The sequence below is a fragment of the Coptis chinensis genome, chromosome 5, assembly GCF_015680905.1.
Source record: "Coptis chinensis isolate HL-2020 chromosome 5, ASM1568090v1, whole genome shotgun sequence".
NCBI lineage: Eukaryota > Viridiplantae > Streptophyta > Magnoliopsida > Ranunculales > Ranunculaceae > Coptis > Coptis chinensis.
The window spans coordinates 7,589,005-7,728,133 of record NC_141460.1 but is presented as its reverse complement, the minus strand read 5'-3'; the positions used below and the strand labels follow the sequence as shown (position 1 = coordinate 7,728,133).

General features: G+C 37.5%; 3 long non-coding RNA genes across 4 annotated transcripts; all 3 read left to right on the top strand.

Annotated features, from left to right (window-relative positions):
* Window positions 1–23,185: 23,185 nt before the first annotated feature.
* On the top strand, window positions 23,186–25,922 carry LOC147496484 (uncharacterized). Its single transcript, XR_015196635.1, has 5 exons — window positions 23,186–23,479; window positions 23,566–23,946; window positions 24,481–24,791; window positions 25,001–25,093; window positions 25,175–25,922. It is a non-coding gene; the product is annotated as an uncharacterized LOC147496484 (long non-coding RNA).
* A 13,931-nt stretch (window positions 25,923–39,853) lies between these two features.
* On the top strand, window positions 39,854–127,319 carry LOC147496482 (uncharacterized). Its single transcript, XR_015194800.1, has 4 exons — window positions 39,854–39,986; window positions 42,134–42,178; window positions 42,312–42,366; window positions 127,271–127,319. It is a non-coding gene; the product is annotated as an uncharacterized LOC147496482 (long non-coding RNA).
* Window positions 50,556–124,056, top strand: LOC147496483 (uncharacterized). 2 transcript variants are annotated; one of them, XR_015194798.1, is made up of 7 exons: window positions 50,556–50,844; window positions 51,065–51,174; window positions 66,858–66,923; window positions 67,042–67,101; window positions 67,218–67,251; window positions 67,362–67,394; window positions 123,820–124,056. It is a non-coding gene; the product is annotated as an uncharacterized LOC147496483 (long non-coding RNA). The 2 variants fall into 2 exon arrangements; XR_015194797.1 differs by lacking the exon at window positions 123,820–124,056 and adding an exon at window positions 68,185–68,466.
* Window positions 127,320–139,129: the final 11,810 nt, after the last annotated feature.

Here is a 139,129-nt window from a genome sequence, read left to right as displayed (position 1 = left end):
TTAATCACTAGGCTGGATGCTAAATCCCTGAACCTAGACAACATCAGGTCGGCAGTCAGCACTGAGTGGGGATTGTCTGCAACCTTCAAGCTTTCACCCTTGGGGAAAGGATACGTTTTGTTCAGATTCTCTAATGAGGAAGACTATAATCGTATTTTCTTTGGTGGTCCTTGGTATTTGCAGGGACAACTGGTCAGATTCACTAAATGGACACCAAACTTTAACATCGCGCGATACTCATCGACAAACATCTGCGTATGTTTGGGTTAAGTTCCCAGGATTGCCTTTTGAGTATTGGGAAGTGGAAATACTCATGAGTATGGGACGAGGTCTTGGATGCCCGATTCGAGTTGATCTGAACTCATTGGAAAGAACGAATGGATACTATGCCAGTGTTCTGGTTGATATCGACTTAGCCTCTCCAATCCCGAATCAAATATTTGTAGAAGTGCCTGAACTAGGGATTGAGTTCTGGCAGAAAATCCAATTTGGATCGATTCCTAAGTTCTGTAATCACTGCAAGTGTGTGGGACACTTAGTTGCTAAATGTAGGAATGCAGCAAAGGAAAAAGACTCAATGCCGCAATCTACTACAGAGAATGCAAACAAGGAACATGAAGGAGGCAAAAACCAGAAGAGCAGGACTTTCAGGTGGATAGGAGTAGAATGTCAAGGAGCCAGAAAAGGAGAATAAAAAGAAGCAAAAGAGCTCAAGAGTGGAGGCCACGAACGACGTCAATCACTAATAGCTCGGTACCTGCCACAAGCCATATGCAGCCACAGGATGTGGAAACTCTGGAAAAGCAAGTGGAGGCTACCCAGAATGCTTTGGAGAGTGTAGCAAATCATGACGATTTGCTGGAGCCTGACAACATGGATTCCTCTATGATTGTTTACACTGGACAACAGGAAAAAGAAGTCCAAAGTCAGGAAGCAAATCATGACGAACCTTGTTCGGTCACGGAACTAGAAGATGGTAATATGTACAATCTGGAATCAAGTAGATACCATCTCTTGACAGATATACATGACACTGAGGAATCAGATATCTCGGAAGTTGAGACTGAGCATTTCCATGATTGTGTTCAGGCTGATAAAAGGATAGCTGCTGAACCTGTTACACCGACTGTTGAAATACCATCGGGGGTTACAACTAGATTGGGGAAACAATGTGGAAGGAGCAGAACTGATGTCGGTAAGCAGAAGAAATCGAATCCAAGGAGCAACAATAGTGGTAAGAAGAGTAGGGGCAGACCTAAAGGCTCCAAGAATCGGAATCACCGATGATGACACCTATGTGCTTCTGGAATGTTAGAGGTGCAAATGAGGTTGCGAAAGCGAGAGAAATAAACAAGGTCAGAGTAGAGAAAAAACTTAGTGTCTTTTGTTTGCTGGAAACCAAAGTCAGGCAAGATAGATATGATCTCATCAGAAACACATGCTGCCCTTTATGGGAGCATACGAATAACTACAGTAAGGATCCTTCTGGCCGTATTTGGATATGCTGGGATCCGTACTTGATGGAAATCAATAAGATAGCAGAATCTGATCAATACATTCACTGCAAGGGGAGATTCAAACCCACTAACGAAGAGTTCCTCTTAACTGCAGTGTATGCCAGAAACACCAAAAATCTCAGGCAGCTTTTATGGAGAGATTTAATTGCCATTAAGAGTTCTCTAAACTTGCCTTGGTGTACAGCAGGAGATTTCAACAACATCACCAAAGTCGAGGAACGTATGGGTGGGAGTCCAATGCACCCAAGAGAAGCGGAGGATTTTGTGGAATGTCTGCTCAAAACAGAATTAGTCGACCTGAGATACTGTGGATTCTTTTACACATGGAACAACAAGGTGAAGGGCAAAGGCAGAATCATGAGCAAGATTGACCGATGTATGGTTCATAGTCTCTGGGTAGATGGGTTTGCAAATTCCACAGCAGAATTTCTGCCTCATGGTGTTTCTGACCACTCGCCTATTCTCCTATCTTGGTATGATGCGGAGAGGAAGGCGACGTCTTTTAGATTCAAGAACTCATGGATTGAGCAACCGCAGTTTCACTCCATTCTTAAAGAAGTGTGGCAGAGACCTTTGTTCTCCAACCCTATGTATGTTCTAATGCAAAAACTTAAGCTTTTGAATGAGAAGATAAAGCCGTGGGCTAGGAATAACTTCTCAAACATCCATGGAAGAGTTCAACAGGCCAGAGAGGACCTATATGACATCCAGAGACAGCTCCAATCAAAGCCATGGGACCCTTACCTAGGACAGAAGGAACATGTAGCACTGCAGAGGTATGGAGAACTGGCAGGTATTGAAATCTCTGAGATCAAAAGCAAGCAAGATAGTAAGTGGATGTTAGAAGGAGATAAATGCACAGCTTTCTTCTTTAAATCCTTAGAAGAAAAGAAGGCCATAATAGGGATATGGGCTCTCCAGAATTCCCAAGGGAATCCCATCACGGGACACGCAGAGGTGACCAAAACCATCATCGATTACTACACTTCTATTCTGGGCACTGAGGCAGAGGAGATAAGCGGAGAGAACTTCTTCCACCAGTTGCAAGTCCGAAATACCATCTCTGAACATATGAAGTCTATCCTGGAAGTAGAGGCTACAGCGGCTGAAGTAAAAAAGGCACTCTTTGAGATGAAGGAAAATACAGCTCCAGGGCCAGATGGGTTCACCCCCACTTTCTTTAAGAAGTGTTGGGATGTAGTTGGGCATGATTTCTCTCTAGCTATTCTTAATGCTTTTCAAAAGCGTAAATTTCCTAGAGGAATAAACGCCACTTTCTTATGTCTTATTCCTAAAGTCAACAATCCCACATCAGTTGAAGATTTTAGGCCTATAGCCTTGTGTAATATTGTTTACAAATGTATTTCTAAGGTTATTGCAAATAGGATTAAGCTAGTTATTGATGATTTGGTTCAATATAATCAATCAGCTTTCATTCCAGGCAGATCCATTCAGGACAATATTCTACTTTCTCATGAGCTCCTCCGAGGATATGACAGGAAACACGGCACACCTAGATGTACCATTAAGTTGGACATTCGGAAGGCCTTTAATATGGTCAGTTGGGAGTCTATCAAGGCAATGATCAGGATTTTCGGATTTTCGGATAATATGTGTCAGTGGATTGAAATGTGCATTTCATCCCCTTACTATTCTGTCATGATTAATGGTGCACCGGAAGGATATTTGAATGGTGGCAGAGGTCTCAGACAAGGAGATCCCTTATCTCCATATTTATTTGTCCTAGTAATGGAGATCCTCACCTGTGTGATTAAAGAAAGACTGAACAATCGTCTTATCCAGTATCATCCCAAATGCAAAAAGGTGAAGCTGTCTCACCTTGCTTTCGCGGATGATGTTCTTCTATTCTGTAAGGGCGAGAGTGCATCCATACAAGTCATGAAGGAATGTCTGGAAATTTTTGGAAATGCAACTGGGCTACAGATCAACAAACACAAGACAACTCTTCTTGTGGGAGGTCTAAATGATCAAGAGGCGAGTGCTCTGGCTAACATTTTAGAGGTTGACTTGATCAAACCTCTAGTGAAATATCTAGGACTTCCTCTCATCTCCGCTCGATTGAGTATCAAGGAATGCCAACCTCTGGTAGAGAAGGTCACTCGCAAGATTACCAATTGGAAATCAAGAGTATTATCTCATGCAGGTAGATTACAGGTAATAAAGTCCATCCTGCTGTCTTTTCACACATATTGGGCAAGAACCTTCATTTTTCCCAAGACAGTACTCGAGCAAGTGGAAAGTATTTGTGCAAAATTCCTCTGGACGGGCACAAATAATAGAAAAGGGCTGCATCAGGCGAGTTGGAGCACAGTCTATCAAACAAAGGAAGAAGGTGGGCTGGGAGTTATGAATGTTCACAGATGGAATGTGGATGCACATTGTGGGCTGATCTTCAAATTAGTCTCTAAAGAAGACACCATATGGGTAGATTGGATTTGGAAACAACACATCAAGTCCAACTACTTTTGGACTATGAAAGAACCAAGAGATTGCTCTTGGACGTGGCAAAGCATTTTGAACAATAGAACCGTAGCCAAGAAACTTATCAAATACTCCATTGCAAAAGGGAAAGAAACGCTGTTGTGGCACGATATTTGGTGCACAAGATCACCGTTGTTTGAAGACACTGAAGCAATGGCAGAATGGGATTTTCCGCTGGACGCTAAGGTCAGTGTTATCATTTCTAATGGGGAATGGTCGGATGCAGTCAATCTGATGCCGTCACAAACCTTAAAGGCGGTGATTCAAGAGGTGGACATCAGCCAACATCTCGCACAAGATCAGATAGTGTGGACGCCGCATCAAAGTGGGCAGTTCACCTCACACAGTGCGTATCAGGCACTATCACCAGAGAAGGAAAAGAAGAAATGGCACAAGCTGGTTTGGGGTAAGTTGGTGCTTCCTAGACACTCTTTCTCTACATGGCAGCTGTTCTCTCAAAGTCTCCCCACACAGGACAGACTTGTGCAAAGGAAAATTCTCCAAACTTCAGCATGCTGCCTATGCAACAACAGCCGAGAATACTCAGGTCACTTGTTCTTTGAATGTTTGTACTCCAAGGAAGTCATATCTAGATTCAAGCGACTGCTCGGTATCAGCACTGATAACCGCACAACAAATAGAGAGTGGTCGTCTATCCTTCGCATATGCAAAGAAGAAGAGTTGGGAGAGATCTACAAGGTTTTTTTTCTGCGCATCAGTGGCATACCTATGGAAGGAAAGGAACGACCATAGATTTCAGCATGTTGCCAAGACAGCGCAAAACCTTTATGAGAAAATGGAACGAGATATAAAGAACTACCTGCAAGTCTTAAAGCCAGAAGTCCAGAATTCGGCAAGGGTTAGGGATCTGTTTCAGAGACTTAACATCGAACCCAAATATATGACGCCAAGGCAAGTAGAATGTGTGTGGAGGCCTCCAAATGACAGGCGTGTGAAGGCCAATACCGATGGAGCAGTGAGCAGTAAGGGAGCAGGACAAGGCGGAGTTATCAGAGACAATGAAGGGCAGGTGTTAGCGGGGTTCAGTGGCAGTGGAGGTTTGGCATCTGTGCTGTTTTAGGAAATCAAAGCTATCAACATATGCCTAGACAGATGTATAGCAGAAGGCTATAAGGAAGTGGAGGTCGAGTCGGACTCTCTGCGAGCTTTGAATGCAATCAACAAGCTGGAGAAGCCCCTCTTGGTTTTGCATGGACATGCTAAAAGTTATAGATATGAAAAGATCGGAATTCACTTTTATATCTTTCTCTCATGTTTATAGAGAAGTGAACCGAGCTGCGGACTATTTAGCTTCTCATCATGATGCAACTAATTTTGTTGTACAATTTGTCCCTCCGCTAGATCATAGTCTGCGATGTATTGTAAATGATGATGCTAGTGGCCAAATATATGTACAAATTAGTTGAATCAATACAGGTGGGGGTCTGCCTAACCCTAGCTTAATTTAAAAAAAAAAAAAAAAAAAAAAAAAAAAAAAAAAAAAAAAAGATTTAGCATATATATATCAAGATTAAGACTTGATGGTCATTAAACATCTCGCGCACCATAGATTTAGCAATATATATATATATATATATATATATATATATATATATTGGTAAAGATAATTATATTTATTTAGTGAAATACTAGAAGTTCTATACAAAAGCCTTGTATATCAGACAAGATTACACGAGATACAAATGATAGACACTGATTCCACTAGAAGGAAGTGAAAGGATTGAACAGATGCTGAACTTCCATAGGTTGATCAAATTGTTGAGGACACGAGTTATCCATCCATTCTTCATTTGCAGCTAGATTGGATGCATACCTAGCAAAGGCATCAGGGCGGCATGATTCGTTTCTGAAAAACTCTGGAAAATTGAAAAAAAAGATAAATGAAAAAAATAGCAAAAACTCCATTTTATTTTATTTTCAAAATTTTTGAGTTCTTTTATTATTTTTTCAATTTTTTATGCATTTTTTATTTTATTTTATTTTGTTGAAATTTTTTTAGAATTTTTATTCCAATTTGTTTTTTCAAAATTTTGGATTTTTTTTTTTGAATTTTGCATTTTCCTTTTATCGAATATTTTTTAATTTGTTTTCAAGTTTTTGCAAGTTTTTTCATTTTTTTTTTTTTTTTTTCAATTTTACGAATTTTTTTAGTTTTGAAATTTTTTTTTCCTAATTTTCCAATTTTTTTTAGAAGGTTGGTAAATGGGCCAAAATTGTCAATATAAAAAATACCAACGTCCGTTATGCACAAAACAGAGTAACTGACGGAGTGGGGGTCAATCAGTAATGATTTTCAAAATTGGGGGTTATCTCAAAAGGGGGTCTATTTTGTGTGTGGGTGTGTGGGGGGTAAGCCGAAAAAACCCTGAATTTTAATGGTCTTCTATTTTTAAAAAGAGAAATAAAAAATTAATTTATTTTCACGTAGGCCCCACAAAATTGTAAAAAAAAATATTTTTTCAACAGTGGGCCCCACACAGTTTCGGTTTTTTTTTAATCGTTATCTTTTTTCTTAATTTTTTTTCATTTTTGTTAACTTAGCAATTGAATATTTTTTGAGAATATTGTTTTTTTTAGGACCCACATAATAATAAAATGGGTAAATTTGGAAGTGGGATTATATTTAATTCTTTTTATTTTTTTTTCGCTAATCCGTAGTATACCTAATTATAATAAGTGATATATTTTTTTTACCCTTTTCATGCAAACCTAATTTTTTCTCTCTGATAAAACATTTCTTTCACATCTTTACCAGGTATCAGAGCTCAACACTTGACACTCTTTATAACATACAAACTTTTCATTTTAAAATTAATATATCTCATCTCTTGTTCAATGCCAAACACAATCTTTATCACCTATTGCATAAATGATAGACATTAGTTTCTCTATGTATTTTTTCCCAAGGAAAATTGACCTGTCATGCTGGAAATTGAGGTGAGGCGTAACAAAAATATTTTTGTAAAGTAATGAATGACATACCAACTACGACAGAAGCAGTTAGAGGAGAGAATCTGGATGCAAAAAAGGTGGGGTTGAAATTTTTTTCCCAATGGATTATGGTGGGGTATACAATTTGAATAGAGACAGAAAAAAGTTCGACCTATGTAAATAGTTTTTCTACTAACTTTCATTTATGGAACTATGCATTGTGTATAAAATGCACAAAATATGGTTCAAAACAGAATCCTGTGCATTGAAGAGCTATTATTTGTTTTTATTTTAGGTTTCTTTACTGGTAGGAACATGGTGTCTGTGTAGTTGATATGGAACATTTGTGAAATAATTTATTTATACATTACTGATTGGTTGGATGATCTAGCATTTGTTTCACAAAACTTTCTTTATAGATTAGTAACTGTGGCATGATCTGACATCTGTTGCACAGTGGAAATCATGTTGTGTTTTATTGTATAGATTTTTTTAAAAATTTTGTAGGCCCTACATAACTAAAAAAAACTAAATAAATAAATATCATATTATTATTTTCCTTCTATTATTTATCATATTATTTAGTTACTGTCAAATTTTTTTCCACCATAGAATTAGCAATTTTATTAATAAGTGAATAAAAAAAAAGATAAAATATGAAGTGGGGACTTAGTGTTCGCAATACCTACATTTTTATTATGATGGAACCGACATGAAAATATCAAATTTTAGATTAAAAAAAGTTTCCACTAATTAGAGTAAATTAATTAGGCAATTTTAATGGTCCTTTAATTCTAAAGAGAGAAATCAAAAGTTCTTTTAAAAGCTCGCGTAGGCCCCACAAATCTAAAAAAAAACATTTTTTTCAACAATGAGCCCCTACGTATTTTTAGTTTTTGTTTTTTTAATCATTATCTTTTTTCCTCATCTTTTTTATTTATTTTTTTCGTCTTTGTTAACTTAGCAATTTAAAAAAATAGAGAACATTGGTTTTTTATGGGACCCACATAATAAAAAAAAAAGTAAATTAGTGATACCCCCACATTCAAAGATCATTTTTGCGATACCCCCCACGTTTGACCTAATGAAATAATGGAGATTACCAAAATACCCCTCCACTAAACTCGCCATTGCCACGTCATATCTCAGATGAATATTTTGAACAGCTTCAAACCTTGATTTTTGCATCTTCCAAACACGAGTCTGACTATTCATGGTGCGGATACATACCCACCAAATTTATATTGATTTTTGCATCTTCCAAATACAACCACCCATTACTGCTACTGAAAGATTTGAATCAAGATGTAAACAATCGAATCGCGAGCTCTAATTTTGCAACAATGAAGGTAATTTACAATAAATTTTGAACATTTTATTGAGTCTATATCCACATATAGATAATTTTGCAACTCATCTGATTTTGAAATGTGGAATTCTTGTACCTTTTTCTTTTAAGTACAAAATCAACGTCTGAAGAAGTAGTCGAGGAAATATGATAGACTTTGTTTTGTTTAATAATGTTGCACACTTGTTCATTTGAGTTGCTATCAATGCTGCTTCCCTCTCCTCTTTTTATTCTTTTTGTTGGTGAGTTTGGATACTCTGTAGTATAAGAATTTGAGCTATCACATATCTAATACGAGTATTTGCTGGGAATGTGCTGGGCATGGTGGTAGTAGTAGTGATGGTGCTAATGCTGGTGTTGGATCTGAGGTGTCGTGTGGAAGTAGTGGAGGTAATGAAAGTTGGACATTAGTCATTGGTCTCTCTAGTACATAACTTATAATAGTTACAGACCCAACACACCTAAGACAGCATATTGGTAGGCAATAAGTTCCTGTCTTTCCTCGCCACCATATTCCAGTTTCATGAAGCACGTATTACACTACTTAAAACCTGACGTAGTGAACTTTTATCCCTCTTTTTGCACTTTTCTTGAGCTTTCATTGATGTGAAAACTTTGTTGTTTCAGCTCTCCTGAATTAGTATATATTTGAGTTGTTAACCACAGGTTGAATGTCATTTGTGTGATCAACTTGGACACTCAGCTATTGAGTGCCAATTTATGTGCGCTCCTTGTAAGGAAGCTGCATGTGATGGTATCCGATTGTTGGGCATATCGCAAACAACAAAGAATCGGGAAGGAAGTACTTGAAGTGTTAGCATTCTACATGTCGAAGTTATCTGCAATGGTTGGATGAAGCTATTTCTGAAGAAAAAAAAATATGGGATTGGATCAAGCTCATCAACAAATGAATGCTTTAAGTGTGGTCAAACAGGTCATTGGATGTCAAAGTGCCCTTGAGTAGACTGTCATTGCATTCAAAATGACTGTAAGGGAAGGAGGACTGTAAAAACTACAAAGTATGGATTAAATGTTGGAAAGAAATACTTGAAATGCGAGAGCTGCAAGGGATTTGAATGGCTTGAAGATGCACTAAAAAGGGAGTCAAGAAAGAAGAAAACCACTTTGACTGCGGAACCCATCGTTACACTAAAAATGACTCTGTCAGAATTTTCAAAACTCAATATAAATTGATGAACATGTACTCAAAATTGTAAGTAAGGCTAGTTCCTCCATGTACTCTATTTGAAACTCAAGTCGGTTTACTCCCTTGTACTTTTTCCTTAGTTAAATTAATTTCCTTAAGTTTGTTAGAAATTTTCCTTGTAAACTAAGGAAACTCGAGTATGTCAGAAAATTTCCATCAATTTTGAGTAACTCTAGTCAGTTTACTCCAATTTGTTGTGGTTTTGGACTTTTGGCTTGTGTTGGATTATTTTGGCCTGTTCAATTACATACCCTTCTATCAAGTAGACTATGAATGAGGCAATCTAAGAAGGAAAAGATGGAATTGGAGAAGTATGTCATCGAGCTCCAAGTTCAAAACGAGTCGAGCCGAGCTGAGCTTGAGCTATTAGTAGCACTGGACGAGTCGAGCTTCAGCTTCAATATTAAGCTCGAAAACTAATTCGAGTCAAGCTTCTGCATGTGTGAGTCAAGCTTCAGTATATCAAAACTCGACTCGGGTACTCAAGTAGTTCGATGACCAGCCCTACCCATACGAGGCAATAATTCATCTAATATCGATATCGGTTTCGCTGCAATGCAGGGCTATAACATAATATATGTCATACGTCAAAGTTATGTCACTCCTTGTGACATAATACATTGACTTTTTATATTTGGAACTTTACTGCCGAACAGACACATTGGTACGTGTATGGCAGCAACAGTGTCATACCCCAAACTCCAATCTCACATTTGGCTCTATTCGACTCTTTAGCGCCGAACAGAAGAATTTCAACATATGTGATCCACACTGGCAACAGTTTGTACAGTAGTTAAATGGAAGAGTAACATGTATGATGTATCTGATCAAAACGGTGAGTGGTCCAAACAATTATACCTAGGCTATATTATCCCTGACAATTAATCTGTATCCAAATTTGTTTATCCTCTTTTGTTTGTATTTCGAACTTTTTAATTTTCATTTATTGGACTAATATCAAGTGCAAACTTTTGGTCACTTGGAATGAAATATTAGCAGAGCACAACAATTTTGTTTTCCGTTCGGCTCCATAGTACCGAACAGTACGTATAATTTCCACATATGTCAAAAGCAGTGTCATACTCCACTGACATATCTCTGCCCAACAACAATTACTAGCAAAATTAGTTGCATCCACTATATAACTTCCTCTAATAACTTACGTAGTTTAACAACATTAAGGATCTTGAATGAACAAAATGAGTAGAAATCCAAAAAAAAAAAAGAGGAAAAACAACAACATTCACAACCATTCCTGCAGTAGTGTGTTCCTTTAGTAAATATTTTACATGGGTTCATGCAGCTACACAAAATTTAAGCAGATAATTGTTGGATGTGATCACCTACCTGCTTGGATGTGCTGATCAAGTAACATATTCATGCATTGACACCAAAATATTCATCCACATTACACACACAGTACATAACACAACACATTGAAATTGGAATGGTACATATCCCAACTTCAATCCTGATACATAGTCTTCGAAATATTATATGGATAGTGCGGCAAAATACGACATAACATACATCCTTAGTTTCCAAAATCATTGCATCCACATGTTGAAGTTAATAAGAGTTTTCAAAAGCACATGATGAGAGTCCCCAAACATTCAAAACTTCCCAAAGTTACATATTGTCCAGCTGTGGTTGTGATTTGTTCAAATCGGACATCACCATCTAGACGGCAATTTTATGCCGGATATATGGCATGTCTGCTTGCAAGTTGGCATATACAGTCATGCATAGTCAAAATGGATGTGTGAATAAATAAAACCATGGTGCTTTTGAACAATTAAATTAAGTAACTACCTATGAAAACTCTTCGGAGAGTTTGTGACCATCCCAAAGCTGCATATACTTCATCATGAAAACTCCACAATCGAATCTACATAGAGACAGATAGTTTAGTAACTCTACAAGCCCAAGTTGTTGCAAATTTACACTTGAAAATTGAGATTACCCATTCAGCTGTTGTGGAACATTATTCTCGATCAACTGTTCAATACTCCAGTCTTTAACTGTACAACTCCCAGCGAACTCATCTCCAAGTAGAGACAGGATCGATGCATGTAGGTGACCTAATAAAGCAAACACAAAAATAAGTCATGGAATTGGCAAAACTCAGAACATGTTGTAAAAATTATGATCACATAATTGGTCATTAGCATATATCGTACCACTCTCTTCATTGATTGCTCCCCTCCCGATATTCATGCTAGACTAGTTAAGGAATCCATAATGACAACCCTCCTCTGTTCAGGTGCAAAGACGTACAACCACCAATGGTAGTTGTTCACAACTGTCACGAACCACTACACACTCACATCGAAACATAATTAGTTGAAGCTTCTGCTTTGTACTTAGACCTATATATCAAATTATATTCAATTATCTTATAATATACCACATCGTGTACTGCAAAATTATCTTACCAAGCGATAATCGTGGATTGGCTGATCTAGGTGGATCTCCCGTGATTCTTCTAGGAGGTCAATATCCTCTGATTCAGTCTCCTACAAAAAAATATTTTGGAAATTGAAAACCATGCATGGATGCGCAAAATAGACATGAAGAGTGAAGATTGGTCAGCAAGTAGTTAATATATATATTATATATATATATATATATATATATTATATATAGGCATTCATCACTATAAATTACATCTCTACAAATATCACTATAGTGCTTGACTATTGAGTCCATGTCTCATTTATTCTCAAAAAAATTGATTTCTGCTTGATACGTTAACTGAAGTCACCCCCATGATCATGGCAGGATAGTAGTAGCTCCGACCTATGGTGGAAGTTGAGTGTTTTTCCTTGTCATTTAGGTATGCACACCAAGCAAAGACTATCTGCGACAAATATAAGAGTAGGCACCAAATAACTATTGTATTAGAGTAACACTAGTAGTTTAAAAGGAAATAAATCGAACATTAATTACGGTGATCAACATACAAAGCTTGTCATGCCAGTATTCCCTAGTAGGCATCTGAATGTACTTCGTGTCTCTTGCCACCTTGTGAAATGTACAATGAAGTCTCTACAACCAAGAAATTAAGGCATTTCAATTGGTGGATGAGATAATTAGTATTTAAAAAAAACGTCAGAAAGACGAGATCCTTTACCTCGAGTTGGCAGACGGTGAAAATATCCATCGGAAGAAGTTAGCTTCTTCAGTAGTCAATGACTTGTGTGGCTTCAACCACTCCTTCAAATTCTTGAAAGGAGAATCTTCAATATCAGTGTCAGGTTGAGCCTATAAAAGAAAACAAATAAAATTTTTAATGTTAATTTATCATTCACCTAAATAAAAATATTTTGTATATGGCCAAGTGAAGATACCTCCACATCGACAACCACTTTCATTTTCTTTGCAGACTCTGAAGGTGATTTAAACAGTTGTCTGTCTTTTTTAACAAAAGGAGGAGTCTTGAAGCTTTCCTTTTTGTAAGAAGAGACACTTATAATGTTAATGTCATCTTCCAATATTGGTGTCCTTTTGACCCTTAACAAATTCAGAAAATTGCTTTTTCAGCTGTGCAAACTCTACCATTAGTTGAGCAACATCTTCCATCAATTGAACAACGTCGTATCTATGTCTTACCTAGTTTCCCTGGCTACCACAATCGCTTCCCAACGCCGAACATGTACATCCACATGCCTCCCCTCACATAATGAACCACTCCGTGCGTAACTACCCTGAGCGGGATGCCGCACACCAGGTAACCCTCACACGAAAGCCATTATGCAAGTACCGCCACTATTCCCGCGATAAAATATCGCGCAAGATCTCGCTTTCTAATTTTCGAACGGAATAATCAAGCCACTATTCGACTCGCCGGAAGGGCCATTCAAACTTCACCGAACGCCAAAAGGGCCAATCACATTACTTACGCCAGAAGGGCCATTCAGATTCACTGAAACGCCCGAAGGGCCAATCATATCACATACGCCCATCACAAAGGCAAATCACATGAGTTGTGATAACTAGGTTCTAGGATTTTCGTTACGTAATTTATTCAAGTGTCAGACATTTATATCTCATAATCATTTCACTATATCACGTGTATGTCAAATACATTATTGCCCTAAGCCAAATATATGTAGAATAATTTCAATACATCTCATAACAGCTTTCATTCTTTCACGTGCCAATATATTATTGCACTAAGCCACAATCCCGGGGGAAATATCCACAAATACTATACTGCCTCCTAGTAGCATCTCACAGATAAAATAATGGAGCGTTGATACATTTATTTCTCCAAAAATATTGCATTTAATATATATATCCCAACATATCATATAATGTCACAATTGGCTCCAAACGTATCGCATAACATTTTTATAGCGTTTAGAAATATTATATCTTCTAAAATTTCACTCTTGTCACGTGTCAAAAATTACACAATATCAACGTCAAATCTTTCTTAGATAATGACAACCAAAATTTATACAAGCTTCCACAACATTTTTTAGCATTTGATTTGTCCATACAATTTACAACATAAAATGTAGTACAATTAAACAGCCCACAATCCACAATCAAAGCCCAAAACCAAAACCAGAAAGTCCAAACATTTAAAGACCCAATTGGACCCATTTTTAAGTCATATGGACCGGTCCAAACAAAAAAATGAAACTGGCCCCAAAACTTAAATTGAACTGGCCCAAAACAAAAGAAATAAAACTGGCCCAAAACTTAAACTAGCTAAGGCCCAAACCAAACAAGTCTAAAGCCCAAGCCAACCGAATAGAAACTGAAATGGTGAGATGGGAGCACTGGATCAAAATCACAGTCATCCCCTCCACCACACCAGCTCGGTTTCCGGCCACCACTTCTCCCTTCCTCATCACATCGGTTTCATTCCTCATCAAAAACCAAAAAACATTAATACACACAAAAACTCAATTCATTACCTCGATCCCCCTTCATCAATTCTAGATCTCGCGCAACCTCCATTAATGGCTTCTACAACCTCCGACAGCCCCCACCCAAATCTCCAACACTCCATCACCCCACTACCACCAAACATAAACTAACCCACAACCACCACAGTATAAATATTAACAAGGTTCAAAATAGTTAACAGTACCGATTTCTATGGGATGGTGCCTCCATTAACGCTGGTTCAAAGCTTCCACAACACCCTAAACCGTATACAACAACAACCCAACATCCATCCCTAAACACAGTTCAATCAACACACTTCACCTATCCACCCCGACAGTTTAACCATCGATTTCAATCTCGACAGTTTAACCACCGATTTCAACTAACAAATACCCCAATCCATAGTTCAAATATAAATATCTACACCACCACAGTATGGGTTCAAAACCACAACCAGGAGAGTTCAAATACTAGACCTGAACGATTCTCTCTTTTGGGCTTGGCAACGCCATTAGCGACCCATCAAGCTTCGACATTTAAATGTCGAATTTCCGAGTCTCAACTGAGTTTCAAAAGACAGTTTAACCAATTTTAACAACTACAGGACAAATGATAATAACAGAATAATGAACCGAAAACATGAGCATAAACTTTTAACAGTAAAGTTAGACGTGAACTAGAAAACTAATCTACTCACAATAATGAAAAGCACCACGAATCCCTCCTAGTCCGAATCATCCCGCTCCGACACTCTAGCAAATGAGATTTTATCTCCGCCTCCATTTTTATTTTATTTTTATCTCCAAACCCTATTCTCTAGAAAAATATGAATATATACTCGGGTTTGAAACCTAAGCCCAACACATACTCGGGCCCAGAAATCAGGCCTACATATTCCAAATCCAGTCCAATGAATTTTAAATAAATAAATTAATAAATTAATAAATAAATAAATACATATTTTAAATATGGGCATTACAAAATATATATGCCATATATATGCAGAAGACTTGCGAAAGAAACCAACTTGTTATCTATGTATAGCAATCCAATATATGGTAGTTTACAAGTAGGAATATGAATTTGGTACACTAAAATCTAGAAAAAAATTATGAAGATTTCACCAAAATAAGATTCTGTCGTAAAAATAGGTAGTGCTTTTCTACTAGATATGGTACTGAAACACATACACATATGATTCACACTTTGCCAAGGATAATGAAGCAACATACCAAAAGGCTGTCACTTTAGTGTCTAAAACTTTGTAACTAAAACTGTAAGTGTGAAACTTTTGTTGTTGTAGCGGATCTAGAAGATGACCATACGTGTGATGAAGAGAATATGTAAAAATAAAGTAACTTTGCAATCTTATGTAATAACAACTGCAATACACCAATACATCTGTTCATCATCTTCCCCACTGAGATATGTACACAAGAAGCTTAAAAATATTAAATATCAACTTACTTTTTCGGGTTGCCATTGTTGATTTCTCTATTTCAAAACTGAAACTTTGATTTTGGAGTGTGATGAAGTACAGAAGTGAAGTTGTGAGAATGAGAACTAGTGATTAGTCAAGGATAAATGAGCCTAAGAGGGGAAATTTTTACGAAGAGTTGTATGGTTCAGATGATGATTATTCACCCCAAGGGGCAAGTCCGCTATGAGAAGTTTGTGAATGGATGTGACATTTAATGCTAGGCGTGAAGAAGAACAAAGTTGATGGGAAGTGTTTGTGTTGGTACTAATGCAATGCTAACGGGTGCACGATCTAACTTGATTACACTGATCTAAATGAAGAAAAATGTGCCAGCAAATAATCTCATCTAAAGTACTTCCCACATGGTCTTTATATAAGTTACTAGGTCAGTAAATCATTTGGTGCCTGCATATCATTCTATAATTTTGATTGTAATGATTACATGTTTGTAGTAGCTCTGTTAACCTATCCAGTCTTAAATGACCCTACATCCAATATAATGTCTAGCTTCCGATCCCCTAATGAAGAGGCTGTTGGTTTATAGGTTGTGGATGCTTCTACAGGTGTTGACAAATTAATGTCTCCAATGACACATGGGCAACCCAACATAGTGTCTAACTTCATCTCTACAAATGAAGAGGCTGTTGGAGCTCAAGCCATGAATAGTAGAGCTCTAAACTCCTATTCCTCTTCGGCAACAAGAGCGGAGTCCTCATTCTCCTCCTCAAGAGCAGCCGATCAAATCAATGTAGTGAACGAAACTAACTTTATTTTGAGAGCGGTTAATTGGTTAGACTTAGCTGATGATGAGGATAACTCGGAGGATGGTGATGAACCATGGCAGACGATACCCAAGAAAAAATACAAGCCACAATGGATGATGCAGGAACACTCTCCCCCGTCCACAAAGGCAAGGAAACCTCCAAAACTTAAGAAATGAATGATCTACTCTAGAACGTTCGAGCCACTTTAGACCAAGTTGAATTTGTATGGAGCATGGAAAGACCACCTTTTGTCACAAAATTGGAAAACTAGGACCAGTTATACTTTGGATTTCCATAGAGTGTAGCAAGATGCCCTTTTGTTCCTTATGTTCTTTCTGGTGGAAACTATAATATGTAACTTTATATTTATAATAATATATTCACATTTGCTTGCAAAAAATATATATATACTCCCTATTTTCTGCATATGTCAGTTAACTAGAACCACTTACCACGTCCTAACCTAACATGCATCCAAAATGCCAATCCTTTTGACATACACTCTCTTCCTAGTTGAAATCGTACATATGAATGCTCTACTCTTAGCATAGTTTATATGTTGGTGATGGCAAAATAGATACTCATGAGACTAGTCAAAATTGAGTGACCATTTCTTTAGATTAAATCGAAGTCATAAAGCGATTAAGCAAGAGTTAGGCATAAGAGGATCATAGGCATTATATTCAGTTATGCACATATATGCATTCCTTCAAAATTATACTTACATGAAAAAATTTAATTAATAAATTCATTTCGAGAAGTAATCATGTATAATTCGATATCCTGCACAAAAATTATAAGGTTTTTGGTTTAGGGCCTATATATAGTCGATAGCCTATACCACCTATAATTGGATGTTATAATAAAACCAAAAACCCTGACATTATACGCAATCACACACTGCATAATTATTTATGTTAACGCTCATCTTATTTCTAATTTGATAATTATGGCTTTCCTACAAAATTTTGAAAATTTTTAATCGAATTTCTACGAATTTTATATTTTCATTCTTGCCAAATTTACATCGAATTCCAAATTTGCTATGACTAACAATAGTCACAAAAAATTCGACTTTCTCAAAAAAGAAGTCAAAAAGTCAACAAAGAAGTAAAAAATATGAAGCCCTAAACTTGCATAGGATTTCTTTTATTCACTGTTTAATATTCTCAAATCATATAATGTTTAAGTGATCGATTTCATACTGATTTTTAGTATATATAGCTTCTTTCATTGGTTATATCTAGCATGTGATACCATGTTTTGACTAATCAATAGTTACTTTAAGTGTCGTTATTATCTAATTAAACATCAGTTTTTAATGTCTATATAAGGTTGTTAGAAGTTGTGCCATAAGAAGATAACTTTTGCTAGGAGTTTATACGTTTGCATGCTGAAATTCTAATCAACCGCGCATATATAGATGCATATTAGGACTTAACGATCACATATTCAAGCAAGCTAGGGTTTCCTTTCTCTCATGCTACTCGTGATTCAAAAGAGAACTTTAGATTAGTTAAATTAATAGAAACTACAACGGTCTAGGGTGGATTCGAATGCCTTAGTGTTACCACCCTTCATAGTTAATTAAAGTTTACTGTTTTCATAGTATAGTTAAAGTAGATAGTTTCAATTGTTAATTCAAACAACTTTCAAATCAACAACCATAATCATTCGGATTAGGTTAAATAGATTTTAGATTTCAATTATTCCTAGATAGCAATCCCTGAGGTTTCGACCTCGTTCTCGCTTGTCTAATATAGTAGACCTCGTGCCCTTGCAAGTATAATTAAAGTATGGTTTTAATTAGCCTATTTATTTAGGCTAGTTAAATCTGCCATTAACAAATTTATTTCCCATATTTGTGGATGAATGAAACTATAAATTAAAAAAATCCTCTTTCAATCGATTATTAAGATCACAACATAAATTCTAGATGAGGCTTTAGGAAGTGAAGCAGTCGTCTATTATGTTAGGGTTGTCCATCGTCCCTCACCATGAGGCACCGAAGAGCATGGGCAGGAGTATGCAACTCAGAACATAAACATTAAGCCACAAACAGTGTCATACTTCATGCCATTATGAGTTGTGTACGTCTGCCTTATGGTGAGGGACAACCCCAACATTACCTAGCTTGTTCATTTTTTTGCATGGACAATTTACAGACAAATTGTAGAAGAGAACCTGGATAAGCATTGTCACTGTTGTTGAACTAGTTTAGTCCCTTTTAGCTAAATGCCTAAATCTACGGTAGGGGTGCAAGTGGATATCCAAATATTCGAATCCCATTCGAATTTGTATTCGAAAAGTCGGATATCATTCGAAAATTTCGGATATCGAATTCGGATAATTTTTTATGTTCGAACTGGTTTTGGATACGGATTCAGATACTGCTATATCCGCATCCAAAAATATCTGATCCGATTTAAAAAATTAATAGTTATTATATATAATTTATTATTGTATAAAATATTATATAAAATCATAAACTAATAATATAAACTATAATAACAAAATAATAATAATAATAATGTTAATAATAAATGACAAATATATATATTTATAATATAGTTTTTATAGTGGTAAAATGAATTATTCAAAACAAATAAAATTTTAATTAATATTAATTTTGGGAACCGATATTATCCGATATCCGATTCGGATATTGGATTCGAATATCAGTATAAATTTTCGGATTCGGATATATACAGGCATATCTGAATCCAAACCTATCCGTTTGCAACCCCTAAATTCTACGGTGCGCGAAGTGAAACTGGGCAACCGCAAGATGATGTGTGCTCAAAATCAAGGACCAAAATATCGAATTCGGTGAATATCTCGATGTACCAAAAAACCGAGATATATTAGAAATATCAGAGATATCCATTTTTTTGTTGACTTGTCAAAATTTTGTTTTCTATGTCGATATATTAATCAAAGTCAACAATATTCGGTCAAAGTCAACAATATTAGTCAAAGTCAACACTTTATATCGTATATATCGGTCGATATATATTGGTATATCGGAAATTACAAAATATATCGGGAAAAAATAGATTCAATATTTGGTTGAGATATATCGGATATTTATATTTTGGTGTACCCAAAAAACGAGATATATTGGCGATATCTCGGATATCTCGGCAATATTTTGGGCCTTGCTCAAAATATCTATATTGTACCCTAATATTTCAGGAAATAATATCTGCAGCGAGTGAAATGTTCCATCGCTCTCCTGAATAAAGTAACTAACAATTTCAACAGAAATCCCCCCCACCCCTCAAATAAAATCCATGCAATCACTTAAATTTCCCTCCAATCTCTAACCACGTCAGCAAATATTTATTTTCTCTTTTCATAATCCCTCTATGAAACTTCTCCAACACTCCTCCTACTGTAGAAACCGTCCCTCACTTTTTTGATAAACACAAACCCTCCCTCACACTCCACCGAGCACCACGTCCGCCACCACCAACGTCTTAGAACCCACCATCTCCACCGTCTAAAGTCACGTGGTTTTGGTAACATGTTTTCCTCTTATATCTTACATATTTTTATGGAAACTTGTATGCAAAATTCATGTATTGCCTATCAACTGTTAAATAAAAATAAAAAATGTTTCAATCACAAAGTAATGATGCTTCACAAACATGCATGATAAGAGCCCAAAACTGTAGTTTTAACCCCTTAATAATATTACATTTAGACAAATTATGTGTATAATAAATAAGAGCAAGAGAAAGGAGCAAAGGTTGGTTGCTAAGAAGTTCTATGTTTAAAGCCCAAATTTCAAAGAGAAAAAGCCTTTTTAAAGCCCAGTCAAAGCTGAAAAATCAAAGTCAACGCGAGAAGAAATAGAGCAGAAAAGTCAACAGAACTTCTGCAGGTCGTATCTTTGGACTCAGACCTCGGAATTGGGCCTATTATATGTCAAAACGACTGGCTCGGAAAGAGCTTTCTAATAGTCTAGACTTTGATCCAATCAGAAGAGTAAAATTAGACGAAAATGCTGCTACAGTAATTTCTAGCAAAGAAACCCTTTTTGGACTTAAGTAATTAGGTTTTGGGCTTAATTTCATGGCCCAAAACATGCCTCCAAAGTCCATGCATGAAATTATAAACCTAATATTCTCCTATATAAAGAGGTTTAAGGCTAAACAAAACTTGGCTACTCCCCTCTTTAGTTTAATTTTAAATTAGGATTTTCTCTCTCTCATTTTTTAGTTTAGTTTAGTTTTAGTTAATTAGTTTAGTTTGTAGCCTCCATTAGAACCTTTTAATAAAAGCTTTAATTTATTCAATTCAAGTATCTTTAATAAAGTAGTTATTCATGATGTCTTCTTCTATTTATTATTATGTTTATGATAGTCTGATGAATCTTAGCTAAACTTCCATTAAAGAGGTTTGATGAAGACTTGATATGTTAGTTAGAATTATTGTATTTAAGAGTTTCACTCTAGTAGGTTAGTTGATTCGCCATGAGAATAAGTTGAACTTCCTCACATGCTAATTATTAGTTGGTAGAGATTGTCATGAATAATTAGGGATAAAATACTTAATATTAATTGGTTAGGATTGCAATAATCTACACTCGTATATTAGGAATTAATCAAGGTGAATTCAAATCTCCCTAATTCCTTCTCTATCTTCACATCTTATTAGTTAATTATTATAGTTAATTTAGAATATAGCCAATATTAGTCTTCACCATATTAGTGTATCCTTAAATATTACTCTCACCATTGTTTCCTTGTGTTTGATTAATTGGATTCTATTTATGTTTGAGTAGTTTAGGAGTGGAACGATTCCGTACTCTATATATTGCATGAATATATATGTGAGAGTAGGAAATAAATAATTGATACTATAAAAATAGATTAGAGAAATCTAGTTGAGTTTTTACGGGCTATCAATGCACTAAGCTGGAATTGATGGTATAATTGATAAAATTTTCAAGGTTTTTTGTGATTTGGCCACTAGGGTATGTGTTCAAATTATTAATAGTTTTGTTGTTGTGATAATGTCTCGAGTATTTCCCCTACTACCAAATTGAGAAAAGAGTCACTAGCATCAAGAATTAAAGTATTTATGGAGAGTTGCTAACTCATGTATGATTCATGAAGTAATATATCATATTCTTTCGCACCATCAGCTTCAGTAAAAACCCAACATTTTAAATAATGAAGTAGCATACTTTGTGAACTCAAATGGACACATGGAAAAGTTATAAGCTACGCTCACTTCATGGTTTAAATTAATGCAGTGATCCTCTTTAGAAAGACTGACTTATCTAAAATGGAGTGTTGCAACAATGAAATTTATTTACTAGTTTTTCAATCGTGCTTCCCATTTGGAAAAGACTTCCAATCATCCTTCTGACACACATCGCTAATATAAAAAGAGGAGTTTTTGGGATACCTCTTTACATGTAGTGGTTGTGGTTGAGAGTGTGATTTGGTTGCACTTGTCGAGAACTCACCTTCGTTACCTCCACACATGTCTATAGTTCATTGTTATCTCTTACAAACATTCAATATATGAGAACAATGATTTTGCTGCATAAACTTGGATAGATTAATGAAATATATGTCTTTGTTGTTTTATACATTGTAGACATCTGATTTTTTGAAAGGGGTTTACATTGTCATCTGTGTATATATTGTCTTAGTTTGATTCTACTAATCTATTGCATTATTTTAGTATATCTCTAGACGAGATGGGGATGGTGAGAGGGGCAACAAATAATCAATAATTGTATATGCAGAGTCGCCACATATCTTCTTTACTAATGCATGGAGCGGTAATTTTTTGGCATTTATTACTCCGGTTTTGGTTTGCTTATTTGACTTCACAACCAATAACAAGTGTAAGTGGTGAACAGGAGCGACCGATTGTGCGGATTCATGAGCACAACCAAAAACTGAAAGAATGGAAGTTGAGTCATAGACAAAAGAAGCTTATCTCTGCAATGGGTTTCAAAAACATTAGGAAAATTGGACATTTCCAAGCTAATAGAGACCTGATTTCTGCTCTGGTTGACCATTGGAGGCAATAAACAAATATTTTCCACTTCCCGTCATTTGAAATGACAATTACACTTTAGGATGTGGCCCACATATTGGGCTTGAATGCCTTTGGGGAATCAATCGTCGACACCTCATAATTGACTGCCACAAGCTTGTTTAAAATATTTGGGAGTATCTCCTTCAGAAGATAAATCTAGAGGGAAATCCGTTTGTGCCTCTTGGTTCAGAAATACATTTAAGGGCACTGGAATGGTAATTGACGAGGAAAAACGCACAATAGCATATGTGTTGTACCTCATTGGGAGCACAATATTTTCAAAAGGTGGCGGCAATTGCGTGCACACCAAGTACCTAAAATTCCTAGCTAATACAGAAGTGTGTGCTACCTATACTTGGGCTGTTGCTGTTCTTGCATATCTATTTAAAGTGCTCAATCGAGTGTCACTTTGCCATAAATCCACAACAAAGAAAAGGAACAAGCTAGAAAAGGAATCTAATTTTGTGCAGAATATTTGTGGTTCGTCTACGTTGTTGTTGGTACGTATAGCCCATTTATACTTGATGATATTTTATTATGTATATCTTACTATTTTTTTATTAACTTTTGAAAACTTGGTTATAGGCATGGTTCTATGAAAGGTTCCCCATACACCTACTGAAACGAGAACCGAAAATTGTGTTCCCTGCTGCTTGCAAATGGAAAAATCCCTAATTCCGACCTTGTACAAAACAAGTGTATAAGGACCTACGCAAAGAGTTGGATTCACTTGGTGAAGATCAGGTTAGTATAAAATTAGTATCCATAACTCATCAAACTGTACCAAACTATTGTCTACTTTCTTACTAGTATTGATTCTATTCTATTAGGTTATCTGGCAGCCGTGGGATAAATGGGTACATGCTCTTCATTTTGCCTCTCTCCATTCTCGCGTGTTGCCTGTCTCTACATGGATGATCCATTTCGACTCCGTAGAGAGGTATATGCCTAATCGATGTATGCGTCAATTTGGGCTTGACTAACACATACCAGAGCAACCACTCAGGTGGGATCCTAAAGCAAATGGTTCTTTTTTGGAAAGATTTATTACGGAGTGGAATGTTTGGTGGAAGGGTGGTTGTGAAGTAGAAGTCAACTTTCCTTCTGCTTCAAATGCAGCTTATCTAGATTGGTATCAGGAGCATTGTATGAGTCGCACTCAACCATTTTCCTTAAGGGAGTTGTTCCTCATGAATCAGTGCAGTAAAGAGGTAAATTTGCAATAAATTGCTTATTTTGTTTTACCACTATTTTTTTATGTTAAATCTATTGACTGTAATTATCCCCTCCATTTATTTTAGACTTCAAAATAATTATTGTAAGTGTAACCTACTGATGCCTTTTTGTTGGAAAGCTAAAAAGGTGGCAATTATTTCTTCTTTTTGCTGAATTTTTGATGGCATAGGTTCTCATCAGCTCAATATGTTATTTTTGATGAAGTAATGTAATAAAAACATGTTGTTATCTATGTTTGTGTAGAATTGCTTGTATTTAATTTAGTAGAAGGAATTTATTCTAATCGGAACATACAATTGTATTTTAGGTGGTGTAGGTGGTAAGAAGTACACAAGATATTACTTTAGCCACCACCAATCTGCCTTCCCAATTCCCATAGCAGTATCCTCCATATGTAGATTAAGTATTTATTTACAACATTATGAAAACATAGATGAGGTTTTTTTAGTCTATATATCTTCAACATTGTTTTCATTATCTGCTTATTGTTAGCATTGGATTTGTTGTAGAAGGTGCACCGTTATGACTATCAAGAGTTGGTTGAACCATTACTGAAAACAATTCCTGATGAAAAAATCCTACAAGATTTGCAACTGTTGCGTGCAGAGATATTGAAATGGGTGGTGGCAATGGTTTGAGTAAAAATCACAATGAATTTGAACAAGAAGATCCATTTCAGGCATTAACATATTCAAATGCAGATAGTGGCAGTGACTTTGAAGAATCTAGCCAAAAAGAAAATATTGTGGAAACTCAACCGGATATTTTTAAGATATTTCACCATCTACAGGGACTCGGGGAAGACAAACCATGCCTTCAGGTAATGGGATCCAACTATAAATTTGATTCATTGTTGGTGGTGTATGATAGTTTGTTCAACAGTATAAGTTTTCTAGATTGACATGATTCTTATTATATTGTCATTGTAGTTAAATCTTGGTCGGTACGTATACTTGAAGAGAAAAATGGATGAAGTGGTATTGTTAAAACTCATCATTCTAACATGCCTTTTTCCTTATTGTTATGCAGGAAATTGGTCTAGTCTGAGAGCTATGCATTTTTCTCCTTTAGCTGATAATATTGTCGTTATTGTAACACAACCTAGTCCTCACCTTGAATATGGTAGGTGCATGCCGACAACCAATAAATGTTGGAGTTGCTCACCTTTTTTTACCGTATATGAATTAAGTTTTATTGGTGTAGATAATATTAGTGGAGGATGTGCAAGTGGCATAGAAGAAGTCGAGCAAGAGGTGATCGAAGGTAAATTAGTCAAGGATGACTATGTTTTGACATAAATGGGTTACTTGTAACGCACATTTCTCTCCATTGGTTATGCAAGTACATGTGGTAGCCCGGATGCAAACATGTTGAAGTCGATGTTTGAAGGAATGGAGATGTCGGACATATGTGCAAGTAAACGGGTTTTTATTGCAACTATTTGGGTACATCTATGTTAATGCAATTATAAAGAAAAAATTATACACAATGGTATTTCTATGCTATATATCTATTAAATTAGAAAAATACTCGTAATTGTACTAAATACTTGTAAATTAATAATATTTGTGCTAAATACTTGTAATTGGTATATAATGGTAATTGTTGGTGGATAGTTTATTTTAGAATCGAAATGGAACATGATTCTTCGGAGGGAGCAAACCACCAAAGGTAGTGCGCAACCATATCTAATAACTTTACGTTGCCCTTGAGACTGTGTATGTGATGGTAACCGATGTACTAGTACCATTTTGTGATATGCAACTTGGACCTACAGAGTACTATTAGGTCTTACAATGAACTCAACAATGTCTAAATTTAACATCCACGCAATGTTAGCATTTAATATATGTTGTGTAAGTCTGATTTTGTCTTAATTGGTTATGCAAGTAGTCGCGATGGCCCGGATGTAAACATGTTGAACTCGGTGCACGAAGATAGTGCGAAGAGGGACATGCATGAAGGTAACAAGTTTCATTTGCATTATTTGGTTTATTTCTCAATAATATTACACCCTCACATCCGTGTTATGTTTCAGGGTAGCATATTGACATTAACAATGTTTGTAGATACATGAATGGGTTTGTTTGTAAAATTTGAAGCACTTTAATTTGTATATTTGACATAAGTCCTTAATCTTCATGTACTTTGGTCATAAAAAATCATCCACTGAAACAATGTACTTTGGTGAAAACATGAGGATTAGGAGACAACTATGTGACGGCACAATATTCTTAAAAAAGGTTGAAAAATAGAGAGGGAACAGAGAGAATACTTTTTATTGCGTATTAAATGTGAACTTCCCATGTATACACCAACTTAAGTTTTCTTGTATTCTTACGGGGTATGACCATGCTACGTGAAGGAGCCAAAGAGGGGTAACCCGCTAGCATTTCTCTATTATTATATTATATTAACTAATTTGCCATAGTAATTTAATTGTGTGTAGTTTCGAATATTTGACTTATAAATTTGTTCTGTATGTGCATTAAATAACGAATTTATGTGTAGACAACAATAATGGAGGTGATGCGAGGGTGAATGTGATCGAAGATAAAGGTAAAGGGGTTACCTTTGCTGTCATTGCATTATTGTACTTGTGCTCAATATTGATATTTGTCGTTAAATAATGCCAGAACCATAATGGAACATCGTATATTCTTAGGGCGGGCTCTATTACCAAAAAGTAGTTAAGAAACGTTGTATCAAATAACTTTTTCCGCCCTTCATACGAGGTGATGGTTAACGATATATTATTAGCACCATTTTCTTTGTGATGTGCAACCATTCCCGTTAGACATTGTGCTTAATTAATAATTAATAATATAGACAAAATTGTTCAAATTTTTATTGAAGGTGCATTGAATCACATATATGTTGTGAAATCATAGTCATACCATTTAATATATATGATTTGTGTGCTTATAGATGTTCCCATGAAGAAACGCTTTATAGAAGGCCAAGCAACTAGAAGCTGTCATGTTAAGCCTCCCATCTTTGAGACAACAGTCGAGCTTTGTAATCAAAGTCAAAGTTCATCTTGTTGTACTCCACAAACTCCATCTCTTTTTGTGGCTCAGGTTCACAGCAGACTGGATTGTGTAATAGGTAAGTCGACTATATATTGATCACGTTTAAATTTATCTTATCATTCACCTTTTCTTGTGTCGTATTGTCATGTAAAGTAATTTTTCACTGTGTGTTTTTATATTGTTCAATCATATTTAGATGGCCCAATGAAAAAGAAACCAAAGAATGACATGCAGAGAGAAACAATTATTGCTGTTAAAGTAGCTCTCCCTAACAAGATTTGCCTCCGCCCACGAGCGGGTCAAGTTTCTGATGGCGTTACTCCAGGTAATTTTTGGTCTAAAAAACCCTATATAAATCATCCTAAATGACTAATATCTTTAGTACTAACTACTTAGGGATATTATATGTTACATCAAACTTCCCGGGCATCCATATTGGTAGATTTCTTGACGTGTATTCCAAATCCATACATAATTGATTATACCTGACAACAACATCACTGTTGAGTACCATCATTTTGGACTTACTTACAATCAGAAACAAGTTAGAAAAGCAGGGGTAAATGGAGCTTATGAGGGAACACAATCAGGTGAACTATATTGGAACACAATTAGGTTATGAGGGTTTTTAACCCTTTTTTGTCAATTTATGATTTTTTTTGTTTCTCCTGTGTAAGAATTGACACTACCAAAGTTGAAGTGCTTGTAGAATTGTATGCATTCATATGTTACTCTAGCATAACAGACTTTGAAAACTCCTTAATCTACCATACCTAGCTACCTTATGGTTTGTTGGTAGTTTGGTTTGATTAGTTTCGTACATTTTCTGTTTTAATAATTTTTTCAGTAGATCGATCAAAGGCCTAACATACATAGCTTCTATAGTTGTAAAGTTGATATGCAGTTGTTCAGAGATTTATCCTGGGTGTCGGTATGTACCAGGATCTGAAGCGCAAGAACAGCTACTGCAGCAGCAACTACTATCTCCAATGCAAGAGGCATCTAATGTGGACAAACAAGTACGACCGTCACTGCAGAAACAAGAGCCTATAATGACGCAAATAACGACCACAAAGAGGCGAACTTGCAAAAACGAGACCCATGCTGTGGAAGATGCACAAAAGAGCAGGCCCAAATGTCAGAGTAACCAGGTGGAACAAGAATATGCAAGGGACATTTGAAGTAGGCACCCAAATTGTTGATGAGTATGTAGATTAGATGTAATATATATTCTATTGCACGAGTACTGACACATTGCTACATGTATGTCTCCAATGGTGTCATACTCCAACTCCAATTTCTCATTTGGATCTGTTCGACTCGAACAGAAGTATTTCAACAATATGTCATCAACAGTGGCATACTCCAACACCAACCAACTTAAACCAACACCGAAACACCAATTTAACCCAACCATCACAAGCACTTCTAAACCAACCTGCACACAAACACCAACCTAAACCAACACCGAAACACCACTTTAACCCAATCATCACTTGCACTCAACAGTCAACACCTAACATAGTCAAGAGTTCATAACAACTTCAAAATAAACGAGTTCATAACAGAGTAATGACTTCATAACAACTTCAAAATAAATGAGCATTCTCAAAACACAAGAGAGTTGCCTATAAAGAGACAACCACAAACAACTAACGCACCCCCAAAATACAAGAGAGTTGCACATAAAGAGTTCCTAACACAAACAACTAACGAGTTCATAACATGACCACCACAATTAACATTGACCCTCATAGCCCTGCCTGGTAAAGCTTCCTAAATAGCTTAGGTGTCTTCATTTCCTCATCTTGCCCCAAGAAGATCTTCATCAGTTTGCTATTTCAACAACCGCTTCAGTAAACACCTTAAAAAAAGGGGGTTCAGGTATGTCTCAAAGAACCGAGACTTTTGACCCTCTTTGGCAGTTGGGGTAGTGCATTTAACTCCACTATTTGCTTGAGAACCATCACCTACACTAGTTGAGCTTTCACTAGCTTGTGAACCATCACCTCAATCGGACATTGTCAGATACAAAAATCATATTTAGTCATCGGTTTATTTCATCAGCAGTTCGCTTAAAACTCTCTATCCTCCAACCATTATTAGGCTTCTTTCCCCCCACTAGCAGCCTCCTCCAATAACACCTCAACCAAGATCACTTCCATGTTCGGATACCATCTCAGTTGGGTGTTTTTCAGTCTTTACATTTTCCATTGCCATTATCCAACGTTGGTTGCACACCACCTGCATTCGTTAGATTGACACCACCACTTGCCATAGTTTTAAACAAATAATAAAGAAAGGGTCCTATATTGGGCACTCATCAAATTGGATTGGGCAACCCCCAAAAATAAAGAAATATTACAAGTTTGCCATATTACAAGTTTGCCATCAAAGCCCAAGCTCAACAACCAATCCAACCGGTCTCGCCATAACGAACCCCTCGGGTCGTTTGAGTGTACACTCAAACGGTCTCGCCATGTAGTTTGAATGTACACTCAAACGACCTCACCATATAGTTTGAGCGTACACTCAAACGACCTCACCATGTAGTTTGAGCGTACACTCAAACGACCTCACCATGTAGTTTAAGTGTACACTCAAATGGTCTGCGCGTGTCGTTTGAGACAAAACTCTTGGTTTTTTGCTAGACAATATGGCGGGGTCGTTTGGGCAATCTCCAGGACAACATGGCGAGGTCGTTTGGGGACTCTCTTGGGCGACATGGCTGGGTCGTTTGGACTTAAAAAATTCGGTTTGTTTGTCATGATGTTCATTTTAAAAATCAAATCCACTTAATCAACCCAAACTCAAACTCAAACTCGAAAAGGACTTCATCAAGCTTGGGCAAACTTGAACTCAAGTTTAATCAACCCAATCTTCCACCCAAACTCCAAAAAAACATCAAGTTTGAAATCATCAAGTTTAATCAACCCAATATTCCACCCAATCAAATTTAATCAACCTAATCAAGTTTAATCAATCCAACCAAGTTTGAGTATATACTCAAATGGGACACGACTTCGAATTGGGTGAAGTCACCAACTTCAATTCCCATTGTTGATTCACAACTCAACACTCAAAGTATGAACACGACAGAAAACTCGAAGTTTTTTTTTTTTTTTTGGCATTCAGTCTCGCGAGAGAGATGATACCGGCTAAAAAGGTTTGAAAAAAATGGTTGCCGGTATGCGTTGAGGTGTGGGGGTGTATTGGGCTATTGTTGTCGGGCTTGGGTCGGAGGCTGCCCAATGCAATTTGATAAGTGCCCGATTAAATCACCTAAAGAAAGCTCCATACTTATTTAACACTAAATAAAACATAGTACTGAAATAATAAAGCATGGTATTACAAACGCATTATCACTAGTCTTCAAACATAGCAAAAAGTTACAAATAGTTATCTTGCCATATTGCCACATTTTTTTATGTTTAGATGACAAATTAAATACAGGGACGAACAACTACAAATAAAATGCAACAACGGGTTAGTATAACCTACCTAGCAGATGCTGACTAGCAAAGTCGGTAAGACTTTTGGGTGATGATACCAAAGGTCTGGGGATCAAACCCTGCTAGCATCAAAGAGTTACTGATCTCATTTAAAACAAGCTTACCAATAAATATATATACGGGTATAAAGATACAGATTGAAACAAACAGTTCTCGTGGTCCAGAATCCAAAAAATTTAAATTTGGATCATAAAATTGCTTGTATCCATAGAACATCGGACGTAACATAGATAATGAATAAATAGGAGTTAATATCATTCCAATTGTCGTTACAAAAGTAATTAGTATTTTTGGCATTAAAAGAAATTTTTGGCTCGTAATGAGTCAAAAAAAAACTACCAATTCTGCAACAAAGCCACTCATTCCAGGCAATGCAAGAGAAGCCATCGAGAAGCTGCTGAACATTGTAAATATTTTTGGAATTGGGATAGCTATTCCTCCCATTTCTTCGAGATAAACAAGACATATTCTATCATAATATATATAACCTACCTAGTACAAAGAAGATTTTCACCAACGGTTGTTCTACAATTGAAGAAGAAGCTTCCCGGTCAGAGAATACAATTTTCGGAAAGGTTAACTAGTATTAACACCCCCCCCCCCCCCACTAGATGGGGAAATTAGGGTCTCCCCCCTAAGTACACAAAAAAAAAAAGTCAACTTGGGTTGACCATATTTTTTTGTGTTTATTTGAGGGGGAGACCCTAATTTCCTATCTATTGGGGGAAAATCCTAATTGGCTCATCTAGTGGGGGTAATACTTGTTAACCCTTTTTGGAAAATGTGTATAATCGCTTTCCTTTTAGTAAATTTTCACCGACGTCATGAGTCATGACCGATAGGGTTATATACTAAAAGCATTACTTTTGTATTAACTCTAATTCTTTATATTTTGAATGAGAATCATATGGGCAAATGTTATGCATATTATATATGTTATTAGTTATATGCATGTGTCTAATACTTTATGTTGTAGATGATATGGTGTGAACACACAGAAAATCATATCATCAGTACCTTATAAAGTATAAGTAATCGTTCACAACCTAGATGGATTTGGACAAACCATTGGTATGGTTGTAGTATAATCTGGTATTAGTCTATCTTGACTATAGGATTACACTAGTACACTTTGTGTGTATTGAACAGGACCAAGTGAGGTTGTTTATCTTTATACTGACTATATAACAGAACAAACGCCTCTGTTATTATGGATGTTTGTCCTCTTAATCTGGATATAATAACGGGCACATACGTGCATTGTACATTGCTTTAAATCATCAATGAGTGAGATTCATTTGTGAGTCAACAAACTCGATGGATTGGGTAATGACATTGTATATAAGGTGTGCTGTTGATTATAGAAGAAATCCGTGACCCGCAGGAAGTCGGGTTGATGATGTCCCCTTGAAGAGCTCAAAAAAAATTTCATGTAAACCCTGCAGGTGGATTTATTCCGACATGACAATAAGGTTGAGTGGTACTACTCAAGGACATAAGAAGTTGATTAATGTAGTTGTCAGTAACTTGACTTAATCAACGGACATTCGATATCTTAAACACGGGGTGATCAACGAGCATATAATATGGAGCCCATAAACGCTGACACGTAATTTGGGATTAGGGTGGTAGTGCAACAATGGCCTTTAGTGGAATAAGTCATTTGTTGACGGACTTGGGCCGTGTGTTCTGGGCGAACATGGGAAGCCCAAGCCCGTCAGGAGACCCAACCCTAATTTCTCCTCATGGTCCCTATTGTAGCCTATAAATAGAATCCTTCTTCTCTCTGGATGAAATTAACCTATTCACTATTCACCTAGATTAGAAAAAGAGGCAAGGAAAAATAGATCCAAAGTTGGATCTAGCTTTGTGAGAAAGAAGGGGGTTGGTAGATCGTTGTCCATACAACGTCCAATCTATTCTAAATGAATACAACAGAAGATCAAGGGGTTGATTTCGGATTTCATAAAGCTTGGATTCTCTGAGATTACATCTAAGCCGATTCTCAAAGGTATGTTTCCAATCCAAAACCGTGAACCCCATTAATTTCACTGTGCGTGGGTTTTCGTGGTTTGTAGAAATTTTGCATTCTGAATAACGGTTCTTACAGACCGTTATTCAGAATTTCCCAAAATTTCCTTCCCCTGAAATCACTGAAACTCTATCTCCAGACTCCACCACGTCACCAAACTTCTCGAACACAAAATAGTCTCATCCCAGTCCCTTCTCACTGACCACCACCGCCTGTCTAGCCTCTGCCCTCGAACGAAACACCACCACCACCTAAAAACGTCTTTTCAGTAAGTTGCTTTCATAGGAACTAGAAGTCGAAAAAAGCAGTAGTTTGTTGAGCTTTATTATTTAATTATTTAATTAAGTAATATATTATTTTGGAAATCATTTTATTTTGGAGCATTTGTACATCTTTATAAAGCTTTAGTAGAGGTAGGGTGGTTGATTGGTACCTTAGAGAGTCATAAAAACTTTTTATTTCAGGTTTCATATGGCTCAGACAAATCAAAGTGGAAATGGTCTGAACTTTCAAGAAAGAAATCAACGTATCATGCGTTATAGGCAGTCTAGGTACGAGGTGCTGATTCTTCTAGAATCAAAATATCAAACAAAGGCAGCAAGAAGAGCGGCCTTAGATGAAACAAGAGGCACTGTGACTCTTCCCTCAAATGCAGCAGTGATCAACTTAGTAGATGAAGAATTAGCTTCTTTGGGCCATGGCAAGGATCAAAATTGTCAATCCCTTTTCAGTTGTCATTGTGGTTTATGGAGTATGAATAGGATAAATGAACTATACATAGACTTAGTTGGTAACTTGGTAAACACATGTATTGTTGGCGTCATTTTCTATGTCATACTACTGTCAGGTATTAAGGTTATCAACTGATCGATTAAGTAAATATGTCTTTTATTTAGAACGAAGGCACAAGGTAATGAAGAATGTTCAAGTCCCATCAACTAATGCTAAGAGGAATCGATCAACGCGATCAAGCAATCAATCCAATGCTAGGAAACTGTGGAAAATCACTGGAGAGGGTATGGAAGAGGCAATTCATGGCATGGCAACTATTGCAGTTTCTGAAAAGGGTCGTAATATGAAGAAACAAATTACTGGTTCTAGTGTTGAACATACAGAAGAAGCAAAGATCATTGATGAATTAGAAAATGTGCCTGACCTAGATAGCATTACTTTCATTCAAGCTTTAGAGCTCCTTGATTATGACAAAAAACCCAGGGTGTTCATGGCGTTAAGGGTGGAGAGACATAGGGAATGGTTGCTACATCATCTAGCCAAAAAACGATTTGGAATGTGGGAACTAAAGCGGTGATCTATTTTGTGTTTGTTGCTGAAACTGCATATCTTTTCAGGGGTCATTCGGTACTTTAGTTAGTTTTTTGTCTATAAATTTAGAATGTGGGTACTAGATACTAACGTGATGATCCGTTTTGTATATGGTGCTAAAAATATATATTTTGTTCGGATCATTAGTTGCTTTGGTTGCTTATGAGTACCATTTAGATTTTAGAATGTGGGGACAAGAGTGATGATCCATTTTGTCCATGTTGCTGAAAATGTTTCATGAGGATTTCATTACTCATTAGGTGCTTTGGTTTTTATGACTATGTAATTATTGGGAGATACTCATGACTTAATGAAGTTAGAATTTATTTTGGATTTTGTACTTCTTGTTGTTATGTTCTCTCTCAAAGACATCAAAGAAACCCTCGAAAAGTTTTCTCTAACTCTCTCACAAAGAAAATGTCATATCTAACTCTCTCACAACGAAAAAATCATTTTTTCACTCTCTCTCTTGATCTCTTGGGTCGATGATATATTATATGTATTATCCAGACATACACGATATTACATTGTATATATCATCCCAGAAATTCTAGTAAAAATGGTGCGAACCAAGACATAACGGTGCCCAACAGGATGATACTTTGTGTGTATTGTCCTGACAGACTTCCACTATGCCATTTTAACCCATTCTCAACAAGATGCAATTTGTACTTATCAGACGTCAAAAATTACATATGTGTGGATACCACTAATTCTACACTGACAAAGAAAAAATGAGACGAACACTGATTTCAAATTAGATGCCATTACATGAGATTTCATTGCTTCTCTTTTTCAGATTCCACTCTTTTCTTCGAATTTCCTAAGAATCATATGAAATAAAAATTTGAACCAACTAACAAAATCCATATTCAACCAAATACTAGATTTTGGAATTATTTATAAGTTCTGAAGTTACACACTTATCCGAAAAGCTAGGTGCCTAAGTATCATCCAAAATAGATCATCATATTTATCCATCGATCACTATCCAAAATGTTGTTGTACGTATAGCTATTGGACTCCACCCTACTAGAAAATTTTCCTAACTCGTACCATTCATTGACGGTTGCAACATTCATTCCTCCAAGGCTCCAAGGGAGCCGCAAAATCCTAGCTCACATCATTAACACTTAAAACTCACAAAGCATTATACGTAGTAAAGTATGTCATTAAAAACGCTTCACTAAAAATTAGTATATACAAATAATTGTCTATATCATTATGTTTGACATACATGATAGTATGTCACTCGAATAGTCATAGCCAAGAAAGTATGTCATAAGTAACACCTTACAAAGGTACTGTGTAAACATAACGTTATATGTGATTATAAATAACATACATAGTATAGTATGTCATGAAAAATATCATAGCGTACCGTCAGACATAACAAAGTACATACCCAACACGGTACAAATGTATTATGTAAAAATAATTGTATATATGTTTATAAATAACATACTTAGTATAGTATGTTATGCAAAATTTCATAGAGTACAGAGTACGTGATCTACTACTCGGTACATAAGATTGCATTGTAAAAACATAGATATATGTTATAAAAAAATGTCATATAGTCTGTAGTATGTAATTAATTAATAGTTGTATAAATAGAAGGTATATCATACTTTATGGGTGGTCTCATGGTACAATGTAAAACAATTGTTTAAGAGGATATCGTATGTCAATAAGAGTTTTATACGTTTGGTAGTATGTCATAAGCGCTACAATCACTGATAGATATGACACTATATATGTCATACTCGAATGTTATGTCACTTTTTATAATATATGTCAATAAGAGTTTTATACGTTTGGTAGTATATCATAAGCGCTAGAATCTCAGATAGATATGACACTATATTTGTCATACTAGAATATTATGTTACTGTTTGTGACATATTCCTCTCCAACCTTCTGTTCGGCGCTGTAAGAACGAACAGATCTATTTATGAACATGTCAATGTCATACTAACTGACATATGTCTGCTGATGGTCTTGTCTCATGGTGAGAGACAACACCAACATCCAAACAATAAGAAACAACATAATATACAATGCTTGTCAATATAGCGTATATAATATTGCTCTATTTTATTGATTAAACTAAAGAAAATAACACCATAGATACCGCTACAAAATAATTTAGAAGTCAATCTTTAAATATTCACCATTATGCGATAATAGCACATGCTCCACTTGATCTAACTATTACAAAAATGCTTACAAAAATCTTGTTAGAAGATTAGCAACAATTGCTCTAAAGCTTAGCAACATTGTACTCCTCTTTCCTAATGTTAACTAGCTATCCGTAATATGGAAAAAGACTCTCCCATCGTCACTATAAAACTTTTCAACATTGAATTTCTCCGAAGCCTTGCTCCCAACCTCATCCACGGGAAATGCTATAAGTTCAACAGGAGAAAAATAGTCACTCTAATGGTACAATCTAAGTTTAGTTTACTCCCTACTAGAAAAATTACGTCGGTAAAAATTGTGTCATACCTTCCAAATCTGGACACCTACACTTTGTGTGCTCCGTAGATCGACACTTGCTACATTGCTTGGTCTTTCGAGATCCTCCTACTTCATTACCAACTTCCACTATGCCCACCAAACAAGCAACATTACTTTGAACCCCATGAAAATAACAAACAAGAAACATTTTTTTGCGTTTATAAAAAAAAGATAACATGCAAAATTATCACTTACATCCAATATCTCTGTTTAACCCGTCATCATCCTCACTCACATCGGCAACTCCTGCAGCACACTCAACATAGTTGCGCTTAGCACTTGGACCTGTAAAACAGTGCACCACAAGAAAGATATTGACGAATACAAATCAGAATCAACAAACTTTCGTAACTATTTAATGTTAACAGAAAAGTGAGAATATGGCAACATTATAAGAAACTTACCCCCATCCTTTGGATGCAAAAGTGTACATGTGGGCCTTGTGTGTCTGACGATACCACAGTGGCCACACTTATTTTTTCTTGTCTCATTCTGACCTTTCAATCTACTAGGTTTATGCAGCCTACTCTTCAATTTTATGTGTGGTGGATCATTAACAAATGGACGATGGGTGGTTTTAGGTTGGGTGAAAGGCATCTCTACCCCGGCGGTGCCTTTAGAAGACAGAATGTCATCCATTGTACCACTTTCTGGTGGAATATAAGGCATTTTAAAGGGAACTTATGGACTGCCTTCAGAAGCTCTAGAAAAAGATGACAACATGGATTTAAAAGCTTCACTGTTTTTGGTTGTTTGATAGGCCCACAAACATATCTCCTTGCATTTCTCTATAAGCTCACTGTGATGAATAATGAAAGCAGTCTGTGAAGAAAAACTTGGATCATTATTTGGAATGACAGATTTCGCAACTCATGTCCATCTCCTTAAAAAATAGCTCTGGGGTATTTCATGAAGGTCCTCGTGTTTGTAAATCGAAATGATATGTCTACATGGAAATCCAAACGACTTAAATAGCCCACATGAACATCTAGCATCCTGCTCTAAAAGGTTGTATTCGTTCCACACTCGTCTTTTTTTGCCTGTTCAGATGACGTTTGATGGTGTATACACGAATATTGTCACCCACATCACGTTTATCTTCTGCAGTGTACATCGCTTCCTCATGTAACTGCTTCATAAAAGCAAGAAAAGTAGCTTGAGTATAGATGGATTCTGCCTGCTTTGCATATTCAATCAAATGGCTACCAATGAAAGGCTTCGTCGTTGTAGTCCTTACCTCTTTTTCGTGCTCTCGGGGACGGATATTTGCAACTGCCAATTCTATTTTCCCAAATAGCTCACACAACTGCATCCCGGGCTTAACATGATGTCATATAACAGAGTTAATAGCCTCGCAACGTTGGTTGCTTCTGCAACCGCCAAAGAACTTACCATGAAGATAAGATTCTACCCACCTCGCCCGTTTCTTTTGTACCTTCATCACCCATGTGTTATGACTAACTTTGTATTTTTTCCACTAGTTGTTTCCACCTTTCTTCAAACTCTCCCCGAGAACGTTTTATAAACATAATAGAGCTGAACTCTGTTGCAAATCCAGGGATTTTGACATTGGTGATGCAATTTTTCAATACGTGCTAAGTGCACAGCTGGTGTTTCGAATCTGGAAGAATAGATTTCAAAGCTTTACAAATCGCTGGGTCACCATCAGTAATGACTGATTTAGGGTGTTCACTACACATTGCATCAATAAATGATTTCAATGCCCACTTATAAGCGTCATTGCATTCACTTATGATCAAAGCAAAACCAAAAACTATAGTCTGTAGGTGGTTGTTGATTCTAGCAAACAAAACAATCGACATCTGGTACTGATTGCTCCTGTACGTTAAATCAAACAACAACATATCGCCAAAGCTACAGTAATCCAGGCGGGAGGTGGAATCCGCCCAAAGCGATTGCTCATAGTTGTAATAAAACGTTAAATCAAACAACAACATATCGCCAAAGTCTTTTTTTAGTAAAACCAACATTAAAGGAAATCCAGCTATATGGAGGTGGAATCAAACACCGATATCAAAGCAGCTCAAATTTAACTGCCCACTCGCATTTAACTCATAGTTGTAATAAAATAAAGGATCTAACTTCACTTTGTCCTCCATAATAGCAAGCAGTATGTTGGCGTCGCCATCAATACAACGACTTCTCCTCTCTTTTCCCATTTTGTTTTACAAGTCTTTTTTAGTAAAACCAACATTAAGGAAACCTCCAGCTATATGTGCAAAGTGACCCATCACTGGCATTTACGAACACCGATATCATTTAGGCACATAACAAATTCCAACACTTCTCGACTCACATTTCTATGTGACCAAAGAAACATTGAACTCGGATGCGGTACAAGTGGATGTGTGTGTTCCCCAATAAACTCTTTCAGAGTCCACAATTTTGCTTCAGAATAAAAAATAATAACAATGCAGGCTTTACAATTGAACCTAGTGATCTGTCTGGGTGTTTTTTTGGGTGTCATCAATTGGAGTTTATCTGTATGACTGAACACACAAATCTACGCTTAATAGCAACTCTATTTGGATGAATTCTATAAACATCCTTACGAACACCGAAGTCGACTGATTTGACATACTAATTATAAATAGTGTAGGCCTCGTCCGAGGTCTTGAACTGCATAAAAAAAATAAGCCCTATATGTATCAGACTCTTCAACATCGCTATCACTACTGTCAATATTTTCATTCTCCATCAGAGAAACAGTTGATTCCACATCCACATAATCACTTTCATCATATGCAAAACTTTCGAAACATAGACTTCTAAGAAACTCTTCATCATCGAGCCTTATTTGATTCATCATAGGAGCGCCTACTTAAATAAAGAATTTTTTTTTGGTACAAACGACCTAAACATAAAAAATTCTAATGTACCTTAAAGAGAAGAAGAAAGATTAAATCGACTTTAGTGATTGGATGATAAACTAACCTCAATGTTCGAACGTATTCAAGCCGTGTAGTGTTGTTGGTTGCTGTCACTTGTTTTTGCTCTACTTCCTTGTTGTAAATTTTAGAGAGTGAAAGAATTAAATGATTGACCATGAATTAAAGAAGAGGTGAAGGGGGTGAAGATTTAGGCGCGTAATCTAATTGAGAAGAATAGAAAATACGATAAATTGGGGACGAAGGAAAATATGTGAAATGCCAAAGCCACCCCTAGGTCTACTGGTTACAGGTTGGAAAATATGTGGTCAGAAATCGTGCGTAGCAAAACATCACGCGCATTGAAGAAGCCCTCAGAAAATTGAGAGTATGAACTATGAAGGAAAACATTACAATACCTCCCGTTGGGTTGAACAAGAGAAAGGCAGAATAATGGAGAGATAATAATAACAATGATAAAAAACCGTCAGAGGATGGGAAAAAGAATAATCCAGTCAATACAAGCTCTTACATTCATGTGGTGAATACAGTGGACATTGTTTTGTTTTTTGTATTTTTTTGGTTTGTTTCTTATTCGTGTTGAATTTGGTTTTGCAGTTTCTTGGAAATGGAATGGATACTTAGGAGACATCGCCAACCATTTTGCTATTTTTTGACAAGCACAAAATTTTGTTCAATGCTGGAGAGGTAACAAATACTTGTGTTTGTAACATTTTGCTTAAAGATTTTTAAATTGTGTCTTGAGTAGAATAAGAATTTAGAAAGGAATCTTCCTCCTTCACTGGGAAATAGTTGCTATAGTGGTTAAAATTGAAAAAGAGTTGTGATTGTGATGTGGGTCTAACAACACACAGACACTTCAGTATTAAGAAGTCTAGTAGCAATAGGATTAACACGTGGGGTCTGAGATGTGAACAGATTGAGGAACAACCTTACCTTTGTTGTTGGTTTGCATGAATGGTGCAAATAGGTGCTCCATTGATGGGATAGATGTCCAATTTTGTTCTTTATTTATTATATATTATTTATTTTTCTTCACAAATATTAATTTATGGTAGTTGTTCTTGAAGACCGGTTATGTAATTATGTTTGGATACCAAATTTCTTGTAAGCTAAATGCAAAAGAAACCTTTAGATGAGCACCAATAAATCTTCATGAAGAAAACTAGGCAGCCTTTAGATGAACACCAATAAATCTTCGTGAAGAAAACTAGGGCATGGAACAGGTCTACGATGCACGGATACAGATATAGGTGCGTACACGGGTACAGGGTACATTATGGAATTTTTTAAAATATAGGACACGGGTACAGTAACTAGAAATCTCGATATAAACAATGAATTAGCATTTAAGTGTGACTTCAAACATAAAGTGGTGGTGTGACTGATTGGCAACGAAGTACGTGCGAGTTCTTGTTCACTTTTTTCTATTTCTTATGTTCCATCTCTCTATTTGTGTGTTTCTCTCCCCTCCTCCTCTTATGATTCATGGCCATGTGAGGATACGTGTTTCAGTATCAGTAGTGTACCTGATGCATACTGGTGATGGTAATCTACAGTATCAGGGTATCATAGGAACAGGTTGTGTTCGGGCTGGTTTGAGCTTGACCTGAATCTGAAACGAATCTGATGCAGAGCTTTAATATATTTCCTACATCACAATCATTTTTCACTTTTCAGAGAATCCAAATCTGAACCCGAACCCAACTTGTTTTCAATAAATAGTAAAAGACAATTTGCTATAAATATCAATATCATAAATAATTATAAATAAAACATGTGTTTCACTATTTACTAGAGATTGTAATTTGGATGGCATTAGCGATACTCCTAATACTTTCTTTTTTTGTGTTGAAAGCTCAATCCCTTATGTTGAAAAACATGTTGGGGTTTACCTTAGAAAGATTGAAGCCAAACAGAATAGCGATTATCTTGTAGACTAGTAATAATAGATAATAAATAGGAAAGAACACAAGAGTTTTGCCCTAAGCATAGAGAAAATTGTCTCTAATGTCTATTAAAGTTTAATAAAATCAAGAATGATTCAATATTAGCCCACAAGCCGGACTTTATAGCTGTAAAACATTCTAAATCCGAATATTATTCCTACTAAAATTAACTAGATAATAATAGAAGTAATCTACCAAAAATCTAGCCCAAATTGGACTAAGATTTACTTTCGAAACGGTAAAAAGATAAAAGAAAATCTAAAACGATGAATTTGGAAGGAAAACAGTGTATTTTGATCTCGAAAACGGCTATCACGGAGCCTAGCTCAATGGTGACAGAGTGTGCGCCGTTGAGATCTTTCTGAATTGGGGTCACACGCCTAATTCAGACAACTGTAGTCAAAGTTATGGCCAAAATACCAAAACATTTACCCCAATTAGGAAAAGATCACGATTACTTGCCATCTTTGCATTGATCCGCCAACTCATGATACTTTAGTGCCATCAACGTGCAATCTGTCAACTCAGCATCATCTGACTCGGATCCTCCTGCATCAAAGATGCTCTTGTAACAGATGAAGACATTTGAACAATGTACAACACTTGAATTAAGAGAGCATGAACATTGGAGAAAGGTCAAAAGGATATTTGGGGGATTTTAGGAATCGCCTCCACAAGAGGTGATGTGAAAAGTGTGAGTTCTTTGGACTTGTAGAGCAAGACAACAAAGAATATAAAGTTGCAAACTTTTTTAATTGCTTATTCCAAAAATAAAATTAGAGGCTTCTGTATTAGTAAATTGAAACATATTTATGTTCATTCCATGATTACTTGAAAACTCTTAGAGAGAAACATTTTGTGCTGAATAGCTTCTCGTTATTCTAGGGTCTGCAACGATACTGTGTGGAGCATCAGATTAAGTTATCGAAGGTAAGAGTTAACTTCGAACTTGATATGTTTATATCTCAAAACTTTCTACCACAAGTCCCTGTTCCTAGTTTATAATTATTGTTCATTGTAATGTGGAAACCAACCTTGGTGGTGTTTTACATTTGTTGTTCAGATTAATCACATATTCCTTTCTCGTGTTTGCTCAGAAGCTGCAGGGGAACTTCCAGGTTAGTGCCTTTTAATTTATATCTAATGTTTGTTTGTTTTTTTTAATTTTCTAATTTTTTTCTTTCTTTTCTTTTGGGAGCCAGTAAAATTTAATTAATCAGTGGCATAAATATTTTTGTTGAAGAACTTAAAAACTAAAGATATATATACATATCTTTCAACAGTCATTCTTTTTGTACTAAGATATATATACATATATATATGGCTACCTACATAATTATGATTGTGCAAATTGACCAACAATCTTTCAACAGTCATTCTTTTCGTACTGCTAGCTATCTATGTTATGTCTTGGATTTTTAAAGCCACTAGTGTTTCTCGAGCCATAGGGTCCAACATGTGAGATATGTGGCATTATGGCAAGATCCCAATAGTAATATTTTGGTCCCTTTATGATAACTTTGATAATTTTGGTCTCGGGGTACCTCCATAATGGACTGAGGAAAAACTATGAAACACAAGAAGGTTAACTGATGCCATTTTTATTTTGCTTGGTAAGTTTATCTTTTGTATATAAGAAAAAGGAAAGTTATAAAAGTGTGTGAACTCCATGAGGGTTAAGCCACATATTGGTCGATAACATCTCATCTCAAGTTCATGTTTCAAATCTAAAATACTGCCCATTAGGATTCTCCTATTTATACAACCATCGGGGATTTCCTGCATACACACTCACTTCATCCTTATCTAAGCTAGATCCTCTTTTTGCAGCAATGCCAGCTGCAAAATTTGCTTCTCTCCAAGTATGAGAGAACATACATCTTTGCAATTTGCTTTTACACCACCCCCATCGTTTACTGAGTTGCCATGGTATCTTGCCCATACTAAAAGCTTCTACCACCAACCACTGAGTTAGATTGTAACCATAACTCCAGTCAACCTTTCTCAATTGCTATTTCCGCATTCTCTAGAATTGCATAGTACTCAGCCACATAGTTCGTCTCCACCCCCAAGCCCTTACAACTCACGAGCAAAAACTCCCCATTATGATCTCGATAAGTTGCACCCCACCCTATTGGTCCAAGATTTCTTATGGAGGAGCCATCAACATTAACTTTGACTTGATCTACTTCCGACAGTAACCACTTGCAGTCCTTGATCTGTGGAGCTTTCTTTAGTTTCAGTTCAGCACCCCAAGCCAATCTCACAAAGTGATCATGTGCAGTCCCATACATAGTACCCTTTAAAATGTGTATAACACAATTAACTTGTTACTTCACATACTTTGTACAAAAGGTAAAGTTGTTACCTTCGTCTTCAAAGTGTACCTTATTTTTGTGAAACAAAAGAGCCATCATACCACTCACTACTGCTGCTTCCCACTTATGCCTCACTAGCATCCTTTTTACAAATCTCACATCTTGGTACCAGCTGCACCCTTTTCTCTTAAGTTTTTCCTAAGTTGTTGCACAGTTTCTCATCAGTTTCCATGCATTCACAGTCGTACTTGGGTGTATGTGGGCACTCCATAACACCTTATGTCAGCTGACCTTACTCTTTTTTATTTTTATTTTTTTGTTGCTCGGTAAAGTTGAAATCTCATTAAAAGTGAAAAGAAATTAAGTAGGCCAAGAAAGCCTACTATTACAAAGAAACAAAATAAAACTAAAAACATAGCCACAGGAGGCTAACCCAAGAACTACAAATTATTCTACTTCTAAATACAAAAGTCTATCCCACCTCACCACAAAATACTCAAAAGGATACTCCTAAACTCTTTAAAAATCTTAGACCATTAAAATAATAAGCCTTAATAGATATGATAAGCTCCTGCTTAGATGCGGAAACGCCTTCAAAGTGTTGACGATTTCGCTCAATCCAAATACCCCACAAAATAGCAAATGGTAACAAGCTCCAAAGACGATTGTCTGATGAGGTAATAGGACCATGACCCAATCCTTCAACAAACTCACCCAGGCTCACCCAATATCTTACTCTCTTTGCATCTAAGATCTTCATATGCTGATGCAGTTGTAAAATCTCCCTTAAGCTTTGGACACCAAATCCTGTTGTCCTTATCCTGTGTCAAGGGTTTATCCATGATTCCAGTATCAATGCCATTTTGATGAAGAAACTCCTTGAAGTTCTCTGGCAGTGCCCAACTTCCATCTTGAATCAAATAAGTTACTGTAGCATTACAATTCACTAGGGCCTCGTCTGGTAGCTGTAGGTACTCCTGAATGGACTTCTTTCCCAGCCAATTTGATCTCCACAAATCAATGCTTTGACCATTTCCAACCGTCCATTGTGATCGAGGGATCACCTTTCCTAATGCCATTTTAATGCCTCCCCAAATAGATGAGGGTCTGTAATACTTAATAATATTTTCACTCTTCATGTAGTACTTGATTTTTATGAACTTCACAAACTCTTCATTGCCATTTAGAATCTGCCAGCCCAGTTTCATCAATATACACAAGTTCACTTCTTTCAGTCTTCTCAGACCTAACCCCTCCTCATCGGGGGCTTACAACATTTGTCCCAACTTACATACAGTAATTGACGTCCTCACCATTGGCTCCCCAGACCAAAGAAAATTCCTCATCAGTATTTCAACTTCTTTGATCAAGCTTGCTGGCCATTTATAAATGGACATGTTATATATTGGGATGTTACTCAAAACAGATTTGATCAGCACCACTCTTCCTTGAAAAGTGAGTGGTTTTCCAGACCAACTACTTATTCTCTTCTTAATTTTATCCAAGACACACCTCAGAGCAACATGGGTGACTCTTCCTTGTATAATTGGCACTCCTAAATACTTTTCAGGAAAAGCTCCAGAAGTAATTCCCAATACTTGCTCAATATCCTCTATTCTTATGTGATGAATACCACCTGTGAATAGTTTACTCTTCTCCTTACTGACACATTGCCCCGAAGTGTTCTCATATTTTTGTAGCAGCCATGCTATGTACTCGATACCTCTTCTATCCCCTCTTGTGAAAAGAAAAATATCATCTGCAAATAAGAGATGACTAGGCCCTGGAGTGTTTTTTATCATAACCATTGGCTTAGTATAGCCCTGTTCTCTCAGAAAATTTATTCCCTTGCTCAGTACATCTTCTGCCAATGCAAATAGTAACGGTGACAATGGGTCGCCCTGCCTAAGACCCCTTCAAACACCAAAATATCCACACGGCCCCCCGTTAATCAAAACTGAATTTTTTTTGCAATTCTGATGATGCAAAAAATCCAATCTATCCATCTCTGTGCAAACCCAAATTTTACCAACACAGCTTGTAAGAACTCCCAACTAAGGGTATCATAAGCCTCTGAGATGTCAACTTTGATGGCCACATTGCCATCATATCTCTTCTTCCCCATTTCTGAAGCAAGCTCAATGTTAGACTGAATGCATCTCCCATGTATAAATCCAGCTTGTTCAGGTGACACTAGCTTAGTAACAACCTTGCAAAGTCGCAACTGGAGCACCTTTAAAATCATTTTCATCAGCAGGTTTCCCACACAAATGGGTCTAAACTTGGATAACTTCTTAGTTTCTTTCTCCTTTAGAATCAGTGTTAAGAAGTACGAATTTAGATCTAATAGCAGCAAATACATCCCATTTAATGATGGTCCAACAATGCTGAAAGAACACCCCATTAAAACCATCGGGTCCTGGAGAACTATTCTTGTTGATCGCAAAAACAACACTCTCTATCTCCTGAAATTCCGGTATATTTGTTAGCTCTCTATTATCATCATCATTAACTTGCCTTGGGACTAATTCCAGTAGTTGCTCATCCATTTGAATTTCTTTATCTTGGAATTTAGTCTCAAAATATTTGATAATAAATTCTGAAATCTCAACTTGTTCCTTCAGTGCTTGGTCATCATCATTAAGGATCTCCTCAATCATAGATGTCCCCAACCTCATTTTGTACAAAGCATGAAAGTAAGCAGAATTCCTTGCTCCCTCATCATACCATTTGTTTCTCGGTTTCTGCTTGACAAGAGATTCTTTGTTGTTCAGAGCTTCTTCTAATGTTTGTTCGGCTTGAATAACTAAGAACTCCATGTTATCATCCTCCAGTTCTGCTTCTGCTTGTAACTGCAGCTGAAACAATTCCTGTCGTGCTTTCTTAATGTTAGTATCTGTATGACCGAACACTTCACAATTCCATTTCTTCAACTCTTGTTTCAATCTCCAGTTTTGCAGCAACTACAAACAATGGCTTACCCAGCAGCTCTTGATTCCAATTATTTTTCACCACTTCCATAAACCCCTTGTGTTGTGTTCAGCAGTTGTTGAAACGGAATGGTGTATTCTTAAGCTTAGGAACATGAACACAATGCCCAATGAGGGGGGCATGGTCTGATCCTATCCTAGAACCCACTTTATAACTCCGTCCTGCGAACTTCAAACACCAACCATTATTAAAGAAGCATCTATTCAGCTTGCAATAAGTTCTCCCCATCCCTTTCTGATTATTGCACCATGTTGTTTCAAGCCCCACAAAAGGACTCTCCATCAGTTCACATTATTGACCATTTCATGGAACTCATTCACTGCTACTCTTAAAGGCGGCCTATCACCCTTTTTTTCCTCATTTGCCATGACCACATTAAAATCTCCCACCACTAGCCATGGAGCAGTGTTTTAATTCTTTCCAGATCCCTCCAAAGCTCTCTCCTCTGAACAAGAGTACATTTAGCATGCACAAAAGAAATGATAGCTCCATTCCATTCAACAATAATATGCTGATTGGAATTGAAAAGATGTCTAATCACCACAACCCTTCTGTTCATCACTCATAGATTTCCCAAAGTCTCCTGAGAACCATTATGTATAATAGAATCATTATACATATTCAAGCCAAGTCTTTTAATATTACTAACGGTCGGTTTGATCTTAGGCTCAGCCAGACAAATAATCTCTAGATTATGCCCTGTCACCAACTCCTTTCTTCTTTCTACTGCTATATCTTTCTTAACTCCCCTCACATTCCAAAGTAATGTCCTCATTTAGAAACAGACAGTGTGGCTTTCTATGCCTGTGGGGTTATAACTGCAGAGTTAGTTCCCCCTCTCTTCTCTTTGTTTTTATTCTTCTGCTTGGTTCTCGTAGTCACATCTCTGTCTTAGAAGACTGTCAGCTTCTTTATCAGCTAACTCTGCCCAGTTTTCATTAACAAATCTAGTATCACCCTCCTTTTGAGACTCACTGACCACCTCCTCTTCATTATCCAGTACATAAAAGTTATTTCTTACTGGCACTTCCGGATTCACTGGTGAAATCTGTGAATTGGGACTAATCTGTGCCACCACCTCATCAATTACGGCTTGCCTTTTGGAGTATTGAAAGAAATCAACAATTAACTGCGTAGGCTCACCTTGTTTCTCAGGTCCCACTACTCTGTTAATGACTTGTGTGATAGTATTCTCCAACACATCATTAGCTTCCTCTCCCACTACAACCTCCACGGTAGAAGCATGAACTAGTGTACGAGCCTCCGACACAGTGTTGACTAGCTCATGACCTCCAGCCTCCACACAGCGTTAAAACCACCTGAGTACTGATCAATTGTATCCTATATTGGGTTACTCGCGTCTGACATTTCGTTAACTAACTCCATATCTTCAGCTTCCAGCACCACTATTTCAACACCACCCGAATACTGAGCACCTGTGGCCGCTGCTTTCTCCTTGTTCTTTCTCTTCAAGTGCCTTCTCTATCTCTTGGATAATCCATCTGTCACAGCAGCTTGTTCCACCATAATCTCTTTTCCTTTGGCAGCATTTCCGTCACTGGTTTTCTTAGACTGAGCCAGATCAGTTTTCAGAAATCTACAACTCCCCACAAGGTGTCCTACCCCTTTACAATGATTGCAAAAGTCAGGAATCTTGCCAAGCTGAACCTCTTGCCAGAAAGCCACACCAAATTTCTTCGACTCCACCCATATCTTATTTGGTATCTTCTTTGACAAATCCACATCGACTAGAACACTCGCATAGAACCCCAAAGTCCGTTTTGCTGTCGTTTTATCAACATATAAGGGTTTTCCCAGTGCCCTGCCCATAGCAAGCAAGTTCTTCACCTCCCAGTATTCCAAACTAAGTCCTAGAAACCTAACCCATACAGCAGTATGTGACTGGGTTTGTTTCTCCGTAGAGAAATTGGGTGACCATTCACTTAATCTGAGCACCGGTTTGTCAAAAATCCAAGTTCCTTGGTCCCAGATCAGTTGATAATCTTCTTCTAAATCAAAGCTTGCCATAATATACCCTCTTCCTAAGGGTGTTGTCAACCAATCACCTTTTATCTTCCATAGAATAGAAACTATTCTTCCAACTTCTTGTAAGTTCATCTTTTGAGATCCAAACGACCCACCAAAGCAAACTTACAAAAGTCCACCGTTTTTCCAGTTCATCATCTATTAATGTAATTGTGGGAAACTCACCTTGTTGTCCTGGAGTTGGTAGCGCAGCCAAGTCCACATTACGACCATATTTTGGTCTGAACTGATGCCATACACGTTGAGACTAGAAGCCAGTAAGATACGCAACTAGTAGATAATCTCTCTCATTTTGGCAATTTGCACTTCAACGATGCAGTTAAAATCGCGAGTAACCACAAATTAATCAGTAATTTGGGGAAGGACGGTATTCTAACTTGTGATTAATTGTTGATGGATTAGACGCATACTAATCTCCATCATCGCAAGTACTTGTCACTAATCTTTGCTAAATTGGCGACGAATGAATAACCAATCACTCAATGGATAATGGGATAAAGACGTTCAATTTCGACTTGTTAGGAATTGAATCCACTAATTTACCACTAAACTCATTGCTTTGCTACTCCTAGCTAGCCTATACAGTGTACAGTTAGCGAGTCATAATTGGATTCTGGATGGCTGCGAGAGAACTCAAAAGATTACCTGGTGTCTAACCAAATTTTAATTTGATCCCAATCTGGTGTAATTCTAGTTAACATTTCTTAAGCGTTTTGTATTCTTTTTAGTTTCCAGCTAATACTTATAAGATGGGAAAAAATAAATATAGGATATATATATATGTGTTTCTGTTGTATCACTTGAAACATGGACCAAAATATCGCCGATATATCACCGATATATATCGGTATTTTGGTATACCGATATCGATATTTCCAACATATATCTACCAAATATAGAACTATTTTTTTTGCCGATATATATCGAAAATTCCGATATAAAACTTTATATCGCCGATATAATCGATATATCTGATATTTACGATATATATCGGTTGACTTTTTGACCATTTTTTAATATAAATTCGATATTTCTAATATATTTCCGATATTATATATCCAATATTTTCGATATTTCCAATATTTTAAATAGTTTAGAATGGTCACCAAAAATAATAGATATATCCAGATATATATCGATTTTTAGGTAACCGATATATTGATCGATATCGATATTTTGGGCCTCGACTTGAACTACCTCCTTGGTAGATATCCAATTCTAAACCACCTCCCACAAGAATAAGCAACCTTTAGATTCTACAAGAAGTTGTCATGAGAATATGAACTATGCCCCATGTAATACTCAGTAATTCATTTATTAATTAGTTAATATAATTAATCATTAGTAATTAGCTAAGGTTTATTTGGATTTGGTCTTGGGAGACTTATTTTCTCATTGGGATTATTGTATGCCCAATTGTGTAGTACTGCATTCTATTGGGTTAGAGTTTATCATCGTCATAATTAAAACAATAGTACAGAAGAAAAGAAAAGGTGTGACAGTTGGGGAAGGATGAGTTGATTGGTTCCAGCTCGAAAATGAGAAATTGGGTTAGCTTTTGGTATTACATGCAAGAGACCGGTTTCTCTATAATCGGGTACAGAAATCAATCTCTGTATCACACACACATTTTATATTTCGGCGCACACACACATTTTGGAGCGCACACAGGTATCAAGGCACATACATTTTGGATTCGGATCAATGGTGAGATAATACGGTTACAGAAATAATCTCTGTATCCGGTTATAGAGATCTGGAGTCCTACATGCAATTACCTACTTGATGTCCTTCTATTTCTAACTTTATAATTATCAATTTTATATTCTTCACGACGTTGATGTGTTGTATGCTATATTTGTTTGTTTTTGCGATCACCATATGAGAGTTTTCCTTTTCACATGCATTACTGTTGTCACGTGTTCTTATTTTTGGCTAGAAATCGCTATCTATCTAATAAAAAGCAATGGTGTGGGGCCCACCGGGCTTCCATCCTATGGTTGTCTTTGTCTTTTCTAAATTATGACATGGCAAAATAAGCCAATCCCCAATAGTATGCTTCTTTACGCCCTAACACTCGGATCTACTAGATCTTATTTCCTCATATCTTCAAACAAAACATCAATGCCCTATTCGCCGCCGTCAAGAGTTGCTGTTTCTAAATTTTTTTTCCGGTTAGATTCATTGATGCGCCAATTGCGCTCGGGAGCACCAACCACCAATAGCATTTCAAAGCACCAGGTTTCCCGAACTGGCCACTGTTGTCTATCTTCCTTGATGTTTTTCTGTTACACACATACTTCACTACTTCTCTCTGCAACACTTTCACTCTGCTTCAACACTTTCCCGAGCTGGCCACAGTGAAAGCTGCAACACTTTCACTCTAATAAACTGTACACACTTCACTACTTCTCTCTGCTTCAACAAAACTTCTTTTGAGGGCATGTATGTTCTTTTGCAGATCGATAAGAATATAGGCGAGAAGGGAGGGTCTGCGTCTTTGCGGTCTACGTGTCCAGCAAGAGTCAAGAGTCGAGAGTAAGCGGTCTACCTGTTTAAGCGAATCTAAAGGTTTGTTCATACCCATTCAATGATTTTTGAAGTTTTATGATGGTCATCTGTTCAATGATTATAAAAATCTGGTCCATTCAATGATTATAACATTTTATTTGCTTAAGTGGTGGTCATCTGTTCAGACATTATGATGCTTTTGTTATCAAGTGTGTTGAAGTTCAAAAGCATGTTCAGACACATTAGATATCAACGTCACACATTAGTTCAATTTTTGGAAGGGACTTGATAAAACAGTGTTCAGACACATTAGTTCAAAAGCAATGTTCACAAGAAGAAAATAAAGGAAGCTTGTATATAACAAACTTCATGCAAGGAAGAGAGGTCTGTTTTTGTATTATTCAGCTGTTGTTCATTATTTTAACCATGGCTTCTTCAATTATTGCACAAGGTCCCGATTCGGACACCCATTACCCGGTCAAAATTTTGCTCAGTTTGGTGCTGGTTGTTTTTGGAGTGTTGAATTAGCCTACCAAAGAGTGCCCGGTGTGACGAAAACTGAAGTTGGGTATACCCAAGGGATTTTGGATAGTCCTACTTACCATGATGTTTGTTCCGGGTCAACGAAACATTCGGAAGTTGTTCGGGTTCAATATGATCCTAAAGAGTGTAGCTTTGAGACTTTGCTTGATGTTTTCTGGTCTAAACATAACCCCACTACTCTTAATCGTCAGGTAATTATTTGGGTCTGTATTGTTTTATAGGAAAATGTTGACTTTGCGATTGTTAGATAAGGTATGTTCACTTGTATTGCTTGTATGAATCTGTTGGTATATTATTATGATTTTTGAAAAAGTATTGAAGTTGTTTGGTTGATGGGTGGTGTATGGGTTCGAAAAGGGGACGATTCAATTCGCAGGGGGGTGGGATACTAGGCATATAGTGATTTGTGTCTGATTTGTTTGTTTGGGAACTCATAATTTAATGTGTCTTGAGCTTCATTTGGCATTGCTTATGTGATCAACTTCTTTGTTCTTAAAATTTTGAACTTACTATATACTCACTATCTCCGTTTCTTAATCCAAACATGTCTGAATTGATTTTTTTGGAGTGAAATTCACATATAGAGTACAAAGCTTTCTGCAGACAGGTTCTCCTTTAAACTACCTTAAGGGTACTAGATGAGTGTGATAGCCCGCCCCAGCCCAACTATATAATTTTACATCGAAAATTCCAGTTACACGCAAAGTCTTGATATCTTAACCATCTATAAGTTGAATTTGCAAAGTTACTTTTACATCTAGGTATATTCTGTGCAGATCCCTTACCTCATGCTCAATTACTTTTCTATTTTTCCTTCCAAACGATTCAGTTTGGAACGTGTTCAGCTAGCCATTTAGCTTCAGTAGCAAGTGGATGAACTTTAACGCCTCTTCCTAATGCCGCCATTATGCTCTACGGTGGTGCCCATGGCTGTACATATTTGATACAATAATGGATGTGTGGATACAAATTCTGTAAAAGACTTTAAATCTCAGGCTCTCAGCAAATAACACTTAGTTTACGGCAAATAACCGTAAAAGACTTTAAATGCAGAGCAACGCTTTTCATATCAAAGCGATTGATAGATTCCGTTTCTCAAAAATCTAGGAAACTTCTTTTTGAATGGAGCAAAGAAGAAACAGACAAAACTTTTGTTTATAACACAATCGCCGTGTACGGTCGTCTTTGAGGGCATATTGTTATTATGGTCGCTTCATCCGGAATAACTTCATTACTATTGGGGTCGTCGTGATCGCTTTCACTTTCGACCTTTCGTGATCCCACTAGATATTCTTGATACTTCTGTTTGTGGGTTTAGTAAGAATTCAATGCATGCCGAATTATTCAGGGAAGCTAAATTTATTATTTGGGATGAAGTCCCAATGCAAAATAAGTTTTGTGTGGAAGCAGTTGATCGCACACTTCGGGATACTCGCGACAATAATAAACCTTTTGGTGGAATAACAGTTGTACTTGGTGGTGACTTCCGTCAATGCCTTCCAGTTATACCCAAAGGGGTTTGAGAACAGATTGTGCGTGCTTCCTTGCGATCTTCCTTCCTCTGGAGTCACATTCATGTTCTAACTCTTGCCCAAAACATGTGATTGGAAAATGGAAATTCTGCAAATATTGCGTTCGCAAATTTCTTAATGGAGGTACCAAACTGTGTATTTTTCTTTGTCTATTTTGCTTAATATTGATATTCATTTGCATCATTCTTTGTTCTATTTTTATTCGTACTAATATTCATTACTATTTTCTGGTTAATTAGATATGAAGTGACCCAAGCGAAACAGTTGAACTACCATCAACAATTCATCGATGTGCAAATCTTCAAGATCTCATTTCTACTACATATCCTCAGCTAAATCAACCTACCACAGGTTAATCGAATATTTAAGCGAAGCACAATTCTATCTCGGCATGCAATGATGATGTCAATGATATTAATGCAAAGCATCTTTAAATATGTTCCCAGGGGAAAGTACTCTCTTTCTAGCTGCAGACAAGATGGCAGATGAGGATGCAACGAACCGGTAATATTAATCAATACCCAAATGAGTACATAAACTCACTTGATCCAATTTGGTCTACCACCGTTTAGATCTCAACCTAAAAGTCGGTTGTCCTATAATGTTGTTTAAATATTGCTCCCAAAGATGGATTATGCAATGGAACTCGATTGATGGTGGTCCACTGTCGACTTCACGTTCTTTTCGCAAGAATTTTGACTGGTGAAAAAGCGAGTAATCATGCATTTATTCCAAGATTATCTTTGTCACCGTCGTCTTCTTATTTTCTTTTTTATATGACAAGAAGACAGTTTCCTGTGCGTGTTGCTTATGCAATGACTATAAATAAGTCACAAGGACAATCGGTGAAGTATGTGGGGATTGACCTTCGCACTGAAGTTTTCAGCCACGGTCAATTATATGTCGCACTATCAAGGTGCACTTCTTCAGACAGAATCAGTATTTTCCTCCCTCCAAATTCGGAAAGTCACACCCCAAACTTTGTTTACCCAGAAGTCTTATGATAAAATTAATTTTGTAAATGTAATGAATATGATAATAATGAATAGTCTACCTACGAAATGAACGATGAATTCACAACGTAAGTAAACTAGAATTTAACAATTTTACGTGGTTGATTATCAAAGTTTCCTACTCTCAAGTCTATCGAAATAGAATGGAGTAACGAATTCGTTCCACTCCTAGTGCTCTAGCATGGATGTTTTCTAATCTAACTAGTCGTTTTTAAGTCTATGAGAGTTTTACGAAGGGAATTATACTACGATGCAACTACCCACAAGATGCAACTAGTCGGTTATCAGAATACTAAGGGAATGCTACGTTGATTCTATGATAAGGAGTTAGAGGGGGATTGATTCCACCTTAACTCAACTTAATCCACTAACGACGAATCGTCGTAATCCGAATTGAACTGCTTCGCAGAACAATTGGTTATTCCTAATCCCTAATTATACATGGCATTTCTACCAATTCATAACTAGCATGTGAACAATTAAACCCATTCTCATGGTGAACTAATCGTCTCTAGAGTGGAATAGAAAATCGGCGACTCTACGATAATCGAATCAAGCTTTCATCAAGGCTTCACAACCCTCTAATGGAGGTTTAGCCTTGAATCATTCATAATCATTTCCATTTAGATTAAGACTAAACATAATATAAAGCATTGAAATTTACTTAATTTAACAATAATGAAATCTAATTTAATGACTAAATTGAAATAAGGACAGGAATTGAATTTAGATCTAGAATTGGAATTGACAAAATCGAAATGGGTAAAGAATACTACTTTATTGATCTAATCAAATGAAGAACAAGATTCAAGGTTTAATCTAATGAAATGAATTAGATTTGAAACTATACTTAATCAAAACAATTAAATAAAACTAGATCTAGAAGCTATTTTAATGGCTACTTTCTATTCTAAGCTATCTACTTTTTTCTAACTCTGGCTCACTCGACTGCCATTAATCTTGAGTCAAGCTTTTGTTTTTATATATCCAGATCCAAAATCGTGCATGGGCTTGGAGCCATGTTTTGGGCGAGAGAATCGGGCCCAAAACCCAATTCTTCAAATCAAAAAGGCCTCTTCAGCTGCAGTTGGCTTCCACAGACTTTTCGTCCACTTCTGCTCCTCTGATTGGGTCAAGGCTTGGACCATTGCAAAGCTCTTTCCGAGCGGTCGTTTTACATAAGGTAGGCCTCATTCCGAGGTCCGAGTCCAAAGATATGGCATTCGGAAGTTCTGGCTGACTTTTGCTCCTTTATCTCGCTAAAATGGCACATTTCGCACATAATGGACTTTGAAGCCCGAAATGCATAAAAACACTTAATCGGTATTAACTCTTACTTATTATTCACATAATTGGTCTAACAAAGTATGATTATTAAGGGGTTAAAACTACAGTTTTGGGCTCTTATCAAACCACCCCAAACAAAGATTTTGCTTGTCCCAAGCAAAGATGAGAAATTAGAATAAGTGACCAAAATGGAGTTCTACCTAATCTCGTTTAGCTGAGAGCGATTGCATTGACCATATGCAACAAGGCCTTAAACCACTAGGAATTCCCGGTGGGACGAAGTTATAGCCTCGTGAGAGTTTTTCGAGTGAAGGTACTTCACAAACTTCATCTATACTACAACGACTAAGAAAATAAAACTATTGTTTCCTTATTCATGCTCAACTATCTATACATCTCTCTAGCAATTACATAAGAATAACCAGTCAAAACCCTAAGTTAATATATGCATAATAATCAATCATCTACAATAAACATATATCTAAATGAGTAGTCTTATCAAATGTTTAGCGGGTTTGTTTCGAGAACTTCGAATAAGCGTCCTTAAGTAGGTTCTCACAATAATAGTCAAGAAACAACACTCTGATTTTTCCACTCAAGTTTAGCTACTCCGATTAATACGGTGGGCACACTTTACCTTACAATCTCAATGACAACAAGGAAGCGGGGTCGATCAAACACATCTGCCACTTACTATCACACTAACCTATTCCTAATTGAGCTAGAGGTCTTTATTAGGTGTTACGGGATTAGGAGATGGTTTAAGAAGGAAGGAAATGGATAGTCAAAAGGACAAGTCTGAGATAATAGAGTCTTCCGTATTATGTAACTTAGAGAAAACCTTGTTATTTACTTTTGCTTCTACAATTTGTTTCCATCCTTAGCCATATTTTTTTTTTCTTTTTTCTTTTTGGCTTTTGACTCCCTTTTATTCTATTTTTGGAGTTTTTATTTTATTTATTTTTTTTTATTTTATTTTATTTTTTATTTTTTATTTTTTTTTCTTTGGATTGGATGGAAACTTCTTTTCTTTTTTTTGGAAGCAACTAACTAATTTTTGTTTACCACGGGTTTTTCTTCTTCTTCTCTTCTTCACTCATTTTATTCTCGGACTTATCTTCATTGGGTAGGTTGATTTATTATATATATATATATATATATATATATATATATATATATATATATATATATATATATATTTTTTTTTTTTATTTTTTTTGTTTTGTAGGGGGTAAAGGAATTGTGGTTTATGGAAGGGCTAATGAAAGGCTCGAGTGGCGACTAGCGGAAAATAATTCATAGGTTTGAATTTCTGGCTATATCGATCCAAAGAGCGCCTAAATTCTCACTTAGGATATGGTTTAGTGATCAAGTAAGTGGACGTGTGATTTCTCTATCGGATTTTACTTCTCCTCCTTGTGTCATTTCTCAAATGTTTTTCTCATATAAGGCTTTTAGGCTATATTCTCACGCGAGGATTTGTAGAATAAGTACTCTAGCCTAGATTTCGTAAACTTCATTGCTAACAATCATAGATACTCATGTAATATATTTATAGAGGCGGATGCAAAGATTATTACCTACATTATTAACCTAAGTTTCTAACAATTATTACGATCTTCTGACTATGTGAGACTTCTAGATTGTTAAAAGCATGGAGAAAGAAACAATACCAATATTCCTAAGTGTATAGCATAACTTATTTGTTTATATTTTTAAATTTTTGAAATTTTTAACTAGAAAACAAATGCATATTATATATTTATATCCTAGCAGATGTCTTAATTACACGTGTTTCTATGCCCCCAAACAAAAGCATGCTTTGTCCTCAAAGCATTGTAAATAAAGAGGGTAGGAAAAATACCATTGAAGCGCGTGAAATTCAGAAACATCTGCAAAACAAGGTTAGAACGTACTAATATAGGAAATAAAAACTGACGCAACTCTATAAGAGTTCCACCCATTATGGGGTTAACATAATTAAATTGCTTGGGACATAAGCAGACACTAACAGAACTAAAACTTACCTCCACTCCCGTTGTTATTCGTCATCTTCGTCATCCTCTACTTCTATAAAGAAGTGAGGTTCCTTCGCGTCCTGCCATGCTATGATAATTTGCCAGGCTTTACGCCATTTATCATCTATGGTTGCTAACCTATTAAGTGCCACTTGGTCCGATGGGTGTAGGTGCAACCCACGGTGAGGTTGTACCCGCCACCCATGCCAAGTCATTGCACGGAAAGATCGAATAATACTATTGGTGGGTCGCGACCCGTGTCTACCTTTAATCCAATCCGTGAAACGTGTACAAAAACAGGAAAGAAACATAGCATAATACGCGGAAATTAGAACAGGGCATAAGAAGGTATTTATGCCTCATGGTATGGGCTCGTCTAAACTAGACATCAAAGTCCGGGAAGGTCATAGAACCGGCGCCCATTGGCTAAAGCAAGAAAAACGCTGCAAGTGGCGCCATTCACGTAAGAAAACGCGCCATTCCCTAAAATGTTTAGCATAATCCAAAACATAACAGTTCCTATGTTCATGGACAGGGCTACCGCGGCAACGTTATAGTCCCCTTTGGTCCTCAATACTGAGGAAAATGCCTGCCCCATAAGCCCTCGCGGCAAAGACTCATAAGTATAGACATGCATATTATCGTAACCCAATAGCACCATGGGTCTTGTATCTCGCCGGGCATAGCAAGTCCAAGAACAAATGCTAGCAAGAACACGGTAATTTCCATTGGTTCATCGTCAATGGTGATGGAGAACACTTAGGTCCTCTCAAAGAAAATGCAGTTATTATAAAAATAAGATGCAAGTCTTTGGAGAATAAAGTTCAGCCGGTCTTACCATAAGAGGTTCCCAGCCAACGTGTGTGATCACCTCATGAAACCAAGCACCGTAAGTAGTGCTTTGGAACAAATCTTCGAAAAGACTGTTCGGTATTATTATGGGAGATGTCATCTCAAAACTACGCTGGAATAGTTGCAAAACGACCGGCACAACGCGAAAAACTGGAATTTTTCTGGTCCGGAAGTCAGTATCAAATGGCGCTAAATAAAAAATAGGCGCTGGCTTTGTATTTTTGAATTCCCAGAACTTAGCTGGTCGCTTTTGACTTGGCTGGCGCGCTCGAGCAAATTTTTCTCGACAGAAGTGAAGGGCGCTGAAGGCTCAAAGCGCGCTGGCGCGCTCGAAGTTTTTGTGAAAATGGAGACAAAACGTGGGAATCGCGGGTGTGAAGGGTGAGTGATGGAGTTTAGGTGTAGTGTGAGTTGTGAGGATAGATTGTATCAAGTTTATATAGGTTTAAAGTTGCTAGAATGGATCGGAAAGTTGCCAAAACTAATTACGGCAGTTTTCCGGAAATCCTAAAATTTCCAAACTTGAAAACGGAAACAACTCATATCCTGTATTCCAATTCAAACCCAGTATTCTTATTTGGATTTTATGATTGAATGTACCTATTTAATCTAGATTTCATCCTACAATGATTCTCAATCATAGATAGGCCTAAACTCCATATTTTCACCTTTACTCTCATGAAGAAATTCTAACACTAGGGTTTTTATAAAAATACAGCTTGAATGATAAAACCACCCCCAAACAAGTTGGGAAGGTGGGGTCAAAATGAAACAAGCACACTAACTGAAAAATAACCCCTTATATTAAAAATTTTGATTCGGAGGTCCTTTCACTTACAAAATTCAAATTACGGAAATAAAAGTTACATTACAATAAAACAACAAAAGTAAATAAAACAACAACTTATAAAACAAAAATAACTTCGACTATCACTCCTCATCCTCTCTAAACACCTCGCCAGTGGTGGCCGAGGGCTGATCTCTAGTGGTGGCTCCCGGGCTCCGGAAGGTCCAAAGAAGCAGCCGTCTTCGTCGACGACTCATGCCCTAAGTGGCTGTGTCCTCGAGGCGAAGTCCAGATGAGGTGGGAAGCGTGCTAGCATATCCACTCTTAAACCGGCTGGGCTTCCATCTCAGCCCTCGCCGCTCCCATCTCTCATCCTCCGGGTGCGGATCTCGGTTGTGATGAATGGTCGCTCGTCGAGTCCGAGGTCTGCGAGAAGAGTGTTGAGTGAACGCGATGCCCCTATGAAGCATAGCCATGCGCCAAAGATCAGACCAACACCTCGGAAGGCATCCGTATCAAAGCAAGTCCCATCCTCCTCATCCTCCTCCGAATCATCCCTGTCCCCGGCTCCACCATCCTCTTCTTCTTCCCTCTATCCTCAGCCCTCCTCCAAACTTGTTGGACACACTCCCCTATAGATACGGGGTTACGGTGCGGGGTAATGTAAATCCTCTCGGATCACGGGGAGTTGCTTTCATCTTCAAAGATGATCTTAGTAATAAGCACAAGGAGAGGTGCCAAAGACCTTCGAACCCCTAATAATGTTCAAGAAAACTCCGTGATGCAGAAATCATACTTCGCTCTCGAGTACCCATAGGACGCGGAGGCAGGTCGGACCGATGTCATCGACCTTGTCCTTGCTAGGACATTCCGACCAATCCACCGAAGCCAGAAAGTTGGGTTGGTCCCGAGGGATGCCCCGGGCGAACACAATGGGAGTTTGGATTGTAACTCCCATTGATGATGATAATGCCCATCAACGGCTCTACCCGTCAAACCGAGGATCTGTAAAGTGGTCAGAGATTCTAGGCGGAATGCCTAGAATCTCAGCCAACAAAATCCGTGAGTCAACTCCCTCCTTCTTCTTCACCAACACAAAAATCCTACTCCCTTCCAACTCCCCGGTGTTGTAGAACCGTCGGACCAAGTCTTCATGGTAGAAGTCTTCGGTCGAAAGTACCGTGAGACTATTCCAGCTTCTACTAGCCATTTCGTCACCGTAAAGCGGCGCGAAATGGTCGGCAATGAAAAACTTGCTCGGTATGATTCGGGCGTTGTTGAGCCATTTGAAATTTGAATACGTTTTGGGGTTTGTAGAGGGTGTGGTAGTGGTGGTTTAACTTGACCGACCGGAAGGAACAGTGGTGGGTGGGCGGTGTGGTGGCGGCGCAGACGAAATTTTGAATTTTTGGTGGTTTTGTTGGGTTAAATTGGTGGAGGTGGTTTTGATTGGTGTTTGAAGATTCGATTGGGGTTGGGATTTGATTTTTTGGCGTGGGTTGTTTTTAGTTTTCTTTTTATTTGATTTTTGTTTTAGGTTTAAGCTTTAAGCTTGGCGTTAATGGCGGTGGAAGATGAAGAACGCGATGAACTGTTCGTGAGAAGGTAAGAGCGCGAGCGCGCTCTCCATGGGCGGGTGGGCGCGGGTTGGGCCCAAGCCCAAAATCGAATTTTTTGATTTTTTTTTTTTTTTTTGCGAATTTCAAATCAAAATTCCCGCTTCGTTACCGGTCCGATTTTTGCGAATGAGATATGGAAATGATCAGGAGAGAATTTCCTATCCAATGATCCATAAAACACTCTATTCCGACTTCAGATGACATACGTGATAGTGGAAAACGCCTCGAAATGCGTGCATAACGTAAGTTATGCGAACGACTGAAATCTAAATTAATAGATTACGTCAATCCGAATCGTAATACAATAAAACGGCCTAAGCAACTCTAATGGGACATAAAACATTTTAGTACGGAAACACGAACACCCCACCCCCAAACAAATTTTTTACAACGAAGCTTAGAAAATTTGTTTTTAGCAGTGGGTCTTTTAAAGTCAGATTCCCGAGACTTCCTAGATTACTCTGTTTATTTTTATTTTTTATTTTTTTATTTTATTTTTAGAAGGAAAAACAATAAGCAATAAAGACATAATTCACACCATAGAGAAACATGTCTCAAAAATCCGAGAAAAACATGCAAGAGTGGAAAACGTGAACTATGTGAACCGCGCGGACTTAGGATCCGTATTTTACAGCCACACACTCCATAGGGAGGGCCCGGTTACCCTAATGGTGCACTCACCAATATATTGGAATGAAAGGAAATGCACCAACACAGAAATTTGAGTCGATTTATAGTCGATACTCAAGACTTTATCTAAAAAACATATGTATGAACATGCAGGTTGATCATATATCAACAACCGAAATAGTTGTGGATCATTCCATAAATAAATATCACAGAAAACATATCCAAACACAATGAAGCACCAAGATTTCCTACGACCCACGACCTAGTGGAATCCAAACGAAGTCGGATTACCCTATTGTGTAACCTATCATGCACCTTCTTTTTCATTTTGAATGCGTGGGTGTTTTAGTAAATAAGTGTGGAAAAGTGAATGGTTGTGGAGGATATGGTGGATATGGATAAGTTTTAGAAAGACAGCATTAACAATGAGGATGTGGTTTTTAATCGAACTCATTCATTGTGTGTAGTAGGGACTGCCTCAATTCTGAAAAATGAAGGTGTCAAATAGTTTGTCCTTCCTCAAGTATTTGTTTGCTAGGAGGATTTAAAAAATTATGAAGCACAGGATAAACAAAAGGATCGAGTGCAAACTCGAGATTCCTTTGAAAGGGTGGAAGGAGGGGAATCGAGGTGGATGTTGTGCAAGTTAGTTCTTGATAGGGTGAAATTTCACCTCACCCGAAAAAACTCATCAAATTCCTCATCTAGATTGGTCATATCCACATTACTATGGTAGTCCTCTACATCTTTGAGAAAGTCATCTATCCCTTCCTCATCAATAATACGTTGTATCGACTAGTGTAGGAATGAAAATGTTGGAGTCCGACTTTCCAAAGGAAAGAATTTTTCGCATATGACTATCGGGAACGTGTTGTTGAAATAATCTTGAGCAAAGCTCTCGATCATGCTAACCTCTCCATCCATAGACTAATCGGGTAACTGTGTCCTTGTTTTAAAACATTGACTTCAACAACAAGATGGCCAAAAGACATGGACATTGAACCATCACGGCAATTAATGAGCGCATTGGCGGTTGCCGGGAAAGGGCTTCCTAAAATAATCGGACAGAGTCTTTAGCTTAACTTTCGTATCGAGGACTACAAAATCAGCCGGATAGTAGAAATCCTGAACTTTTACCAACACATTTTCGACTACACCCTTAGGATACTTTAATAGACCGATCGCCTAATTACAACGCCATTTTTAGTGGGTTGCATCTTGTCTAGACCTATTTGTCTATACACATAAAATGGGAGTAAGTTAACACTAGCCCCCAGGTCTAATAACGCGGTGGTCGTATAGGAATCTTCTAAGGTGCATTGTACAGTAGGACGACCAGGGTCCTTGTACTTAACAATTCCATTATGTTCAGATAAGTTTGGGAATTGTTCTGCTAAAAAGGCTCTTTGGTATATTTGTCTTTACGCCTAGTAGTACACAATTCCTTAAGAAACTTAGCATGGTGTGGTAGCTTTTTTATAGCTTCGAGGAAAGGAAGGTTTATAGTTAGATTCTTGAAAACGTCCCTAATCTCCTCGTAATTTGTATCTCTAGTTAACATGGCTAATTTTTGTGGAAACGGTGGTTTACGTCTCATATTTAGCAATGATATCACCGGATGTTTAACCGTGGCTTTTTGTTTCTTAGGTTGTGTTGTAACCGGTACCTCTACACGGTGGTAGGCTCTTCAGTTTCTATTTCGTATCTAGTAATATAGCAGGTGTAGGGGCTCTACGGTGGGGTAACTATAGGCATAGTTACTTTGTTATCAACCACCGCCGCGAACGGAGAGTGGTGATGGCATTTATCTCACCTACATTTTCATATTCATTACTAGTATTATCGGTGACCTCAAAGGCTGTGTTTGTTGTTTTAGGATTAGGTATTGCGTTACCTGGAAACACACCTTTGGGTTGGGCTTTATCTTGAGCCAATTGTTGGGTTAAATTATTTACGGATTGTAGAAGCTGTTGGTTGGATTGAGCCATGGTTTGGAAAAGTTTTTGGCTCACTTGTATAAAGGTGTCAAGACGATCCGGTTGTGTGGGTGTAGTGGTCACGGGTGGTGTTACTGGAACTATTTCCCGTGAATTATTTATTGGTGGATTTTGATAGTTATTATTTACCGGAACGATACCTCTATTAGCATTATAATTATTATAATTACCTTGACCTTGTGCTTGACCTTGTCGAGGTTGCACTTGGTTGTTATAATTATTAAAATTACCCTGACCCTGTCCTTGTCGTAGTGGAGCTTGGTTAAAGCTCTGCGTTGGCCTAACATATTGATGATTGTACCCTTGAGGTGTGACGTTTTGGTTATTCCGCCAACGAAGTTGGGATTTTGTCTCCAAGGGGGTTAGGTTCACTATTAATGGAACAAGCCCGTTCATAGGCTATAGGACGTTGGAATCGGGATGCTCGTGGCTCCAACGAAACTACATGGGTTTGAATTTACATTCATGACGGGGATAGGATTTTGTTGTCTGAAATGGCCTCTACCTTTTTAGTGAGTGATTCGATTAGAGTTTTAATCTCGAATCGTGTTTAATTTCAAACATACCGGGCGGCCTTAACTGTTGAAGAAGAACTAGGGGGATATCATCACTACCCCCAATTATTATTTCGCTTAGTTTGGTCTTCTAAAAATTTATAAGCCTCGAGGCTCCTTTACTTAAGAAACTACCCCCATTCATAATGTCAAGGACTTCTTTATGGTGATGTTGAAGTCCTTTGAAAAAGGCACCTAACTAACGTGTCTTTTGCTAGGTTATGGTGTAATGACACTCTATAAGCAGATCGGTGAAACGATTCCAAGCCTCGAAAATGATTCATAAGGATTTTGTCGAAAGAAATGAATCTTGGAAAGCATCTCATCCGTCTTTAGGGGTGGGTAAAATGTTCCATAAACAATTTGAACAAGTTTAGCCCACGAAGTCCACGTAATTAGGCTTTGGGCAGTTAACCAAGACGCCGCTTTATCGGGCTAAGGTGAAAGGGAATACCCTTAATTTAATTTGTTCCAACCAACCGTAGGATGGTGGAATGTTGTTAGGACTTGTTCAATCCTAATGTATCTTTGGTAAGGTTTTTCATGGTCTAAACCATGAAAACGGGTAACAAATTAAAAATATTTGAGGGATTCTCAAATCCCCGGTGGGTTGCTAGAACGATGCAAGATTTGGGGCTATCGCTCGAGGCTTTGTAGAAGTCCGAGAGAGGAGTCTCTTTCTTCCCCATTATATCGGTGGTGTGTGTGGAATAGTAGCTAGAGGTGTAGTTTGTGGTATACTAGATAGACTTGTTTGTTGATGTTGTTGTGTATTTACGTTAGGTGTTTTGTTCGCCGGACTTTAATCTCATGCAAGACTAAGTCGAGCTTAACTAAACATGCAACGATCCAAACAATTCGATGTACTAGTATAAACCTCTAAACGGAGATGCGAGGTGTGGAAGAAAGGAATACCGACAAGGCCCTTGCTTCGCTTTATGAATATCGCCTTTGTAATGCGTGTTCGGTGTATATAAGAGAATAGAACACTGAAAAACTTGACAACTCAAGTTCGAATCAAACCGTGGAAACCGGAAATTTCAGCTAAGGGCTGGCGCTATCTTATCTTTGTCTCTTTGTAAATTCGAAAGTCCAAGAACTTAGCGGGTCGTCGCTTTCTTTGAAGCGGCGCTGAGTGTATTGATCAAATTCCAAGAACATAGCTGGTCGCTCTCTTTTGAAGCGCTGGCGTATTCGGTATATTTCCTCGCGGAATTTTTCCAAAACTGAAACGGCAACCACAGTATGAATCAAACAAGGGTGGGTGGGTGAAATGGGACTTAAAAATTACTAATTCTATTATGAAAACAATGCTAAAAAAACTAAGACTAAGATATGGCAGCCATTTGATAAAATTAATTTTGTAAATGTAATGAATATGATAATAATGAATAGTCTACCTACGAAATGAACGATGAATTCACAACGTAAGTAAACTAGAACTTAACAATTTTACGTGGTTGATTATCAAAGTTTCCTACTCTCAAGTCTATCGAAAATAGAATGGAGTAACTAATTGCTCCACTCCTAGTGCTCTAGCATGGATGTTTTCTAATCTAACTAGTCGCTTTTAAGTCTATGAGAGTTTTCGGAAGGGAATTATACTACGATGCAACTACCCACAAGATGCAACTAGTCGGTTATCAGAATACTAAGGGAATGCTACGTTGATTCTATGATAAGGAGTTAGAGGGGATTGATTCCACCTTAACTCAACTTAATCCACTAACGATTTAATCGTCAGAATCCGAATTGAATCGCCGTTTAACAATTGGTTATTCCTAATCCCTAATTATACATGGCATTTCTACCAATTCATAACTAGCATGTGAACAATTAAACCCATTCTCATGGTGAACTAATCGTCTCTAGAGTGGAATAGAAAAAATACTTAACGACTCTACGATAATCGAATCAAGCTTTCATCAAGGCTTCTGGCCCCCCCTCTAATGGAGGTTTAGCCTTGAATCATTCCAATCATTTCCATTTAGATTAAGACTAAACATAATATAAAGCATTGAAATTTACTTAATTTAACAATAATGAAATCTAATTTAATGACTAAATTGAAATAAGGATAGGAATTGAATTTAGATCTAGAATTGGAATTGACAAAATCGAAATGGGTAAAGAATACTACTTTATTGATCTAATCAAATGAAGAACAAGATTCAAGGTTTAATCTAATGAAATGAATTAGATTTGAAACTATACTTAATCAAAACAATTAAATAAAACTAGATCTAGAAGCTATTTTAATGGCTACTTTCTATTCTAAGCTATCTACTTTTTTTTCTAACTACCTGGCTATTGACTGCCATTAATACTGAGTCAAGCTTTTGTTTTTATACATCCAGATCCAAAATCGTGCATGGGCTTGGAGCCATGTTTTGGGCGGAGAATCGGGGCCCAAAACCCAATTCTTTCAGTCCAAAAAAGCCTCTTCAGCTGCAGTTGGCTTCCACAGACTTTTCGTCCACTTCTGCTCCTCTGATTGGGTCAAGGCTTGGACCATTGCAAAGCTCTTTCCGAGCCGGTCGTTTTGACATAAGGTAGGCCTCATTCCGAGGTCTGAGTCCAAAGATATGGCATTCGGAAGTTCTGCTGACTTTTGCTCCTTTATCTCGCTAAAATGGCACATTTCTGCACATAATGGACTTTGAAGCCTGAAATGCATAAAAAACACTTAATCAGTATTAACTCTTACTTATTATTCACATAATTGGTCTAACAGTATGATTATTAAGGGGTTAAAACTACAGTTTTGGGCTCTTATCATCTTACTATAATCCGTAAGTTCTTTTCATTTATAGTCACGTGTTGAGTAGTTTCTCATTGAATTTATAGTCATTAAATTGATACATTTGTATTTGCTCTTACTTGGTTAATTTGCTTCGTTCAAATTATGTAGGTTTTGCGAGTTGGTGTGTAATTACATTTTGTCAGTATTGCGTTGAAGAACTTTTTGTGAACCTTGGTTAGTTTCCCCCCCCCCTAATTTCTTCTTTTTGATCTTACAACACCTGAATTTATAGTTCTATACAAATCTATTTCAATTCGTACTAAATGGTGACGTCTTTTTATATGGTATTTAGCTGAACGAAGAAATTTCAATTCTCATATCTTCAAACTTAGTGATCTCTACTGATTCTCAGGTATGTTCCTTTTCATTTTTTCATTTTTTCTTCCCTGGCCTCTCTACTTATTATGTTGTTTAATTTTTTCATCCATGAACGTGGCGATGGGACCTTGGCCAATCACTATAACTTAGTGATCTCTGCTGATTCTCAGGTCAAGTGAAACATGTAACATCTCTTCTCTTATAACTCAATCTCTTTGATTTTCCATGTAAAGATTCAGTTCGTTTTAAAATCGTTTAGCCAGAGATGAATTATTTGTTTTCTTCTATGTAAAGGTTTAGTCTGAGCTTCTTCTGGTGTTGTTACAGGTATTTATTTGATTATTTATTAAGGGTTCTATTTTTTGGTTTTGGGTTTGTCAAAAAGTATTAATTTTGATTGATTTGAGCTTTGATTTGGTTATCTTTGCTTTTATAGGTATTTTAGTGCAGTAGCATTTGGGCTATTGTTTGTTCTTTGATTTATTAGTGTTGTTACAGAAAGTCGCGTTTATGGAACTACCCCAATGGAAACTTTAGGAAATATGGTATATGTATACATTGTAAATATCATTTGTTATGGGTGTAGACCTTTTGATAGTTATGGGACTCTGATGTATGTACTTTACTTGTGTTTTCGGTAATGACTTTCTACGAGGTGCTTTGATGATCTGGTATTAGTCAAATACTTTGGCGTACTAAGTCATAATGTTGAAGTGGTCTCATTTTTGTAAGCCAGTTATTTGATAGCTCTGGTATCTGTCGAGACGGTTAAGTAACTGGATTAACCAATTAGAAATATATGATTGTGATTTTCAGGTTATGACAGGTTTATATTTATGAAATGTCAAAAATACAGAGATGTTGTCGAAATTTTACTATAAAAACCACGTGTCATAGGTTTGTAATTGTTTGAGTTTTGGGGCGTTACATAGTGTTTCTTCTTCTCTTCAGTATATATAGTATTTCACCTAGAAATTACATTGTAATTGCATTCACCTAGAAAAGAGTCTAAAGGTGAATACAATCGTTCATTGTTTCACTTCTAAATTGTCAATTTCTTCTTCTCTTCAATATATATAGTATTTCCTACTCACTCTATTTAACGAATTTAAAACAGATAATTACATACTTCTTCGATGAAGTTTTCTCAAGGCTTGGGATTTATGATAATGACCTTGACATTGGCGAACAAGGTTGGGGTTTCCGGAAGAGTTATGATTGTCAATAATGTTATCTGTACTTTCGCTACTTTTTTTTGTACTTGGCGTACTTTTGTGGGTGCTCTTTTTGGTACTGTTTTGATGTCCTCATTCAAACCACTTGTGGGAGTCTGATTATGTATATGTTTCTCATATTGTTCTTATTTCATTTGGTTTAATTGGTGTTCTTCTATGTTTAAGTCCATTTAGATGAATGAGTCTAGAGCATCTATGCAAATCACTACCCGATTTATTGAATGAGAATTGTCTTTGCAGCCTTTTAACATGATCCAAAACATTGGAAAGTCATAAAATAATGGGGATGTTCTATCCAAATTACCCCTCAGGTGGTTCAATTCAAGTTAGTGTGATGTCGAGTTTCTCAGCCTAATAATCATTCTTGACTATAAATGGAACAATAGCCAGTATAATAGAATCAAAACGGGGGAGGGGGCTGTGTTCAAGTTCAGGCTACTTCTACAGAGTTAGCGTCGTGGGCGACTCTAGTCCGCCGTCGTCACGGGCATACCCTAGTGTCGGATGATGTGTATCCGTGTGTACTTACTAGGTTATCAAAAACAACTCGCGTGCTTACCATAAGTATCCATATTTTGATGCCGACGTTGATAACTCCTTATGTTTTGATTGATGTTGACATCTTCACTTTTACAAGTAAAGTTTATCATGTTCATGCTATTATTAGTATGTATATCTACATCCAATGCATGTCTATGCTTATATTCCTTTGATCTGGCCTACCACGAGGATATCCCTATAGGGATGAGTGTTTCGAGACCGTTGGATCCGAGATCTAACGGTCCGAAAAATCAAAACAAAAGGAAGAGAGAGAATACGGGTTTGTTTTATTTTCGGACCGTTAGATCTCGGATCCAACGGTCTCTACCGGCATCCCTATAGGGATATCCCTCGCGGTAGGCGAACTTTTAACTTTATTCCTTTTAATGCTTCCCGCTGATGTTAATTCATCATGTGTTTTGATATTTAGTGTAATTGATGTTGACTTTAGGTTGATGGTGTTTATACTTTACAAGTTGTGGTGATATGTTTTCCAATATGTTGTATGTTTTAATGTATTTATATATTAATATTGACTATAGGTTAAATATTATGCTTTCGATTTAAGTCAGTTGATATTGGTTTATTAAGATAATAAGTAATTGTGTGTACTTGGTATTGTGCCATTGTTTATAATTAGAAATTGCGTTGGAAGAAATTGGAGATCTAAAGTCTAAATCTATGTTTTTTTCTTGCGAGGTTAGTTGTGTATATTGACTTATTTTCGTGTTGGTATTTCAAGTGGTCTTAAAAAAACATAGATGGAGCAGGTAAGAAAAGAGAAAAATAGAGAGGAACTCATATCTACTTTGTTACTAATCAATAATCACACCAACAATTTTTGTTCAAGTCATATTAAAATGCTATTTTTAAAAAAAAATTTATTTAAATTTCCATATCCCTATCGATTACGAACTCATGTCGCCGTGATCGATATCGATATCAATACCCGTATCGGTAGCATCATAGACATCAAAGAATGGATATATCATCATTGTGTGAGCATGGTCTCACATAGCAATTTCTAGCCAAAAAGTAACATGTGACAACAGTGATGCATGTGAAAAGGACAATTCTCATGGTGTTCACAACATATTGCATGCAACACGTCAACTGGTGAAGAATACAAAATTGCATACATTTAGAGTGTTTGTATTGGAGCCACTGGAATTAGATCGAGGCAGCCTCCATTGACCAAACAACAAGGTCCAAACAAGAAAGCCCAAGACACCCCCTCCCACCAAATTGCAAACCTGGAAAACCTATTCCTTCGGTCATCTTTGTCGTCCAAAACCCTTCGACGTTTGTTATCGCAATTGTATGAGAAACCAACGGTATCCTCCAGCTGTCACAATAATTCTGTTAGTGTGAAGAGGTGATGAGAAGTTAGTGTAAAGAAACGTCGACATAGTGTGAAAGAGCAGAGAAACCAACGGTATCCTCCAATAATTCGACGTTTGTTATCGCAATTGTAAGATCATCACTCTTCGGCAAGCAATCCAATTGAACCCTTCAACAATCTAATTGAAACAATCCATAAACGAGGCGATCCAATTCAGTTTTAGTGAAGTTCTTCAATCTCTGCGAATTGGTTGCGAGTTCTTCAATCTCTGCGAGTTTTTCAATCTCTGCGAGTTCTTCAATTATTTGCCACAATATGTGAAGCATATGTGTACAATTTCTGCCATTCTTTTGTGAGTTCTTCATGAAGTTCTTCATGTCGAAGACGACCTGCGAGAGAAGTTTTTCGTAAGTTTCTCTCTTTTTTTTTTTTTATTATTTCCCCTCCAATTATAAGTCATGTCTGTATCATTGAAGAAAAATTTTCTTGTTTGAGTTGTTTCAAAGAAATTATTGAAAACACCTGCATAGTGAATGCAAACACGAAATCTGAAACACGATTTCTTTTTCAAGTCTCTGTATTTTGTAGTAGTGACAATGACATTATCCAAAAAAAAAAAGTAATAGATACGAGGATGCCTCTGCTGAATAATCTCTTGTTAGTTGTTATTGTTAATTGTTTTTCAGTAATACTTTTATGGTATGTGTATATAGATTTATTGTTTGTGCATCCAATGTTTTTCAGAAACTTGGAGTGTATCCCTTAAAATTTGCACGTTATTAATTTGTCATGCACAAACTTACTGGCTAGGTGCAGAAAGAATGGAGTTGTATAATGTGAAGCATTGAGGTGTATTTTTTAAGCGTTTTGCTTTGATGAGAATGCTATTGATAAAAAAAATTGGGTTTAAAAGAAAAAACCCTGATGGGTGTCTCAATAAGCACAAGTAGCGAAGCCTGACTACAGTATTAAATGAGCATGGAGTAAACTGTAGTGGCAAAGGAATGTAGATTAGTCATGGGTGCTTTATTTCCGTAGGTATTTGGGGAGGAATGGGCTAGATGTCCTTGTCATTATGCGATTACATCTCTTTGGAAGATGGTGTAGTAAAAAGACACGAGTACCCGAATCGAGAAAAACTTTTTGTGGGAATTCATTTGGATGAGGATATATTTGTTGGATTTGTTAGGCACAAGAAAACTAGTGCATATCAAAGAATGAAAGGCCAACTATTACTTCGATTTAGCAAACTTCTCATTATTTTTGGTTCATGGCTTTGGTCATAACAAGTATGAAATTAATGGAATGCCGGTGTTAGAAATCAAACCACCGGATGCTTTAGATGGGTGGCACTTGGCGATCCTCCAATGTGAGTGGTTTCTAGTGTTAATGCTCGATAGAGAAACAGTTTGAGGAAGTTTATTTATCTAGGGGTTGATTTGTTTTAGAGCTTGGAGTAGATTTTGATTCTATTGGAGAGTGAAAGATATTTCAAATGAATTTCATAATTTGGAGGAAGAGATCGAGGGAGATAGCAACTTGTATGGTAGGGTTCACGGGCCTGATTGATTTGGAGTTTCTTCATAATGCTCTACGGTACTTAAGTAGAAGTAGAGTACATAACAGATTGTACCTTTGTATCTGAATTGCCGGATGTTGAAGGCAATGTGTTCTATCTGGTTGATGGGAGGAGTATCCTCTTTGATCTTTTCGAACTGTTTTGTTCTTTTGGTAGGAGAAGTTTTAGTGGCATTTTAGTGAGTATATATACCTGCGATGCCTAGTGAAAATGTGGGTTATGGAAGTTGGTTTATCAGGTAAATTTGGAAGAATTATAACATGTCAATTATTATTGCTTGGGTCGTTTCAAGGCATTATTTGTCGGTTTGAAGGAAGGATTGGCATGTGCAAAACCAGAAAAAAAAAAAAAGAAATATGTTTAATTTGGCCTTGAGGAGTTGGTGTAGGGCCTCTCAGATCGACTTTGTTCATGTCTTGTAGTTCGGGCCTTTCGATTGAATTCTACAAAGGCTAGGAGGCCTCTTTTGGGATGGTTTGTTAGGTGGGCAATGATATGGTCGGGGCTCCAAATATTAGTTTACACTTTGGGAAATTGTTTTTCCGGGCAACAATTGTTTTCAATCGGGGTTGTTAGAAGGACTGCTTTTTTGTGTTAATTATCGAGATCTGAAAATAATGCTTTGAAACAAATGATGATTTTGCTTTTTGTTCTGTTTTGAAAGGTTAAAAGCGAGAACACTTGGTTGGTCGATAGCTAAGACAGATTGGGGTGGCTAGGAGGTTTTTCCTCATCAGCCCGAATCTCTAATTACTTTCACCATTTTGCTAGTGTAGTAAAAAAAGCATGCAGTGTCGGTGGCTAGAAGGTTCTTGCTCTTCGAAAGCTCCTTCTCTTATTTACTTACTTATCGCCACCATTTTGAGCCCTTGCTCGTGTTGTGTCGATTTTAGAAACTTATTCAGAATTCCTTTTGGATAGTAGTCTTGCATGAGCATGAACACCTACTTAGTTTCTTTCGGTCACGTAAGTCGGGGAGAGTTGAATTTTGGATGATGCTCTTTGGAGTAGTGAGTAAATATAACCTCCGTTTAAGTAAAAGTGTAAATGACTTGCATGCATGAATGACAAAGCGTTTTGCTATTCCATCAAATGCTTCAGTCAAAAATAGAATCGTATATCATTGTCTTCAAGAATGACGAAAAGAGGAGTATGTCAAGCTTGAATAAAAATTGTAAAATGAACTAGGTAAAAGAGGTCCGAGATTGTTGTGGTTCACTTGAGTATCACTTGTAGAGATTAATGGTAAAAGAAAATAGTAAGTGTATTATGAAGTGTTCAAGCTTGGTGGAAAGTGTGTAATAGCTTACGTTTTTAGGTTGTTAATATAATTCGTGATAGCTTCACTATTTGAAGAAATAACTATTTGTAAATTTGTACAAACAACCAATAAGATAAATTAAAAGGCTTGCCTTCATATCGGAGGATTGTAAGCCGTTGAAGGGCATTTCCTTGAAGCCTTAATGGAGATTCATAAGCTTTGCCTTCTCGCAAGTCATGGTGTAAGCCTCCACTGCCTTCTAAATAGTTGTGCATTCAATTAAATTTCGACAATACTTGATGGTACTTTCGGTTTTCAGAGGTATTAACTATTAACTCACCTATTAAGGAACAGTTTACAAGCTGCAATTATGTAATTGGTTCTCACGGTTATGCATCCTTGTACCACGGACACGCACCTTAGTTTCAATTCTTGATTGTGTGACATCTAAACTCTCGGCAACTGGTTTCTACTCGACGGATCATTTGCGTGAAGGCGGTTTTGGGGGGTTGGGACTTAGGAGTTTGGGACATGGGGTTGGCCAATGCTAGGCCCGGAATGCAAAGTCTCATTGAAATGTGAGGTCCTAGCCCGGCCCAAAAGAATAACAACTTTGTATGGATTCAAATCCTTTTACCAACCTTAATAGTTGAAATGGAAAACTACCCTCAAAACCACAAATGAAGTAAAAACAAAGAAAGGTTATATTCATCGATTGCGATTTGGGATGTCCGATTTGTTTTCCTAAATCGGTGTTGGACATCGAACTTGATTTTGTTACAATTCTTGGAAAATGACTTGTTTTCTTCTTTTTTGAGTTTTCTTTTTACGGTAATCAAGGATCACAATAAACTTCGTTTGTTTTGAAAATACAAATTTAGATTCAATTGTAAATTAGTTTTACGAAGCAATGTAAATTCAGATCTCATTGGAATCTAATTTTTGGTGCATTTCGATTTAAGATTGGCCCCAAGCTAAATATTTTTGTGGTATGGTTAGAACTTAGAAGAGGGTGACAATGTGTCATAGCATCAAGGTGCCTTGCTGTTATCTGAGGCTTTCTCTTTTGAGGATCAATACATTAGGGTTATGTATCATAGATCAAAGACTACTTTTAGGATAGGTGACAAGCGAAATACATTAGGGTTATTCTCTTCTTTTTGTGCGCTTCTTTATTTCTTTATTTCCTTATTTACGTTTTGTAATCTACATGTTTGAGTTGAGATTTTCTTGATCATGTTTGAGTTTAGAAATTTAGCGGTTTTCTATTTTAAATTCTATTTTACTACAAGATATTATTAAGTGGAATAAAATCTATAGGTGTTTCAAGGGGACTATACAACATATTATTTGATTTGGTATAGCATCCATTTGCCTTTATCGAATCGATCAATTTACTAATCAAAGCATCATAAGCAATCTATTAAAACATGTCTATGCTTTGAGAACATGTTAAATCTATTTGTTTTGCAAAATTCAAGCATAAGACATATCTATGATTTAGTGGTTGGTAATGTTTTTAAATGTATCGTTTTTTCTATGTAAAGAAACCTTTTTCTTTGATCATGAATGATGAATATGAAGTTACTACTTGGGGGAAAGCTACTTTGATCATGAATGATGAATGATGTTATAAGAGAAGATACTTTTACCATTTTATGATTAGTGTTTCTGTACATTCTGTTACTCACCTTTCATACTGCTTATGTTCTTGAGTCTTGGCTAATGAGTAATGACCTTGATCACATGCGGCTTTTACAGTACTTGCTTAAGGTGCGGATCTGAGGGGAACAAAACTGAAGCGGTAAAGCATTATAGGTGAGAAGCTCTTTCTTTGGTTATCAAATTTTACTGAATGTACAATCAAGGTGGTTTTTTTGGGTGGTTTCCCCTATACTTGACGAGGGACAGTCAAGTTCATTTTGTTGTAGAGAGTCCGGTTATTTTGTTGTAATACTTGATGTACATAAATGGCGGTTCATCTGAAACTTGATCTTATATATATATACATTTTGCCTTTGTCGTGTAAAAGTTAGGTTATATGTACATATGGTTGTTGGAAGGATGTCATTATTGATTTCGAGGTTATAGCGAGGTTTAAGTATCTGAAATGTTGACCAAACAAAGGAAACTCTGCCAAAATTGATAGAATTTGGATAGTGTAACCTCATTCTATTTCTTCATATATACTTGGAGTTATCATAGCAAGCTTATAAGTACATTAGTTTCACGGTGGGATGATCTCTTTTTCTAGTGGTTTTCTTTGTACATTGTTTATTTAAATATGGTTTACTAATACTTGTTTTATTTTTTCTTTGTAGCGATGGGTCCTCGATCAAAGAATGTGAAGAATGTAGCGAAAACTACATTAAAGGGTGTTAAGAAATTGTTTGGTGGCGGTTCCTCTAGCGGTGATGCAGTTGGAAGAAAAAGACATAGAGGCGGGGCGGCTTAGCGGCATCGGTAGCGTAGGGGACCATTTGGAAAAAGAGGTTCTTGAGGTTCACGAGGTTGATTAGTTTAGTGAAGATAGTGTAGATAGTGTAGATAGTGATACTAATGTAGGTTTAGATGTAGGTTTAGATGTAGGTTTAGATGTAGGTTTAGACAAAGGGAAGAGTATAGTAGAAGAGGAGGAGAGAGAGAGTGAGGAGGAGGAGAGTGAGGAGGAGGATGAGCGGGGATGATGATGTTGAAGAATATGTGGTAGAAGGCGTACCACCGAGTGGAAGAAGCACCTCCGGTATTGGATTTCGTAAGAAAATCCAATGATGATTTGGAGTTTCAAAAGAGGTGTGTATGGGGAGGCCCGTATGAGTCGAGTTGTTGTATGACTATGCGGTGCATGTCATTTCGCGATGTTTGGGGAGAGAAGGGTAATATTTTGTTTTTCTTGTGTACTTTGATTTTCTTTTACAAAATATTTTGTTTACGTTCATATATATCTAATCGTGCTTTCGGTTGTTTCAAGGAGGATCGCGGGCGTTGAAGTGTGTTTCACACTTAGCGAAGTTATCAATGGAATTTCAAAATGAATGTGAAAGGTCTCGAGATTTGCGTGCGGTTGAGAAGATTTGGGTTGTTTGATCGTGGAAGGTTATCACGAGCATATGGATCCACCATTGATCTCGGCGTTTGTGGAGAGATGGCATCGAGGAGACCAACACCTTCCATATGCGGTTAGGGGAGATATTTGTGACTTTGGGCGATGTTGTCCAAATCTGTGGAATCCTGATTAGAGGAAGAAGCGGTGCAAAGGGGACGGTGCTGAACTTACAACAATCGATAAATCTCTTACATCTTGATGCAGGGCTCCCTATTGATTTGATTAGAGGAGGAGATGGAAGCTAGCAAGTTCACTTCAAAAGTAAGGCTAGAATTCATCCGGAAGCATTTTTTGCGAACAAGATTCATGATAGCCCTATATGTGATGACTTTGGGAATGTGGTAGAAGGCCTCGAGTTTCGGGATGTTCAGCGATTTATTAGAGCTTTTATTACATTTTTTTTCTTTGGATGTGCGTTTTCTTGACAAGTCTAGATTTGGAGTGCCTATATGTTATCGAGGCCGTTGTTGAAATTGATGAGATAGAAGAGTATGCATGGGGTGCGACAATTTTGGCGTTTTTATATAGAGGTCTCGGGGCTGCCACATGTGCGAAGGTGAAAGGGGTTCTGAGGCTATATGACTCTTCTGAGGTAAAATTTGAGTATTTTAGAGTTTATTTTTTTTTTAATGTTAATTTTATTACTCTATCAATATGTTAACTATTTGTGTATATCTAGGCATGGATCTATGAGTATTTTCGGTATTCATGACAGTCCCAAATTTCAACTATATCTCGTCTCACCCGGCGTGCTCATAGACACATCGAGTCGCTCCACATTATTACGACCAAGCGTATGCATTGCAGTTTTATCGGCGATAATTGATGATTTGAATGAGTTCAATGTAAGTATTAAATTCAATGACAATTTGGTATTTAAGTTTGTTTATATTTATTTTTTAGTAATTGATCATTAGAGTTGTTAATGACACATTTGATTTTGTTTGAGGTTGTTTGGCATCCCTACAAAAATATCGAGAGATACAAACCCGATCGATGACATTGCATTTTTGAGGGATTGCTATGTTTTCAACATTGTCGAGCTTTTTGTTGTCGCAAAGGGTGGTCGCGTCGGTTAGGTCCCGTGCAACTTGTACCTAAAGATCCTCAATGCCAAATTGGAGAACAAGAACTAATGGCGGGGCGGGTATGAGGTGAAATTTGGACCAATATTGGGCCACTTTCTTTGGGAGTCGTGGCGAGAATCACGTGATCCAACTCTGCAACCGAGGACCTATTTCATCTTATCCATGGGAGTGTCATCAAAACTACATGACTTGGTATCGCGAGGAATTCTCATGTAGTTTTGGTGAACCCTGAGCTTCTTCCGATTCATCCCTCCACGGAACACTTGCCCTTGCTTGTTCACCGATTGTAAGTATTGTGATTTTTAATTGAGTTTTCTCTAAGCGTGATTTTTGCATTCGATTGGTAACTTATCTTGATTTTTTCTTTTTAAATGAGCGGCGTCATCGATGAAACCGGTCGTTTGCTAGAAGAAGGTCTGCAATTGGCTGGGAATGATATGCGGAGGAAGCAAGGTCCTCTTTGAGCAGTACAACTTGACTAGGTGCAAAATTACATTGGTGAAGTATTATAGTTGATTTGTTTCGGTTTAGGGTTTGTAATTTAGTTTGTGGATGTTTAGTTTGGTTTGGATAATTTAATTCATACATTGATGGATATGATGTTTGCATGAATGTTTGAATGGAATTTAATGTTTAGGGTTTAGGGTTTAATGTTTGAATGTAATTTGTTTGGAGTTTAGGGTTTAATGTATGAATGGAATTTTTTATGGATATGGATGAATGTTTGATATCGATGTTTGAATGGAAAAGTGGAATTTGATGAATGAGAGTGTTTGATATTTGATGTTTTAAATGGAAAAGTGGAATTTTTGAATGAATATGAAAGTGTTGTAAAAACAAAGCGAATTTTGAAAATTTTTCTTCAAAGCGACCCGGCCGCATCGTTTGGCATAAAGGCCAAAGCGACCTCGTGAATCGTTTTGTATCAAAGCCAAAGCGACCATGGAAGATCGGTCTCTTTTAATCTCAAAGCGACCCACGAAGATCGTTTGTTCTAAAGGCCAAGCGACATGACCATATCGTTTGGTCTAAAGGACAAGACGACATGACCACATCGTTTGGTCTAAAGGCCAAAGCGACACTTCACCACATCGTTTGCCCTTTAGACCAAGCGAGGCTGGCTGGGTTTTTTGTATTAAAGCCAAAGCGACTTCACCGTGTAGTTTCGGTCATTATTGACAACATCTGAGCGTTATTTCAAATCACTTTCGATTGAGGTCGAATCAACTATTCGATCACTTTCGATTGCCATCGAATCAACTTAGTCGATCATTCGATTTCAAAATCACTTTCGATTGGCGTCGAATCAACTTAGTCGATCGCTCTATTTCCAAATCACTTTCGATTGCCGTCGAATCAACTTAATCGATCACTTTCGATTTCCAAATCAAATCAAATAAAAGCCCTAACATTATTTCCAAATAACAAAAAATAAAATAAAATTACATTTGTTCCAAATTACATCAAAATATCAAATTACATCAATATATCACTTAGTCGATCGCATTTCGATTTCAAAATCACTTTCGATTGCCGTCGAATCAACTTAGTCGATTACTTTCGATTTCCAAATCAAATCAAATAAAAGCCCTAACATTGATAACATAAAAATCAAATCAAATTACACTTGTTCCAAATTACATCAAAATACAAATTACATCAAAATATCATATCGACAACATACAAACAACTTAGTCGATAACATATCTTGTTGGGTCTTCAAACGAGCTCATTTTCCCATATTAAATTGGGAATGTTCAATGCCATAAATTGCAATTGCCTTCTTGTCAAGGCCAAATTCAACTTTCAGCAATATCATATCGAGCTCTAAGCCATTTATACATTCTTGGAGGAACCGGACAATCTTGACAAGTTCAACATTGACAAAATGATTTCCACCAACGTAATGGCTACCTAACACTTGGGTCACTCTCGAGGATTTGCTTGGGTTTCGGCATGAGAAGGAAAGCGGCGAGCTCTAAATGCATAAGGACAACATTAAATCTTGAAGCAAATAAGTATCCGACCAAAGGCATGCTCATCCACTTATTTAAGGGTCGCGTAACCTTCTTCATGTAGGATTTCCTTCATCGAATAAAAACCTCACTTTGATTGTACAAAGTACAATAAAGGGGAGGTTGTCGATAAGCTCTTCGTCAACTCTTCTTCTCATCGTGGCCATTCTTCTTGACTTCTTCCTAATGCAATGCGAAAGCTCTATAAACCATGAGTTGCCATCGCCATGCCAGGGTCATGGACTCTAACAATGTATTTATGCATTTCTTCGGGGAATATCAACCCGTAATCCTTAGGACCCCGTCTTTCCAAAGTCTAAGCCATCTCTCACATTTAGGTGGTGTGTTTGTTTTTGGAAGGCTTATTTCGTGGTGTGGTTGTTTTGGTGTTTTGGGAGAAGGTTTATTTCTTGGTGTGGTTGTTTTGGTGTTTTTGGAGAAGGCTTATTTGTTGGTGTGGTGTGGATGTTTTGGGTTGGTAGTTTTGGGAAGACTTCTTTCTTGGTGTAGTGTGGATGTTTTGGGTGTGATGTAATGTTTGGTTGTGGCGAGACCAGCTCTTCATGGTCCGCGTTGAGAATGTTCAAAATGAGATGGATCTCGCTTTGAAGAGTTATCATCTCGGTTTGAAGCTTTTCTGCTGCGGCTACCTTTTCGGCCGACCTTTGGTTTTGCTTCCTCACAAGGCGGTACTAGCCATGTACTTTACAGTGCGGCAATCTCCATAAGCTTCCTAATCATAACCTCTGCTCTTCTTCGAAACCATTGCAAACCTATTCATGAACAAGTCCGTGAAGGTGCAACATCGGGACCAACACCGGTGACACATTGGGAGAAGCGGACAATGTTTTCCAAAAGGGTCGATAGCGATCAAAGGGATGGACGCTCTTGCTCTTCAAACTCAATTAATTCATGAGCACATGGCGGTCCATGGCTCGTGCGCCAAATAGCACCAACACCTTATCTCTCCATCTTTAACCGCTTTTGGCGGGTATCTATTTCTTCAAATAACAAGTCTAAACACTTGCGTGAGACAAGGCCTCGAGTTCCGCGAAACAAAGGAATCGGTGGTGGTCTTTGAGTTACAATCATACTTTCTCGAAGGTAGCTCTAATTTCGGACATCACGGATCTCTAGAATCGGGTGGATTAAGCTAAACATACTCAAAAAAATCATGGCGGTTTGCATTTCCTAGTACCGCGCTTCACGAGCATGAGACCCCTTCAACTCTATTGGTCGTTGTACTCCCAAAGTGAATGTGTTGGTGGGTCCAACAACATACGAATCGATCCAATGTGAGGAAACCAAGTCTCTCGCAAATAACAAACAAAATTGGAGTACTTCGACCACGTAATATTTTTCCAAATCATCCCATCTGTTGGAAAATAACCTCTGTCTTCGATTTGACTCTGGTGTTCCACGAGGCGGGCCTTCTCTACAAGTTACGTAGTTGGAAAAATATCGTAACATTTTGAAAGGGCCTTGCGTAGCGATATGCCATCTACATAGATGCTTGTGTGCGTTAGGAAAAACTGTCGGCGGCACTCATCGGGGCTAAGTCCCTGTCGGACCCGATCCGCGGATGGACTTATGTCACCAAGCAAGCCACTAAAATGATGAGGGCCCACTCATAGTCATTTGTTGTTTGGTGAAGGCGGCACGACACCGCGGTGAAAGATTTCCATGTTGAAGTCGCTGACAAACAAATGCGAAAGGCGGCGCCACCGATTGTTAGTTTTGTAGGTAGCGTCTAACATGAAAGCTGTTGGAAAAGTCGAGCCAACTTAACACCTTACGGATGGGCCCATAACAATCCGTTATCTCCTCGGTATTCTCATCTGTCTCGACTCCTCAAAATAATGTTCTTTTTGCTAACAACTCGCGCAATTGATCGTAATTGTGTGGGGCCGTTCATATCGATTTCCTCCTCACGCCTTGCGGTGTAGACTTGGGATATACTAGAGATGTTATCATGATACCTATTCTTGATGGAATCAATATTTGTTTAGGTTTTATTCCACACTTACTCATCTCGACAAATGCTTTCGAACTCTGGAGCGGTTAGTCGAGTAGCAAATGCATGTCCTTCAAGGGTCTTCGCCCGATGGATGGTTGTGAACACCATTAAGAGCGACAATTTTCAACTATCGGCGGTGGCGTTGGAAAATACCTTTTAACAAATGGACATCCGATTTCTTGGTTCCGACCTTCTCTTATTAGCCTTCTCTTAGCCTTCCTTCTTGTGTGTGACCGATACACGAGCACTCGCAAGCCAAATTCAATCTTGCTACTTCGGTTTCCTTTGGCACACTCAGGCTTTTCAATGACCACAACAACATTAACTTGTCTTCCTCTAGCGGTTGCCCAATCGATTGCCTGCATCGTCGTGTATGAAAGACCTAAACACATAAAAACAACAACTATTATTAATACACTAATAAAATTATATTTAGAAAATTAAAAAAAAAAATGAAATCAATGCCTACTCAATCATACCTCTTACGTAGTAAAAATTTCTGTTGTATCACTTAAAATCGGTTGACAATCCACATCATTCGAGTTTGCAGAAGATCGGTTTCGGATAGCGGCAAAAGAATTCTACATATAGAAGAATAAAACAAGAGTCTCAAACAATGCATTTAGTTTCAAAGCGACCCGACCATGTAGTTTCATCAAGAGTCCAAAGCGACCGGCCATGTAGTTCTATAGTGTAATGAAAGCGACACGGCCATGTAGTTCTATAGTGTAATGAAAGCGACCCAGCCATGTCGTTTCGTAGTGTTCTCAAACTACACCACCATGTCGTTAAAGTAGTGTTCTCAAACTACACCGCCATGTCGTTCGTGTAGTGTTCTCAAACTACTGAGGCCCATGTCGTTTGATAGTGTTCCCAAACGACCCAGCCATGTCGTTTGGGCTCGGGTTTTGCATTCATTCATTTTGCATCCATTCATTCATTCATTCAATCAATCAAGTGTTTTGTATTCATTTTAATCAAGTGTTACCTCATTATTTAGGTTTGCATTTTTTGTCGTCGATGATTTCACCGAATTTCATTTGCTTTCGACTTTGCATCTTCAAATTCTTCACCTTGACCTTCAACATTTTGTTCCACTTCTTCACTTTCAACATATCTTCTATTTTCTCCTTCTCTAATTTGTTGTTCTTCTCTAATTTGTTGTTGTACATCAAACATTACCTCAAATACTTCTTCTTCATCTTCATGTTCCATTTAGAGAAACTTGAGTGTGTAGAGAAACTTGAGTATGTAGAGAAACTTGAGTATGAAACTTGAGTATTCTATGTAAACCCTAAACTCTAAAAGTGAGTGAATGAGTATTCTATATATATTTGAAATTTTGATATATTTGAATAATTGAGTGAAAATATTTGTAAACCCCCAAACTAGTTTATTATTTACAATTGAATAAAAAAATGGAAAATAACAAGTTTAGATATAAAACAGATTATTATTTTAGATTTGGATAATTTAGTGAAATATGTTTGAAATTAAATTTTTTTTTATGTGTCGATTCTGAAATTTGTAAACCCTAAACCCTAAACCCAAACCCCAAACCCCAAACTAGATTATGATTCAAAATTTGAAAAGAAAATAAAAAATAATAAGTTTATAAAAAAACAAATTATTATTTTGAATAATTAAGTAAAATTTGTTATACGAAATTTGTAAACAACTCTAAACCCTAAACCCTAAATCTCAACCTAGTTTATGATTCACAATTTTAAAAATAAAATAAAAAATAACAAGTTTAGATATAAAACAAATTATTATTTCAAATAATTAAGTGAAATATGTTGGTACGAAATTTCTAAACCTTGAACTCTGAACTCTAAACCCCAAACTAGTTTATGATTCACAATTGAAAAAATAATAATAATAACAAGTTTAGATATAAAACAAATTATTATTTTAGATTTTATAGCATGTTTGATTACATGTTTTAACTTGGTTATAAAGATACTATGTCATAACAGATAAAGAGTGTAGAGTGCATGTAGTTTTATTGATGTAATTGTGTTGTTTCTAACCCAATTTTTTAAATCGGTTCAATTTTTCTAATTCAATTGAAATGGTTTGAGTGCATTTGGAATCGTTTGAGTCGCGTGTCCGCGTCGTTTGAGTGTACACTCAAACCGTGACCAAGTCGTTTGAGTGTATACTCAAATTACATGTCAAGTCGTTTGAGTGTATACTAAAAAACTACATGGACAAGTCGTTTGAGTGTTACTCACACTAACACACAAACTTCTGGCGGTCATATGGTTGTGGCCATGTCGTTTGAGTGTACACTCAAACTACTGGCGGCCATGTAGTTTGAGTGTACACTCAAACTACTTCGGCCATGTCGTTTGAGTGTATACTCAAACTACATGAACTTTGTCGTTTGAGTGTTACTCACACTAACACTCAAAAACTGGCGGCCATGTAGTTTGAGTGTACACTCAAACTACGCGGCCATGTCGTTTGAGTGTACACTCAAACTACGCGGCCATGTAGTTTGAGTGTACACTCAAACTACTCGGCCATGTCGTTTGAGTGTATACTCAAACTACATGAACCCGTCGTTTGAGTGTTACTCACACTAACACTCAAACTACGCGGCCATGTCGTTTGAGTGTACACTCAAACTACGCGGCCATGTAGTTTAGGTTTACACTCAAACTACTCAGCCATGTCGTTTGAGTGTATACTCAAACTACATGAACCCGTCGTTTGAGTGTTACTCACACTAACACTGAAAACTTCTGGCGGCCATGTAGTTTGAGTGTACACTCAAATGCGGCCATGTCGTTTGAGTGTACACTCAAACTACATCGGTCATGTAGTTTGAGTATACACTCAAGCGACATGGGCGGCGTAGTTTGATGTGTAAACTCAAACGACATGGACCGCGTAGTTTCGATGTTAGTGTGAGTAACACTCAAAGCGACTTGTCCATATCGTTTGAGTATACACTCAAGCGACTTGGCCATCTAGTTTGAGTGTAACTCAGGCTCAAAGTAACTTCAAAGCGACATGGTCGTAATGTCGTGCGAGTGTACACTCAAACGACTTGGCGAAGTCGTTTCTGTTTTCACTCAAAGCGACATGGTCATATCGTTTTTACGTTTTACTCAAGCGACACGACCATGTCGTTTGAGTGTAAACAGAAAACGACTTTCGCCAAGTCGTTTGAGTGTACACTCGGGCGACATGGTGGTGGGTGTCGTTTGATTAATAAACGAAACGACGGGAGGGTTCGTTTTGGCAATACCGGTTGAATTGGTTCTTTGGGCTTGGGCTTTATGGCAAATTTGTAATATGGCAAATTTGTAAAATTTCTTTTTTGAGGGGTTGCCCAATCCAATTTGATGAGTGCCCAATGGAATCACACGTCAACCTGGTGAAGAATACAAAATTTATAATTATAATGTTAGAAATAGGACAGCAACTAGGTGCTTTCTTTGTAGTACACCGGTAGTACCAAATATAACAATTTCTCATTTTCAAGCCGTTAAAACATATTTTTAGGGTGTCAGCCCCATCTGGAGAGGTAGGCGAAGTCGGCATCTTCGGGAAGAAGGCAACGAAAAGAATACTATAGTCGGCCTCTTTCCATTTCTTTCTATCATTTACTTCCTTGATTGTAACTTTAGCTAGGAATTTTCTTAAGCCACAATCTTGAAAGCACGTTACGTAGTACGCTCTGGCCCTGCCTAGATGAATATTTGCATCATCCATTAGTTAAAGACCAAATCCCTTTCTCCCAACCCACTTTCATTAGGAAAATCACATAAGAAAGGGATTTGCATTTGGACAACATACTTTAAGTTTAAGACTCCCAAAGTAAGAAGAAAATGATAAATAAATAAGTGTCCTTTGGCAACTACAAGTTGAATCACTTTCTAAAAGTTCCTATGAAGATATGAGATCGTCTTCATAGAACGGAAGGTTCTTTGATAAGGAGTGTACCACCCTTGGCTTTCCTAGTATTTAGCTAAAGTAAGCTCTTTAACTTTTTTAACAATATCTAATGGTTTCACTTTTCAGTAGAATATGGGTCACATTTTATTTAATGTTTTGAATTGTTGATGCAAATAGATGACTTTGAAAATTGCTAAGAATCTCCTTTTGTCTTCAATACCTCCACAGGTCTCCTGTTGGCGTTGGCTGGAATGGGAGAGAAAGGAAATTCTGATGTAGGTAAATCATACCATTACTTCATTTTATTTTAAAAAAAGGTTTATACCTTTTTGAGAAGTTTCTGTTTTGCGTAGTTTTTGTTAGTCTATATTTTTAAGATTCCAATTAGAATTAGTTTATGTTTTGTGATTGCTTAAAAGTCCAAGGAACCGTATCGATGGTTTTGTTGTTCTTAGAATTTTGAGTCAATGGCTCCCTATCCCCTTAAAAGTAGAGCTAAAGTCAACAGATTTTACTCTCTATCATTAATTCTCTCTGTATATATACAAAAGATTTTACTCTCTATCCTTATTTTACTTTCTATATATACAGAATAAAATAAAGATAGAGAGTAAAATCATTTGTATATATAGCGAGGGAATTAATGGTAGAGAGTAAAATCTGTTGACTTTAGCTCTACTTTTAAGGGGATAGGGAGCTATTGGACTCAGCCTTATTGTATCATTTTCAACCAACTATTAAGAGTCCAGGAGACCATTCTATTAGTATAATTTTAAAAATTTTATTCTAATTTTTTAGATTGATGCTTGGTTTATCTAGGATGTTATCTTAGAAGCTAGTATTTTTTGTCAAGTTGGTTAGCTTGTATCTTCATATTTTTACTCCTAGTTGAAATATATCACACACAATATGTGTCTGTGTCGTGTCCGCACGTTCATGAGGATACGTATCCGACACTGATTATTTTTAAAATATGGCATATCCATGTAATAGTAAAATTGTATTAAGAAGTTTTGAGTTCTAAGAGGTTTGAATCATTATGTTTCAAATATTCCACAAGCAGGTGTTCTGAACTCTTAAACGCTTCCCGTATGCTATCTCCACATCTCATTCTTCCCATCCTTTCTTCTCCATGAATGTCTGTAACTGTATTTGACAATTCACTTATGGCTATATATATATATATACTTCTTGTTGTTGGGGTTTATACCAATGTCAATCGATTTCCCCACTACATAGATAATTTGTATTTGAACACAATTCAACTCCAGACAAATTCTAAATATCAACTACAACCTATACTAACATGCCGAACTCACTAAACAACTATTAACAACAAATAATAAAGTAAAGCAGTAAAAGCAAACCACAACACAAAGATTTACTGTGGTTCGGCCAATGATGCCTACTTCCACAAGAGCTAGTTCTTTATAAAGTGGGAAGGAAGATTACAATCTCTCTTTTCAGTCTCTCACCTTACTAGATCACTCTTATATCTTTACAGGGTTATCTCTCTGTAAAGGTTATCTTTCTCAATCTTGATAGCTTTCAAAATTGGGTTTTCTCTCTATGGTTGCTTGCTTGCATTATTCCTGGTTTTCCAAAACCTTGATTTTGTTTTTATAGGAAAAAACAAATTTCATGGTTACTATAGCGAAACCCACAAAATTAGACTTGGTGGGCTGGAATTCGGGTCAAGACCAAAGAACAAGCGAATTAAAGAAAAATCTTGGAGGTCTTCTACGGCATGGGCGCAGGTCGCGCCTTGGTCAAGGCTAATCTGGGCGCGGGTCACGCTCTGACATTTCCAAACAGAATGAAATCCTTTCCTCCTCATGTGAGGGATAAAGCCAACAATCTCCCCCTCCCGAACTGTGAGGGGAGCTTCTTCCATGCAATTTCCAAATCAACAGGAGGAGTGTGCTGCCATTCCAACAATAGCACAACAAACATCAAACTTACCTTTCGATACGACTTTGGTCATCATATCCTACCCGTTCTTGTCGGTATGGATCTTCTCGATACACAAATGCTTGTCTTCGAGTACTTCTCTAATCCAATGATAACACACGTGTATGTGCTTGGATCTAGAATGGAAACTCGGATTCTTGCTCAAATGGATGGCGCTCTAACTATCACATAGAACTACAAACTGTTTCTGCTTTAGCCCTAGTTCATTGAAGAACCTCTTCATCCATAGCAACTCTTTGCAACACTCAGTGGCTGCAATAAACTCGGCTTCTGTAGTGGAGAGGGCAACACACTTTTGCAACTTTGATTGCCAAGAAACTGCTCCCCCTGCAAAAGTAACTAGATAATCGGAGGTGGACTTCATCGAGTCAACATCACCTGCCATGTTTGCATCAGTGTAGCCTTCAACTAAGGGCTTACTTCCACCAAAATGCAACCACGATTTGGAAGTGCCACTGAGATATCTCAATATCCACGTAACACCTTCCCAATGCTCCTTCCCCGGATTTGACAGAAATCGGCTTACAACGCCCACAGCGAAAGCTATATCCGGTCTTGTACACACCATTGCGTACATCAAATTGCCCACTGCGGATGCATAAGGAATATTTTCCATTTGACTCTGCTCATGCTCACCCTTTGGACACATCTCTTTGGTCATGCGGAACTGGCCACCAAGCGGACAACTGACTAGCTTCGCTTGATCCATGTTGAATCTCTTCAACACCTTCTCAATGTAGCTTTCTTGAGAAAGCCACAACTTCCCACTCTTTCTGTCATGAGTGATCCACATCCCAAGTATCTATTTTGCTTGATCCAACTCCTTCATCTCAAAGGACTTACTCAAGTATTTCTTCAGTTTGGATATCTTGTTGATGTTTAGGTCAACTATCAACATATCATCCACATACAACAAGAGCACTATGAAATCCCCATATGGAAATCTCTGAACAAACACACAATGATCGGAAGCAGACTTCTTGTATCCTTGCTTCGCCATAAAGGAATCAAACTTTATGTACCCTTTGTCTGGCTTGCTTCAACCCATACAAGCTCTTTATCAGCTTGTATACTAGGTGCTCCTTGCCCTTGACCTCAAACCCTTCTGGCTGGTCCATGTAGACATCTTCTTCAAGGTCTCCATGAAGAAAAGTTGTCTTAACATCTAGGCTGCTCAACCTCTAGGTTCATACTTGCGGTCATACCCAATACCACTTTTGGGATAGAAGTCATCTTTACTACAGAGAGAAAATCTCATCAAAGTCGATCCCTTTTCTTTGGCCGAATCCCTTCACAACAAGGCGAGCTTTATGTCTTGGGTGAGGATTGTTCTCCTCATGCTTAACTTTGTATATCCACTTATTCTTGAGAATTTTTCGTCCTTGCGGTTTCTCAACTAACTTATAAGTGTGATTCTTATGAAAAAAATCCATCTCGTCATGCATGGCCTTCAACCACTTTTCTTTGTCTGTACCTTCAAGTGCTTCTTGATAGTACATAGTAGCTTCACGCATTATGTAGTGGATACCAGTTGAAGCTAGTCTCTCTCTGTCGACCTCCTTGCCCCATCTTTGGTGCCTCGGGAGGATGCACCTTCGCTTTACCTTTGGTGGTGGTTTATGCATCTCATCTGCATCTTCTATACCAATAGGTTCTATCCCATCATGAGCAATAAGATTTTCATCATAAGCTTCAGGCTCATGGTTCTCTGCATTCTCAATGCCTTCTGCACGTTCCACAGTAGAAACTTCTGGTTCTGAATCTACAAGATCATTGGTGAATGCCTGTAGCTTCTCACCCTCCTCAAAGTCTGCTATGGTTTGGTCTTTTAGGATCACAACATCTCGACTTCGGATTACCTTCTTGTTAATCGGATCATAGAGTTTGTAACCAAACTTTTTATCTCCATAACCCAGAAAAATGTACTGCTTGGCTTTGTCATCAAGCTTGGATCTCTCATCCTTCGGAATATGCACAAATGCCTTGCACCCAAATACCCTCAAGTATCCATAATCAACATCTCTGCCTGACCATACTCTCCTGGATAGTCACTATTCAGAGGCTTCGATGGCGATAGGTTGATCACATGCACGGCTATAAACATTGCTTCTACCTAGTAGGTTCTAGGTAGCTTAGAGTGACACAGCATGCATCTCATCCTCTCTATAATGGTACGGTTCATTCTCTCTGCTATTCTATTCTGTTGCGGTGTCTTGGGGGCGCAGTGCGCTCATGGCCGAATCCCATGACTCTGGCAATACTCTTCAAACGGCCCAATATACTCACCCCCATTATCTGAGCGAATACATTTCAACAACTTCCCAGTCTCTCTTTCCACCATGCTTTGGAATTTCTCAAACACGCCAAGTACTTCATCCTTGGTCTTCAGACTATAGGCCCATATCTTTCTTGACGTATCATCAATGAATGTCAAGAAGTACAAAGCTCCCTGGTGGGACTTTACTCTCATAGGACCACATAAATCAGTGTGCACTAGTTCAAGGACATTGTCCTTTCTGTGAGACGGGAATCTTTGGAAAGACACCCTGTGTTGCTTTCCTACTGATAAGAACCCAAAATTGTAGTTTTAACCCCTTAACAATCGTACTTTTAGACCAATTATGTGAATAATAAGTAAGAGTTAATCGCGATTCACGATGTTTTATGCATTTAGGGCTTCAAAGTCCATTTGTAATGCGAGAAATGTGCCACTTTTAGCGAGATAAAGGAGCAAAGGTCGGTTGCTAAGGAGTTCTGTGATTAAAGGCCAATTTTCAAGAAGACAAAGCCTCTGTAAAGCCGGTCAAAAGATGAAAAGTCAAAATCCACGCAGGCGAAGCGATTGCACAAAGTCGTAGAGAACTTCGAAGACCATATCTTTGGACTCGGATCTCCGGAATGGGCCTACCTTATGTCAAAGCGACTGGCTCGGAAAGAGCTTTTCAATGGTCTAAGCCTGGACCTAATTAGAGAAGCAGAAGTGGACGAAACGTTTGTCGAAGCCAATTGCAGCTGAAGAGCCCATTTTGGACTAAAGAAATTGGGTTTTGGGCTCGATTTTACGGCCCAAAACATGGCTCCAAGCCCATGCACGATTTTTGGATCTGAAAGTATAAAAACAAAAGATTGACTCTTTGTTAAGGGGAGGTAGTTAGGTTAGGAAACTAATGTTAATGGAGTTTAGGGTTAGAAAAAGATAGATCTAGATCTAGTTTTAAGTTTTATCACATTAATTAATTAGTTTTCATACCTTGTTTTAATATAGATTATTGAATCATTGTTACTTTTCATTAGATTAATAAAGTTAGTTGTTTTTGATAATCTAGCTTCATTTTCCATTAAACATCTATTGCAATTCATTGATTTAGTATTTGTCACTATTAGTTTAAATCAATTCTTACATGAGTAGTTTCCTTTTAAATTCGAACAAGCAAAGTTCAACCCTTTATACCATGTCTTGTTTGATTTTCTTGGGAAATAATAGTATAATGATATTAGAAATTTCACATCACACATTACTCTCACATTGTTCTTTCAGGTCGAGTAGTTGAATTCTAATTAAGTCTTGAGGGTTTAAGAGTGGAGCGAATCGACTCTCTTATATTGCCGTTATTGAGAGTAGGAATATTGATATAAACACGTATTTCGTAAATTGATTATTTGTATTTACGATAGATAGTTAGAATCGTAAAATAACTTTTATCAAATGTATTTGCATCTTAATCTCGTTCAAGACAAGAATTCAATTGCTTGAATCAAAAGGGCAATCCCCATTCTCTACCCACCCGCCCTTTTAATTTTTCATTCTTATTTCTTGAATTTTTGGAACTGTTCACTGTTTCAGGTATAGGGGCTCTTGGATTCGCGAGAGAAAAATACTGCGGTGAAGGTATTTCTAAATTTTGAAAAAAAATCGATCTTTCTGATCTTTGCATTTCAGTTTTTCACACGTATGTTCTTGAAAAACAGGCGAGTAAAGGTTATAGGGAGTTCTAAAAATTCTATAATTTTTACAGGAGTATCTATCCTAAGTCAGGAGTTTGTAGTAAGAATTTGACGAGTTTTTTATTTGTTTTGACCTCCTAAATAGTAGAGTGTTTCAAGTGTGTTTTTGCAGTGTTGCAAAGACTTAATATCTGGAACACCAGCCAATAAAAAGAGGTTGTAAAACTCCGATTGCTCTAACTTTTTTACAGGAACAAGTAGGATCTGTCAGAAGTCTCCAGTAAAAAGTTGGAAATTTTTGGCTTTGTTTTGATGGGTTAACAATTCGGTTGTTTATATTGTGTCCGAAAACTGTTTTGCAAACTTTGCAGGGCAGTAGAGTGACTTTCATAGCTCCGATTGATCTGAAATTTTACAAACTACTTGATAGATGTCTTAGCAAATTACTGTAAAAATTTCAAATTTTTTGGAGTACGATAAAAGGCCTAAAATTCGAAAACCCTGAGGCGCGACCCGCGCCCAAAACACTAGACATTCGAAAACCCTGAGCGCACCTGCGCCCAAACAGAGGGCACCCGCGCCCTCGAAGGAAAATTCAGCGTGAACAGCCCAATTTTCACAGGTTAGTTCAAATTTCTATTTCTTCAAGTTACTCAGTGTTTCTAACTTGTTAAATACACTGAGATAGCGTATACAAGACGCTTATTCAAACGCAGCGTAGCAAGGGAGGCATTCGGTACTCCTTCTTCCACTCCTCGCCTCTTACGAGGAGGAGTTTTAATTCTAGTATAATCAGGCTTGTTTTTCATAGAAATAAATACAACACGCCTATCTAAAATTTCACACACTACACTTGCATCAATGGCTAAAGAACAAGAGATTCCTCTCTCTGATTTTTATAAAGCCCTAAACGATGGCTCTAAGTCGTGCATCGTTCTTGCAGACCTAGTGGGGGATTTTCAAATCCCCCCTAATATATTTAACTTGTTACCGATTTTTCATGGTTTAGACCACGAGAAGCCTTACCAGCACATGCGTAGGATAGACCAAGTTCTCACTACATTCCATCATCCTAGCGTAAGTCCAGATCAAGTTAAACTTAGGTGTTTCCTTTCACCCTAGCTGACAAGGCGGCATCTTGGTTAACTGCCCAAATGCCAAACTCTGTGAACTCATGGGCTCAACTTGTTCAATTGTTCATGGAACAGTTTTACCCACCACTGAAGACAGATGAAATGCTTCATAGGATTCATTTCTTCTACTATAATCCTCATGAATCCTTTTTGAGGCACGGAATCATTTCAATCGATCTTCTCCTTTGAATGCCCATCATAATCTTGCGAAAGACACGCTTTGTTCGTGCTTTCTTCAAGGGGGCTTTCACATTATCATAAGGAGGTTCTAGATATCATGGTTGGGGGTAGTTTTCTTAGTAAAGGAGCCTTGGAGGCTTATAAATTCTTAGAAGATCAATCTAAGAAAAACAACAATTGGGGAGGAAGCGATTCCTCCGCTCCTCTCCTTCTTCTTTTTGAGGTTAAACATGATCCCGGAGCTTAAAACTCTTATCGATGCCCTCACTAAAAGGTAGATGCCATCTCGTTCAACAACAACCCACTCCGATCATGAACATTAACTCTACTTTCGTTGTAAATGCATTTGTAGTCTTGAGCATTCCGACTTCTATTGTCCTCTTGTCTATGCATAAACACCACCACAACCATCACACTTCAACCAGTTAACTCAACATCAAGGACAAGGGAACTTAGGTGACCAGAATAGAGGTTTAGTACCCATAACCCGAACTATCAACATCAAGACATGAGCGCCAACAAGCTTTAATTCCAATACAACCATCTACGGACAAAGTAGTAGTGACCTTGTTGGAGAAACAAAATCAAATTATGCAACAAAACTCCAACTTGATGAAAGATCAAGATGATCAAAACTCTAATATGATGAAACAAAGCGATGCAAATGATGCAATCTTTGTGCCAAAAGGTTATTGACATGTCTTCTAACCAAAATAATAACCAAACCGGCGTGTTTCCAAGTCAAGCGATTGCATAATCCTAAGTTAACAAACACGCCCGAAATAAAAAAGTATTGATTGTAATGGTAATATAAACTAAGGGGACCTCTGGTGATCCACTACCCTTCGTTTAGGGAGAGTAGTTGATAACCAAGTGACTATGCCTAAAGATCACCCGCAAACTATAAATGATATCATACCAAATCTTTGTCATAGAAATTGAAGACCCTACTGTAGAGGTTCCAATATGGAAACCTAGTTGGAAAGTGATAAAAGATAAAGCAACGGTTAACAAATATGTTTCCCCTCATATTAGGTATAGGGATAAAAACCGCATGAACAACTAGATTTTCCTGTAGAAGGTGAAGCTAAGTCTATTGAGTTTTTTGTATATCACATTAGTGCTTCCGGCGATGTCATCCCTACACTAGTACATATCCCTCTTATGGAAGAAGACAAAGATCACAATTTTGACTCTTTAAACATAAGCTGAACTAGAGAAAGAATTTTCAACCCTGCCTTTTGACCATAGAAGAGATGGACTAAACCTCACAATAGGCGAGATAGATGAATTCCTCAAAGATGGAGATGAATACCATAATTATATGGATCACGAACAACCTAGATGTGGAATTCGGACGAGTTTCTAAGAGCCTGTGATGATCCACCTTCTCAAGCACTACCTAGAGCACCCACCCTACCACCATCCACCTGAGTTAATCCCTCATAAAATCCAATAATTCTTCCCATCCTTTTTTCTAACACTTATCCACATTCAAGTATTTTCCAAAACTATTCATTTACTCCACGATCATTCCTTGGACACCTTCTTATTCAACTAAGTTCGTCGTCAGAGAAAGTTTTGGAGCTTGATTCTGTTTGGTGGTGCATTCCATGTTAACTATTTATGGAAAGATCCACAATTGTTTAGATTATTGATATATGGGAAACTGCATGTAAATACATATATATCACTTTAAGTATAGGGAATCTGACTTTAAAAGGCCCACGTTTTAAAACAAATTTTTACAAACCTATTTTCAAAAATTTGTTTGGGGGTGGGGTGTTTGGTTTTTCCATGCTTGATTACTAAACTTCCTATTCTTATCCCCACCTCGCTCCCTTTAAGAGTAGCTAGATTTCTCCTTGTTTGTTGTTTTGATGTTGTTTTTTTATTTTTATTTTTAGTAGATAGGATGTTACGTTGTTAAATTCCGTAGTTAACTTTGAATTTGGTAGTTAAATATTGTTTGAATTTCAATTTTAATATAATGTTGTTCTTTTCAAATTGTGCATGGATTTTTATTGTTAATCCCACCTTCCCGAATTGTTTAGGGGTGGTATTATTTATTCTATCATGATTTGTAGAAGATCCTCCATTTTAGAGTTTGTTTTGGAGTGAAGGTTAAGAATATTGTCGTAATTGACATACCTATGATTCGATGTGGTGGTAGGATGAAATCTAAGAGAGTTTAAAAGTTACTAGTCTAAATCCAATTATAAAAGATATTAGGGTTGTTATAGAATCAAGAATATGAGTTGTTTCCGTTTTGGGTTCGGAAATTTTATTGTTTTAGGAAATTGCCTTAAAGCTTTTTGGCAACCTACCGATTCGTTTTAACAATTCAAAACCTATAAAAACTTCATTCATTCTACACTCACAACCCACACTACACCTAACTTCCATCTCTCAACTTTCACTCCCACGTTTCCGTTGTTCTTCACCATTTTCACAAATCGGCACCTCGGAGGCACACTGCTTGATGGAAGCGCACTGCGCCCTAGCCATTTTCTGAAATTTTACACTCGAGCACACCTGCCCAAGTTGTAGCGACTGGCGCTTAAAAACGTAAGTCAAAAACACGAGGCACTGCGCCAAGTGGAGCGCACTGGCCGCGACTTCCGTGAGACCGGAAATTTCCAGTTTTCTGCGGGTTGTTCCCGTGTGATTTGCAGCTGTTCCAGGCGTAGTTTTTTGAGATGACATCTCCTACAATAATACCATAACAGTCTTTTGAAGATTTGTTTCAAAGCACTACTTATGGTGCTTGGTTTTCGAGGTGATCACACACGTAGAAAGGAACCGCTTATGGTTCTTGCTAGCATTTGTTCTTGGACTTGCCATGCCCGCTGAAATACAAGACCCATGATGCTATTGGGTAGATAATATGCATGTCTACACTTATGACTTTTTGCATGAGGCTTATGGGGCAGGCATTTTCCGTATCGAGGACCAAGGGAATATAACGTCGCAGCCCTTGGTAGCTTTGTCCATGAACATAGGAACTCAAGTATGTTTTGGATCATGCTAAACATTTTAGGGGAATGGTGTTTTTTCTTCTGTGAATGATGCCACTTGCAGCGTCTTCTTTGCTTTAGCCACGGGACGTATGTGCCATGACCTTCCCAGAACCTTGATGTCTAGTTTAGCACGAGCCCATAGCATAAGGCATAAGTATCTTCTTATGCCTATTTTAGTTTGCCGTATTATGCTATGTTTCTTCCCTATTTTTTGTGCCCGTTTCACGGATTGGGTTGGGGTCGAAATTGTGAGACCCACCAATTGTATTATCCGATCTTTTCCGTCGTAATGACTTGGCAAAGGGTGGAGGATACAACCTTATCGAGGTTGCACCTTACACCCCATCCGACCAAGTGGCTTTTAATAGGTTAGCAATCATAGATGATAAATGGCGTGAAGCATGACAAATTATCATGGCATGGCGGGGCCTTGAAGGAACCTCACTTCTTTATAGAAGAGGAGGATGGCGAGTAAGCGTGGAGTGGAAGTAAGTTTTTAGTTTGGTTAGTGTAATGCGCTTATGTCCCAAACAATTTATTTCTTGTTAACCCCATGATGGATGGAACTCTTCTAGAGTAGTGTCAGTTTTCTTTTCTATATTAGTATGTTATAACCTTGTTTTGCAGATGTTCCAGAATTTCACGCGTTTCCATGGTATTTTTCCTACCCTCTCTATTTAAATACTTTGAGGACAAAGCATGTTTCTTGTTTGGGGGTGGGCATAGAAACACGTGTAATTAAGGCATCTGTTAGGATATAGATATGTATAATATGCACTTGTTTTCTAGTTGAAAAGTATAAAATTCAAAAATATAAATAAAAAGTTTATGTTATACACTTAGGAATATTGGTATTGTTTATTTCTCTATGCTCTTAATAATCTAGAAGTCTCACGTAGCTTTTGCATTAGAATAGTTTTTAGAAACTTAGGTTAATATGTAGGTAATAATCTTTGCATCTATCTATAAATATATTACATGAGTATCTATGATTGTTTGGTAGTAAGTTTCTGAAATCTAGGCTAGAGTACTTATTCTACAAATCCTGTGAGAATATAGCCTAAAGCCTTATATAGTGAAACATTTGAGAAATGACACAAGGGAGAAGTATATTCCGAATAGAGAAATCACACGTCCACTTGCTTGACCACTATACCATGTCCTAAGAGAGAATTTAGGCCCTTTATGGATCAATATAGCTAGAAATTCTGACCTAAGTATATTTTCCGCTAGTCGCCTCACTGAGCCTTTCATTAGCCCTTCCATAAACCACAATTCCTTTACCCTGTTACAAAAACAAAACAAAACAAAATAAAATATATATATATATATATAAAGTCAACCTACCCATTTTAGAATAAGTCTGAGAATAGGATGAGTGAAGAAAAGTGAAGAGAAAAACCTGTGTAAATAGAAATTAGTTAATTGCTTCTGAAAAGAAAAAGAAAAAAAAAATTCCATCCAAAGAAAAGAAAAGAAAAAGAAAAATAGAAATAAAATAAAAACTCCAAAAATAGAATAAAAGGAGTCGAAAAGCCAAAAGAAAAAGGCTAAGGATGGAAACAAAGTGTAGAAGCAAAAGAAAAAGGTTTTCTCTAGTTACATAATATGAAGACCCTATTATCTCAGACTTGTCTTTTTGAATATCCATTTCCTTCCTTCTTAAACCATCTCCTAAACCTCCAGAACACCTAATAAAGACCTCTAGCTCAATTAGGAATAGGTTAGTGTGATAGTAAGTGGCAGATGTGTTTGATCGACTCCGGCTTCCTTGTGTGTCATTGAGATTGTAAGGTAAAGTGTGCCCCATCGCAAGACCGGAGTAAAGAAACTTGAGCGGAAAAATCGTGAGTGATTTTGTCTTGACTTTTATGTGAGGACCTACTTAAGGACGCTTATTATTCGAAGTTTTCAGAAGCGGACACGCTAAGCATTTCATAGCATTACTCATTGTATATATGTTTATTCGTAGATGATTGATTATTATGCATATATTAGCTTAGGTTTCGACATGATTATTCTATATTCATTGCTAGTGAGATGTATAGATAATTGGGACATAAATAAGGAAACAATAATTTTATTTCTTAGTCGTTGTAGTATAGATGAAGTTTGTGAGTACCTTCACTGGAAAAACTCTCACGAGGCTATAACTCGTCTACTAGGGAATTCCTAGTGGTTTAAGGCCTTGTTGCATATGGTCAATGCAATCACACTCAGCGAAACGAGAGTAGATAGAACTCCATTTTTGGTCAGTTATTCTAATTTCTCATATTTGCTTGAGGACAAGCAAAATGCTGTTTGGGGGTGGTTTGATAAGAGCTCAAAACTGTAGTTTTAACCCCTTAAAAATCGTACTTTTAGACCAATTATGTGAATAATAAGTAAGAGTTAATACTGATGACGTGTTTTTATGCATTTCAGGCTTCAAAGTCCATTATGTGCAGAAATGTGCCACTTTAGCGAGATAAAGGAGCAAAGGTCGGTTGCTAAGGAGTTCTGTGATTAAAGGCCAATTTTTAAGAAGACAAAGGCTCTGTAAAGCCCGGTCAAAAGATGAAAAGTCAAAATCCACGCGGGCAGAAACAGTGCACAAAGTCAGCAGAACTTCCGAAGACCATATCTTTGGACTCAGATCTCGGAATTAGGCCTACCTTATGTCAAAACAACCGGCTCGGAAAGAGCTTTTCAATGGTCTAATCCTTGACCCAATCAGAGGAGCAGAAGTGGACGAAACGTTTGTCAAAGACAATTATAGCTGAAGAGCCCATTTTGGACTAAAGAAATTGGGTTTTGGGCCCGATTTTACGGCCCAAAACATGGCTCCAAGCCCATGCACGATTTTTGGATCTGAAAGTATAAAAAAAAAAGCTTGACTCTTTGTTAAGGGGAGGTAGTTAGGTTAGGAAACTAATGTTAATGGAGTTTAGGGTTAGAAAAAGATAGATCTAGATCTAGTTTTGAGTTTTATCCCATTAATTAATTAGTTTTCATACCTTGTTTTAATATAGATTATTGAATCATTGTTACTTTTCATTAGATTAATAAAGTTAGTTGTTTTTTATCATCTAGCTTCATTTTCCATTAAACATCTATTGCAATTCATTGATTTAGTATTTGTCACTATTAGTTTAAATCAATTCTTACATGAGTAGTTTCCTTTTAAATTCGAACAAGCAAAGTTCAACCCTTTATACCATGTCTTGTTTGATTTCCTTGGGAAATGATAGTATAATGATATTAGAAATTTCACATCACACATTACTCTCACATTGTTCTTTGTGTTGAGTAGTTGAATTCTAATTAAGTCTTGAGGGTTTAAGAGTGGAACGAATCCTGACTCTCTTATATTACTTCGTTATTGATAGTAGGAATATTGATATAAACACGTATTTATGTAAATTGATTATTTGTGTTTACGCATAGATAGTTATAATACGTAAAATCACTTTTATCACCTACCAAACAGTGAGTACATGTATTTAAATGTGTACCTTTAATATCTGGCACGGCCTTTTACTTAGCAAGAACTTCCATCCCTTTTATGCCCATATGACACAGTCTCTTGTGCCACAATTTAGAGGAAGATTCTTCTTCTTCCGCATTCACTTCTGCTTTACACAAACTAGCCTGTGTTTTGTAAAGAGAGCAAGTTTTCTTCTCTCTGGCTGCTACAATGGAACCTCTACTCAGTTTCCATGCCCCGTTACCAAACGAGTTTACAAAGCCATCGTCATCTAATTTCCCAGCCGAAATTAGGCTTAACCGTATGTTAGGGACATATCTCACATCCTTGAGTGTTAAGGTGTAGCCGACATTGGTTTCTACATGAACATCTTCAATACCTATAATCTTCAGGACACCACTGTTACCCATTCTCACTTCACCATATTCACCATAGCTGTAGGTAGTGAAGAATCCCCTGTGCGGTGTGACGTGATAGGATGCTCCTGTATCTATCACCCACTCTGTATCCTGACATGAGGTACTAAGACAGCACACACCACAATCTGACACAATTCCCACTAAGTCGTCGACTAGTGCAGTAGTATCTCTGCCTGTGTTTCCGTTTCTCTACACCATGTCTTCATGTACACAGTTATTCTTCTCATCCCTCTTCAGTGTTCTGCACTCATATCTGAAGTGACCCTTGGTGGCACAACAGTAGCATTGCCTCTCTGCCTTAGGAGTTCTAGCTTCACCCCTAGATTTACTTCTGTCATCACCTCTAGAACGAGATGGTTTTCTGCTTTTACCTCTCCCCCGTTTCTCTGTGAAAAGGATCTCTGAGTGAGAGGAGCTGCCTTTTGAACTCCTTCTAGTCTCCTCATTCAACAAAGATGTGGTAGCCATCTCCATGGTAACAATTCCATCATTGGCTGCTCCGTGTAGTAGACATTAATGTCTCCCAACTTTCGGGTAGAGAGCCTAATAGAAACAAAGCCTCAACTTCGTCTCCCAAATAAATTTTCATCAAATGCATCTGATTGATGGTATTCTGTAATTTGTTAAGATGCTCAGACATTGAAGAACCTTCTTGGTACTTCGTGTCGGCAAACTTCTTAACGACCAGCACTTTGTTTCCACCCGACTTCCTCTCATAAAGGTCTTCGAGTTTCTTCCACAAGCTGAAGGCTGTAGTCTCTTGGGACACATGGTGAAAGACACTGTCGTCAATCCACTATCGTCAATCCACTGTCGAATGTATCCAATCACTTTTCTGTCAAGCTTTTTCCACTCAGCCTCATCAGTATTTTCTGGTTTTACTCCCCCATTCTCAATGGGTAGTGCCAAGTCCTTGCAGTATAACAAGTCTTCCATCTTGGCTTTCCAGATGGTGTAGTTCTTCCTATTCAAACTCGTCATGCGAGTGTTCACGGACTTATCCATCTCTATAAGTTATTTAAACTCAAATCTTCTCTCAGGAGTTTTGTCAAACACCTTCCAACCAAGATTTGGATAACACCCTAGGCTAATGATAAGAGCCCAAAACTGTAGTTTTAACCCCTTAATAATCATACTGTTAGACCAATTATGTGAATAATAAGTAAGAGTTAATACTGATTACGTGTTTTTATGCATTTCAGGCTTCAAAGTCCATTATGTGCATAAATGTGCCACTTTAGCGAGATAAAGGAGCAAAAGTCAGCAGAACTTCCGAATGCCATATCTTTGGACTCAGACCTCGGAATTGGGCCTACCTTATGTCAAAACGACCGGCTCGGAAAAATATTTGCAATGGTCCAAGCCTTGACCCAATCAGAGGAGCAGAAGTGGACGAAAAGTCTGTTGAAGCCAACTGCAGCTGAAGAGGCCTTTTTGGACTGAAAGAATTGGGTTTTGGGCACGATTCTGCGGCCCAAAACATGGCTCCAAGCCCATGCACGATTTTTGGATCTGAATGTATAAAAACAAAAGCTTAGCTCTTTGTTAATGGCAGTTAGGTTAGGTAGATAGTTAGACCTAGATTAGTTAGCCTCCATTAATTAGTTTTAGAACTTAGTTTAATTAGTTTCAATTCATTGTATTAGATTAAACCTTTGAATCTTGTTCTTCATTTGATTAGATCAATAAAGTAGTATTTTTTATTCAATTTCGATTTTGTCATTTCCATTTCTAGATCTAATTTCAATTCTTGTTCTTAATTCATTTTAGTCATTAATTTAGATTTCATTATTGTTTAATTAAGTAAATTTCAATGCTTTATATTATGTTTAGATTTAATTTAAATGGAAATGATTGCGGAATGATTCAAGGCTAAACCTCCATTAGAGGGGGTTGAGAAACCTTGATGAAAGCTTGATTCCAATTATCGGAGATTGTCGTAATTTCCTTTCCACTCTAGAAACGTTTAGTTCACCATGAGAATGGGTTTAATCGTTCACATGCTAATTATTAATTGGTAGAAATGCCATGTGTAATTAGGGATTAGGAAGAACCGATTGTTTCGCGTGGCAGTTCAATTAGGATTACTTAATTTTACTCGTCGCTAGTGGATTAAGTTGAGTGATAAGAGCCCAAAAACTGTAGTTTTAACCCCCTTAATAATCATCTTTGTTAGACCAATTATGTGAATAATAAGTAAGAGTTAACACCGACACGCTGCGTTTTTATGCATTTCAGGTTTCAAAGTCCATTATGTGCAGAAATGTACCACTTTAGCGAGATAAAGGAGCAAAAGTCAGCAGAACTTCCGAAAGCCGTATCTTTGGACTCAGACCTCGGAATTGGGCATACCTTATGTCAAAACGACCGGCTCGGAAAGAGCTTTGCAATGGTCCAAGCCTTGACCCAATCAGAGGAGCAGAAGTGGACGAAAAGTCTGTGGAAGTCAACTGCAGCTGAAGAGGCCTTTTTGGACTGAAAGAATTGGGTTTTGGGCCTGATTCTTCCGCCCAAACCCCGCTCCAAGCCCATGCACGAATTTTGGATCTGGATGTATAAAACAAAAAGCTTAGCTCTTCATTAATGGTAGATAGATAATGGTAGCAAGAGTTAGAAAATAATAGTTAGCTTAGAATAGAAAGTAGCCATTAAAATAGCTTCTAGATCTAGTTTTATTTAATTGTTTTGATTAAGTATAGTTTCAATATCTAATTCATTTCATTAGATTAAACCTTGAATCTTGTTCTTCATTTGATTAGATCAATAAAGTAGTATTCTTTATCCATTTCGATTTTGTCAATTCCAATTCTAGATCTAATTTCAATTTATGTCCTTAGTTCAATTTAGTCATTAAATTAGATTTCATTATTGTTTAATTAAATAAATTTCAATGCTTTATATTATGTTTAGTTTTAATATAAATGGAAATGATTGCGGAATGATTCAAGGCTAAACCTCCATTAGAGGGGTTGTGAAGCCTTGATGAAAGCTTGATTCGATTTATCGTAGAGTAAATTAAGTATTTTCTATTCCTTTCTAGAGACGATTAGTTCACCATGAGAATGGGTTTAATTGTTCACATGCTAGTTATGAATTGGTAGAAATGCCATGTATAATTAGGGATTAGGAATAACCAATTGTTCATGGAAGCGATTCAATTCGGATTCTGACGATTCGTCGTTAGTGGATTAAGTTGAGTTAAGGTGGAATCAATCCCCCTCTAACTCCTTATCATAGAATCAACGTAGCATTCCCTTAGTATTCCGATAACCGATTAGTTGCATCTTGTGGGTAGTTGCATCGTAGTCTAATTTCCCTTCGTAAAACTCTCATAGACTTAAAAACGACTAGTTAGATTAGAAAACATCCATGCTAGAGCACTAGGAGTGGAACGAACTCTATCTACTCCCCTATATCTCAATTGGTTGAGAGTAGAAGAAAGATTTGATAAACATATAGCATCATTAAGTTTAGTTTACTTACGTTTTGAATTCATAGTTCATTTCGTAGGTAGACTACTCATTTTACGTTTATCAAATGGCGCCGCTGCCATCTTAGTTGCACTTTATCATTGTTTTCATAATAGAATTAGTAATTTTTAAGTCCCATTTCACCCACCCACCCTTGTTTGATTCATACCGTGGTTTTGCGTTTCAGTTTTGGAAAAATTCGAGAAAACGATCGGGCCACGCTTCAAAAGAGCGGCGACGCGCTATCTTACATGGACTTCGCTTATACATCGAAGCGCCCCACGCTTCAAAAAGAGCGCCAGCGCTTATCTCATCGGCTTCGACCGCCTGAAGAGCCAGCATACAAAGAGAGCGCGACCAGCTATCTCATCGAGCTTCGACTTTGCCTTGAGCCGAGCATCAAGATAAGCGGCGCCAGCGCCTTCTTCAATTTTCGGATTTCCACGGTTTGATTTGAACTTCGAGTTGTCAAGTTTTTCAGTGTTCTATTCTCTTATATACACTCGAACACGCGTAAACAAGACGCTATTCATAAAGCGAAGCAAGGGCCGAATCAGGTATTCCTTTCTTCCACACCTCGCATCTCCTCGTTAGAGGTTTTTATACTATATATCGAAATTGTTTGGAGTGTTGCATGTGTAGTTAAGCTCGACTTAGTCTTGCATGAGATTAAGGTCCGGTCGCACAAAACACCGAGCGTAAATACACAACAACATCAACAATCAAGTCTATCTAGTATACCACACACTACACCTCTAGCTACTATTACACACACACCACCGATATAATGGGGAAGAAAGAGACTCCTCTCTCGGACTTCTACAAAGCCTTGGCGATAGCCCCAAATCTTGCATCGTTCTAGCAAACCCAGTGGGGATTTGAGAATCCCTCCAAATATTTTTAATTTGTTACCCGTTTTTCATGGTTTAGACCATGAAAAACCTTACCAAAGATCGTGGGATTGAACAAGTCCTAACAACATTCCACCATCCTACGGTTGGTTGAACAAATTAAATTAAGGGTATTCCCTTCACCTTAGCCGATAAAGGCGTCTTGGTTAAGCGCCCAAAGCGCCCTAATTTCGTGGACTCGTGGGCTAAACTTGTTGTTTGTTTATGGAACATTTTTACCCACCCCTAAAGACGGATGAGATGCTTTCTAAGATTCATTTCTTTTCGACAAAATCCTCATGAAACATTTTGAGGCTTGGAATCGTTTCACCGATCTGCTTATAGAGTGTCCACATCATAACTTAGCTTAAAGACCGTTAGTTCGTGCCTTTTCAAAGGACTTCAACATCACCATAAAGAAGTCCTTGACATAATGAATGGGGGTAGTTTCTTAAGTAAAGGAGCCTCGGGAGGCTTATAAATTTTTAGAGGACCAAACTAAGCGTAAATAATAATTGGGGGTAGTGACGATTACTCCGCTCCGCTAGTTCTTCTTCCACAGATTAAGGCTACCAAGGTATGTTTGAGGTTAAATCGGATCGAGCTTAAAACTCTAATTGAATCCCTCACAAAAAGGTAGATGCCATTTTGTACAACAAAAGCCAATCCCCGTTATGAATGTAAATTCAAATCCATGTAGTTTCTGTTGGAGCCCACGAGCATCCCGAATCCCATCGTCATCTATAGCCTATGAGCAGGGCTTGTTCCATTAATAGTGAACCTAAGCCCTTTGGAGAAAAATCCCAATTTCGGTTGGAGAAATAACCAAAACGTCACACCTCAAGGGTACAATCATCAATATGTTAGGCCTACATAAAGCTTTAACCAAGCCCCACTTCACGACAAGGATTGGGGTCGGGGTAATTTTAATAATTATAACAACCAAGTGCAACCTCGACAAGGTCAAGCACAAGGTCAAGGTAATTATAATAATTATAATGCTAATAGAGGTATCGTCCAGGTAAATAATAACTATCAAAATCCACCAATAAATAATTCACGGAAATAGTTCCAAAGAACACCACCCGTGACCACTACACCCAACACGGCCCGGATCGTCTTGACACCTTTATACAAGTGAGCCAAAACTTTTCCAAACCATGGCTCAATCCAACCAGCGGCTTCTACAATCCGTAACTAATTTAACCCAACGGTTGGCTCAAGATAAAGCCCAAACCAAAGGTGTGTTTCAGGTAACGCCAATACCTAATCCTAAAACAACAAACCACAGCCTTTGAGGTAACGGATAATACTAGTAATGAATTTGAAAATGTAGGTGAGATAAATGCCATCACCACTCTCCGTTACGGCAGAGTGGTTGATAACAAAGTAACTATGCCTATAGTTACCCACCAAGATAGCCCCTACACCGCTATATTACTAGATCTTTGAAATAGAAACTGAAGAGCCTACCACCGTAGAATACCCGATTACAACACAACCAAAGAAACGTAAAGCTACGGTAAAACATCCGGAGATACCATTGCTAAATATAGACGTAAAACCACCGTTTCCACAAAAATTAGCCATGTTAACTAAGGATACAAATTATGAGGAGATTAGGGATGTTTTTAAGAATCTAACTATAAACCTTCCCTTCACCGAAGCTATTAAAAGCTACCACATCATGCTAAGTTTCTTAAGGAATTGTGTACTACTAGGCGTAAGACCAATATACCAAAGACGCTTTTAACAGAACAATTCCCAACCTTATCGAACATAATGGAATTGTTAAGTACAAGGACGGGTCGCCCTTTGTCTGATAATGCACCTTAGGAGATTCCTATACGGACGACCAGCGTTATTAGACACGGGGGCTAGTGTTAACTTACTCCCATTTTATTTGTATAGACAAATAGGTCTAGACAAAATGCAACCCACTAAAATGGCGTTGCAATTAGTCGATCGGTCTATTAAGTACCCTAAAGGGTGTAGTCGAAAAATGCTTGTAAAAGTCGCGAGGATTTCTACTATCAGGCTGATTTTGTAGTCCTCGATACAGTCGCTAATTAACTAGGGTCCGATCATTTTAGGGCGTCCTTTCTTGGCAACCGCCAATCGGCTCATTAATTGCGTGATGGTTCAATGTCCATGTCTTTTGGCCATCTTGTCTTTTGTTGGGGTCAATGTTTTTAAAACAAGGACCACGATTACCCGATTCGTCATGGATGGAGAGGTTAGCATGATCGAGAGCTTTGCTCGAGATTATTTCAACAACACGTCCACGATAGTCATATGCCAAAATTCTTTCCTTTGGAAAGTCGGACTCAATATTTTCTTTCCTACACTAGTCGATACACATGTTATTGGCGAGGATGGGATAGATGACTTTCTCAAAGCGTAGAGGACTACCATAGTAATGTGGATATGACCAATCTAGATGAGGAATTTGATGAGTTTCTTGAGTAGGTGACAATTCACCCTATCAAGAACTAACTAGCACAACATCCACCTCGATTCCCCTCCTTCCACCCTTTCAAAGGAACCCGAAGTTTGCTTTCGATCCATTTTGTTTCTTCATTGCTCTATAATTTTTAAATCCTCCTAACAAGCAGATACTTGAAGGACAAACTTTGTGACACCTTCATTTTCAAAATTGAGGCAGTCCCTACACACACAATGAATGAGTTCGATTGCTAAAACCAAATCCTCATCATTATTGCAGTGCTGTCTTTCTAGAACTTATCCATACCTACCATATTCTCCACAACCATTCACTTTTCCACACTTATTTACTAGAACACCCACTCATTCAAAAATGAAAAAGAAGGTGCATGATAGGTTACAATAGGGTTACCCAACTTCGTTTGGATTCCACTAGGGCTGAGTCGTAGGAAATCTTGGTGTTTCATTGTGTTTGGATATGTTTCCTCGATATTTATTTATGGAATGATCCACAACTATTTGGGTTGTTGATATATGATCAATGCATGTTCATACATATGTTTTAGATAAAGTCTTGAGTATCGACTATAAGCGACTCAATTTCTGTGTTGGTGCATTTCCTTTCATTCCAATATATTGGTGAGTGCACCATTAAGGTAACCGGGACCCTCCCTATGGAGTGTGTGGTGTAAAGTACGGATCCTAAGTCCACGGTTCACATAGTTCCGTTTTCCACTCTTGCATGTTTTTTCGGATTTTTGAGTCATGTTTCTCTATGGTGTGAATTATGTCTTTATTGCTTATTGTTTTTCCTTCTAAAACTAAAATAAAAAAAAAAAAAAATAAACATAGTAATCTATGAAGTCTCGGGAATCGACTTTAAAAGACCATCTAAAAACAAATTTTCTAAATTCGTTGTAAAAATTTGTTTGGGGTCGAAAGTGTTAAATGTTTCCGTACTAAAATGTTTTATGTCCCATTAGAGTTGCTTAGGCCATTTTATTGTATTACGATTCGGATTGACATGATCTATTAATTTAGAGTTCATTCGTTAGCATAACTTACGTCATGCCGCGCTTGCCGAGGCGTTTTCCACTATCTCATATGTCATCCGAAGTCGGAATAGAGTGTTTTATGGATCATTGGATAGGAAATTCTCTCCTGATCATTTCCATATCTCATTCGCAAATATCGGACCCGGTAACGGCGGGAATTTTGATTTGAAATTAGCGAAAAAAATCGAAAAAATCGAAAATTTTGATTTTGGGCTTGGGCCCAACTTCAGCCACCAGCGCCCATGGGAGGCGGCGCTCTTACATTCTCCGACAGTTCATCGTTTCATCTTCCATTGCGCCATTACCAAGCTCCAAACCTAAAAGAAAATCAAAATAAAAAGAAAATACAAACAACCCGCGCCAAAATCAAATCAAACCTCAAATCGACTTCAAAACACCAACCATCACTACCACCACCGATTTCTATTATCAAAACCAACGAAATTTAAAAATTTTTTTTTGGTGCACCACGCCGCCACCACCACCATTGTTCTTAAAGTCGGTCAAGCTAAACCACCACCACCACATCCTATATAAACCCCAATCGACATTTCAAAAACTAGATGGCTCCAGCCAGTATTATCTGGGAGCAGATTTTTCACGCCGACCATTTCGCGCCGTTTTCACGGTGGTGAAATGGCTAGTAGAGACTGGAATAGTCTGCGGTACTTTCGACGAAGACTTCTACCATGAAGACTTGGTCAGACGGTTCTACAACACCGGGAGTTGGGAGTCGGATTTTGTTTTGGTGAAGAAGAAAGAGGAGGAGTTGACTCACGGGCTGTTGGTGAGATTCTAGGCATTCGCCTAGAATCAATCTGGATGCCGTTTTCTGGCCCCCCGGTTTGATGGGGTTGAGCCGTTGATGCGCGTTTGTCATCAATGGGAGCTACAATCAAACTCCGTTTTGTGCGCCGAGGCTTCTCGAGGACCAACCAACCGGCTCTGACCCGATGGATTAGTCGAATATCCTAAGGCAAGGACAAGGTCGGTGACATCGGTCTGACACGCCTCCTCCGTCCTATGGATACTCGGGGGGCGGAATCACGATTTACGTATCCTGGAGTTTTGCTCAACATAATCGGGGAGGATCGGACGGTCGTTGGCACCTCTTCTGTGCTTATCACTAAGATCATGTTGAAGATGAAGGCAACTCCGACCTACGGAGGATTTACATTACCACGGGAACCAGCGTATCTATGGGGAGTGTGTCCAACAAGTCTGGAAATTGCCGAGGATAGGGAACGGGAGGAGGAGGGAGGCGAGGGTAGATGAGGATGAGTCGGAGGAGGATGAGGAGGATGGCACCTGTTTTGATCACGGATGCCTTCGAGGAGGTGTTAATGCGATCTTTGGCGCATGACTATGCTACATAGGCAGGGGCATCGTTTTCTCAACACTCTGTCCGCAGACCTCAGGACTCGACGAGGCCACCATTCACCACAACTTCGAGCTCCGAGCTCGGAGGGAGGATGAGAGATGGGGCGGCGAGTGAGATGGAAGCCAGCGTCGGTTTAGAGTGGATATGCTAGCACGCTTCCCACCCTCAGACGGACTCGCCTCGAGGACCCGGCTACTAGGCATGGCGTCGTCGGCGAAGGGCGACTGCTCTTCTTGGACTACGGAGCCGAGGAGCCACCACTGAAGTCCCATTGCCCTCCGCCACACCGATGGCGAGGTGTTTAGAAGGAGGATGGCGGTGATAGTCCCAGTTATTTATGTTTTAGTAGTTGTTGTTTTATTTACTTTTTGTTGTCTTTATTGTAATGTAACTTTTATTTCATGTAATTTGAATTTTGTAGTAATACTCGAATGAAAATTATAATACAAGGGTTTATTTTCATATTATTGTGCTTATTTCATATTGACCACACCTTCCAAACTTGTTTGGGGTGGTTTGATTATTTCAAAGCTTTATTTTTATAAAAAACCCTAGTGTTAGAATTTGCGGAGTAAAGGTGAAAATATGGAAGTTTAGGCATATCTGTGATTGAGAATCATTGTAGGATGAAATCTAGATTAAATAGGTACATTCGGTCATAAAATCCAAATAAGAATCTTTGGGTTTGAATTAGAATCCGGGGAGATGAGTTGTTCCGTTTTCGAGTTTGGAAATTTTAGGATTTCGGAAACTGCCGAAATTAGTTTTGGCAACTTTCCGATCCATTCTAGCAACTTTAAGCCTATATAAACTTGATACAATCTATCCTCACAACTCACATTACACCTAAACTCCATCACTCACCCTTCAAACCAGCGATTCCCGCGTTTCGACTTCATTTTAGCAATTCTGCAGCTTCGAAGAGCGCAGCAGCGCCTAGTTGGCCTTTCAGCCCTAAAATTCTGTCGAAAAATTTTTTGTCGGCGCCCAGCGCCTAGTCAGCGACGACCAGCTAAGTTCTTGGAAATCAAAAATACAAAAGCTGGCGCTAAGAAATACTAAGTGGCCGCGCCGCAAGTGACTTCTACGGACCAGAAATTTTTTCGGTTTTTGGCGTGTAGTATCGAATCATTCGCAGCTATTCCAAAGCGTAATTTAGAGATGACATCTCAATATTGATACGAAGCGATCTTTGAAGATTTGTTCCAAAGCACTACTTCTACGGTGCTTGGTTTAGCGAGGTGATCACATATGTTGGTGGGAACCTCTTATGGTAAAGACCGCTGAACTTTATTCTCCGGCTTGCATCATTATTTTTATAATAAGCTGCATTTTCTTTGAGACCCGGATGGAGAACAAGTGTTCTCCATCAACATTGACGATGAACCAATGGAGATTACGGGTTCTTGCTAGCCTTTGTTCTTGGACTTGCTATGCCCGGTGAGATACAAGACCCGTGGTGCTATTAGATTCGATAATATGCATGTCTACACCTATGAGTCTTTGCACGAGGCTTATGGGGAAGGCATTTTTCGTATTGAGGACCAAGGGGACTATAGCGTTGCCCTTGGTAGCTTTGTCCATGAACATAAGGCTGTTATGTTTTGGATAATGCTAAACATTTTAGGGGAATGGCGTTTTTCTTACGTGAATGGCGCCACTTGCGGCGTTTTCATTGCTTTAGCCAATGGGCCCGGTTCTATGACCTTCCGGGACTTTGATGTCTAGTTTAGCACGAGCCTATACTATGAGGCATAAGTACCTTCTTATGCTGTTCTAATTTCACGTATTATGCTATGTTTCTTTCCTGTTTTTTTGTACACGTTTCCGCGGATTGGATTAAGGTAGACGGTCGCGACCCACCAATAGTATTATCCGATCTTTCCGTGCAATGACTTGGGATGGGTGGCGGATACAACCTCACCAGGTTGCACCCTACACCCCCATCGGACCAAAGTGGCACTTAATAGGTTAGCAACCATAGATGATAAATGGCGTGAAGCGGCAAATTATCATAGCATGGCGGATCGCGAAGGAACCTCACTTCTTTATAGAAGTAGAGGATGGCGAAGATGACGAATAACAACGGGAGTGGAGGTAAGTTTTAGTTTACGTTGAGTGTACGCTTATGTCCCAAACAATTTAATTATGTTAACCCCATAATGGGTGGAACTCTTATAGAGTTGTGTCGGTTTTTATTTCCTATATTAGTGCGTTCTAACATTGTTTTGCGGATGTTTTACGAATTTCCGCGGCGCTTCAATGGTATTTTTCCTACCCTCTTTATTTACAATGCTTTGAGGACAAAGCATGCTTCTTGTTTGGGGGCATAGAATCCGTGTAATTAAGACATCTGTTAGGATATAGATATATATAATATGCATTTGTTTTCTAGTTAAAATTTCAAAAAAAAAAAAATTTAAAAATATAAATAAATAAGTTTATGCTATACACTTAGGAATATTGGTATTGTTTTCTTTCTCCATGCTCTTAACAATCTAGAAGTCTCACATAGTTGTTGCATCGAATAATTGTTAGAAACTTAGGTTATCGTAGGTAATAATCTTTGCATCTATCTATAAATATATTACATGAGTATCTATGATTGTTAGCGATAAGTTTCTGAAATCTAGGCTAGAGTACTTATTCTACAAATCCTGTGAGAATATAGCCTAAAAGCCTTATATGAAGCGAAACATTTGAGAAATGACACAAAGGAGAAGTAAAATCAGGATAGAAATCCACCGTCCACTTAGCGATCACTAAACCATATCCTAAGTGAGAATTTAGGCGCTCTTTGGATCGATATAGCGAGAAATTCAAACCTATGAATTATTTTCGCTAGTCACCACTCGAGCCTGTTCTTTAGCCTTCCATACACCCACAATTCCTTTACCACATTTACAAAACAAAAACAAAATAAAAAAAAAAGAATAAATCAACCTACCCGATTTAGAATAAGTCGAGAATAGAATGGTGAAGAAGAAGAAAGAAAATTGTGTAAACAAAATTGTACTTGCTTGGGAAAATAAAAAAAAAGTTTCCATCAAAGAAAAGAAAATAGAAATAAAATAAAAAACTCCAAAAAAAATAGAATAAAAAAGTCAAAAAAGCCAAAGAAAAAAAAAAAAGAAAAATATGGCTGGGATGGAAACAAAGTATAGAAGCAAAAGAAAATAACAAGGTTTTTCTCTAAGTTACATATCTGAAGACTCTATTATCTCGGACTTGTCCTTTTGAATATCCATTTCCTTCCTTCTTAAACCATCTCTAATCCCGTAACACCTAATAAAGACCTCTAGCTCGATTAGGAATAGGTTAGTGTGATAGTAAAGTGGCGGATGTGTTTGATTGACCCGGCTTCCTTGTTGTCATTGAAGATTGTAAGGTAAAGTGTACCCCTTGTACCTTTGGAGTAGCGAAACTTGAGTGCAAAATCAGTGTTGTTTCTTGACTATTATTGTGAGAACCTATTTAAGGGCAGCTATTAGGAGTTCGAGAGAAACAAAACTGCTAAACATTTGATAGTACTACTCATTGTATATATGTTTATTGTAGATGATTGATTATTATGCATATATTAACTTAGGGTTTTGGTTGGTTATTCTTATATAATTGCTAGAGAGATGTATAGATAGTTGAGCATGAATAAAGGAAACAATAGTTTTATTTTTCTTAGTCGTTGTAGTATAGATGAAGTTTGTGAGTACCTTCAGCTGGAAAACTCTCGAGGCTATAACTTCGTCCACTAGGGAATTCCTAGTGGTTTAAAGGCCTTGTTGCATATATGGTCAATGCAATGCACTCAATGTGAAACGAGATTAGGTAGAACTCCATTTTTGGTCACTTATTCTAATTTCTCATCTTTGCTTGAGGGACAAGCAAAATCTTTGTTAGGGGTGGTTTGATAAGAGCCCAAAACTGTAGTTTTAACCCTTAATAATCATCTTGTTAGACCAATTATGTGAATAATAAGTAAGAGTTAACGATTACACGCGTTTTATGCATTTTGGGTTTCAAAGTCCATTATAATGCGAGAAATGTACCACTTTAGCGAGATAAAGGAGCAAAAGTCAGTGAGAACTTCGAAAGCCGTATCTTTGGACTCGGACCTCGGAATTGGGCATACCTTATGTCAAAACGACCCGGCTCGGAAAAGAGCTTTGCAATGGTCAAGCCTTGACCCAATCAGAGGAGCAGAAGTGGACGAAAAGTCTGTGGAAGTCAACTGCAGCTGAAGAGGCCTTTTGAATTTGAAAGAATTGGGTTTTGGGCTTTGATTCTACAGCCCAAACCATGGCTCAAGCCCATGCACGAATTTTGGATCTGGATGTATAAAAACAAAAGCTTAGCTCTTTGTTAATGGTAGATAGATAATGGTAGATAGTTAGAAAAATAATAGTTAGCTTAGAATAGAAAGTAGCCATTAAAATAGCTTCAGATCTAGTTTTATTTAATTGTTTTGATTTATAGTTTCAAGTTCTAATTCATTTATTAGATTAAACCTTGAATCTTGTTCTTCATTTGATTAGATCAATAAAGTAGTATTCTTTATCCATTTCGATTTTGTCAATTCAATTCTAGATCTAATTTCAATTCATGTCCTTAGTTGATTTAGTCATTAAATTAGATTTCATTATTGTTTAATTAAATAAATTTCAATGCTTTATATTATGTTTAGTTTTAATATAAATGGAAATGATTGCCGGAATGATTCAAGGCTAAACCTCCATTAGGGGTTGTGAAGCCTTGATGAAAGCTTGATTCGATTATCATTATTAGTAAATTAGGTATTTTCTATTCCTTTCTAGAAATGATTAGTTCACCATGAGAATGGGTTTAATTGTTCACATGCTAGTTATGAATTGGTAGAAATGCCATGTATAATTAGGGATTAGGAATAACCAATTGCGCTGCGGAAGTTCAATCGGATTCTGACGATTCGTGGTTAGTGGATTAAGTTGAGTTAAGGTGGAATCAATCCCCTACAACTCTTATCATAGAATCAGCGTAGCATTCCCTTAGTATTCCGATAACCGACTAGTTGCATCTTGTGGGTAGTTGCATCGTAGTCTAATTCCCTTAATTAAAACTCTCATAGACTTAAAAGCGACTAGTTAGATTAGAAAACATCCATGCTAGAGCACTAGAGTGAAACGAACTTATCTACTCCCTATATCTCAATTGGTTGAGAGTAGAATAAAGATTTGATAAACATTTAGCATCATTAAGTTTAGTTTACTTCGTTTTGAATTCATCGTTCAAGAACACCCCATTAAAACCATCGGTCCCTCGAGAACTATTCTTGTTGATCGCAAAACAACACTCTCTATCTCCTCAAATTCCGGTATATTTGTTAGCTCTCTATTATCATCATCATTAACTTGCCTTGGGACTAATTCCAAAGTTGCTCATCCATTTGAATTTCTTTTATCTTGGAATTTAGTCTCAAAATATTTGATAATAAATTTGAAATCTCAACTTGTTCCTTCGATTGCTTGGTCATCATCATTAAGGATCTCCTCAATCATAGATGTCCCCAACCTCATTTTGTACAAAGCATGAAAGTAAGCAGAATTCCTTTGCTCCCTCATCATACCATTTGTTTCTCGGTTTCGCTTGACAAGAGATTCTTTGTTGTTGAGCTTCTTCTAATGTTTGTTCGGCTTGAATAACTAAGAACTCCATGTTATCATCCTCCGGTTTGCTTCGCTTGTAACCGCAAATTTGAAACAATTCCTATCAGGTTTCTTAATGTTAGTATCCGTATGACCAACACTTCACAATTCCATTTCTTCAACTCTTGTTTCAATCTCGGTTTTAAAAGAACTACAAACAATGGCTTACCCAGCAGCTTTTGATTCCAATTATTTTCACCACTTCCATAAACCCTTTGTATTTGTGTCCAAAGCCAGTTGTTGAAAGCGGAATGGTGTATTCTTGCTTAGAACATGAACACAATGCCCAATGATGAGGGGCATGGTCCGATCCTATCCTAGAACCCACTTTATAACTCCGCCCCGCGAACTTCAAACACCAACCATTATTAAAGAAGCATCTATTCAGCTTGCAATAAGTTCTCCCCATCCCCTTCGATTATTGCACCATGTTGTTTTCAAGCCCCCAAAAGGACTCTCCATCAGTTCACATTATTGACCATTTCATGGAACTCATTCATCGCTACTCTTAAAGGCGGCCTATCACCCTTTTTTTTTTCCTCATTTGCCATGACCACCATTAAAATCTCCCACCACTAGCCATGGAGCAAGTTGTTTTAATTCTTTCCGGATCCCTCCAAAGCTCTCTCCTTCAACAAGAGTACATTTAGCATGCACAAAAGAAATGATAGCTCCATTCCATTCAACAATAATATGCTGATTGAATTGAAAAGATGTCTAATCACCACAACCCTTCAATTTCATCACTCATAGATTTCCCAAAAGTCTCCGAGAACCATTATGTATAATAGAATCATTATACATATTCAAGCCAAGTCTTTTAATATTACTAACGGCCGGTTTGATCTTAAATCACCGCACAAATAATCTCTAGATTATGCCCCGCCACCAACTCCTCTTCTTCTTTCTAATCGCTATATCTTTCTTAACTCCCCTCACATTCCAAAATAATGTCCTCATTTAGAAACGAGCGATTGTGGCTTTCTATGCTGGTGGGGTTATAACCGCAGCGAGTTAGTTCCCCTCTCTTCTCTTTGTTTTTATTCTTCGCTTGGTTCTCAGAGTCACATCTCTTTGTCTTGAAGATCGCCTTCTTTATCGCCTAACTCTGCCCAGTTTTCATTAACAAATCTAGTATCACCCTCCTTTTGAGACTTCACTCACCACTCCTCTTCATTATCCATTACATAAAAGTTATTTCTTCGGCACTTCCGGATTCATCGGGTGAAATCTGTGGATTGGGACTAACATTGCCACCACCTCATCAATTACGGCTTGCCTTTTGGAGTATTGAAAGAAATCAACAATTAACTCATAGGCTCACCTTGTTTCTCGTGTCCCACTACACTGTTAATGACTTGTGTGATAGTATTCTCCAACACATCATTAGCTTCCTCTCCCACTACAACCTCCACGGTAGAAGCATGAACTAGTGTAACGAGCCTCCGACACGGTGTTGACTAGTCTCATGACCTCCAGCCTCCCACACAGTTAACACCACCACGAGTAATCGATCAATTGTATCCTATGTTGGGTTACTTCTGGCCCGACATTTTAGTTAACTAACTCCATATCTTCTTCAGCTTCCAACACCACTATTTCAACACCACCCGAATATCGAAACACTGGGCGTTGCTTTCTCCTTGTTCTTTCTCTTTCAAGTGCCTTCTCTATCTCTTGGATAATCCAAATATCCGCCAGACTTTGTTCCACCATAATCTTTTCCTTTGGCAGCATTTCCATCACCGGGTTTTCTTAGACCTCGGATTGAGGAACAAGATTTAGGATTATCATCCTAATGATCGTGGAATCGAGAAGAACATATTTGCTTAGGGTCCTTGCCAAATTTAATCATACTTTTCCTCCAAGGACAATAGGCAAGAGGAACCGCCGCCGGAAAGAGTGGTATGGAGAGTTTAGTTAGTTGGAATATAGTATTCACAAAGATGCCGCGTTTTGTCACTATTGTTATCTCTTTAAATCTGATCCGAGGGGGGTACGCGAGGCGGAGATGTTTTCTCTTTACAAGGGGGTTTACTAATTGGGAAAGGAAAACCAAATTAAAAGAGCATGTGAAGGACCAAATAGTGCTCATAATATTGCTTCTACAGGCGTACCTGAGGGCATTGCTAAATCAAGAGCAAAGATATCGAAACATTTCTTGAGACAACGACCAAGTTCGGCGGATTACCGAATACATCTAACCGCAATAACCGATCAGATTAGGGTTTCTTTTTGAGACAAGGTTTAGCTTTCCGCGGGCCATGATGAATCAGAGGAGTCGATCAAGAAGGTAATTTTCTTTGAACTTATACGATTTTTGAAAGATCATAAAGTCATTAAGAATGTTCTTGATAATGCTTCTAAAAATCGAAAATTGACCTCACCGATATACAAAAGAGATTGTGAATGCATTTCGCTGTGGAAACTACAAATGTTATTTTAAAGGATTATGGAAATTCATTTGTTTGCTATTTTAGTCTTAAGACGCGGTGATATATCAATTAAAGAGCAAATGGCGGTTGTTTTCGCGTTATGTCGACAAGAAAGGTCAATTGATTGAGAGATTTTTGGAGTTGTGCATGTTAAGGAAACTAGTGCAAGAACACTTAAAAAGGCAATTGATGAGTTGTTCTCTAAGCATGGGTTAAGCATATCTAGATCTGCGTGGACAAAGGGTATGATGGGGCCAAAGAATATGCAAGGTGATTTGAATGGCCTAAAAACACTTTATAATGAAAGAGAACGAAATCCAGATTTTATGTTCATTGTTTCGGCCATCGACTTAGCTTAGCCCTTGTATCGATTTGCAAAGAACCATGAAGTCAATTGCTAACCTTTTTAGTGTTCTCTCTAATGTGGTAAATCTTTGTTGGAGCATCATGTAAAGCGACGAGATATGTTACGTGAAGCAATGAAGACTAGAGTTGTTATGTTCTTTACAAAGCGAAGAAATTTCAAGTGGTAAAGGGTTGAATCAAGAGACTAGTCTTAAACGATCCGGTGACACTTCGATGGGGCTACACTATTATACACTTTTGGCATGATAAACGGTTATGGTTCAAGATTTGATGTGCTTGATAATATAGCGGAAGATGGTTCAAGCTCTCGGAACAAAGAGGTGAGGCTTACGGATTATTGAGTTGAGTCGCGATCTTTTGAATTTATCTTAAATTTGCATTTGATGAAAGCGATACTAGGAATTAGCAATGATTTGTCAAAGGCTTTTAACGCGGAAGACCAAGACATTGTCAATCTTATGGCTCTTGTTACAATAACAAAGATACTTTTACGCAGGCGATGAGAGATGATGGGTGGGATAGTCTCTCGATTGAAGTTTCTTCACTATGTGCCAAACATGATGTGGTTGTTCCAAATATGGAAGAGAGGTATGTGGCTCGAGGGAGGTCTCGACGAAGAGGAAGGAAGCACCAATTTACATTACTATCGTGTTGGATTATTCTATCAACTGTATTGATTTGCAACTTCAAGAGTTAAACGACCGGTTTAATGAAGCAAACCTGAAATTACTTCTTTGCATGGCATGTCTTGATCCTTGTGAGTCATTTGTCGCTTTTCGATAAGCAAAAAAATTGATCCATTTTGCTTCGATTTTATCCCGATGATTTTTCGTGAGATAGATCAGATGGAATTAGCGGATCAACTTTGAGAATTATATCATTGATGTGCGCCCGATACTAAGTTTGGTAAAGTAAACGGAATTAGCAGCCTAGCCAAAAATAATGGTTGAGACAAAGAAAGATATTCAGGTACCCACTTGTGTATTTGTTGATTAAGTTGCATTTCGATTTTATTGCTTACATCGCTTGTGGAGAGGGCATTTTCTCGCTATGAATATCATAAAGAATCGCCTACTTGTCCGGATGGCGGATGAATGGTTGAATGATTGTTTAATAACATACATTGAAAAAGTTTTGATAAGATTGATACCGAAGTTGATCTCAAGAACGCCCAAAGATGAAGAAGGGTGAAAAAAAAAGAAGGGCCGAGGACAACTATGAATAAGTATTTGTTTTAGATTGAATTATTTTTTTATTTTTTTAAATTTTTTATATTACATTTATCGCGAATTATTTTATATGATTTTTTTATGTTCGAAATATACTTGTTTTGTGATCGGGTTTGAATTTTTAGTTAAAAAAAAATTAGTGTGTTTATTTTTTTTATGCTTGGTTTATGAGTGGCTCACCCTCACTTACATTCCTGGCTCCGCCACTGGTCCTACCCCTTTACAATGATTGCAAAAGTCAGGAATCTTGCCAAGCTGAACCTCTTGCCAGAAAGCCACACCAAATTTCTTCGACTCCACCCATATCTTATTTGGTATCTTCTTTGACAAATCCACATCGACTAGAACACTCGCATAGAACCCCAAAGTCCGTTTTGCTGTCGTTTTATCAACATATAAGGGTTTTCCCAGTGCCCTGCCCATAGCAAGCAAGTTCTTCACCTCCCAGTATTCCAAACTAAGTCCTAGAAACCTAACCCATACAGCAGTATGTGACTGGGTTTGTTTCTCCGTAGAGAAATTGGGTGACCATTCACTTAATCTGAGCACCGGTTTGTCAAAAATCCAAGTTCCTTGGTCCCAGATCAGTTGATAATCTTCTTCTAAATCAAAGCTTGCCATAATATACCCTCTTCCTAAGGGTGTTGTCAACCAATCACCTTTTAGCTTCCATAGAATAGAAACTATTCTTCCAACTTCTTGTAAGTTCATCTTTTTGAGATCCAAACGACCCACCAAAGCAAACTTACAAAAGTCCACCGTTTTTCCAGTTCATCATCTATTAATGTAATTGTGGGAAACTCACCTTGTTGTCCTGGAGTTGGTAGCGCAGCCAAGTCCACATTACGACCATATTTTGGTCTGAACTGATGCCATACACGTTGAGACTAGAAGCCAGTAAGATACGCAACTAGTAGATAATCTCTCTCATTTTGGCAATTTGCACTTCAACGATGCAGTTAAAATCGCGAGTAACCACAAATTAATCAGTAATTTGGGGAAGGACGGTATTCTAACTTGTGATTAATTGTTGATGGATTAGACGCATACTAATCTCCATCATCGCAAGTACTTGTCACTAATCTTTGCTAAATTGGCGACGAATGAATAACCAATCACTCAATGGATAATGGGATAAAGACGTTCAATTTCGACTTGTTAGGAATTGAATCCACTAATTTACCACTAAACTCATTGCTTTGCTACTCCTAGCTAGCCTATACAGTGTACAGTTAGCGAGTCATAATTGGATTCTGGATGGCTGCGAGAGAACTCAAAAGATTACCTGGTGTCTAACCAAATTTTAATTTGATCCCAATCTGGTGTAATTCTAGTTAACATTTCTTAAGCGTTTTGTATTCTTTTTAGTTTCCAGCTAATACTTATAAGATGGGAAAAAATAAATATAGGCTATATATATATGTGTTTCTGTTGTATCACTTGAAACATGGACCAAAATATCGCCGATATATCCGATATATCACCGATATATATCGGTATTTTGGTATACCGATATCGATATTTCCAACATATATCTACCAAATATAGAACTATTTTTTTTGCCGATATATATCGAAAATTCCGATATAAAACTTTATATCGCCGATATAATCGATATATCTGATATTTACGATATATATCGGTTGACTTTTTGACCATTTTTTAATATAAATTCGATATTTCTAATATATTTCCGATATTATATATCCAATATTTCCGATATTTCCAATATTTTAAATAGTTTAGAATGGTCACCAAAATAATAGATATATCCGATATATATCGATTTTTAGGTACACCGATATATTGATCGATATCGATATTTTGGGCCTTGACTTGAACTACCTCCTTGGTAGATATCCAATTCTAAACCACCTCCCACAAGAATAAGCAACCTTTAGATTCTACAAGAAGTTGTCATGAGAATATGAACTATGCCCCATGTAATACTCAGTAATTCATTTATTAATTAGTTAATATAATTAATCATTAGTAATTAGCTAAGGTTTATTTGGATTTGGTCTTGGGAGACTTATTTTCTCATTGGGATTATTGTATGCCCAATTGTGTAGTACTGCATTCTATTGGGTTAGAGTTTATCATCGTCATAATTAAAACAATAGTACAGAAGAAAAGAAAAGGTGTGACAGTTGGGGAAGGATGAGTTGATTGGTTCCAGTTCGAAAATGAGAAATTGGGTTAACTTTTGGTATTACATGCAAGAGACCGGTTTCTCTATAATCGGGTACAGAAATCAATCTCTGTATCACACACACATTTTATATTTCGGCGCACACACACATTTTGGAGCACACACAGGTATCAAGGCACATACATTTTGGATTCGGATCAATGGCGAGATAATACGGTTACAGAAATAATCTCTGTATCCGGTTATAGAGATCTGGAGTCCTACATGCAATTACCTACTTGATGTCCTTCTATTTCTAACTTTATAATTATCAATTTTATATTCTTCACGACGTTGATGTGTTGTATGCTATATTTGTTTGTTTTTGCGATCACCATATGAGAGTTTTCCTTTTCACATGCATTACTGTTGTCACGTGTTCTTATTTTTGGCTAGAAATCGCTATCTATCTAATAAAAAGCAATGGTGTGGGGCCCACCGGGCTTCCATCCTATGGTTGTCTTTGTCTTTTCTAAATTATGACATGGCAAAATAAGCCAATCCCCAATAGTATGCTTCTTTACGCCCTAACACTCGGATCTACTAGATCTTATTTCCTCATATCTTCAAACAAAACATCAATTTTGAACTTACTATATACTCACTATCTCCGTTTCTTAATCCAAACATGTCTGAATTGATTTTTTTGGAGTGAAATTCACATATAGAGTACAAAGCTTTCTGCAGACAGGTTCTCCTTTAAACTACCTTAAGGGTACTAGATGAGTGTGATAGCCCGCCCCAGCCCAACTATATAATTTTACGTCGAAAATTCCAGTTACACGCAAAGTCTTGATATCTTAACCATCTATAAGTTGAATTTGCAAAGTTACTTTTACATCTAGGTATATTCTGTGCAGATCCCTTACCTCATGCTCAATTACTTTTCTATTTTTCCTTCCAAATGATTCAGTTTGGAACGTGTTCAGCTAGCCATTTAGCTTCAGTAGCAAGTGGATGAACTTTAACGCCTCTTCCTAATGCCGCCATTATGCTCTACGGTGGTGCCCATGACTGTACATATTTGATACAATAATGGATGTGTGGATACAAATTCCGTAAAAGACTTTAAATCTCAGGCTCTCAGCAAATAACACTTAGTTTACGGCAAATAACCGTAAAAGACTTTAAATGCAGAGCAACGCTTTTCATATCAAACAGTGATAGATTCCGTTTCTCAAAATCTAGGGAAACTCTTCTTTTTGAATGGAGCAGTAAGAACAGACAAAACTTTTGTTTACAACACAATCGCTGCTACGTGTCGTGCTGAGGGGCATATTGTTATTATGGTCGCTTCATCTGGAATAACTTCATTACTATTATCGGGCGGTCGATCGCTTTCACTCGACCTTTCGCGATCCCACTAGATATTCTTGATACTTCGCTTTTGTGGGTTTAGTAAGAATTCAATGCATGCCGAATTATTCAGTGGAAGCTAAACTTATTATTTGGGATGAAGTCCCAATGCAAAATAAGTTTTGTGTGGAAGCGATTGATTGACACTTCGGGAGGATACCGACAATAATAAACTTTTGGTGGAATAACAGCCAGTACTTGGTGGTGACTTCCGTCAATGCCTTCCAGTTATACCCAAAGGGGTTTGAGAACAGATTGTGCGTGCTTCCTTGCGATCTTCCTTCCTCTGGAGTCACATTCATGTTCTAACTCTTGCCCAAAACATGTGATTGGAAAATGGAAATTCTGCAAATATTGCGTTCGCAAATTTCTTAATGGAGGTACCAAACTGTGTATTTTTCTTTGTCTATTTTGCTTAATATTGATATTCATTTGCATCATTCTTTGTTCTATTTTTATTCGTACTAATATTCATTACTATTTTCTGGTTAATTAGATAGGAAGTGACCCAAGCGAAACAATTGAACTACCATCAACAATTCATCGATGTGCAAATCTTCAAGATCTCATTTCTACTACATATCCTCAGCTAAATCAACCTACCACAGTTACACCGGAATATTTAACTGAGCGCACAATTCTATCTGCATGCAATGATGATGTCAATGATATTAATGCAGCATCTTTAAATATGTTCCCAGGGGAAAGTACTCTCTTTCTAGCTGCAGACAAGATGGCAGATGAGGATGCAACGAACCCAGCCAATATTAATCAATACCCAAATGAGTACCTAAACTCACTTGATCCAGCTGGTCTACCACCGTTTCGTCTCAACCTAAAAGTCGGTTGTCCTATAATGTTGTTGCGAAATATTGCTCCCAAAGATGGATTATGCAATGGAACTCGATTGATGGTGGTCCACTGTCGACTTCACGTTCTTTTCGCAAGAATTTTGACTGGTGAAAAAGCGGGTAATCATGCATTTATTCCAAGAATATCTTTGTCACCGTCGTCTTCTTATTTTCTTTTTTATATGACAAGAAGACAGTTTCCTGTGCGTGTTGCTTATGCAATGACTATAAATAAGTCACAAGGACAATCGGTGAAGTATGTGGGGATTGACCTTTGCACTGAAGTTTTCAGCCACGGTCAATTATATGTCGCACTATCAAGGTGCACTTCTTCAGACAGAATCAATATTTTCCTCCCTCCAAATTCGGAAAGTCACACCCCAAACTTTGTTTACCCAGAAGTCTTACTATAATCCGTAAGTTCTTTTCATTTATAGTCACGTGTTGAGTAGTTTCTCATTGAATTTATAGTCATTAAATTGATACATTTGTATTTGCTCTTACTTGGTTAATTTGCTTCGTTCAAATTATGTAGGTTTTTATGAGTTGGTGTGTAATTACATTTTGTCAAGATTATTGCGTTGAAGAACTTTTTGTGAACCTTGGTTAGTTCTAATTTCTTCTTTTTGATCTTACAACACCTGAATTTATAGTTCTATACAAATCTATTTCAATTCGTACTAAATGGTGACGTCTTTTTATATGGTATTTATTTGAACTAAGAAATTTCAATTCTCATATCTTCAAACTTAGTGATCTCTGCTGATTCTCGTGTATGTTCCTTTTCATTTTTTTTCATTTTTTCTTCCCGGCCGCCTCTCTACTTATTATGTTGTTTAATTTTTTCATCCATGAACGTGGCGATGGGACCTTGGTCAATCACTATAACTTAGTGATCTCTGCTGATTCTCAGGTCAAGTGAAACATGTAACATCTCTTCTCTTATAACTCAATCTCTTTGATTTTCCATGTAAAGATTCAGTTCGTTTTAAAATCGTTTAGCCAGAGATGAATTATTTATTTTCTTCTATGTAAAGGTTTAGTCCGAGCTTCTTCCCGGTGTTATTTGGTTTATTTATTTGCTTATTTATTAAGGGTTCTATTTTTTGGTTTTGGGTTTGTCAAAAAGTATTAATTTTGATTGATTTGAGCTTTGATTTGGTTATGCTGCTTTTATAGGTATTTTAGTGCAGGTAGCATTTCGGTGGCTATTGTTTGTTCTTTGATTTATTAGTGTTGTTACAGAAAGTCGCGTTTGTGGAACTACCCCAATGGAAACTTTAGGAAATATGGTATATGTATACATTGTAAATATCATTTGTTATGGGTGTAGACCTTTTGATAGTTATGGGACTCTGATGTATGTACTTTACTTGTGTTTTCGGTAATGACTTTCTACGAGGTGCTTTGATGATCTAGTATTAGTCAAATACTTTGGCGTACTAAGTCATAATGTTGAAGTGGTCTCATTTTTGTAAGCCAGTTATTTGGATACCGGTATCTGTCGAGACGGTTAAGTAACTGGATTAACCAATTAGAAATATATGATTGTGATTTTCAGGTTATGACAGGTTTATATTTATGAAATGTCAAAAATACAGAGGAGATGTTGCCGAAATTTTACTATAAAAACCACGTGTCATAGGTTTGTAATTGTTTGAGTTTTGGGGCGTTACATAGTGTTTCTTCTTCTCTTCAGTATATATAGTATTTCACCTAGAAATTACATTGTAATTGCATTCACCTAGAAAAGAGTCTAAAGGTGAATACAATCGTTCATTGTTTCACTTCTAAATTGTCAATTTCTTCTTCTCTTCAGTATATATAGTATTTCCTACTCACTCTATTTAACGAATTTAAAACAGATAATTACATACTTCTTCGATGAAGTTTTCTCAAGGCTTGGGATTTATGATAATGACCTTGACATTGGCGAACAAGGTTGGGGTTTCCGGAAGAGTTATGATTGTCAATAATGTTATCTGTACTTTCGCTACTTTTTTTTGTACTTGGCGTACTTTTGTGGTGCTCTTTTTGGTACTGTTTTGATGTCCTCATTCAAACCACTTGTGGGAGTCTGATTATGTATATGTTTCTCATATTGTTCTTATTTCATTTGGTTTAATTGGTGTTCTTCTATGTTTAAGTCCATTTAGATGAATGAGTCTAGAGCATCTATGCAAATCACTACCCGATTTATTGAATGAGAATTGTCTTTGCAGCCTTTTAACATGATCCAAAACATTGGAAAGTCATAAAATAATGGGGATGTTCTATCCAAATTACCCCTCAGGTGGTTCAATTCAAGTTAGTGTGATGTCGAGTTTCTCAGCCTAATAATCATTCTTGACTATAAATGGAACAATAGCCGATAATATAATCAAAATCAAGGGGGCCGTGGTTCAAGTTCGCTTTTTACTAGAGTTAGCGTCCGCAGCGACTCTATCGATCCCGACGTCCACGGCATACCCTAGTGTCAGATGATGTGTATCTGTGTACTTACTAGGTTATCAAAAAACAACTCTGTGCTTACCATAAGTATCCATATTTTGATGCTGACGTTGATAACTCCTTATGTTTTTGATTGATGTTGACATCTTCACTTTTTACAGTAAAGTTTATCATGTTCATGCTATTATTAGTATGTATATCTACATCCAATGCATGTCTATGCTTATATTCCTTTGATCTGGCCTACCACGAGGATATCCCTATAGGGATGAGTGTTTCGAGACCGTTGGATCCGAGATCTAACGGTCAGAAAATCAAAAACAAAAAGGAAGAGAGAGAATATGGGTTTGTTTTTTATTTTCGGACCGTTAGATCTCGGATCCAACGGTCTCGGCTGGCATCCCTATAGGGATATCCTCGTGGTAGACGAACTCTATTCCTTTTAATGCTTCCTGCTGATGTTAATTCATCATGTGTTTTGATATTTAGTGTAATTGATGTTGACTTTAGGTTGATGGTGTTTATACTTTACAAGTTGTGGTGATATGTTTTCCAATATGTTGTATGTTTTAATGTATTTATATATTAATATTGACTATAGGTTAAATATTATGCTTGCTGATTTAAGTCAGTTGATATTGGTTTATTCGTATAATCGTAATTGTGTGTACTTGGTATTGTGCCATTGTTTATAATTAGAAATTGCGTTGGAAGAAATTGGAGATCTAAAGTCTAAATCTATGTTTTTCTTGCGAGGTTAGTTGTGTATATTGACTTATTTCTCGTGTTGGTATTTCAAGTGGTGCGAAAAAAACATAGATGGAACAGAAGAAAAAGAGAAAAATAGAGAGGAACTCATATCTACTTTGTTACTAATTAATAATCACACCAACAATTTTTGTTCGAAGTCATATTAAAATGCTATTTTTTTTAAAAAAATTTATTTAAATTTCCATATCCCTATCAGTACCTGAACTCATGTCGCCTTATCGATATCGATATCAGTACCCGTATCAGCACATCATAGACATCAAAGAATGGATATATCATCATTGTGTGAGCATGGTCTCACATAGCAATTTCTAGCCAAAAAGTAACATGTGACAACAGTGATGCATGTGAAAAGGACAATTCTCATGGTGTTCACAACATATTGCATGCAACACGTCAACTGGTGAAGAATACAAAATTGCATACATTTATTGCATGCAACACGTCAACTGGTGAAGAATACAAAATTTATAATTATAAGGCCTGGGCTATCCCGGGGATATCCTCATAGGGATGAGGGTCCGCGGACCGTTGGATGTGTGATCTAACGGTTAGAAAATCAAAAACAAAAAGGATGAGAGAGAAAATGAGATGAGTTTGTATTTTCCGACCGTTAGATTACACATCCAACGGTCGCGGACCTCGTCCCTATGAGGATGTCCTCGGGGTAGACAAACTCTAATTATAATGTTAGAAATAGGACAGCAACTAGGTGCTTTACTGTAGTACGGTAGTACCAAATATAACAATTTCTCATTTTCAAGCCGTTAAAACATATTTTAGGGTGTCACGCCCCATCTCTGGAGAGGTAGACGAAGTCAGCATCTTCCGGAAGAAGGCAACGAAAAGAATACTATAGTCGGCCTCTTTCCATTTCTTTCTATCATTTACTTCCTTGATTGTAACTTTAGCTAGGAATTTTCTTAAGCCACAATCTTGAAAGCCTGTTCTGTAGTCTGCTCTAGGCGCCCTGCCTAGATGAATATTTGCATCATCCATTAGTTAAAGACCAAATCCCTTTCTCCCAACCCACTTTCATTAGGAAAATCACATAAGAAAGGGATTTGCATTTGGACAACATACTTTAAGTTTAAGACTCCCAAAATAAGAAGAAAATGATAAATAAATAAGTGTCCTTTGGCAACTACAAGTTGAATCACTTTCTAAAAGTTCCTATGAAGATATGAGATGCGTCTTCATAGAGCAGAAGGTTCTTTGATAAGGAGTGTACCACCCTTGGCTTTCCTAGTATTTAGCTAGAGTCGCTCTTTAACTTTTTAACAATATCTAATGGTTTCACTTTTCAGTAGAATATGGGTCACATTTTATTTAATGTTTTGAATTGTTGATGCAAATAGATGACTTTGAAAATTGCTAAGAATCTCCTTTTGTCTTCAATACCTCACAGGTCTCCTGTTGACGTTGGCTGGAATGGGAGAGAAAGGAAATTCTGATGTAGGTCGTCATACCATTACTTCATTTTATTTTAAAAAAAGGTTTATACCTTTTTGAGAAGTTTCTGTTTTGCGTAGTTTTTGTTAGTCTATATTTTTAAGATTCCAATTAGAATTAGTTTATGTTTTGTGATTGCTTAAAAGTCCAAGGAACCGTATCGATGGTTTTGTTGTTCTTAGGCTGAGTCCAATGGCTCCATATCCCCTTAAAAGTAGAGCTAAAGTCAACAGATTTTACTCTCTATCATTAATTCTCTCTGTATATATACAAAAGATTTTACTCTCTATCCTTATTTTACTTTCTATATATACAGAATAAAATAAAGATAGAGAGTAAAATCATTTGTATATATAGCGAGGGAATTAATGGTAGAGAGTAAAAATCATTGACTTTAGCTCTACTTTTAAGGGGATAGGGAGCTATTGGACGACTTTATTGTATCATCATTTTCAACCAACTATTAAGAGTCCAGGAGACCATTCTATTAGTACAATTTAAAAAATTTATTCTAATTTTTTAGATTGATGCTTGGTTTATCTAGGATGTTATCTTAGAAGCTAGTATTTTTTGTCAAGTTGGTTAGCTTGTATCTTCATATTTTTACTCCTAGTTGAAATATATCACACACAATAATATGTGTCTGTGTCGTGTCCGCACGTTCATGAGGATATGTATCCGACACTGATTATTTTTAAAATATGGCATATCCATGTAATAGTAAAATTGTATTAAGAAGTTTTGAGTTCTAAGAGGTTTGAATCATTATGTTTCAAATATTCCACAAGCAGGTCTTCTGAACTCTTAAACGCTTCCCGTATGCTATCTCCACATCTCATTCTTCCCATCCTTTCTTCTCCATGAATGTCTGTAACTGTATTTGACAATTCACTTATGGCTATATATATATACTTCTTGTTGTTAGGGTTTATACCAATGTCAATCGATTTCCCCACTACATAGATAATTTGTATTTGAACACAATTCAACTCCAGACAAATTCTAAATATCAACTACAACCTATACTAACATGCCGAACTCACTAAACAACTATTAACAACAAATAATAAAGTAAAGCAGTAAAAGCAAACCACAACACAAAGATTTACTGTGGTTCGGCCAATGATGCCTACTTCCACAAGAGCTAGTTCTTTATAAAGTGGGAAGGAAGATTACAATCTCTTTTCGGTCTCTCACCTTACTAGATCACTCTTATATCTTTACAGGGTTATCTCTCTGTAAAGGTTATCTTTCTCAATCTTGATAGCTTTCAAAATTGGGTTTTCTCTCTATGGTTGCTTGCTTGCATTATTCCTGGTTTTCCAAAACCTTGATTTTGTTTTTATAGGAAAAAACAAATTTCATGGTTACTATAGCGAAACCCACAAAATTAGACTTGGGTGCGGGTCGCTTCGGGTCAAGATTAACTGAGCTGGTCGCTACTGAAAATCTTGGAGGTCTTCTACGGCATGGGCGCAGGTCGCGCCTTGGTCAAGGCTAATCTGGGCGCGGGTCACGCTCTGACATTTCCACACAGAATGAAATCCTTTCCTCCTCATGTGAGGGATAAAGCCAACAATCTCCCCCTCCCGAACTGTGAGGGGAGCTTCCTCCATGCAATTTCCAAATCAACAGGAGGAGTGTGCTGCCATTCCAACAATAGCACAACAAACATCAAACTTACCTTTCGATACGACTTTGGTCATCATATCCTACCCGTTCTTGTCGGTATGGATCTTCTCGATACACAAATGCTTGTCTTCGAGTACTTCTCTAATCCAATGATAACGCACGTGTATGTGCTTGGATCTAGAATGGAAACTCAGATTCTTGCTCAAATGGATGGCGCTCTAACTATCACATAGAACTACAAACTGTTTCTGCTTTAGCCCTAGTTCATTGAAGAACCTCTTCATCCATAGCAACTCTTTGCAACACTCAGTGGCTGCAATAAACTCGGCTTCTGTAGTGGAGAGGGCAACACACTTTTGCAACTTTGATTGCCAAGAAACTGCTCCCCCTGCAAAAGTAACTAGATAATCGGAGGTGGACTTCATCGAGTCAACATCACCTGCCATGTTTGCATTAGTGTAGCCTTCAAGTAAGGGCTTACTTCCACCAAAATGCAACCACGATTTGGAAGTGCCACTGAGATATCTCAATATCCACGTAACACCTTCCCAATGCTCCTTCCCCGGATTTGACAGAAATCGGCTTACAACGCCCACAGCGAAAGCTATATCCGGTCTTGTACACACCATTGCGTACATCAAATTGCCCACTGCGGATGCATAAGGAATCTTTTCCATTTGACTCTGCTCATGCTCACCCTTCTTTGGACACATCTCTTTTGGTCATGCGGACTGGCCACCAAGCGGACAACTGACTAGCTTAGCTTGATCCATGTTGAATCTCTTCAACACCTTCTCAATGTAGCTTTCTTGAGAAAGCCACAACTTCCCACTCTTTCTGTCATGAGTGATCCACATCCCAAGTATCTATTTTGCTTGATCTAACTCCTTCATCTCAAAGGACTTACTCAAGTATTTCTTCAGTTTGGATATCTTGTTGATGTTTAGGTCAACTATCAACATATCATCCACATACAACAAGAGCACTATGAAATCCCCATATGGAAATCTCTGAACAAACACACAATGATCGGAAGCAGACTTCTTGTATCCTTGCTTCGCCATAAAGGAATCAAACTTTATGTACCACTGTCTCGGCGCTTGCTTCAACCCATACAAGCTCTTTATCAGCTTGTATACTAGGTGCTCCTTGCCCTTGACCTCAAACCCTTCTGGCTGGTCCATGTAGACATCTTCTTCAAGGTCTCCATGAAGAAAAGTTGTCTTAACATCTAGCTGCTCAACCTCTAGGTTCATACTTGCAGTCATACCCAATACCACCCGGATAGAAGTCATCTTTACTACAGAGAGAGAAAATCTCATCAAAGTCAATCCCTTTTCTTTGACCGAATCCCTTCACAACAAGGCGAGCTTTATGCCTTGGGTGAGGATTGTTCTCCTCATGCTTAACTTTGTATATCCACTTATTCTTGAGAATTTTTCGTCCTTGCGGTTTCTCAACTAACTTATAAGTGTGATTCTTATAAAAAAAATCCATCTCGTCATGCATGGCCTTCAACCACTTTTCTCTGTCTGTACCTTCAAGTGCTTCTTGATAGTACATAGTAGCTCGTACGTATGTAGTGGATACCTGGTTGAAGCTAGTCTCTCTCTGTCTGACCTCCTTGCCCCATCTGCTGGTGCCTCAGGAGGATGCACTTCTGCTTGCACTGGTGGTGGTTTATGCATCTCATCTGCATCTTCTATACCAATAGGTTCTATCCCATCATGAGCAATAGGATTTTCATCATAAGCTTCAGGCTCATGGTTCTCTGCATTCTCAATGCCTTCTGCACGTTCCACAGTAGAAACTTCTGGTTCTGAATCAACAAGATCATTGGTGAATGCCTGTAGCTTCTCACCCTCCTCAATGTCTGCTATGGTTTGGTCTTTTAAGATCACAACATCTCGACTTCGGATTACCTTCTTGTTAATCGGATCATAGAGTTTGTAACCAAACTTTTCATCTCCATAACCTAAAAAAATAATCCGCTTGGCTTTGTCATCAAGCTTGGATCTCTCATCCTTCGGAATATGCACAAATGCCTTGCACCCAAATACCCTCAAGTATCCATAATCAACATCTCTGCCTGACCATACTCTCTCTGGATAGTCACTATTCAGAGGCTTCGATGGCGATAGGTTGATCACATGCACGACTATACACATTGCTTCTACCTAGTAGGTTTTAGGTAGCTTAGAGTGACACAACATGCATCTCACCCTCTCTATAATGGTACGGTTCATTCTCTCTGCTATTCTATTCTGTTGCGGTGTCTTGGGAACGGTCTGCTCATGACGAATCCCATGACTCTGGCAATACTCTTCAAACGGCCCAATATACTCACCCCCATTATCTGAGCGAATACATTTCAACAACTTCCCAGTCTCTCTTTCCACCATGCTTTGGAATTTCTCAAACACGCCAAGTACTTTCATCCTTGGTCTTCGGACTATAGGCCCATATCTTTCTTGGACGTATCATCAATGAATGTCAAGAAGTACAAAGCTCCACGGTGGGACTTTACTCTCATAGGACCACATAAATCGATTGTGCACTAGTTCAAGGACATTGTCGCTACGTGAGACGGGAATCTTTGGAAAGACACCTGTGTTGCTTTCCTACTCGATAAGAACCAAAACTGTAGTTTTAACCCTTAACAATCGTACTTTTAGACCAATTATGTGAATAATAAGTAAGAGTTAACATCGACACGTGTTTTTATGCATTTTCAGCTTCAAAGTCCATTATGCGTAAATGTGCCACTTTAGCGAGATAAAGGAGCAAAGGTCGATTGCTAAGGAGTTCTGTGATTAAAGGCCAATTTTCAAGAAGACAAAGCCTCTGTAAAGCCCGGTCAAAAGATGAAAGTCAAAATCCACGCAGTAAAAACAAATGGTAAGACAAAGTCGTGAGAACTTCCGAAGACCATATCTTTGGACTCAGATCTCGGAATTGGGCCTACCTTATGTCAAAACGACTGGCTCGGAAAGAGCTTTTCAATGGTCTAAGCCTGGACCTAATTAGAGAAGCAGAAGTGGACGAAACGTTTGTCGCAGCCAATTGCAGCTGAAGAGCCCATTTTGGACTAAAGAAATTGGGTTTTGGGCCCGATTTTACAGCCCAAAACATGGCTCCAAGCCCATGCACGATTTTTGGATCTGAAAGTATAAAAACAAAAGCTTGACTCTTTGTTAAGGGGAGGTAGTTAGGTTAGGAAACTAATGTTAATGGAGTTTAGGGTTAGAAAAAGATAGATCTAGATCTAGTTTTAAGTTTTATCCCATTAATTAATTAGTTTTCATACCTTGTTTTAATATAGATTATTGAATCATTGTTACTTTTCATTAGATTAATAAAGTTAGTTGTTTTTGATAATCTAGCTTCATTTTCCATTAAACATCTATTGCAATTCATTGATTTAGTATTTGTCACTATTAGTTTAAATCAATTCTTACATGAGTAGTTTCCTTTTAAATTCGAACAAGCAAAGTTCAACCCTTTATACTATGTCTTGTTTGATTTTCTTAGGAAATAATAGTATAATGATATTAGAAATTTCACATCACACATTACTCTCACATTGTTCTTTGTGTCGAGTAGTTGAATTCTAATTAAGTCTTGAGGGTTTAAGAGTGGAACTTAATCGACTCTCTTATATTACTTGCGTTATTGAGAGTAGGAATATTGATATAAACACGTATTTACGTAAATTGATTATTTGTATTTACGATAGATAGTTAGAATAATTAAAATAACTTTTATCAAATGGCCACAAGATCTTAATCTCGTTTCAAGACAAGAATTCAATTGCTTGAATCCAAAGCGGCAATCCCCATTCTCTACCCACCCGCCTTTTAATTTTTTTCATTCTTATTTCTTGAATTTTTGGAACTGTTCCTTTGTTTTAGGGCATAGGGCTGCAGATTCACAGAGAAAAATATGCGATGAAGGTATTTCTAAATTTTCAAAAAAAAAACGATCTTTACTGATCGATTTCAGTTTTCATAATCAGTATGTTCTTGAAAAACAGACGAGTAAGGTTACTTAGGGAGTTCTAAAAATTCTATAATTTTTACAGGAGTATCTATCCTAAGTCAGGAGTTTGTAGTAAGAATTTGACGAGTTTTTGATTTGTTTTGACCTCCTAAATAGTAGAGTGTTTCAAGTGTGTTTCTGCAGTGTTGCAAACACTTAATATCTGGAACACCAGCCAATAAAAAGAGGTTTTAAAACTCCGATTGCTCTAACTTTTTTACAGGAACAAGTAGGATCTGTCAGGAGTCTCCAGTAAAAAGTTGGAAATTTTTGGCTTTGTTTTGATGGGTTAACAATTCGGTTGTTTATATTGTGTCCGAAAACTGTTTTGCAAACTTTGCAGGGCAGTAGAGTGACTTTCATACCTCCAATTGATCTGAAATTTTACAAACTACTTGATAGATGTCTTAGCAAATTTCTGTAAAAATTTCAAATTTTTTGGAGTACGATAAAAGGCCTAAAATTCGAAAACCCTGAGGCGCAACCCGCGCCCAAAAGGAGCGCACCCGCGCCCAAAACACTAGACATTCGAAAACCCTGAGCGCACCTGCGCCCAAACAGAGGGCACCCGCGCCCTCGAAGGAAAATTCAGCGTGAACAGCCCAATTTTCACAGGTTAGTTCAAATTTCTATTTCTTCAAGTTACTCGGTGTTTCTAACTTGTTAAATATTAATCGAGATAGCGCGATACAAGACGCTATTCAAACGCTGCAGTGCAAGGGAGGCATTCGGTACTCCTTCTTCTTCCTCCTCCTCTTACGAGGAGTTTTAATTCTAGTATAATCAGGCTTGTTTTTCGTAGAAATAAATACAACACGCCTATCTAAAATTTCACACACTACACTTGCATCAATGGCTAAAGAACAAGAGATCCTCTCTCCTCGATTTTTATAAAGCCCTAAACGATGGCCCTAAGTCGGTGCATCGTTCTTGTAGACCTAGTGTGGGGATTTTCAAATCCCCCTAATATATTTAACTTGTTACCGGTTTTTCATGGTTTAGACCACGAGAAGCCTTACCAAAGACGTGGGAGGATAGACCAAGTTCTCACTACATTCCATCATCCTAGCGTAAGTCCGGATCAAGTTAAACTTAGGTGTTTCCTTTTCACCCTAGTGACAAAGGCGGCGTCTTGGTTAACTGCCCAAACGCCAAACTCTGGAACTCATGGGCTCAACTTGTTCAATTGTTCATGGAACAGTTTTACCCACAATCGAAGGCGGATGAAATGCTTCATAGGATTCATTTCTTCCACTATAATCCTCATGAATCCTTTTCGAGGAGGCACGGAATCATTTCATCGATCTTCTCATTGAATGCCCAAGATCATAATCTTGCGCGAAAGACACGCTTTGTTCGTGCTTTCTTCAAGGGCTTTCACATTATCATAAGGAGGTTCTAGATATCATGATTGGGGTAGTTTTCTTAGTAAAGGAGCCTTGGAGGCTTATAAATTCTTAGAAGATCAATCTAAGAAGAACAACAATTGGGGAGGAAACGATTCCTCCGGCTCCTCTCCTTCTTCTTTTGAGGTTAAACATGATCCCGAAGCTTAAAACTCTTTATCGATGCCCTCACACTAAAAGGTAGATGCCATCTCTGTTCAACAACAACCCACTCCGGTCATGAACATTAACTCTACTCGTGTAAATATGCGTTTGTAGTCTTGAGCATTCCGACTTCTATTGTCTCTCTTGTCTATGCATAAACACCACCACAACCATCACACTTCAACCAGGTTAACTCAACATCAAGGACAAGGGAACTTAGGTGACCGAATAGAGGTTTAGTACCCATAACCCCAGAACTATCAACATCAAGACATGAACGCCAACAAGCTTTAATTCAATACAACCATCTACGACAAAGTAGTAGTGACCTTGTTGGAGAAACAAAATCAAATTATGCAACAAAACTCCAACTTGATGAAAGATCAAAGATGATCAAAACTCTAATATGATGAAACAAACGATGCAAATGATGCGCAGTCTTTGTGCCAAAAGGTTATTGACATGTCTTCTAACCAAAATAATAACCAAACCGGCGTGTTTCCAAGTCAGCGATTGCCTAATCCTAAGTTAGCAAACACCGCCGAAATAAAAAAGTATTGAAAGTGTAATGGTAATATAAACTAAGGGGACCTATGTGCAAATACACTACCCTTCGTTTAGGGGAGAGTAGTTGATAACCAAGTGACTATGCCTAAAGATCACCCATGAAACTATAAATGATATCATACCAAATCATTCATAGAAATTGAAGACCTACACCCTGTAGAGGTTCCAATATGGAAACCTAGTTGGAAAGTGATAAAAGATAAAGCAACGGTTAACAAATATGTTCCCCCTCATATTAGGTATAGGGATAAAACACCGCATGAACAACTAGATTTTCCTGTAGAAGGTGAAGCTAAGTCTATTGAGAGTTTTGTATATCACATTAGTGCTTCCGACGATGTCGTCCCTACACTAGTACATATCCCTCTTATGGAAGAAGACAAAGATCACAATTTTGACTCTTTAAACATAACTGAACTAGAGAAAGAATTTTCAACCCTGCCTTTTGACCATAGAAGAGATGGACTAAACCTCACAATAGACGAGATAGATGAATTCCTCAAAGATGGAGATGAATACCATAATTATATGGATGCGAACAACCTAGATGTGGAATTCGACGAGTTTCTAAGAGCCTGTGATGATCCACCTTCTCAAGCACTACCTAGAGCACCACCCTACCACCATCCACCTGAGTTAATCCCTCATAAAATCCAATAATTCTTCCCATTCTTTTCTTCTAACACTTATCCACATTCCAAGTATTTTCCAAAACTATTCATTTACTCACGATCATTCACTTGGACACCTTCTTATTCAACTAAGTTGCGTCGTAGAAAGTTTTGGAGCTTGATTCTGTTTGGTGGTGCATTCCATGTTAACTATTTATGGAAAGATCCACAATTGTTTAGATTATTGATATATGGGAAACTGCATGTAAATACATATATATCACTTTAAGTATAGGGAATCTGACTTTAAAAGGCCCACGTTTTAAAACAAATTTTTACAAACCTATTTTCAAAAATTTGTTTGGGGGTGGGGTGTTTGGTTTTTCCATGCTTGATCACTAAACTTCCTATTCTTATCCCCACCTCGCTCCCTTTAAGAGTAGCTAGATTTCTCCTTGTTTGTTGTTTTGATGTTGTTTTTTTATTATTTTTAGTAGATAGGATGTTACGTTGTTAAATTCCGTAGTTAACTTTGAATTTGATAGTTAAATGTTGTTTGAATTTCAATTTTAATATAATGTTGTTCTTTTCAAATTGTGCATGGATTTTTATTGTTAATCCCACCTTCCCGAATTGTTTAGGGGTGGTATTATTTATTCTATCATGATTTGTAGAAGATCCTCCATTTTAGAGTTTGTTTTGGAGTGAAGGTTAAGAATATTGTCGTAATTGACATACCTATGATTCGATGTGGTGGTAGGATGAAATCTAAGAGAGTTTAAAAGTTACTAGTCTAAATCCAGTATAAAAGATATTAGGGTTGTTATAGAATCAAGAATATGAGTTGTTTCCGTTTTCGGGTTCGGAAATTTTATTGTTTCCGGAAATTGCCTTAAAGCTTTTTGGCAACCTACCGATTCGTTTTAACAATTCAAAACCTATAAAAACTTCATTCATTCTACACTCACAACCCACACTACACCTAACTTCCATCTCTCAACTTTCACTCCCACGTTTCCGTTGTTCTTCACCATTTTCACAAATCGGCACACCTCGGGCGCACCGCCCTAGCCATTTTCTGAAATTTTGCAATCGATCGCACCTGCGCGCCAAGTTGAGCGACTCGCGGCAAAACACTGTAAGTCAAAACACTGAGGCGACTGCGCCCAGTGGAGCGCACTGCGCTACGACTTCCGTGAGACCGGAAATTTCGGTTTTTGCGGGTTGTTCCCGGTGATTTGGTACTGTTCGAGCGTAGTTTTGAGATGACATCTCCTACAATAATACCGAACAGTCTTTCGAAGATTTGTTTCAAAGCACTACTTATGGTGCTTGGTTTCATGAGGTGATCACACACATAAATTTCGGGAACCGCTTATGGTTCTTGCTAGCATTTGTTCTTGGACTTGCCATGCCGGCTGAAATACAAGACCCATGATGCTATTGGGTAGATAATATGCATGTCTACACTTATGACTTTTGCATGAGGCTTATGGGGCAGGCATTTTCATTATCGAGGACCAAGGGGAATAAAACGTCGCCGCTTGGTAGCCCGGGTCCATGAACATAGGAACTGTTATGTTTTGGATCATGCTAAACATTTTAGGGAATGGTGTTTTTCTTACGTGAATGATGCCACTTGCGCGTCTTCTTTCTTTGCTTTAGCCACGGGACGTATGTGCCATGACCTTCCTTAACCTTGATGTCTAGTTTAGCACGAGCCATAGCATAAGGCATAAGTATCTTCTTATGCCTATTTTAGTTTGCCGTATTATGCTATGTTTCTTCCCTATTTTTTGTGCCCATTTCACGGATTGGGTTGGGGTCGAAATTGTGAGACCCACCAATTGTATTATCCTATCTTTCCGTGCAATGACTTGGCAAGGGTGGAGGATACAACCTTATCAGGTTGCACCTTACACCCCATCCGACCAAGTGGCGCTTAATAGGTTAGCAATCATAGATGATAAATGGCGTGAAGCATGACAAATTATCATGGCATGGCAGGACGCGAAGGAACCTCACTTCTTTATAGAAGATGAGGATGACGAGTAAACGCTGGAGTGGAGGTAAGTTTTTAGTTTCAGTTAGTGTCTGCTTATGTCCCAAACAATTTATTTCTTGTTAACCCCATGATGGATGGAACTCTTCTAGAGTAGTGTCAGTTTTCTTTTCTATATTAGTATGGTATAACCTTGTTTTGCAGATGTTCCAGAATTTCACGCGTTTTCATGGTATTTTTCCTACCCTCTCTATTTAAATACTTTGAGGACAAAGCATGTTTCTTGTTTGGGGGTGGGCATAGAAACACGTGTAATTAAGGCATCTGTTAGGATATAGATATGTATAATATGCACTTGTTTTCTAGTTGAAAAGTATAAAATTCAAAAATATAAATAAAAAGTTTATGTTATACACTTAGGAATATTGGTATTGTTTATTTCTCTATGCTCTTAATAATCTAGAAGTCTCACGTAGCTTTTGCATTAGAATAGTTTTTAGAAACTTAGGTTAATATGTAGGTAATAATCTTTGCATCTATCTATAAATATATTACATAAGTATCTATGATTGTTTGGTAGTAAGTTTTCAAATCTAGGCTAGAGTACTTTATTCTACAAATCCCGTGAGAATATAGCCTAAAGCCTTATATATATGGTGAAACATTTGAGAAATGACACAAGGGAGAAGTATATTCGAATAGAGAAATCACACGTCCACTTGCTTGACCACTATACCATGTCCTAAGAGAGAATTTAGGCCCTTTTTGGATCAATATAGCTAGAAAATTCCGACCTAAGTATATTTTCCGCTATTAAGCCTCATTTTGAGCCTTTCATTAGCCCTTCCATAAACCACAATTCCTTTACCTGTTACAAAAAAAAAAACAAAACAAAATAAAAAAAAATATATATATATATAAAGTCAACCTACCCATTTTAGAATAAGTCTGAGAATAGGATGAGTGAAGAAAAGTGAAGAGAAAAACCTGTATAAACAGAAATTAGTTAATTGCTTCAGAAAAGAAAAAGAAAAAAAAAATTCCATCCAAAGAAAAGAAAAGAAAAAGAAAAATAGAAATAAAATAAAAACTCCAAAAATAGAATAAAAGGAGTCGAAAAGCCAAAAGAAAAAGGCTATGGATGGAAACAAAGTGTAGAAGCAAAAGAAAAAGGTTTTCTCTAGTTACATAATATGAAGACCCTATTATCTCAGACTTGTCTTTTTGAATATCCATTTCCTTCCTTCTTAAACCATCTCCTAAACCTCGCAACACCTAATAAAGACCTCTAGCTCAATTAGGAATAGGTTAGTGTGATAGTAAGTGGCAGATGTGTTTGATCGACTCCGGCTTCCTTGTGTGTCATTGAGATTGTAAGGTAAAGTGTGCCCACTGCGCACTGGAGTAGCTTGAAA